Here is a 136,523-nt window from a genome sequence, read left to right as displayed (position 1 = left end):
TTAAAACAGAAGAGATGGAGTGCTTGGGTGGCTCAGGTCATGATCCCGGGGTCCTGGGACCAAGCTCCACATTGGGCTCCCTGCTCAGCGGGGAGCCTGCTTCTCCCTCACCCTCTGCCGCTCCCCCTGCTTGTTCTCTCTCTCTCTGTCAAGTAAATAAATAAAACATTTATAAGAAAAGAAAGAAAGAGAGAGAGAAAGAAAGAGAGGAAGGAGGAAGGAAGGAAGGAAGGAAGGAAGGAAGGAAGGAAGGAAGGAAGGAAGAAAGGAAGGAAGGAAGAAAAGAAAAAAAAGAAAGAAAGGGGCAGAGTGCACAGGGTGTACAAAGGCCTGGTGACGAACCCTAATTACCAGGAGGCTCGCACCGGTGAAGAGGAAGCAGGAAGCGCGTTCACCGCAGGATCTCTGCGCGAGCAGCGCCTAAAGCCGCCGAGTGGGGCGGTGCCCTGAGAGGCTTGCTAAGCCCCGCCCATAGCGCGCGCGCCAGGCTGCGGCTGCGGCCGGGGCTCCGGGGGGCGGGGTTGCGAAGTTGCGTCACGCGCCGTACGCCGCCGCGCGTGCGCTTCTTTCCACGTGCGAAAGCGCCAGACTCGTGTAGTCTGGGACGCCGCAGGGTCCTGGGCCGGGGAGCTGAGCTCTCGCCATGAAGCCAGGTACAGGCAGGGGTTGGGGTCCGGGGTCAGAGACTGGGGCCGACGGGGATCGTGGTGCCAGACCGGAGTCGGAGGGGTGGGGCCTTGGCCTAGGGGCAGGGGATCCGGTCTCTTGGGTCAGGGTCCTGGTTCCGGGCTCCTGTGGCTAGGGAGTCTTGGTTCCGCCTTGTGATGGACGCTGAGCCCGGGGTTCGGATGCCTGGTCTGGAGTCTGTGACCGGCTTCGGAGTTTACGGTCGTGAGTCGAGGGTCTTGGGCCTGGGATGGGGGGGGGTGTTGGTTCCCGAATTAGGATTCATCTCATTGAGGCTGTCATTAGGGATCTTGGTTATTGGGCTGGGGGTGGCAGTCGGGAGTACTGACCCAGAGTCTGGATCCAGGCATCTGGGGGCTTGGATCTCGGGCCGTGGGACTTGGGGATAATGTCTTGGTTCACAGGTGGAAAGTCCCAGTTTTGGGTCGGAGAGAACCCCCGTTTGCCTTCCGTATAACCGCCGCAATGACCGTCCCTTTAGCTCCCAGACCAGCTTCTCAGAGAGGGCCGAAGTGAATGAGGACTCCCGGTTTGAGAGTGTGTGGCCTTCTCTGTCCCACTTTCCCGCTCTCTACTCTCCGGAGAGGCGGGTCTCTGTAGTTTGAGTGATCGTGATTCTCAACTCCCGGTGAGATGAACCATCACAAGCCCGAGACAGGCTTAGCATGGGGTGGGAGAGGGAGATAGTCACAGGACATGAGTGGTTTTATTAATTTGATTTTCCCCGAGATTCTGATGAACCCACCCCACCTCCCTCGCGGCAGATTGATGAGAGTCCTGGCTTTGACAGCAGAAAGGCCTTAGTTCAAAGTTTCAGTATTAGCTTTGCTTCTTAAGCTCCTGTGTGACCTTGGGCAAGTGGCTTTACCTCTCTTGAGTCTCAGTTTTCTCGTCAGTAAAATGGCTCCCCGTTATAATTAGCAAGATCATGTTAGGACAAAATAGCATATCGTGGTAATCTTTTTGCATATTTAAGTGTGCAAATCAGGTTGTTCGCAGTAGCTTTACATGATGTTATATGTCAGTTATATCTTAATAAAGTTGGGGGGGAAATAGCACAGGGCTTGACGTAGTAGTATTGTCTCTAATTGTTAACTTTATCCTTCTCAAGAGGAACAAAATTAGGGTCTTTCCCCCTGGTGTCTCAGGTCTTCCTAAATCAGGTCGTGCCCTTCCCCCCAACTTGCTCTGCTAGAGTTTGGGGAAATCTTCCCACTGTGACCCAGAAGCTGTGTTTCCTAGTGCAGGTCTTCGTTTTTCTTCCTTTTTCTTTGCCCTCCATGTGTGGAGAGATTGGGTCATCTGGTGGAGGGGGAGGCTGGGTTTGTGGATGCACGTATCCCCTCCGAAACTCCCTTTCTCTTAAGGTTTGGAGATCTGATGAAATGGTGGGTGGGTGGGTGGGATCGAGGGGGTGCTGGACTGTGTATCTCTATCAGACCCCGGCATGCCTGCAGGCACCCTATAGTCTGATTCCCCCAGGAATGGAGGATACACCTTCCTCCCCACCCTTCCCTCATTGTGTTAGGATATGACGTTTCAGAAGGTAAGAGTCAGCTCTTCCCTAAGGATTTGAGTCTGATTGAGAGAAGAAGCCTTGGGGAGATTTTGAGCAGGGACACGACACTGTCTGATGGATACGTTTAAAAGGATCCTCCTGGCTTGTGTGTGGAAAGGACTTCAGGGGAGCAGAAGTGGAAGCAGGCGCATCAGTGGGAAGCTCGTTGCTGTGATCTAGGGGGAGGTGATGTGGCTCGGACCAGGGTGGTAGCCGCGGACCCACCTGACACATTGCCACGGTTTGGAAAACCGTATTTTGAAGATAGAGCCAGCAGCTTGTATGTGGGTATAAGAGGGGTCAAGGATCCCTCAGGGTTTGGGCACCTGTAACTGGAAGGGTGGAGTGTCCGTTTTTGAGATGGGGAAGGTTGTGGGAGGAGAGCAGGGTTTAAACCAGGGGGTCCATGGAACCTCCTCCCAAAACTTGTGGAAAATTTGCGAGCGTGTAGTTTCCTTGAGGAGTGGGTACTTTCAGTACATTTTTGTAAGCTCCCCGGGACCTAAAATGAATTAAGATACGTTTTGAGTATCTGGGCCTGAAAGTTGACACTCATGCCCCCGGTGCCCCCTGCCATCACCACACTTCTCGGGTCTCTGATTGCATTGGGCCTGGGTTGAGAGTCTCTTGGGCCTAGTGGTGTCTTTCCTAAGTGGGAAGACAGGGGGGCTGTCCCTCTTATTTGAATACTCATTCAAACTGTGTGCCAGGCAGTGTGTTGAGGGAAGTGCTCTGGGCTGGGCACTGTGTTATCACCCTATCTCTGTCTTACAGATGAAGTTTTGCAAGATTCCCATGAACCTCCCCTACTCTCTAGGGTCAGAAGTGGCATCTCCATCGCCCTGTATGGGACACTTGAACAGCTTGAGGGGAGGGGACCAGGGCTCTGGTCACCGTGTCATCACCTGCTTCCTGAACGAACAGAGAGGGTGTGTTTTCCCCCCCGAGGCAGAACCCAGGGGTTTAAGAGTCATCAGCAGACAACTCACTTAATATTTATTGAGCCCACACTTTGTGCCAAGTGTTGTGCATGGTGCTGGGGATGCAGAGTGACCAAAACCATGAACACATCCTGGTCCCTTGGGGCCTTGATTCTGGTGCGGGAGTCAGGCAGTAATAAAATAAAAAGTGCTGTGTGTGATGATTAACAGGAAGAACAAGAAAGCCGGGTAAAGGAGGGAGCCCAGAGGCCCTTCTGAGGAAGGAGCGTTTCATCAGACACCTGAGTGCAAGGGAGGAAGTGGGTGAGCCCAGCAAATGTCTCCAGGAGCCAGGCAGTGGGAACAGCAGGTGTAAAAGGGTTTAGAAGCTGGAGAGGGAGTTTGAGGAGGAAGAGCGGGATGCCGGGCATAGAAAGAGTGAGGTCACAGAAGTCAGCGGAAGCCAGAGCCGCGTGATGGAGGTTCTTAGTTCGCGCTGCACATTTAGAATCGCCTGGGAAACTTTAAAAAGCCCTATGCTCGGGCCCCTACACCAGACACCTAAACAGGATTTCTAGGTTCCAGGGATTAGCCAAAGGTGAGAGTCACTGAGTTCGGTCTTTGGAAGCCAGAGAAAGAAATTTTGGTTGCATTTTCAGTAATGTGGAAAACCATTGAAGGGATTTAGGCAGAGGGATGAAGAGATTCGATTTTGTGGGTTGGAAAAGGTCCACCACTTGCTGCCCTGTGGACAGGAGACCATAGAGGGAGTAAGGGAGTAAAGGTAGGCAACTCTTCAGGAGTTCTGAAACTGTTAATTTTTAACACTTAAATTAGTAATAACAATGAAAAGTTCTACCTTTTCATCTTTTAAAAAAGTTTTTTAAAGATTTTGTTTGAGAGAGAGTGCACGGGAGGAGGGGCGGGGTGCTAAGGGCAAAGGAAGAAGCAGACGCCCCTTCTCCCCTTCTGAGCAGGGAGCCCGATGCGGGGCTGATCCCAGGACTTGGGAAGGTGAAGACAGCCGCTTAACCGACTGAGCCGCCCAGGGGCCCCTACGTTCTCATCTTTAACGCCGTTACGATGCGTGAAGCTTTCGTAGCGCGTCAATATAATCACCTTTACAAAAACTCTGGCAAGTTTACTGTCGAATAGTTGACATCAAGTGAGATCATTTTAAAGCATCACTAATTTTCGCTCTGTTGTTTTATAACTCATGTGATTTGCCGAAAGTACGGCGGAGCCTGGGACGTGGGCACAGAAAAGTCAGATACGGAATGTTAGCGCCGGCACGCCCTCTGCTTCCGCCCGTGTTCTGTGCTCCGTGAAGTGGACGGGTTTGCTCTGCGGTGACGAAATCAAGTCTCCCTGGATCTTTTTTTTTTTTTTCTTCCCCTCAACTTTCAGGGAGATCGGGTAGCAGGAAAGACATCGTGCCCACCTCCCCTCTGTTTGGGGGTTGGCCCTTTTCTTCCTGACCCAAGTTCAGGAGTGGGAGGGCGTGGAAATGTTTCCAGGATCTCGGGGACCCTAGGGCCCAACACTCGGTGTTTACACTTCTTCGCTCTAACACGGAGAATAGAGTGGATCCTGCAGACCTACTATCTGAGCACAAAGCAGAACGCTGACAGTGACCTGCGTCGACCAGGCATTCCGCCCCTACCCGAATCCCCCGCGTTGTGAGTTCTGGATCATCACCCCCTTGCCTCTTGGGCAGGGGGGTGCGTGGCACGTGGGTTACAGCATGACAGTGTTTAATTTTAGTCGTTGCTGAACTTCTATAAAAGATACTATGTCAGATGTGGTTTTCTTCAACTTGCCTTTTCACTTAACACGAGGACTCGAAGATGTGTGTCCCTGGTGTGACTGTAGATCTGTGTCCTTGTTGATGGTCAGTAGTCCCTCCCTTTTATCTGCCCGTTCTGCCGATGGACACCTGGGTCGGTCCTGATTTTTCTGCTCTGTGGATATTGTGAACACCTCCCAGTGGAATTAGGAGACATAACTTCTCAGACCTCATTGCTCTGATTCCCCTTTCTGCTGCCGTTACAGGTTTCAGCCCCCGTGGGGGCGGCTTTGGTGGCCGAGGGGGCTTTGGTGACCGTGGTGGTCGTGGTGGAGGCCGAGGAGGCTTTGGCGGGGGCAGAGGTCGTGGTGGAGGCTTTAGGGGCCGAGGTCGAGGAGGAGGAGGCGGACGAGGTGGTGAGTGACACTGGGGGCTGCGGTGGATACAATCAGGAGGGCTTGGGACTCAGGGAGGGAAGAGATCATAGGATCTTCCTCTCTCACTGCCTCTCTGCCTGGTAGGTGGAGGGTTCCAGTCTGGCGGCAACCGGGGTCGTGGTCGGGGAGGGAAAAGAGGAAACCAGTCGGGGAAGAATGTGATGGTGGAACCTCATCGGCATGAGGGTGAGTGAGGGGGGCTGGGGGCTGCTGGGGGTGGGGTGCGGTGCAGCCCAGAGTCTTCACCCAGTGCTGGTCTCCTCGCTTAGGTGTCTTCATTTGCCGAGGAAAGGAAGATGCGCTTGTCACCAAGAATCTGGTCCCTGGAGAATCTGTTTATGGAGAGAAGAGAGTCTCGATTGCGGTGAGACCAGGGCCCCAGCTGGCAGGGTAGACAGCGGTCTGGTCTCCCTGCCCCCCAGCGTGTCCTACACATGCCAGCCGGGGGGTCATCTTAATACATAAGTCAGATCCCCCATTCCCTTCAGGTTCAAGTCCCAGGTCCTGACTGTGGCCCAGAAGACCTTGCACATTCCAGCTCCCCCTCCTCACCCCCTGACCTCGTGTCTTCCAGCCATACGGACCTCCTTGCTCTTCCCTCTGCCTTGAATACGGCTCTCCCAGCTGTGTGTGTGGCTGGTTCCCTTCATCGCCAGTGTCTCTGGTCGGATGTCACCTTGTGTTTCTCACTAGGCCACCTCGTACCACCCAGTCTGTCAGAAGCAGCCTTCCCTGCCCACGCTGTGCTCTGCTATCCCATGTCGTTTTTTCTTTATGGCCAGGCGCTCTCCTGCTTAGGGCTTTCTGCTGCCTTTCCTGCCGCCTCGAGTGTGCTTCCCCAGATAACTTGCTTGGCCCCCACCTCCTTCTGGGCTCTTCCCTTCCACCCTGTCTCATTTTCCCCTGTTCCTCTGCCCACTCCCCCTACGTCATGTCCTCTTCCTGACGTGATCTTCGCCTTAGCAGCTGTCACTGGCTACTGTCCCGTATGTGTTAGTTCAGTGTATACTTACTCCTTGAAGACAGCGGTCTTGGTCACTGTGCATCCGTAGTGCCTGGCATAGGGTCTGGCCCACAGTATGTGTGGCCCAGCGAATGTTTGGTGAATGAATGCATAAGTCTTGCTGTTAACGGATATGATCTTTTATCTCTGTGTTTATTGTCCGTCCCTGCCCCTTCTACCTGAGTCAGTAACCTCCATGAGAGGGCAGGCCCTGCATCTGTCACGGTCACTGATGTGCACCTGTATTCATTTCTTGAACAATGAACGAGCACCCAGGGCCCTAGGGCTAAAGGCAGTGGAGTCTAGCAGAAAAGCCTGGCACTAAAAAAAAAGAAAAGAAAAGCCTGCCACTGACTTCCATCCCCATCTCTCTTGGCCCAGGAGGGAGATGACAAAATCGAGTACCGTGCCTGGAACCCCTTCCGCTCCAAGCTGGCAGCAGCAATCCTGGGCGGCGTGGACCAGATCCATATCAAGCCAGGGGCCAAGGTGCTGTACCTTGGGGCTGCGTCAGGCACCACTGTCTCCCACGTCTCCGACATCGTAGGCCCGGTGAGTGGATGGAGGGGGTAGGGAGGGGCGAGTAAAGGTGGTGAGGTGGGAGGGAGAGGCTGCCTCTGCCAGCCTGGAGTCAGTGGCCCTGGCTGCTTCCCTGCACCATGTGGCTGGGGGCTAGGCCCTTCCGTCAGAGTGCCTGTGCTGAAGGGAGCCCCTGCACGCACCTGGTCTCCAGAGCCTCATTTAGTCTCCCTCCTGCATCCTTGGTCTGGAGGGAAGGGACGTGGGTGTTGGGGTAAGTGCAGTTAGAGGGGCCAAGGTGGGGACTGTTGGATTTGGTGGCCTTCCTTAAAAATGTATGCCCCCAAATCTCGTCTTCTGGTTTCCCTTAAAAGAACGGATGTCAGGGGCGCCTGGGTGGCTCAGTCTTTAAGCGTCTGCCTTCGGCTCAGGGCGTGATCCCGGCGTTCCGGGATCGAGCCCCACATCAGGCTCCTCTGCTGGGAGCCTGCTTCTTCCTCTCCCACTCCCCCTGCTTGTGTTTCCTCTCTCACTGGCTGTCTCTGTCTGTCTAATAAATAAATAAAATCTTTAAAAAAAAGAAAAAGAAAAAAAGGACAGATGTCAGTGTCTGAGCCTGCATTTCTGTGTCACTACTCAGGCTCCCTGGTTAGACGGCCCCCACACATGTCACTTCAGGACCCCCAGCTCCTCCGCATGACTGTAGGCTGTGTGATTTAGTGGTTAAAAACCCCAGGCTCTGATGTGGGCATTTTACAGTGAGGTGGCTTTCGGCAAGTTACTTAAACTCTCTGAGCCTCAGTTTACCCCTCTTGAAAATCAGGTTGCTGTGAAGATTAAATGAATGAATTCCTGTCAAATAGAGCAGTGCCTGGCCCACTGTAAGTGTTCTTAGCTGTTAGGACTTCTTCTCTGTGTCCTGGCTTCCATGCTGGGGGCCTGGTCTCTCAGATCAAGTAAAGCGGGACTGCGCAGCCCCTGGCAGCAGCGGTTGTCACGTGGTAGGGTTTCGATTCGGGGATTTGAAGAGATGCTGCATGCAGTGTTCGGGCCCAAAGTAGGTGTTCCATCTCAGAACTGGTATCAGCGTTTTTATTATTTGGTTTATTTTAGGACGGTCTAGTCTACGCAGTTGAGTTCTCCCATCGCTCCGGCCGCGACCTCATTAACTTGGCCAAGAAGAGGACCAACATTATCCCTGTTATTGAAGACGCCCGGCACCCACACAAGTACCGCATGCTCATCGGTGAGGGTCTGGGCGTTGGCTCCGGCTGTGCGGGCCCGGCCACTCCGGGTTTCCTGGAGGAGGTGGCCGGAGCCCTGATTGGAACAGAGTCCGAGTGGATGAGCAGAGGCCCCCTGAGTCTGTAGGAATCAAGAGGGTGAGGGGAGCCGGGTGAAGTTGTGGAGCTTGGATGGCTGGCCCCCGTAGAAGGCCGACCTCCTTTGTTCTCTCCTGCCCCTCTCCCTGGGCACCCCCATACCTCCTGCCTCCCTCTAAAACAGGGTACTTTTTATGCTGCCGCTGGCTTATGTATAATAGCCCCCTTCAGAGGTCCTCCTCCTCATCTGGGGTGATCATAACCCAGAAAGGACAAACTGAATGTGGTCTGGCGCAGAGGGCCCCAATGTGAATACTGTGTTTTAAAAAAGAAAAAAGTTTGGAAGTATAATATAAAACTGGCATTCCTTATAAACCACTCTCAGAGGAAACTAACACAAGCAATTTCATGTCTGCTTTTCTCGATTTTAAAAAAGTCAGTTTTCATTATACCATGTTTTTGTTTTGTTTTGTTTTGTTTAATCATACTGGCTTTAAAATAATACTTCGCATTCGCGGGTTTTGAGTTGGTTTTTCCCCCCATGCCTTCATACCATACCCTTTGTCCTGCAGCTTGTCTTCCTTTGACAATCCCACAGACGCTCTTGCCTGTATAAGTGCTCACCTTTACTTGCCTTTTTGATGACGTGTCTGTCTCCCCCCCCCAGACCCGGGAGCGTCTCGAGGGCAGGGTCCGGGTCTGACTCGTCTCTGTGTCCCCCACACCCGGCCCAGGGCTGGCCACAGAGTAGGTGGCAATCATGGTTTACAAGAGCAATGAATGGATGGTGTGATTGGGTTTTGGACCCCCATCCTGGGGACACTCTGGAGGGGTGGGGATCAGTGGGGGGAAGGGAGACTGGAAGCAGGGAAGACTGCCAGAAACCTGCTGGTGATGGGGCGCAGGCCTCATGGGAGGAGCTGGGAAGATAGGGTGGACTCAGCTTGTAACTGCCACTTCTTTCTCCCTAGCGATGGTGGATGTGATCTTTGCTGATGTGGCCCAGCCAGACCAGACCCGGATCGTAGCCCTGAATGCCCACACTTTCCTTCGCAACGGAGGACACTTTGTGATTTCCATTAAGGTGCGGGGCTCGGAGGAGTCTAAGATGGGGTGGTAATATCTTTTTTGTAACTGCCAAGCAGCTAGTCAAAACAAGGAGCCTCCATTGTCCTAATCCAGGCAATCTATTTCCAGCCTCTATCCCTGCCCCCCCACCCCCAAATAGCACATAATGAAAAATGTCTACAAAACTGAAAGGCTGTGGGTTTAAATAGGCGATAGAATGGTCAGTAATGGTCGAGTGCATGATTGCTAAGTTGAGCATTTGAGTTTGAATTCCAGCTTGCACTGTGACTCTGAGCAAGTTCCCTAACCTGTGTGCCTGTTTCTTCACTTGTCAAGTAGAGATATTAGTTGTATCTCTTTTAGTGTTGATATAAGGATTAAATTTATCAATATATATGTAGTGTTTAGAGCCTGGTATAAAAGAAATTTTATGTATTTTTAAAAAAGATTTATTTATTTATTTGAGACAGAGAGAAAGCACGAGTAGGGAGAGTGGGAGAGAGAGAAGCAGGCTCCATACTGAGCAGGGAGCCCAATGCGGGGCTCTATCCCAGGACCCTGAGATCATGGCCTGAGCCGAAGCCAGCCACTTAACCAACTGACGCACCCAGGAGCCCCTAAAATAAATTTTAGATGAATGTTAGATGTATTTCAAAAAAACGTTTTACTTTGAATAAGGATTTTCAGCCAGATTGAGCATTATTAGCCTTTTGCTACATTTGTTTTAGTATTCTCAGCATTATTGCTATTGTTAAAGAAGAGGAAGTGGGGGGGAGGGTTGGAAACCTGGGTGTAAAATTGAAACACTGGCTTTAAGATAAATAGGTCTCTGTTAAAGTCTTCCTGTTCCAAATCCAAACCAAACTGAAAATTTCTCTAACAAAGTCTTTCCCTACATTTCTAAAACCTGAGTTTCACTGAGTTTCCAATGAAAATACCTGTGGTTTAAAGAGCACAAAAAAGGGAAAACAGCCCGAAGGCTTGCTGCAAACTTCACATTCTCTCTTCTGCAGGCCAACTGCATTGACTCCACGGCCTCTGCTGAGGCTGTGTTTGCCTCCGAAGTGAAGAAGATGCAGCAGGAGAACATGAAGCCCCAGGAGCAGTTGACCTTAGAGCCGTATGAAAGAGATCACGCTGTGGTGGTGGGTGTGTACAGGTGAGCAGGGGCCGGCCACCCACCCAGACGGAGCCCTGCCGGTCAGCAGTTGGTAGGAGTGCCTTAAATGGCCACAAGCTCTGAATCCCCTCTCTCCTTGCTCTCACAGGCCACCTCCCAAGGTGAAGAACTGAAGCCCCGTGTCATCTGGATTGCCAAGAGATTGTGTTGCTACTGTTCCACGTGTGTTTTTCTATTAAAAGACTCATGCAGGGGCACCTGGGTGGCCCAGTCGCTTAAGCGTGGACCTCTTGATCTCAGCGCAGGTCTTGATCTCAGGGTCGTGAGTTCAAGCCGGCCTACTAAAAAACAAAAAATTCATCCATCGCTCCTCTGGGCTGATTGCTCAGCGACCTCCATTCCACGGGGCGCATGCGCCGTTCATCAACTGCCGCGGTGGTGGGGGTGGGCAAGCTCATCCGGTCACTCGTGCGCATGCTCCTTTCTTGCTGCCTTTTGCGCAGCCGTAACCCGGATTCTGGCGCCTGGGCGGAGTTGATAGCTTACTGTGCATGTCTGCCGGTAAGCTCTTCGGCGCGCAGGCGCGGCGTGGTACCCTGGGTCACGTGGGGGAAGCGAAGGGGGGGTGGGGGCGGAGCCCGGGTGGGGGGGGGCCGGTTTGTTGTGGTCGCCATTTTGCTGGTTGCATTACTGGGTAATCGGGGCCCTGGCTCGCCGCGTCCGTCGGATATCTTCAGCCAGTGGGCAGGTCTGAGCTCGGGCTTCCCGAGCAGCTTGAGTCCCCTTGCCCGCGCCCTCAGGTAACAACGCGGCTACAGGTGGGGCGGCACGAGCTCGCGGGGAGGGGGCAGTACAGACCCGCCCTGCCCGCGTCGCCGCCAGACTTAGCACGAGGCCGAGGGAGGAGAGCAGGGGGGCGGCGGGCAGGTGCAGGCAGTGCCTGGCTATTCATAGTCGGATTCTTGGAAGGGGCCGAGCCCGAGGGAGCAGTCTTGGGAGGGCGGCTGGAAGGGGGTAGCGGGGCCCCGCTCCCGCCCTTTGTTTGGGCTCGGCTCCTCCGGCTGCATCGTCGTCGCCTAGCAACAGCTGTTCTGAACTGCGATTGGCTGAGCTCTTGGCAGCAGCGACCAATGGCACGGTTGTTGCCATGGCAGGTGCGGACTGCCAAACTCAGTCCGGCCCCGCCCGCCCGGGCTCCGCCGACCGGGGCGGGCCTCCAGGGTGGGGGGCGGGACACCTGGGTCCCCAGGGGCGGGTGGCGGCGCGGGGCGGGGCCGGCGGGGCGAGGGTTAACCCGCCCCTCCCCCGTCCACCTGCTTTCCCCTTCCCCCGCGTGCCCCGGGCTGACCCTCGTTCCCTCCTCTCCCCGCCCCCGGCGGCGGCGGCTGCTGTTGTCACCCACCGGGCCGCCTGTCCCGCTTGCCCTCCTCGCCGCGGGGCTTGCCGGGCCGGCCGGGCCGGGACAGGCGGCCGTCTCCTCTCTGCCGCCACCGCCGCCATGCTGGCCGCTCGCCCACCCCACTGGGGGCCCCACCGCGCCCCAGCCCCCCGTGGGCCCCGCGCCAGCCCTGACCCGGGTAGGGGGTGGGTGCTGGGAGAGACGGTCCTGCTGTGGGAGGGCCCCAGGGAAGAGGTTGTTTCGGGTGAGGGGCGGGGGAGCTCCAAGAGAGAGGAGGGATCGTGGAGTGAGTGGCAAGGCTTGGCATAGGAGAAAGAGATTGACATGGGAGAAGGCCTGTGGGGAGAGGATTTTGGTGTGGCAGGTACTCTGGGAAGGGAGAACTCTGGATTATTTGGGTAATTTCGTTCTGGGGGCCTTCTAGGAATGGGCACAGTTGTGGATTGACCCTGATGTAGAGAGGAGTAACCGGAGAAAGGGCCCTGGTAGGAATATTGGATGGGGGGAGGAGGGGAAGATCCAGTGTAGGGGAGAGAAGGGTGAGGGAAGAGACACCTCCTCCTTGCTCCCATCAGGAAAAGTGAGCCTTGATTGGGAGGGGGACCATGGACTAATATGGGGAAGATCCCTGATGTGGCACAGAGAAAGTACCTGCGGGGGGGGGGGGGGTCCCCTGATAAGGGAGGAAATGGTATAGGGATGAGGTCTTGGCATGATATGGGGAGTGTCCCCTGGGAAGGGGTTGCCCTGATGGATGAGAGTGTCATAGGGGTAGGACTCTTTTATATAGGAACAACCCTGTATAACAGGATAACCTTGGCGTGGTCCCCAGGACCCTGATGTGGTTTTAGGGGCCTGCAGAGGATTCTGCTATGGGTCCGGAGGGGCCCAGAGCGCTCTCATGTGGTTTGGGGGGATCCTAGAGTTCTCCAGATTGAGGGATCTACTGGGAAGGGTAGATCTTGAAGTGCAGGGACCTTGCTGTGATGAGAGAGGAGATCGTGACAATCAGGGAAGACTGCAGGAGGGCAGGATCTTGTGTGAGGGGGTGCTGGGGAGGGCCACAAGCAGAAATGGGAAGCAAAGAGTGAACCCTACTCCCAGTACTGTCTGTGGTTTCTTTTTCTTCTCTTCCTCCCCCCAATTATTGGTGTCTTTCTGTCCTTTGCTGTCATGGCCTATATCCCTGCCTGGCTTCCAATCATCCCCTTTCGTATGTTCCCCTTTGCGCCACCTACTTCATTTATTTGGTTATCATTTGTTGAGGGACTCCACTGTGCCACCCCCACCCCACCACTTCTCTCTGTCCTCTTTCTTCATTGCCACCTGTTGTCCTTTTTCTCCTCCCCCTGTGCCTTGCCTTCTCTCTGATGTCCACCTCTTTCCTGCCTGGCCGTGTCCCACACATCTTGTTCCATGTTGTTCCCCTGCCTCCCGCCTGCTCTCAGGTCTCAGCGGCGGTGGCAGCCGAGGTGCAGGATGCGAGAAGGCGCCCCCCGGCCGGGCTCCCGCTCCAGGCCTCGCTCCCCTGCGGCCCTCTGAGCCCACCATGGCCGTCCCACCAGGCCATGGTCCCTTCTCTGGCTTCCCGGGGCCCCAGGAGCACACGCAGGTATGCGTTCAGCTGGCTCCTCACCTGCCGGGGGGGGGGGGGGGTGCTGGGGATAGAAGGCTCTTGAGGGTGAAAGATAGTTTGGTTGCCCAGAGCGGTCTCTGGGGGCATGAAGGGCCCATCTGGAGTGGAAGATAATAGAGTTGTTGCTGGGAGAGCCTGGGTTCAAATCCTGAGACGGTGGTGAAATGACTTAGGTTTGCCCTTTAGTTTTCTGTTCTGTAAAACGGAACCAAGAATGATACCTACCTCGACAGGGTTGCTGTGAGGTTAAACAAGTTAATGAGATGCGTGTAAAATGCTGAGAACAATGCCTGGCACCTAGGAAACACTCAATAAATGTTCACGAAGGAAAAAAGGTCCAGAGTGAAAGACGGGCGGGCGGGGTGAAAGGGGCTCAAGCTTGAGCCCAAAGGATCTTGGGGCCAGCAGCATCTTAGGGTACAGAGTAAAGATATTCAGGGGTAGAGACTCTCAAGGCTCTGAACTATAGGGCTTGAAGCAGGATGGAGTAGAAGGTCCAGGGTGCTGGATCCCAAAAGACTGGTCAAAAAATGTGCTGAATTGGGGGTGAGGGATGGGAAGACCCCACGGGATGAAGGTAAAGCATGATGGCAGCCCTCAAGATGGGACATCCAGAATGGATGGTCTCAGGCAAAGAACTGGGAAGGACAGCCCACGTTTTCTATCTCATCCATCCCACAGAGGTTCAGAAAGGAGTGAAAGTGTGGGATGAAAGGTCAGGGGTAAATAGTTGACCATTCTTACACTCAGCAAATCTCTGATGACCACCCACTATGTGCCAGGCCCTGCTCCAGGCACGGCAGATACAGCAAGAACAAAACAGTCTCTGCCCTTGGGGAATTTCTATCCTGGTGGGGTTGTCACACAGTGACCAAGTAAATCTGTGTGTGGTAACGATGACCCAGCCACCCAGAGGGTTCTCCCTCCGGTGGTCCAGGTGAAGGCCTGTCCTCAGCACCCACCCCACACCCCGCCCCGCAGGTATTGCCTGATGTGCGGCTGTTGCCACGGAGGCTGCCCCTGGCCTTCCGGGACGCGACCTCAGCCCCACTGCGCAAGCTCTCCGTGGACCTCATCAAGACCTACAAGCACATCAATGAGGTGGGCAGGGGCCCCCCGGGGACCCAGCTGGGGGCTGAGGGGTCCTGGCTGCTGGCACAGGTCACTCAGCCGTCCTTATCTTCTGGCTGGCTGGCCGGGCAGGTATACTATGCGAAGAAGAAGCGGCGGGCCCAGCAGGCGCCACCTCAGGACTCGAGCACCAAGAAGGAGAAGAAGGTCCTGAACCATGGTTACGACGATGACAACCACGACTACATTGTGCGCAGTGGTGAGCGCTGGCTGGAGCGCTACGAGATTGACTCACTCATCGGCAAAGGCTCCTTTGGCCAGGTGTGGGACGCCCCCCTCCACCCTGACCCCAGGATCGGGGGGCACGGGCACCCACTGATGTTGATCCACAAAAGAATGGTGCCCTGCTCTGTCCCACGTCCCCTTGCCCCCATTTCCTCACTCTGTGACATGCCCCACCCCGTCAGGTGGTAAAAGCCTATGATCATCAGACCCAGGAGCTGGTGGCCATCAAGATCATCAAGAACAAAAAGGCCTTCCTGAACCAGGCCCAGATTGAGCTGCGGCTGCTGGAGCTGATGAACCAGCACGACACAGAGATGAAGTACTACATAGGTGAGGCCTGGGGCAGCCACACACCCGGCAGAGGACGGGCTGGGCTGTAATTCCCTGACATCAGTGATTCTCCTGTGGCCTTCATGACTTTTGCCCTGTTCCCATGATGGTGCTGGTGGAGTTTATTGGGTGCTCGCTAAGGGTCAGGCCCTGTTGCGAGCATTTTATGTAAATTAACTGGTTTCAGTCTGACCACAGCCCTGGGGGGAAGGGGCATCTTGGCCCACAGCTTGGAGAAGAAGAGAGGCGTTCGGGTGCTATCATAAGGCCACTGCGTTTGTACTCGGTGGGGCTATAATCTCACTAGGCAGTGGGCTCCAGCGCCTGTACTCTTAGTCTTTTGCCTCTTTCCCATACTAATTCCTCTTAGGATTGAGTGTGTTTCTTTAAATACACATCTTTATCCTAAATGGAAAGCGAGTGTCCGCTGCCAGAAAAATAAACAGAACTGAGACTAAAGCAATGTTAACAAAATTAAATGAGGAAATGTAGAAGGGCATTAGAGACCCATCGGCACCAAAGGGAAACGTTCTCTTTGGTTTATCAGAAAGTGTGACAGAGACGTGAAGAGAATGAACTTCTCTTAACCAAGGAAATCATTCTCTTGATGTGAATCAAGTCCTAGACCATATAAAAACACCCTGACTAGCAGCCGCTTCCCGTGGGCGCCCCACAGTTTGGCCAGCACTCAAGAAGCAGAGTCCCCGATCGCCTTCCGGCCTCTCGTTACTGTGTACCCTAGGCCGCCACTGGCCCTCTCTGAGCCTCAACTTCTCCGTCGGCCCCTTTCCATCCCCTTCCCCGCAGTGCACCTGAAGCGGCACTTCATGTTCCGGAACCACCTGTGCCTGGTATTCGAGCTGCTCTCCTACAACCTGTACGACCTCCTGCGCAACACGCACTTCCGCGGCGTCTCGCTGAACCTGACGCGGAAGCTGGCGCAGCAGCTCTGCACAGCGCTGCTCTTCCTGGCCACGCCCGAGCTCAGCATCATTCACTGCGACCTCAAGCCCGAGAACATCCTGCTCTGCAACCCCAAGCGCAGCGCCATTAAGATCGTGGATTTTGGCAGCTCCTGCCAGCTTGGCCAGCGGGTGCGGCGCGGCCCGGCCCGGCCCGGGGGCGGGGCTCCTGGTGTGGGGGGCGGGGCGGGGCCAGCTAGTGACTGGCGCCCGAGGGGCGGGGCGGGGCTGGGATTGTAGGGTGCCGCCTGAGGTGGCTGGTGCCTGAAGGGTAGCATTGGCAGGGGGTGTTGGCGGCACAGAGTTGTAAGGCTGGTGCAGGGGGGAGGTAAAGGAGAGGGCCGCAGGGTACAGTGCCCAGTAGGAAAGGAAGAGTGAAGCCTGAAGAGGCAGGGCCAGTTTTGAAGCTGTCAGAGGTGGGCAGGGTGAAGTCGGATTGGCTTCACTCCAAGGAGTGGCACTTGGCTAAGTTTTGCTTACCCTCTGCTCTTAAAGCTGGGGAGGGAGTGGGGGGCAGGTGTTTTGCAGCTTCGTGTGAGCAGACATTTGAGATGACTTGAAAAGGGTCTGGATTGGGTGAGTGGCAAGGGCCTGGGGTCACAGACTGCCAGCCTCTGATGACCGAGAGGTCCAGGGTCAGGCTTCTGGATGGAGATCAGGGTCAGACTAGGCCAGCAGAGACTTCTGAGGCTGATGAATAAAATGACGGTAGGGGCTCCTGGAAAGTAGGTGCTTGATAACTTCAAGGTTTGGAACCCCATCATCCATTTTTGTGGAAGGAAGTTTCTCTTAGCTTTGGGTATGTCGGTGGCACCACTCAGGGAGGCTGGGACCTCTGACTGTTGCCCTCTTCCCTGCTCCGTCCCCAGATCTATCAGTACATCCAGAGCCGCTTCTACCGGTCACCTGAGGTGCTCCTGGGCACACCCTACGACCTGGCCATTGACATGTGGTCCCTGGGCTGCATCCTGGTGGAGATGCACACCGGAGAGCCCCTCTTCAGTGGCTCCAATGAGGTGTGCTACTGGGGAAGGGATGTGCTGGAGTGGGGGGCGGGGGGCCTGGCTGGCCTGCTGACCCTGACTGCCCACCTGCTCACAGGTGGACCAGATGAACCGGATTGTGGAGGTGCTGGGCATCCCACCAGCCCCCATGCTGGACCAGGCACCCAAGGCTCGCAAGTACTTTGAACGGCTGCCTGGGGGTGGCTGGACCCTACGAAGGACAAAGGAACTCAGGAAGGTGCGGCCCCTGCCCCATGCCGCTCCTCCCACCCTGGTGGCCCCTCACTCTCTCACACTTGGGGCTTCCTTTCTCCCTGCTTCCTCTCCCTTGTGTCTTTCCCTCCCTCCTCTCCCCCTTGTCTGTCCTTTCCTTCGTCCTGGCCCACCCCATCTCTCCTACCCACCCCACAACTCTTCTTAGCTTCTCTCCTTCCACTTTCTCTCTCGTGCCTCTGTTTCCCCGTGTGTGTCTCCCTGCCCCTCCTGCCCACTGACGGCCACTCTCTTGCCCCCCCTCCCACCCCCTCCCTGCCAGGATTACCAGGGCCCTGGGACACGGCGGCTGCAGGAGGTGCTGGGCGTGCAGACGGGCGGGCCCGGGGGCCGGCGGGCGGGGGAGCCGGGCCACAGCCCCGCCGACTACCTCCGCTTCCAGGACCTGGTGCTGCGCATGCTGGAGTATGAGCCCGCCGCCCGCATCAGCCCACTGGGGGCTCTGCAGCACGGCTTTTTCCGCCGCACGGCTGATGAGGCCACCAACACGGGCCCGGCAGGCAGCAGTGCCTCCACCTCGCCCGCACCCCTTGACACCTGTCCCTCCTCCAGCACCGCCAGCTCCATCTCCAGCTCTGGTGGGTGCCCAGTGCCAGGTGGGGTCAGACAGGGAGGGGGGACAGCTCTGGTTTAGCCTGACCTGGGGGACCTTGCCCCACTGGGCCTTCACCTAGAGCTTTGAAGCTATGCCATCCTGAACTCCAGAATGGGTGGGGCAAAGAGAGCTCTGACTGGCGGTGACCTGATCTCTGAAATGGAACTTGAGCTCATACCTCTAGAACTGCTTCTGACTCTCATACTCTAGACCTCACACCTCTAGAACTGCTCATACTCAAAACTGAGCTCTGACCGGTAATCTCAAAATTGGGCCCCATCCTTCAAATAGGCTCTGGTCCCAAATCCCAGGCCTGGGCCTGGGTCACGAACCAGACTCAACCACCCAGAAACTCAGCTGCCACCTCTCCTCACTTAAGGCTTCTCCTCATTCCCTCCCCTGGCACTTCCAGGAGGCTCCAGCGGCTCCTCCAGTGACAACCGGACCTACCGATACAGCAACCGATATTGTGGGGGCCCTGGGCCCCCCATCACTGACTGTGAGATGAACAGCCCCCAGGTACTGGGGCCTCGGGGACTTGGGAGGGGGTTAGTGGGGTATCTGGGACTTCAGGACCTGGGTCTCCATCACCCACTGTTCCTTTGCTCCTTTAGGTCCCACCCTCCCAGCCGCTGCGCCCCTGGGCAGGGGGTGATGTGCCCCACAAGACACATCAGGCCCCTGCTTCCGCCTCGTCACTGCCAGGGGCCGGGGCCCAGTTACCCCCCCAACCCCGATGCCTTGGCCGTCCCCCATCACCAACCTCACCACCACCCCCGGAGCTGATGGATGTGAGCCTGGTGGGCGGCCCTCCAGACTGCTCCCCACCTCACCCAGCGCCTGCCCCCCAGCACCCGGCTGCCTCAGCCCTCCGGACTCGGATGACAGGAGGTCGTCCACCCCTCCCACCCCCTGATAACCCTGCCACTCTGGGGCCTCGCTTGGGCCTCCGTGGTGTACCCCAGAGCACGGCAGCCAGCTCATGACCCAGCCCCCTCCCTGGGGCCCCTCCTGAAGCCATACCCCCCATCTGGGGGCCCTGGGCTCCCATCCTCATCTCTCCCCTTGACTGGAATTGCTGCTACCCAGCTGGGGTGGGTGAGGCCTGCACTGATTGGGGCCTGGGGCAGGGGGTCAAGGAGAAGGGTCTAGGCGCACCCTCCCTGTAAGGACTGGACCCTTGGCCCCCTCTCCCCCCCCCTTGTTTTCTATTTATTGTACCAAAGACAGTGGTGGTCCGGTGTTGGGGGAGACCCCCTTCACCCTAGGGCCCTAGGAGGGGGTGGGGGCAGGTAGGGGGAGATGGCCTTGCTCCTCCTTGCTGTACCCCCCAGTAAAGAGCTTTCTCACATGCCTGCCTGAGCGTTTGCAGGGCCTCGGCTCCCCTCACATGGCCCTCAGAGGCGCGGTGGGGAATGGTGTTTGGGGAGGGGGTAACCAGAAGGGCTTTGTCATGTGGAATGCATCCCTGGGGAAGTTATGGCTATTGGCGCAGACATGGGGCTGCAGGAGGTCTGGGGCTACGGAATCCTAGACAGAGATACTGGATAGGATCCTAGCCCACGTTTGTCTTTTCCATGGTAAACAGAGACCCTGAAAGAGTAAAGGCCCAGCTCTGGCCTGTCTCTGGAAAACATCAGGGTCTGCCCTAATAAGCCAGGGCTTCCACAGAGTCTGCACAGGAGTGGCTCCTTATGCCAGGCAGGCATCTAGTAGGTGCTGGATGCATGTAGCAGGCCTTACTGGTGCCATCTGGGGGATGGGAGGCAGGCGGTGGGTACAGACTTTACCCCCACACCCCCCACGTCTGGTCTCACCCTGTGGAGCCATGACGGAGCAAAGCATTTTGAGATTCTCGGGCAGAAAGATATTCCCGGGGTTCCAGGTAAGTGGGTCTGTTTCCACAGCAATTTGGAAACTTTTGTCTCCCAACTGGCCAAACAAGAGCCTCCTGATTCAAGGGTACCTAACCGTCTCCCGCCACTGGGGCGCGGCGCTTCCTGGGAAATGGAGTTCTATGTCCCTTTTCCAATTTTTTCATCAGGGGACTACAAAGACCAGGAGTCTTTTCGCCCACGAGTTGGGGACGGGCTCCCGGGCAGCCAATAGGCAGTCAGAGAGGCGCGGGGGCCCGGATGCTTGAGGCGGGCTGTGGCGGAGGAGAAGGCCGTGATTGGGTGACGTCGGCAAGGCTGTGAGCGGGGTTGAGTTCTCTCAGGCGTGCGGCCGCTGGGCCGCTGTGCTCGTCCCCGAGACCGCAGTATAGGCATCTGTGGTCACAGAGCAAGAGGTAGGCGCTGAGGCCCGAAGCGGCCCTATCGCGCGGACCATCACTAGACGCGGTGTCTGGCTCAGCTCGCAGGAAGCCCCGGTCGGTAGGAGAGACAGGCGAGGGCGCCGTTTGACGGACTTGCGGATGTTCGGGAAGGCGGGCAGAGTGGAATGTGGAGGGGAAGGCAGGCGAGGCATGGGTCGGAAAACATTCCGGGAGGAGCAGGAGCTGTCGGAGCTGAGACCTGGAGACAGGATGTTTGCGGTAGCCGTGGTGCGGTGGTTTGCGCACACGCAGCGATGAGAAACAGCCTGTTGTGGAAATGTGAACTGCGGGAGACGTGGTGTGGGAGATGTAGTTGAGAGTTCTGTATGAATCGATCGTGGAAGATTTTCTTGGCCATTTAGGGAGCTTGGACTTTGTCCGAAGGACATTGAGGAGCCAGGAGAGGGTTTCTAGAAGGGAAGGGGCATGGCCCAATTTGCTGCCTTCGAGGAATAGATTGATGGGAAAGAGACTAGTGGCTGGGAGTCCAGGGTGGTGTTTGTGGCACGATCCTGGGCAAGAGGTGTTGGGAATGAACCAGGGCAGGAGTCTCGGTTGGGACAGAAGAAAGGGTGTGGATAGGAGAGTCGTCCAGAAGGCTGAGTTGACAGGATGTATGGCTTCCAGACTGTGTGGAAAGGGGAGGCGGAGAGGGGCAGGGAAAAGGGTATCTCCAGCAGGTAGAACAGTGCCTGGCATATTGTAGAAGCTTAATTTAAAAATTAATTAATTAATTAAAATAAGTTGTTTGGTTTTTTTTAATGAACAGCCCTAGCAGGCAGATGCTATTATGATCTCCCTTTTGTAAACGACGATACCGAGGACAGATAAAGTTCAGTAACTTACCCAAGATCTCATAGCTAGCAAGTGGAAGGCCCAGGATTGTGTGTGTGTGTGTGTGTGTGTGTGTGTGTGTGTGAGAGAGAGAGAGAGAGAGAGAGAGAGGAAGGGAGGGAGGGAGAGAAAGAACCATTAACTTAGCAAGGTGCAAGTTGAGCTTTGAGACATCAGCAGGATCCAAATCGTGGAGGCCCCCTAAGGAATTTAGGATAAGCATGGAAATGTATGTCCCACATTTCTGTTTCCAGCCTAGAACCTCTCCCTTACCTGCTGACTGTCCACATGATGTCTCTTTTCTCAAGATATCTGTAGTCATCCAGAGACCTATCTTGACCAAATTGGACTCCAGTCTTTTCCCCAAAACCTGTTCTTCCCACATTCTCAGTAAGTGCCGCCTCCTTCATTGTCTTACACTCATGTCTGGTCCATCAGCAAAGTATATTCAGAACCTGACCATTTCTTCCCACCTCCACTCCTGTCACCCTGGTCCTGTCCGCTCTTATGGCCCGCATACACCATCACGCAGCCTCATCAGTGGTCTTTGTGCTCCCCACAGTCTGTTTCTCATATGCAGCGAGGGGGACACGGAATACCTGTATCAGGTCATATTTCTCTCCTGCCCAGTACCCTCCTTTGGCTCTGTCTCACACAGTAGTCGCCAGTGTTCTTTCTGTGGCCTTTGCAAGGCCCATAAACCCTGCAAGGCCGTGCATGATCCATCTCTGTTACCTCTCCACCTGCCCCTTTCACCCTGCTCACTGCTCCAACCACACTCACCTCAGGGCCTTTGCACTTAACTCTCTTTAACTGGAACACTTCTTCAGATAGTAAAGGCTCACCTTCATGTCCTTTAGGTCTTTACTCAGATATCATCTTCTCCTTGAGAACTTCCCTGGCCACTGTTCTAGAATTATATACTAACATTTGTATACTAACTTCCCTTTAATTCTTCCTTAACATTAATCATATCACTATTTAACTCCCTGTGTAGGTTATTTATCATGTTCATTGTCTGTCTCTCCTCTGCACCCACAGCAGACCGTAAGCTTCATGAGGCTAGGGGCTTTTGTCTACTTCATGCTTTATCTTTAGGATCTAGAAGGGCTCCTGGCGCATAGTCAGGGCTCAGTAACTGTTAACTGAAAGGATGGGTCAGTGGTGGCTTTCAGGACATAGATCCTGATCCAGCCTCCTAGGGACTCTGCCAGTCCCCTTTCCACAGAACTTTAGAGGACTGCCGTAAAGTTTTCTGAGGGCTCAGACATTCAACAAGTTTTCATCTTGCCTCTGCTCCGTGCTCAGCATCGGGAACACAGCAGAGAACACAGCAGAGAACAAAACAGTTTCCCTGTCCCCCAGAGAGTTCACAGTCTCAGGAGTGAGGATTCACATCCTCAGCTAATCACACAGGTATGAAACTACAAAGAAAGGTAGAGAGTGCCATAAGAGCACCTGGCCAGAAATCTAATCTGGACCCTAGGAAGTGGGGTTGAAGTGATGAAGGTTTAGGCATTATGGTGCTCCGTTAAGAGGTAAGAGTGTGGGGGCTCCTGGGTAGCTCAGTCAGTCAAGTGTCCAGCTCAGGTCATGGTCTCGGGGTCCTGAGATTGAGCCCTGCATCAGACTGTTCACTCAGCATGGAGTCTGCTTGTCCCTCTCCCTTTGCTCCTCCCCCCGTACTCTCTCTCTCATAAATAAGTAAAATCTTTTAAAAAGAGGTAAGAGTGTGTGTGTGCGTGTGTGTGTGTGTGTGTATGTTTGTGTGTGTGTGGTGGTTGGAACCTAGAGGCTGGTGGGGAGCAAGAGGCCAGGTCCTGTAGCCCCTGAAAGGAGTTTGGGTCCTTACCCCATGTGTAGTGGGCAGTCACAGAAGGACTTTAAGCAGTGAGAGGAGGTGCAGTCAGTTTTGTATGTCAGATGATCCTTCTGGCTGTCGTGTGGGGGAACTGACGATAGGGGGCTAAATATTGAAGTAGCAAGACCAGTGACAAGGCTGCTGTCCTGTGATCTTAAAAGCTGCCCCCACAGAAGGCCACACATTCTTTGCTCTTCCATCAGGAGGTGCAGTGTCTTCCCTGTCTTTAACCTAGACTGGCCTGTAATTTGTTTTGACCAGTAGAGTGCCGTGGAAGTGATGCTGTGCTGGTTGGGGGTCTCAGGAGGCCGGCAGCTTCTGCTTTCCCTCTCCTGGGGCCCTGGGCTACTGTACAGAGAAGTCCAGCTACTCCGCTGGAGAGAGATGTGGATACAGATGTGGACAGAGAGAAGCCCAGCCAGCCCCCAGTGGCTCCACTGTGTTAGCTGACAGGCCAGACATGAGTGATGCCATCTTGAATATTTTCGCCCGGCTCCCAGCTGACACCCCATAGAATAGACTCACCCTGCCCTCTCCACTTTGCTCAAAGTACAGAATCACAAGTGAATAAATGGTTGTTGCTCTTTTAAGCTGCTGTGATTTGGGATGATTTGTTACTCAGCAGTAGCTTCCTGAAACAAGCTCTCGGAGATCCTTACCATTTCACATATTCGCTCATTTAAGCCCCACAGTCGCCCCATGTGGGAATACGGTTATAACTGTCACACAGAGGAGGAAACGAGGGCACGGAGAAGTTAACGGAGTTCTAGCAAGCTACCCAGCACGGAGTAAGTACCGAGTGTGTGACAGCTATTATTCCTCAGCATGAAAATGCCCGTAATCAGTAAAGTAGGGGCAGTGAGATGAATACGGGCATCATTAACCCACTTCCTAGTGCCGTGATTTTAGACGAGTGACTTCACCTCCCTAAGGCTCCGTGTTGTTGTAGAATGAGAGTCGAATAATATTCGTCTCAGGGTCGTCCAGAGCAGGCGCCTGACAGATGCAGGGATGATAATTACTATGAAGCACGCAGCTGGGATTCCCGTAGACAGCGACCCAAGGACCACAGGGGTGAAGCCGATTTCTTGGAAGTTCTAGTGGGGAGACAGACAGGTCCTTGGTGATGGGTCAGGCCTCATCCGGAGTGAGCGGAGTGAGTGAGTTCTGGACTTTCTCATTAGGGAAACCAGTAAGGCTCTCTGTCATTTACGCCAAGTTGCATTGGGCTTTCTATTGCTTGGAATCAACATCCTAACTGATTCTAGGTTTTGTTTTGGTTTTTTTAAGGTTTTATTTATTTATTTGACAGAGAGAAACAGCCAGCGAGAGAGGGAATACAAGCAAGGGGAGTGGGAGAGGAAGAAGCAGGCTCCCAGCAGGGCAGGGAGCCCCATGCGGGGCTCAATCCCAGGACGCTGGGATCATGGCCTGAGCTGAAGGCAGACGCTTAGTGACTGAGCCACCCAGGCATCCCGTGATTTTAGGTTTTTATTCATTTGTTGATTCATCAGATACTGAACACTTACTGCATTCCAAGCACCATTTCAGGTGCCGGTATTAGAATAGTCAACAAAATCCTCGAAAGCCCCGTCTTTGTTGGAACTTCCATTGTCGTGGGGCTGGTGGACGGTAAGGAAATCGGTGTTGGTGATAAGAGCTAGGGAGGTTGGTGATGGGAGGGGTTGAGGAGAGGAGGGGTAGAGAGTGACAAGCTCTCTGACTAAACGTTAACGGGAGGGGAGACCTCTCCAAAAGGGAGGAAGCCAGCTGTGCATACGTTTTGCTAGTAGGAAGGACATTCCAAGTAAAACAAAAGAGCAAGTTCAGAGGCTCCAAGGCATGTGGGGTGTGTTGGAGGAGCAGGAAGGAATGAACCCGACCAGAGTGAACCAGTGGCCGGGAAGGGGATGAGGCCCCAGGGCATGCGGGCTTGATGGGCAGACTTGAATTTGATCCGCAGTGAGGGGGGCAGGCAGTCAGAGCTTTTTGGGCGCAAGAGCAAGGTGATCTAATTTCTTCATAGGATTCCTCTGCCTCCCTGTGCGCACCAGGATGGAAGCCGAGAGATGGTGGTGGCTTGGCCAGAGGTGGGGTCAAATTTAGGATATAATTTGAAAGAAGAGTGGGCAGGATTTGGGTACAGGTGTGGGGCGAGGAAGAGGAGTCAACAACTCTAAGGTTTTTAGCCTGTGCAGAGGGAGGAGGGAGTGCCAGAAACTGTGTGGGGAAGACTCAGAGCGGCTGTGGGTCTGTTCAGCGTCCCCATGGACTCCCTGAGCATGGGGGATATACAAGTCTGGCATTCGGGGGCCAGGTCTGGGCTAGAGATACAAACGTGGGGGAGTCACTGCCATCTTTGTGGCGTCAAGGCCCAGAATGAGGTTACTAAGGGAGAGTGGAGATGGAGACGGGGTCTGAGAGCCAGAGCGGGGGTTCACAGGGAGTTGTGCAGGAATCTGGGTGAGAGACCACGGTGGCCTGCTCCAGGGCAGGAGCAGGACTGAGCAGTGCGCTGGATACATTTTGAAGACAGCAACAGTAGATTGGTCATCGGTGATGATGGAAAGAAACGGACTGGAGCCACGTGAGAGCAGGATAGAGTCAGAACATGGAGTAGGGACTCTGCTGTCGTCCTTCCCCGGGCCCTGTGGTCCCTACAGTCCCTCTGTCCCCCTGTCCCCATTCCAAATTCCACAGACGAGAAGTGGATTGGGGTCCAGCGTCCAACCCCGCTCAGCCTGCTGCAGCTGGAGGGTTCCCACAGTGATGTGTGTCTGCCGGGAGGGGCCGTGGACCCTGCAGTATTCACAGTTACAAAGCGTTCCTGACAGTTGGTGTATGGAGGGCAGGCGTGTGGGCAGAGGGAATGATTTGGCCTGCTGGCTAGGTGGGGGGGACGGACCATCTGTATAGCCTCAGGTGCACCCTGCCGTGGGTGAATGGGGCCGGGGAGACCAGGAAGGTGGGACCTGGCAGGCTCGGGACTCAGAAGGGACAGGGTCTGGTTGGGAGAAGTGATGGGGATCCGGTGCAGCTTTGGCCACCGTCTGCGTTCCCAGAGCAGTCAGGGAGACACTCATCACTCCTCCTGGAGAAAGACACACGGCCATGGCAGCCATGGGAGGCACAGGGCGGCGGGAGCCCAGAGGAAGCACGTGACCCAGTCTGAGGCGTCAGGAAGGACTTCCCGGAGCAGAGAACATATGAGGTGAGATCTGACGAGCCAGATGAAGGGAGCTAGGGACTCCACTGTGGCCACTTAGCACCAAGTCAGCAGAGCAGATACTTTAAAATTGTTGTATTTCATAATTTTGGATTTACATAAAAACTGCTGAGATAGTAGAGGCTTCCCATATGGCCTACACCGAGCTCGCCCTCATGTTAACATCTTACAGAACAGCAATCATACGTTCGTCAAAACCAAGAGGGGAACGTTGGTTAGTGTCGTATTAACAAAACTCCGGACTTTATTCCTAGCCCACCCGTTTTCCCACTAATGTTCTTTTTCTGTTCCAGGATCCAATCCAGGACACCCTGTTGCATTTGTCCGTCCTGTCTCCTTGGTCTCCTCCAATCTGTGACAGTTTCTCAGTCTTTCCTTGTCTTTCATGACCTTGGCAGTTTTGAGGAGTCCTGGTCAGGTATTTTGTAGCGTGCCCCTCAGTCTGGATTTGTCTACTGGTGGTTCTCTCAGTTAGACTGGGATCACAGGCTCGGGGAAGAAGCCCGCTTAGACGCGGGGGAGCTCGTTTCTTGACGGTGGCATGCACCAGGGTTGTGCCCTTTCCTTACTGTGTGTGTCAGGGGCAAGTCACGGTATTCAGCCCACACTCGGAGGGAGGAGAATTCAATTTCGGTTCCTGGAGGGAAAACTGTCAATGACTTTGTCTTCATATATGAAAACCACCAGAGTAACTAACGAATATGGGAAGGTACTTTGAGGCTGTGCACATGTCCTGTCTCTCCTCAAAGTTCCTCCCCCTAATTTTGGCACCCATCAGTGGATCTTGCCTGAGACGGTTATTACTGTGGTCTTCTTCTTCTTCTTCTTCTTTTTTTTTTTTTTAATTGGCTCTGCACCCAACATGGGGCTTGAACTCCCGATCCCGAAATCAAGAGTCGCATGCTCTACCAGCTGAGCCAGTGAGGCACCCCCGTTGTGGTGTTCTAGTGATGCTTTTCTCTTTTCTTCAGTTCTGTTTTTTTTTTCATTTGGAATTCTCCTATATGAAGATTTGTCCCTCCTACCCCATTTCTTGTATTTGTACAGTCATTAATTTATATCAGTACGGATTCGTGGATATGTATCGTATTCTTTCCATATAACCCAATATTATCATAATTAATGTTTTCACTCAAGTTGTTACAGGCTTGGCCATAGAGGCCCTGTCAGGTTGGCTGCTGTGTTCTTGACTCCTTTCTTTCCCCTCCAGCATCTCCTTACTCCCTGGCACCGTAAGCAGCCCCAGCCCTAGAGTCGGCCGTTTCCCCAGAGAGCCCTGGTTCCTTTTACTGGAGAATGGTAGTGGAAACCAAGGTCTGCGCCCTGTGCGTGCTCATCGCCGGGGGGTCCCTGCTTCTAGTCCCTCTCAGCCGACAGAGCTCGGAAATATGTCTGTGTCCAAAGCGGTGTGGACACACACGTCTGCATTTCTGAGTGTGTGTGTGTAGATAGGTGTCTGTCCATGCTGACGAGTCCACCCTGCCAGCTCTGACTCTGATCTAGCCCCGGAGGGTTCGCTCCTGCCTCCCCTCCTTGCTTTCTTTATAGCTCCTTTCTCTGACAACGAGAACCTGGCTCAGTGGGCACCTTCTAGTGCTCATCTTATTGGCCATCTTGGCACAAATCGGCAGTGTTGGCCATTCCTCCCTTCTCGAAGGGCACTCTGCCCTCGGTTTCTGTGGTGCTGCTGTCGCCTGGTTTTTCTCCTCTGTCTTGTTTCTTTGCAAGAAGTTCCTTTGATTTCACCAGTCCCTTACATGTTGGGGGCTCTTCGCTCCTCCCACCCCCTGGGCTGTCTTACCCGCTTTTAAGGTCTGTTTCCTGTCTCTGTGCTAGTGACACCCACTGCCCATCCTTAGCCCTGACCTCTGCTGTGAGCCCCACACCTGGGCATCCTGAGGGTTCCTGAAGCCTTGCCCTCAGCCCTGAGTGATCCCTGGGCCCTAACACTCACCGAGTCCCAAATTCTAAACCTGCTCCTCCTCCAGGGTGGCCCCTCCATACACCAAGTTTCCATAAGGAACCTTGGGCCTCATCCTTGATGCTTCCCTCCCCAACCCCTCCTCCCCCAGCCAGACCCATCAACCTGCATGGCTTGTCCACTGAGCTTCCTGGATGTCTCTCTTGCTTGCCCTCTTCTCCTCTTTCATAGCCCTGCCTTGGTCCAACCCCGCCTTTCCCACCGTGACTCGGCCCACCCTCTTTCCTGGCCTCCTACCTCTCACTCTAACCCACCTCCCCTTGGCAGTTAGAGGGAGTTTTGCGAAACACAAATCTGATCATGTCTTCCTGCCTGAAGCCTTTCCACGTTTCTCCAGTGTCCTAAGGACAAGGTTCTAACTGATCCTGAGGGCCTGGTGTGATCTGGCCCCTGACCCTCACCCCACCGTCTCCCCAACTGCCTAAGCTCCAGACACACTGAACTTCTGTTCCCTTGAACGTGACTGGCACCGTCACCCGGGTCTCTGCTCGGACCCTTCTGCAGCCCCAGCCACCCTTAGTCCAGCCAGTCCCGCCCAACCCACACTCCACCCACTTTCTCCCCGCTCAGATTATTTTGAAAGGATTCCGGACATCATCTGTAAGGATGATGAATAAAATGTAACCAGTGGTTATTTCTGAGTGTTGGATGGGGGTGAGGGCCTTTACTTCTAAGAAATGTTTGCAGTGACCGTTTTTATTGAACACTAAAATAACACCAGTAGTTCTTGTGGGAGGAAAAGCTAACAAGGAGGGGGGAAAATCCCCTCGTGTTTAAGAGGAAGAAAACCTTCAGGAGTCATTTTATTACTTTAAACATCCTGCAGCGGCGGGACCAGAACAGGTCTGTCTCTCTGTGCGCTCGAGCAGTCGTCAGGCCGGAATGAACTTGTAAGGGGTGCTTGTAAGCTTTCGTGTGAATCCCATCCACCAAGGGGATTTTCTGCTGTTGATTTTCACGGTGACTGTAAACACAACCCATGTAATGTATCTAAGGTGTGTCCCACACATCTGGGACAGCGGCCTCCGTAACAGGGTTTTCTGTGTGGGAAGGACAGCTACTGTAGTGTGTCAGCGTGGGGATAGTTCTCGTCTTTGCTGGTGCTTGATACCGGTGACCGTTGGGACAGTGAGCTCCGTGTAAAGGAAGCAGGAATGCACGGGCTTGGAGACATCCTGTGGTTTGAGTCTGGCTGGCACGCGCTGTATAATAACAACGGCCCCCTTTACACGGCGGTTTCTTCACGTGGGCGCTGTCCTCAGCCCTGTGCACGCACGAGCTCACTAATCCGCACAGCCCTTGGGCAGCTGCCGTTGTCACCCGCGGACTTCAGTGGGACATTTAGTTTACGTCGGTTGCTTTGAGTTCCCTAGCTGGCCAGTGGCAGCATCAGGATTTGAACCCGAGTCTGGCCGCTCGCGCATTGTCTGCCTTTGACCCCCTTCCTCCTGGATGCCGTGCTTAAAGGAGGCGTCCACACTTCTGATAATGCACTTTCTTCTTTTCCAAGGAAGGGCTTAAATTACTTTCTTCTCCATCTGCTAAAATCTTTTTCAACAGCCCCCATTATCTGGAAAGAACAATGCTTAGCTTTTTTTGCTTTTAGGGAAAATTTCAAACAAACACAAAAGCAGAGCGAAAAGTCTAAGGGAATGCTGGTGTCCCCATCTCCCGGCTTCAGCCCTGTGGCCACTCTGGCTCCGTCCGCATCCTGTACATTGGCTCCCCTGCTCCATTACTTTAGAGCAAATCCAGGTATGTTTTATTAAAAGACCTTTTTTAAAGAAAAGATCGCCTGCAGTTCCTGGCCCCCAGTCCTCCCCCTGCTGGCATATTGACACCTTCCTGATTCTCTGTTCCCTTTCCCCTCGTTTTCCAAATGCAGACAGATCTGTGCGCGGGGTGGTACTATCAGCAGGCTCTGTCCCTGTTTCGACTCCTGTAACCCTATATCCCCCAGGCCTTTCTCCTCGTCGCTCTGAAACCTGAAAATGATCCCTCTTAGTGACTGTGGACTGGCTGGCCCGCCCTCTACAGTGGGACATTTAATCTGCTCGTGGCGTTTTGCCACGATTGTGGCCTCTTCCCTTATTTGGGTTATTTTCTGGATGCCCCCTCCGCTCCAAGCAGGTCAGGCCCCCTGAGCTTGCGCTCTGCAACTTCACTTCAAGCACACCGTTCTGACCGTAGTCAGAATGAAACAGGGACTTGGGGACTTCTCGGTTAATGACCCGGGGGCTCCATGAGGGCAGGAATCAAGTCTGTCTTAATCCGTGCCCTGTCCCCGGCATCACCCAGCACAGGGCCTGGGACTCAGTTGGCGCTCAGTAGTGGTGAACGAATGAAGGAGTGAGCGATTGCCAAGGTCGTAGCTGGCCATTTATCATGAGGCCGGTAGGAAGCCACAGAAGTGTTTGAGGCAGAACTCATGCGCCTGTAAATTTTTCTCAAACTCATGCGCCTGTAAATCCCCTGGGATCTTGTTAAAATACAGACTCTGAGTTAGTGGGGCTAGGGAGGGGCCTGAGATTCTGCGTTTCTAGCAAGCTTCCAAGTACCCTAGCGCTTCGAGTAGCAAGGGTCCTGCCGCACCTGTGGCTGTCGAGCACCCGAAATGTGGCTAGTGTGAATTGAGAGACACTGGAGGCGTAAGATACCCACCAGATTTCAAAGACTTAGTACAAAAAAGAGAATGTAAAATATCTCATTAATAATTTTTATATCAATCACATGTTAATACGGTAATATTTTGGCTATATCAGGTTAAATAAAGTATATCATTAAAATTAATTTCAACTGGGTTTTTTTTTAACCTGGCTACTAAAAAATTTTTAATGATGTCATAACTCACGTGTGGGGTTCTCATTATGTTTCTTTTGGATGGTACTGATCTAGAACACTCCAGACCCCTGTCACCTCTAAGCATTTGTACATGCTTTTTCCTCTTTTTGGAGCACCCCCCCTTTCTCCCAGCCTCCTCCTCACAACTAACTCCATACATCTTTCAGGCCTCAATTAAGATGTCTCCTCCTCCAGGAAGCCTACCTTGACACCCCCTCCCCAGGCTTCTACAAGTCTGGATTTCCCTAGTCTCAGCCCTGACCATCTGTGATCTCCTGTCTCCCTCCCTCTTTAGACAGATAAATCCATGAGGATAGTGACAGAGTCTGTTCTGGCTACCACTTTATCTCCAGAACCTGGCACAGAACTACTAAATATTTGTTAACTGAATGAAGAAATGACAAGTCAGATGTGGGCCGTGCACATTTCCCAAGGCTGGAGCTGTACGGAGGAGCCGGCTGTCGAGGTCTTGTTCTGATGGGCCCCGACACCAGCACAGCATTGTCACCGCTGTACCCGTCTCACTGGGCGTGCAGTAGCCGCGTCCTGGGTCTCACTGGTCTCGCGATAGAACTGTTCTGCCTCTGCCCCCGAGCTACCCGGGGCTCCTCTCTCGGCGTGTGTCCTCTGCGGACGGCTCCGTTCTGAATGGGGGCGTTCTTGGATTAATACATATCCGCGGTCGTTGGTACGACACAGATTTTGATAAAGATTTTCCCCCAGTCTGAGATTTTCTTTTTCTTTAGGAACACTGCTTTTAAAAAGTAGTCATTAAGAAATAGTTTGTTGGTCTTCTCCCTTGAGATCCTACTGTTGCTTCAGTAGTTTTGTAATGAATTTGATCCGAAGAGCTGCTCCACCTCGTCCGTAATCAGGGGAGAGCCAGTGAAGCCGCGCTGAGGTCATCTTCCTGTTGTCCCAGCCTCCCCCTCTGTCAGCACGGCCTTGGCCTAGAGCCCCGTCCCCGCCGCCCCACCCCACCCACATAGCTCACATCCCTCCTCTTTCGCCGCAGCCCTGCCGGTGGCCCAACCCATCACAGACTCAAAATTACAATCCCTACGTTCCCTTCCTCCTCCATCTGGATCCCACCCATCTGACCAAAGCCCGCCCGGGGCCACACTGAGGGTCTATTTTATGTCTTCAAATTGGCAAAACTTAGGAGGCCTGCAGGTGAGGACGGAGATTAGCAGGGCATCGCATGCGCTTCGGGTGGGAGAGCAAGTGACTACGGCCCTCTGGAGAATAGTTTGGTCTTACTTTGAAAATGCAGCCGGGGAGAAGCCTGGAGTCCCCCATCCTCAGCATCTCCATTCCCAGGCACGTCCCTGGAAGAAACCGGAGCGTGCGCACTAGGTCAGGTGTCCAGCAACGTTTGTGGGGATGCTGTTCGACCGCAGAAAATTGGAAACAAACCTGACGTCCACTGAAAGGAGAATGGGTAGGTTGTGGTACACTCACACAGAGGAGTGTTATACAGCCGTGAGAAGGAAGGGCTACAGATGCACAAAAAAGATAATGTTGAGGGAATAGAGCAAAACTCAGGAAACTCCATAGAGGATGACATTTGTTTCAAAAAGATTGTATTTATTTATTTGAGAGAGAGAATGAGCGGTGGGGAAGGGCAGAGGGAGAGAGAGAAGCACACTCCCCGCTAAGCAGGGAGTCCGACACGGGGCTCAATCCCAGGACCCTGAGGTCACGACCTGACCCAAAGGCAGCCACTTAACCAACTCAGCCATCCAGGCTCCCTAGGATGACATTTTTATAAAGCTCAAATCCAGGCACAAGGAGACATTGTTTAGACGTACAAAAATACGGGACAAAACTATATCTTAAAACAGCAAGGGGCAAGAGAGAACCTTTTGGGATTCATTGAATTACACATGTAAAATGGGTATGTTTTGTGGCTGTAAATTATGCCTCCATAAAGTTGAATTTGGAAGAGCTGGGCCCTGGGGGTGCCTGGGTGTCACAATCAGTTAAACATCTGACTCTTGATTTTGGATTATCTTGGGGTCCTGGGATCGAGCCCCATGTCAGGCTCCCTTCTCAGCATGGAGTCTGCTTGAGACTCTCTCCCCGTCTCCCTCTGCCCCTCCCACTTGTGCTCTCTCTCCCTTTCAAATAAAATCTTTAAAAAGAGAGAGAGAGAGAGAGAGAGAGATGGGCTCGAACAAATTCCTTGTTCTGCCTCCAGATACGTGTCAAGAGGTGATGCTAGGGGCAGGCGCCCCTGTCTGGTGACTCTGCCGTCAGGCTGAGGATAGGGCGGAAAAGAAGAAGGACCTGAGTTGTTGATAATGTCCCTGAGCACCCTCCGCCAAGGGACTGTGTTTTCTCTATCACCAGCTCCCAGAACTGTGCCTGGCAATTCATTGGCATTCAACTAACGTGTATTTTTAAGTAAAATTTTTATTGAAGTACAATTTCATTAACTTTTTCTTAAATGTTTGAATTTAACAACCCTGGGGCAGCCTACCTCTGGATTTCTTGCTGTGAAATCACATTTCCTTCTGATTCAAGCCCTGTTGATTCGTGGGTCCTCTTACTTGCAATCAAATGCATCGTAACAGGCGACCCGCATGGTGAGTGAGTTACCGCTAACATTTTGGGGGGCCCCTGCTGTGTGTCACGCCCTGTGTTGAGGGCTTTACCCACATGATTTCTTGGAATCTTCCCAACACCCCTCTGAGGTTGGTTTCAGGTCCTCCATTTAACTGAGGGAGCCCTGAGACTGCAGATTGACATGCTTGGTCTTGCCATCCATCGGATGCCTCCTGGTTGCGGACACACTGCTGTGTCCACCCATCACCTCCAAGGAATTCCTACATTGCGATCCCATATTTAAGATCAGGGGTAAGTTTTCTATATTCACTTCACAGGAGCCACTGGAGGCATCCCAATGGTTCCAGTTACTTACTGCTTACACACAAACCGCCCTAAGTCTTAGTGGCTTAAAACAACATCTCATTATTATGCTTCATGGTCCTATGGGTTGACTGGGCTCCACTGGGCAGCTTAAGGACACTCGTAGCATTGCAGTTGGCCATCAGCTAGGTCTGCAGTCACCTGGAGGTGCTGGATGTCAAGATGGCTCACTCACACGGCGGGCAGTTAGTTGATACTGACTGTGACCATGGGCTGTGGCTGGAGTGCCCATACATGGCTCTCTGCGTGTCTTGGGCTCTTCAAAATGGTGGCTGGGTTCCAAGAGGCAGCATTCCAAAAGTGCACTTTCCAAAAGAGCTAATCAGAAGCTGGAAGGCTTCTTACGCTCTCGCCTCAGAAGGCCACTTCCTCTCTATTCTGTTCAGTAAGCACAGCCCGGATTCAAGGAGAGGGCACTCAATCATCTCTTGATGGGAGAAGCCACTCCAGGTGTCTGCTTACATTGGCATTTTACAGTCAACTTATGACTCATCACCAAGAACGGCCTAGCATCAAGCCCCATTTTTTCTCGCTTCCCCCTCTCTCCGTGGTGCCACTACGTCCAGGGCTCCCGGCCAGAAGCTGCATCTGGCATCAAGGCTTCTTGGGGGTGGGGGGGCCAGAGGTGGCTCAAGGTTTCACTCTATCTGACTTTCTCTGATGTCCTTCAGCTTTGAAAATTTTACCTTTCTGTTGTTGTTAAGTACATTTGTTTTCACTTGAGTATAATGTACATACTGTCAAGCACACGGATCCTGAGTTTAGTGTATAGGTGAGTAAGTTTCCACATCCAGCTCCATGGCCAGGGATTAGAGCTGAGCAAGAAAGATCATCACCGGCCCTTGTGAAACTCACGGTCACAGTTATGGGTCTTTGAAGAGGGTTCTGGTTCTCTGGGGGTTTTCGAGGCAAACCTAGGTGTTGGAAAACATAGCCTATTCAGAACCACTTTTATCTCATCCTTTGAAGCATTTCTATTTACGTGTTTTACATTGTACATATTCATACAGTGCAACTTGTTGCTTACACATGTATAGTGGAGATGCGTATGGGAGACTTTTGTGGGCTGTGTGGTCAAAAAGGTTAGAGGACTTCTGGTCTAGAGTTGGGGGGACAGCCGAAGGTAAGGTGGTGTGTACTATAATCAAGGCCTCACTAGGCCCGGTAGCGTTGAGAAGACTAATGACGGGGAGGGGGTGTGGGATGTCGTTGGTGGTTTTCTGGAGGAGAAGATAGTAAAGCTAAGATAGGGAGGATGATAAAAGTCTGGAACTGCCTGTGCAGAGACTCAGGAAATGACATGGCAGTGCAGCGAAAAATATGCAACTGGTTGTAAACAGCGTCTAGATTAAGGAGCATAGCGAGGCCCCCAGAAGCCCGCCTCATGCCCCCTCCCTGCCTCCCCTCCCTGTGGCGTACTATAGTTTCTGAAACTATTTATAACCATGTGTTCCACATGCTCCTCATACAACGCACCACTTAGGTGGAGTCTGTAACCATTTCTCTTGATCCTGGGCAGACATTCTGGCTGGTTCTCTCTCTTTCTCTCTCTCTCTCTCTCTCTCTCTCTCTCTCTCGGAGTGCTTCCCTTTGGAACCCAGCCGGCATGTGAGGAAGACCAGGCCACCCAAAAGGTTCATGTGGGAGCATTCTGGCCAATAGCCAGCATCAACTGCCAAACTTGTGAATGCGGGAGCCTTCAAGATGACGCCACCTCCGGCCACCATCTGACCACAACCACACGAGAGACCCCAAGCGAAAACCACCTGGCTGGGCTCAGCCAACTTCCAGCAACATGCGTAATAATAGTAATCAACGATCATTGTTTCGTGTCAACATGCGTAATAATAGTAATCAACGATCATTGTTTCGTGTTTAGGGAGGTTTGCTACACAGCAGTAGATCACAGATAGACTCCCCCACACGGGTAACCACCCTGCTGATTTCTAACACCATAGGTTATTTTTGCCTGATTCTTTATATAAATGAAATAATAAAATATATCAACTTCTGGGTCTTCTCTTTTACCATGGTCTCTTCCGTGGGCCCATCTTAAGAGCGTTTTAAGGAATAGATACACATTTTGCCTTCCCGGTGCCAAATGGTGGTGTAGTAGACGTTGGTTATATTGGCCTCTGTCCAACATCCATTCCCTTTTCTGGTTACCGCGAATCCCCACCACCACACCATACACACAAACACACACACACACACACACACACACACACACACACACACACGGTCTACGTTTTGGATGCAGCTGAGTCCACCTGCTGGCTCTCTAGGGGTGAGCCCATAACCCAGGCCTGGCTAATGAGAATCTTCCATCTCCCTGCCCACAGTGATTGTTCAGAAATGGGCCAATGGCCCTAGCCTGGCCAGTGAGAGCCTGGGTGGGCTGAGCTAGGAAGGAAGGGGAGCTCGTGTTGCGATGTGGTTCCCAGCTTGGGCATCTAAGGAGCATTAAGCTGCTGGGGCCACTGTGAGAGGCAAGCTTGCCTGCAAATGAAGACAACACAGAAAGGAAGGCAGAGCGAGAGATGGAGAGAAAGAATCCACACTACCTCCTTGGCCCTGGGGCCACCCGTGCCTAACCTCAAACTTAACCTGTTGCAGGTACGTGGGCCTACGTAAGCCAGTTTGAATTTGGCTTCGTGTCATTTGTGGCCAAGAGGCCCAGTGGGTGGCTGTGCACGTGGATTTTCTCACAGAGCCCCGGGCAGCATCTCCATTTGCTGGACTCCACCCGCACGGGGCGGGGGCAGGATATCAGTACCGCGCCTCTCCGAGTGTGGAACCCGGACCCGGAGCATCACCATCAGCCAGGGCCCAGTGAGAAATGCAGCATCTTCGAGCCGCCTTCAGTGCCTCACGAACTGAGGACTGGGCCGCTGCGCATTTTAGGCTGCCCTGCAGGGGCTGAGTGTTGCAGCAGGAGCAGCTCTCCGGGGAGCATGGTGGTGCAGGGAGGACACTGCTTGAGGTTCCAGCTGCACCTTTACCCCTGACTGAGCTTAGATGAGTTATGGATCGCCCCGCCTCACATTTCCCACCTGCAAAACGGCGCACCTCCGATCGTGCGGACCAGTGAGTGACTAGCGGTAAATCTCTCGGAAGAGTGCCTGGCACCCAGTCCACGCTCGTTACAGTGAGATCAGGGGTTCTCAGACTTGGTGGCACATCAGAATCCCGTTGGGGGGCTTGTCGAAACACTGATAGCGGGGCCTTCCCTCCCCCTCGGAGTTTCTGACTCTAAGGGGAGCCTGGGGATTTGCATTGTGAACGAGTTCTCGGGTCCAGCTGATGCTGGTGGTCGAGGGCACCCTATCTGAGAACCTCTGAGCTGGGGGTCACTGTTACTGGTCTCCAGTTCCCTTTCTGGTGGTTCTGCCGTCACCTCAGGTGCTCTGGAATGGCTCTTTCCGCTGACTCAGGCCTCTGTCTCCTCCTCCCCACCCCCCTCTGGCATCAGTTTCGATAGTGGATTCTCTGTGCTAGTAATTGGAGCTCTGAGCCCAGCTTTCCGCTGAGAGTAGCCCCAGCCTCCACCTGTTCAGGGCACCTGATTGATGGTTCCTTCCACCACAACTGTGCCTTTTGGGGCAGGCTTCAGAACTGTCTCCAGCTTTCTTATATAAGCAGACAGCTTTCCTCCTAACGCCGGGGAGGGGGCCATATCCCTCCTGACAGTGGCTGTCCGCTCCAGCCGCCACCACTCTCACTCGTCCGACCCCCATCAGAGGCATGTCTTTGCTGACACGAAGGGCTTTAAAGGCAGGGCCAGACACTTGAAACTGTCACATTGTGTGTCAGAATTAAAAATTTAAAAAATAAAGACGGCCAAATAAGCCCCCTCCAACAAACTCCTCTGGGATGTGGCCTGCTGGCTGGAGTGAGGTCAGTGTGGCTGGAGCTGAGAGGGGAGGGGAGGGTGGCAGATTAGGTCAGAGAGAGGCAGAAGACAGATTGTACAAGGCTTTATGTCATGAGAAGAGCTTGGACTCTAGCCAAATAGTGGTAAAATTTGTAAATCATTGTTTAAGTTGTGAAAGATCATCTATCTCTATGTGGACATACACCACCTTTGCACGTTTATATATATTATACGTATTAAAAAATGACACAATGAGCGCACATGTAAACCACTACACAGGTAAATGGGACAGGGCCAGTCCAAATCATCCCTGACATTTGTGGATCCCGGACCAAAAGTACAAATGGAGATTCCCTGCCTGCAACTCACACTTTTCTCTTCCCATTTCTGTCTGCGTCCTGAACCCTCGAGGGGCCCGTCATCCATGCATTTATCCAGACACCCTCGTCTCCATGTGAGAGCTTGGTCCATCTCCCAGATCACCTCTTGCCCACCCCTTGGCTGTAGAGGTGTGTGCACCGGCATGACCTGGCCTGGGTGTAGGGTTCAAGGTGGGCCGGGAAAAGGGGCACACAGAGGCTGGAAGCAGGTTCCGGAACACTTGGGTAGGATTCTAGAGAATTGAGTACTCTGAGCATGGTCGAGAACTGCACTGCCCAAGAAGATAGCCACTAGTCACATAAGGCTATTTAAATTTAAATTAATAAAAATGAAATAAAACAAAATTCAGTTCCTCGGTAACACTAGCCACATTTTAAGGGCTCAGTGGCCGCATTAGGTGAGTGTCTATCATATTGGATGGTGCAGATAAGAGAACATGTCTATTCCTGCAGAATGTTCTATGGGACAGTGCTGGTTAGGAAGGAGGCATGGTAAGGGTTCTGTAAGACAGGAGAGTATGACCCCTAAAAAGCAGGCAACCTTCAAAGTAGCTATTGTAAGTATGTTCAGATAACCAAGAGGAATCATGATTTTAAAAGTAAAAGGAAGGGGCCCCTGGGTGGCTCAGCTGTTAAGCGTCTGCCTTCGGCTCAGGTAGTGATCTCAGGGTCCTGGGATCGAGCCCTGTATCGGGCTCCCTGCTCAGCGGGAAGCCTGGTTCCTCCTCTCCTGCTCCCCCTGCTTGTGTTCCCTCTCTTACTGTGTGTGTGTCTCTCTCTCTGTCAAATAAATAAATAAAATCTTAAAAATAAAATAAAAGTAAAAGGAAGGTATCGTGATAAGGACTCACCAAATTGAAAAAAACTGATTAAGAGTTGGGCATTATAATATAGTACCAAATGGAAATCTGGAACAGAAACGTGTAATAACTGAAACGAAAAACTCACTAGAGGGACTCACCAGTAGATCTGAACTGACAGAAGAAAGAATTAGCAAATTGAAGATAGCTATTATGCAATCCAAAGAACGGAGAGAAAAGTGTAGAAAAATAAACAGAGCCCCAGGGAAATGCAGGACACCATTAAGCCAAACAATATACACATAATGGGAGTGCCAAGAGGAGAGGAGAGTAAGGCACAGAAAAATTATTCTAAGAATTATTCTAAAAAATATAGTCATAATACACATACATATACACACGAACATTTAAATATAATATTGTTGGACCTATAACATGTAGAATTGTGATATAATTTCCGATAACAGCCCAAAAGGTTAATATAACAAAAGCTTTAAAAAAAAGTATATATAACAAAAGCTACAAATATATACTTGCTCTCCTCTCAGCCTCTTTAAAAGACGTAACATCATATAAAGTAATAATTATAACAGTGCACTATAGTATCATATAGAGTAATAATTCTAACACCGGTAGATGTGATTTGGCTAGCAATAACACAATAATACAACACGATACAATACAATAGAGCTATATAGGAACGCTGCTTATGTATCTCACTGGAATAAAGCTCATGTGAATCAGGGTCATCCTGATTAGTTACGATGTATAGGGTAAGCCCTGAGCAACCACTAAGGAAGTAACTCAGAAAATGAACGAAAACAACCAGTAAAGAAATTCAAATGCTCCATTAGAAAATATTCACACAATGTAAGAGAAAGCAGTCAAGGAAGAATAGAGGAGGCAAAAAGGCATGGGACACATAGAAAGCAAAAAGTGAAAATCACTAATGAGGGGAAAATACTCACCTTACATTTGTGGGACTAAAGAGTCACTCTAGTGACTTTTCCAGAACACAGAAGTTTGGTTCCAAGAGAGCTAGATAGTTCCACCATCCAGGAACAGAAATAGGCAGGATATAATCTTTTTCAATAAAGTGGAACATAAAAATGACAAAAATTTTAAGGTACTGAAGAACATAAAAATGAAAAACAAAACCAAATTTTTCTAACTTCATTTCCAGACCTGAGCATTAGGTGTGCTTGTTGTTACTGGGTTTGACATTTGTTTTGATTTTACAAAATCATATGCCATATTTAATCAAAGTTAAGATGCCTCGTATTATAAAACACAGCATTGCTCTATTTACCGCTAGGAAAGAAAAACTGCTCCCAGTTGTACTGACACAATGCTTTGTTATAACATAATATTTAGCATATATTTACTAAAAGAGCACTTTTAGATTTATGTAGAAAAATATTTTTTTACAATTTTTTTAAGTAATCTCTACACCCAATATGGGGCTCGAACTCACAACCCTAAGATCAAGAGTCCCACACTCCACCAACCGAGCCAGCCAGGCACCCTGGAAACAAGATTTCTGTAACAGATCACTCTTTGATATCTACAATGGAAAGGACACGCATAATGAATTGGTTAAGATACTTCTACAACTTCCTCATGCTCAGAATCTGCTTTCTGCATCATTTCTCCAAAAAATTTTATTGTGAAAATTGTTGAACTTGAAAGAATTTTAGAGGGAACATAAATCTATCCACCTGGTTTCCCATTAATATACATATATATTTTTTTACACCTGCTTTCTACCCAGCTATCTGTCTATCCATCCATCAGTGCAGACATTTTGACTCATTTTCTCATGTTCTTAGAGTTCTTCACGTTTGTGCTTCCCATAAATATCGTCCTTGTGCCATCAAGAGCATTCTCCATGGAGCATTTCTTAGGAAAGTGCTCGACTGTTGTCTCTGGATTTGCTTCCCCGCTCCGCTTTCTTCCCGCTGTGTCAAGGGCAGGGTTTCCGGACAACAACCAGAACTCATTCCGTCCTCCAAGGATTTTTAAGCGATGCGTGCCGAAACGCCAGAGGATCGCGCGTCACCAGCAGCGATCACCGAGCCAGGATGACCGCATCGGGGCTGCCGTCCAGTGGAGAGCCGCGGACTGTGAGATGTCCTCCGTGACGGGATTCCGTCGGATTCCTAGAGCTCTGGAAAAGTCGAGAAAACAGAGTAGCTCAGAATTCATAAACGCGTGTAGACACCTGTGATTGAGCCCTGACCGTGTGGTTGGTGAATGTCACTGTGATGGTTTTCAGATGAGGAAGTGTCTCTCAGGATCTCTGCCCCTCCGTCTCCCCCGCTGTCTCTACGTTTCCCTCTGTGCCTCAGTCACCTTCCCAGGGTCCCCCCGCCCCGCTTCTCCACCTCCTTCTTTGTGTCTCTCCCTCGTCCCCCCTCTCTGCCTGTTTTGCCGGCTGCCCGCAAGGGGGTTCCGAGTTCTGACCCAGCTGGCCGTGCCCGCTCTTGCTCGTGGGAGCCGCAAGGGTGGCCGGTTTGGCCCCCAGCTTCCTGCCCCTCCAGCCGCAGGAAAGGCAGACGCAGGAGGCGCCCGAGCGGTGGGCCTCTCGCACTGATCTGCAACATTTCTCGGCCTCCTGAGACGATCCCATAGGATTTCATCTTTCATCTGTGAATGAGCCGGAAGGCGCTGGCACGTTCTGTGACGTGGAGGTATTTCTGACTTCTGAAATCATCCCTGTCATTTGTTGTGAATCATTGTCTTAAAACATTGCTGAGTTCAGTAGGTTATTATTTTATTTGGAAAATCTCCTTCTGTTTTATGAGTGCCATTTGCCCAGCGTTTTGTTTTTTGTTTTAATCCTATTTTTCCAGGTTTGTTACGGGAATTGTGCCAACCATTCAAAAGATGTTGGGACTGTCCTTTCTTTTCCTATTTTCTGGACCACTTCCCACAGCCTGGGAGTTCTTTGTTTGACTATGTGGCCGAATTGGCTATAAATCATCTAAATGTCATTTTTAGAGTGTAGACCTTTTACTTGCGTTGTTACTTCTTTGATTATTGGTGTATCCAGATTTTCCACTTTTTCATAGGCCAGTTATCGTCATGAATACTTCCACGGAGAAACCCCATTTTCATTTTATTTATTTGTGTTTGTTTACTTTTTTCTTTCTTTTTTTTTTTTTTTTTTTGTATAAAATACCTTCTGCTCGGTTGATGCCCCCAAGGTCCAGCCCTCGACCTGATTGGACATCAAGGGTAGGGGGTGGGTCTTAGGCCCTGAGTGACACTGCTGGAAACGCCGCAGGAAACTCGGATGGAACGTCCTCAGGCAAAGCGGGTTGCGGTGGCTCCACTCACGTCCACTAGTGTTGACCGACCAGTTCGTGGACTCGGGAAGCAGCGGTCCCTGTGCCCCGGGGGAGAAGTGCTGCCCACCCGCAGGAGAAGGAGTAGAGGACCGCACCATCACGGAGCACCATCTTGCGTGTGATGTGCGAATGGTGCCCCCTAGAGCTCAAATGTGGGTGGTGCCCCTGGAGTTAGGCAATGAGGCGACCGCCCGGGAGGCGCCTAGGTCTTGGGTACACCCATGGTCCCAAACTCTCAGGACATTGTTTGGTGCCCTTCAGGGTAACACCACCCAGTCAGGGTCCCACCATCAGGACCCCTGCTTGGCCGCGGTGTAAGACGCAGCTTCCAGTTCGTCCAAGGACACCTCTGCCACACCCCCTAACGATTTTACCTGCTCTTTGTAAAAAGACTTCGGGTTTCCAGGGAGGGGTTGAGTCAAGAGACCTTTTGTCAGGTTTCGTCTTGATCTGTCTGCCTAATCATTGTCTGCGGCAATTGCAAAGCAGGTTTCTCATTATAATCTTTGGCTCTACGCTTTTAAAAGTTCTCCAAATGAAGGTAAATAGAACACACTTGTTTGGGCTCTTTAATGTCGGGAGGCCGGTAGGGGGGTTCTTTTGGCCTGCCCAACCTTTGGTAGTACTCTATTAAAAACCTTTGAGGCCCATCAATGTTCCTTTTATTCATCCCCTTTCTTTTTTCTTTTTTTAAGATTTTATTTATTTGAGAGACAGAGCACAAGCAGGGGGAGCAGCAGAGGGAGAGGAAGAAGCAGACTCCCCACTGAGCAAGGAACCCCATGTGGGGCTCAATCCCAGGACCCTGGGATCACGACCTGAGCCAAAGTCAGACGCTTAACCGACTGAGCCATCCAGGCGCCCCTCATCCCATTTCTTAATAACCACCTAGCCTGCAAGGGTGCGGGTGTTCATGTCATGGACCAGGGCCGGTGGGGATGGCGTGGAAGTGTCAGCTCCTCTTCCAGGGGTTGTTGGCTTGCAAGCTCCTCGGGAGTTTGCCAGGTATAATTTAAAACTGGCCACCGCACAGAAAGAGCAAGGAGAGACGAAAGAGGCAGACTACTCCAGCTTGGTAAGTGAAAGGTTTAATAAACGAGCGAATTCACATTAGGATTGGGGAAAGGCAAGTGGAATGCACGTTCCAGGGACAAGGGAGGGGCTAAGGAGCCTCTGATTGCGGTCCCGCTCGTGGGTTGACCAGCCGTCACATCCTTTCTGTGACCTCCTCCAGCAGGAGCTCGGCTCAGTGGCATGGACTCCAGGCTGCTCCATCGGCTGGGATTAGCGTAGGCAAGCGCTGGGTGAGTCCTCAGTGGCAAAAATTGTAGGTATCCCACTTGGGTCCTCATGGTGAAAGCTGCTGGAGTCTCCTTTTCTCCTCAAGTGGGGGTGGGGAGGGGTGCATCACAGCCCAGCGGATCCCTCTTGGCAGCAAACTCTGTAGCACTGGGGGATGAGGTCACACAGGTAAAATGCCTCCTATGCTTTTCTCCGAGGCCTTGGGTTTCATGCTCCCCTGGGTTGCTGCGGCTTCTTGTACTCCAGAACTCTTCTCTGAGCTGTTTTCACCAGTAAGTAGTTGTTAAATCATTGTTTTTGTGGAGATACAAGTGCTGGGACCTCTTAGTCCACCATCTTGCTGATGTCACTCTAACTTTTTTTAAGAGTGGAAAATGGTCCATGGGGTAGAGATGCAGGGGAGCTTGGTCCGCGTGGTACTGACTGTAGTCGGGGTGCTTTCAGGGAGCTAGCTCAACTGGGACAAGCTGGCACCCAAGGAAAACTAGCTGGTTTCTGCTATCATTCCTTTTTTTTTTTTTTTTAAGATTTATTTGACAGAGAGAGACAGCCAGCGAGAGAGGGAACACAAGCAGGGGGAGTGGGAGAGGAAGAAGCAGGCTCCCAGCGCTCCCAGTGGAGCAGGGACCCCGATGCAGGGCTCGATCCCAGGACCCTGGGATCACACCCTGAGCCGAAGGCAAATACTTAATGACTGAGCCACCCAGGCGCCCCTCTGCTACCATTCTAAAGGCCCCTGTGACTGTCCTTGACACTGAAATTTGGTTGAGAGGGTACTACTCAGAGGATAGAAATTACAGGCAATGGTGAAAGGTAAAGAGACGTCTTTTTTTTTTAAGATTTTATTTATCTTTTTTTTCTAAGATTTTATTTATTTGAGACAGAGCATGAGCGGGGGAGAGAGAGAGGGAAAAGCAGACTCCCCACTGAGCAGGGAGTCCGATGCAGGACTCGATCCCAGGACCCTGAGATCATGACCCGAGCTGAAGGCAGCTGCTTAACCAACTTGAGCCACCCAGGTGCCCCGGGTAGAGAGATTTCTTTCTTCTCACAGAATTAGATGAATTGCTGGGCTTTAATCCATTTAGACTCAAGTTGACCCATTAAACGCGTTTGGAAAGACCTCTTAAGTTGGTCAAGATTTGGATCACAGAACATCTGTCCTGGCACATACCAGTTGTTCAATCAATAAATAAGTGGGCGTGTCAGCCATACCACTTCAGCTGCGGCACGTGGGGGAGAGGTATTGATCTAGACTGCTGGGGTCATCATCCCCAGGTAAGGCATATAGTTGTATCAACTGACCCATGTCATAGGGACTGGAGGCCCAAGGAGGGTCAAAGTCCCCCAGACATATCTCTTGGAGAACAGGAGGCTGAGAATCCCAAGGTGAACCCCATCTGGAGGGACCAGGTTGGTCATTCTTGGAAGACCGAGGGAGTTCATGATCAGAGGCATCCGAAATGCTGGGACTCGCGCAATGGGTGTTTGTCGAAGTTACACACAAGGAGGGCTCCTCCTCACCTGGAATGGTCGGGTTTGGTGATTCTTGTGATGAATTTGATCGCTTTGATTGCTGCTCTTTCTTCCTTTTGACGCGCTGGTTCTTAAACCAAGTCTGGGGAGAGAGGAGGTGAGAAGGTTAATAAAGGGGGGTGGGTCTAAAGGGGAATCCTCATGTTCCCCAGGAATTAGGCTCTTTGGGCACGAGAAGGCTAGTCTCGCATCCCTTCAGTTATCTGAACAAGGGAGGTTCCTTCTGTCCTCTGCTGTCCTGAGTTCTAGAAGGCAAAGGGAGGGTAAGGTCAAGCCATTGGGTGGAATAGGACAGAGCATTCAAATGCCAGATCAGAAGCGGGTAAGGCTTCTGTCTTGCTGCTTCTGTCTTGATGGATGCTAGGCATTTTCAGAGAGAATTCTGAAGATTGAGCATATGGAGTAGGAATCTAGCTTGGGTGCATTCAGGATTCCTCCAGGGGTCCTCATGCCCCCAAATGCTCTGTGGGAACTTAGTTGCGAGGCATCTGAATGACTGTGAATGTCCTGATTAAGGAGAACCTAGAAATACATGGGAACAGACCCCAAGGGGATTATCTGGGATCCATCCCCAAAAGGTCCCCTGTAGCATTGTGGTTCTGGAGTCAGCAAGGTCTGGGTTCAAATTCTAGCTCTTATGTTCACGATCCTTGGAGGAGTCTCTGCGAACCTTAGCGTTCCTCAGTAAAATGGATGGTCATAAGAATAAAAATACAGAACATCCATCCAGACACACAGCAGTCGCTCAATAAATGGGAATTGCCTGCTGTGTGAATTGCCAGTGTGTGTGACGCTCTGGTTAGGTGTGCTGTCTAGAGACATCTCCTGGGATGTACCTTTATTACTGACTCATCCAGATGAGTAATTGAGATAAGGTCCTCCATGGTCGCCCAATCTGGGTACATGGTCTCTTCCAACACACGTTTCAGAGCCTGGAGCTGTTCCTCACTGAAGTGTGTGCGGCCCCGGCGAGCATACCTTGGATTTTCTGCAAAAGGAAGAGACGAAAGGCTTTCGTAAAACACACACATACACACACACACTCCAAGGTAAACTTCTGACCTGAGCCTGACCTGGGAGCTAAGAGCTTGGTCTAAAAAGATGACTTACGGAACCCACTCATCACCATCCTGCCGGGGTTGCTCTGCAGCCCTGAAATGCAGTTTCCGCCACTAGAAAATGGTTTAAGCCTGGTTGAAGGGCAAGTAACCGTCCATTTGTTCTAGAGGTATATACTGGAAACTCATAGCCTAGAAAAATGAACCAGACTAGTGGGAGAGAAGGTATCTGTCCTCACTGGGATAACATAGTGACATGACAGCGACATTGGATTCATTTGAGGGCATACGATTCAGAGAGTGTTTGGGTGTTTGAGACCCTGTAATCAGCCATAGGCTCGGGCGCACTGCTCTCTACGCTGGTCGGTGTGTGAGATCCTGACGCTATTGATTTGGCCACTTAGTAATGAGGCCAGTTAGGGAAGCAGGCGTGAAGCTTAGTGACCTGAGAAAGGATGTTGATTATCCCGTTTATTAGCTTTGTCGCTCTGGGAATACCGTGACACTTATATTCTTTGCCTCTTTTTTCTTTTCTTTATTTTTTAAGATTTTATTTATTTATTTGACAGAGAGACAGCCAGCGAGAGAGGGAACACAAGCAGGGGGAGTGGGAGAGGAAGAAACAGGCTTCCTGCTGAGCAGGAAGCCCGATGCGGGGCTCGATCCCAGGACTCTGGGATCACACCCTGAGCCGAAGGCAGACGCTTAACCACCGAGCCACCCAGGGGCCCCTTTCCCTCTTTTTTCTACCAGTAAAATGGTCCCATATAATTCACTCGCTTTGGGGAAGATATGAGTATCCAGAAAGCAAGTCTGTTAATTACAGGCTTGGTGCATAATAGGTACAGAGTGGGAGTTTTTTACTATTGTTTAAAATATAAATGTAAAACCACGTCATCTAGCAATATTTGATCCATTTTCTATGGGACATTCTATTTATGGAGGAGGCCCTTATTCTTCATACAAAGGCAGACACACAAAAAAGCTGGCATGCTGCTAACCACCCCACTGTGAAGACAAGAGGTCAGTCAGAGATTTCTCGCAGCTTTTCATCCTCTATTTGAACACAAAGAGGGGAGGGAAATTATAAGACCTTGGAGGAAGTCTTCAAACACAAGGGAGTCACAGAGACAGACAAAGCAAGAGAAAAGACGGAGGAGGAGGAGGAGATGCAAATTAACGAACAGAAACATTTTTCTTAAGAAAAGGAATAGAAGTCGAGGCGCCTGGGTGGCACAGTGGTTGAGCATCTGCCTTCGGCTCGGGGCGTGATCCCGGCGTTATGGGATCGAGCCCCGCATCAGGCTCCTCCGCTGGGAGCCTGCTTCTTCCTCTCCCACTCCCCCTGCTTGTGTTCCCTCTCTCGCTGGCTGTCTCTATCTCTGTCAAATAAATAAATAAAATCTTTAAAAAAAAAAAAAAGGTTCTGCTTTTGGCTCAGGTCATGATCCCAGGGTCCTGAGATTGAGCCCCACATTGGGCTCCCTGCTCGGCAGAGAGTCTGCTTCTCCCTCTGCCTCTGCTGTTCCCCCTGCTTGTACTCTCTGTCTCTGTCAAATAAGTAAATAAAATATTTTTTAAAAAAATAAAATTAAAATAAAGTCTTAAAGAGGTACCTGGGTGGCCCAGTCAGTTGAGCACCCAACTCTTGGTTTTGGCTCAGGTCATGATCTCAGGGTCGTGAGATCGAAGCCTGTGTCAGACTCCGTGCTCAATGTGGAGTCTGCTTGGGATTCTTTCTCCCTCTCCCTCTGCCCCTCCCCGTTCACATGGGTGCTCTCTCGCTCACGCTCTCTCTCTCTCAAATAAATAAGGAAAATCAAAAAAAAAAAGAAAGAAGAAAGAAAGAAAGACACTTCTAAACTAGCCTTTCAAAATAAATAATAAAAGGAAAATATTGATAAATATCAAACATCAATATTTAAACTATTTTGACAATAAAAGTCATAAGTAAATTGAAAAATACAGACCACAGATGAGAGAACATATTTGCAACAAATAAGAGAAATTATTAGTGTCTAAAATACAACAAAAATGTTCTCCTGAGCCTCAAGAAAAAATTACTAGAAAATAGAAAAGGATGCGTGGAGAATTCACACAAGAGAAAAGCAGAATGGACTTTGAAGTAGAGCAAGGAGGGGCGCCTGGGTGTCTCAGTCGGTTGAGCATCTGATTCTTGATTTGGCTCGGTCATGATTGCGGGATTGGTCGTAGAATTAAGCCCCAAGTTATGCTCCTGCTGAGTCTGAAGCCTGCTTAGGATTCTCTCTCTCCTCCCTCTGCCCCTCCCAGTGCATTCTCTCTCTCTCTCTCTCTCTCAAAAAAAAAAAAAAAAAAAGAAAGAAAAATAGTGCAAGGAGTCTCAATTTCACTAACTAATTTTAAAAAATGGAAAATGGATCAAACATCAAGTACTATTTTATACTCACCGTTGGAGACAAGACAATGGGCCCAAAATGGAGTGGCTCGTGCTAATCCCCACATCACCATACTGAGACTTAACGGTTTCTGCTCTCCCAAGAGTGGAAAATTAAACCAATCAGGAATTGCTTGATCGCCACTAGTTAGGGAACTGCCTGATAGACCCTGCCATCCCCCACAGGAAACCAGCCTTGCTATAACCAATCCACTTGTTTGTCTGGTATAATTTCCTTTTTCCTCACTCCCTTCTGCCCAGAAAAATCTTTCCTTTAGTACAGTTCCCCAGAGGTCCTTTCTACGGGCTAGATTGGATGCTGCCCGATTCACGAATCATCAAATACAGCCAGTAAGATCTTAACAATTTACTCAGTTGAATTTCCTTATTTAACACCACCAAACGGCTGACATTTGAAAGTCTGACAGGACCCAGTGTTAAAAAGGACTTGGAAAAACAAAATCTCACAGTAATGGTGGAGTCCAGTTACAAAGTGTTTTCCAGTGCTCCCTGTTGGTATAACCCAGTGGTTTCCCAACTGGCCCCTTGGTGTTGGCAAGAGCGTACCAACAAAGCTTCACCCGCTTACCTCTGCTTGTTCGCCACCCTCTAGCATACAAGCATGCATTGCCTTTGCCCTGGCTTACCTGCCATATTATCCTCTTGAAGTGCAATGACTCCTTCTGCTGTTGTGTTTTCCGAGCTCCTGAATTTCGTTTATGTATCTGCTGGATTTAGGGGCCTCTCATTTAAGCAAAATTTTGATGCAATCAGGTCCCTGCCCAATCCCTCCCTAACGTCACACCCTCTAATAATCCATTCAATACGTGCACATTAAGAACCTATCCTTTGCATGGACTGGCTGGGTCCTGGGATAAAGCGGTGAACCCAGGCTTCATCTCTGACCTCAGATGGTGGAGGAAAACAAACAGAAGTCAAGCAAACAGAAAATGGATAAAATGTCCAACACTTTCACTCAAGACAAAAGAGTAAACACAACAGGGTGCTGGGAGAAAGAGTAACTTGGTAAGACGAGTGAATCCAGAAGGCGAAGGACGGGCTCCTGGTGAGACCTGCAGAGCAGGGGGAGAGGGGACGGGGAGCAGGGGAAAGCCCCTCCCCATCCCCCTAACAGGCTGTTCCCAAATGGGGCAGGAGCAAGCAAGAGGGATGGTCTTGGCAGAGCCTAAATCATAGACATCCTCGTAAATTCTGTTAAGGAGTTTGCATTTGGGACAGTTGAAAACCCAAGGAGAGTTCTGAGCAAAGGAACTCAACATATAAATTGCCTTTTTTTTTAAATCATGCCTCCTTCTTGCCTCTCAGCTTCCCATTCCCTGTCCCTCTGTTCTGCATTTTCTCCACCTCTCAGGTGACATATCTGCTCACTTATTTATTCCTCCCCATGGTGATCTTCTCCGAGACAAGTCTTGTTCCTAAGAGGGGTCTCACTGGGTGGACGACTTGGCTCTAGTTCCGGGTCATCCTCCTTGGACGTCCCACACCCAGTGTGGCCCCAGCTTCTCTGCAGTGGAGCTGAGACTCTGGCCTTGGCCCGTCTTACCTGCCTCCCACTCCACCCTCATCCCCCATCCCAGCACGCTCATCCGCCTGCCTTGGAGAGGTCTTAAAAGACCCAAAGAACACTGGCTCTGGAAACATTGTTGGTAGCCCAAGGCCAAAACGACTGAAGTGCCTCTCTGTGTCTCATACAAGAAGAAAATTCAGGGAAACTTTTGAAGTGATCAATAATAGAAACACCTCTCCAAAAATCTGTTCAAAGGGGTAAAAGCAGGCCTCGAATTTTCCATGTAAACTTTAGAATCAAGGGGCTCCTGGGTGGCTCACTCTGTTGGGCTGAGTCTTCGGCTCAGGTTATGATCCCAGGGTCCTGGGATCGAGCTCCGCATCGGGCTCCCTGCTCAGTGGGAAGCCTGCTTCTCCCTCTCCCGCTCCCCCTGCTTGTGTTCCCTCTCTCGCTGTATGTCTCTCTCTCTGTCAAGTAAATAAAGTCTTTTTTTAAAAAAAGTATGAATGTCAAAATATCAGAGGATTTTGAAGGTATTCATGTTTTAAAAAAAAATCCCTCTTCACTTTTTCAGTTAACGGTAATTTGGGTGATCACTCTGCCAACATCTCGTTCTGGTGAATGGGAAATCAAGATTTAGAAAAATAGAACTCATCTCACCTTTTGAAAGTGCTGGCACCCTAGGCAGGGAAGCAGAAAATAAATAAACAAACAAGCCAATAAATAGTTTCTCATTATTTTTTTTAAAGATTTTATTTATTCATTTGACAGAGATAGAGACAGCCAGCGAGAGAGGGAACACAAGCAGGGGGAGTGGGAGAGGAAGAAGCAGGCTCCCAGCGGAGGAGCCCGATGTGGGGCTCGATCCCATAATGCCGGGATCACGCCCTGAGCCGAAGGCAGACGCTTAACGACTGAGCCACCCAGGCGCCCCAAATAGTTTCTCATTATGATATGTACTGATATGATGAATGCCATCAACGGCGGCACTGGTTAGAGGAAGCTCGTGAGATTCGTGACCCAAGCAAGACAGCTCTGAGGTGTCTTTTTTACTAAAGATAAGGAACAGTGTTCTAAGCAAACTCAAAGGCTCAGAGACACAAAAAAACGTTTTGACGTCTGAGGGGCGGACAGAAGGGCGCTGTAGCCTGGAAGGGGGGGACAGTGGGAGGAGATGACGAGGAAGAGACAGACCAAGGCCAGATCACAATGAAGGAGCTTGGACTTTATGCTGAGTGAAATAGAACACCATTTAAGGGGCCTCCGGAGATAAGAAGACACCCACTCCACTCTTTTCCCATGCGGTAGTTGAGAAATGAGAGACAAGGTAACTTCAACTTGAGAGGGCTACATGGGGTGCCAGGCGTTCACCTCCAGGGTCAGCTGGAACTGGAGAGAGTTCGGAGTTTATTTCCCTCTCTCGGGATGTCCTCTTTCTGTTCTACCTGCTTTGAGCATCGGGTCTCCTGGCCCCGTTCACCACCTTGTCATAAAACCCTTCTCTGACCCCCGGACCTGGTCAGGACCTCTGCTTTATGCTGCCGGCATTCCTGTCCTTTATTGTTGCCTTCCTGGGTTTATTTGTATGGGTTCTGATCATGCTTCTCCCTGAGAAGGAGGGCTCCTTCTCTCACCAGTGATCCTCCATGGACCCGGTCCATGGCAGTTGCTCATTCTGAGGGTTTAGGAAGCATGAGAAAAATTCTGGACTCCTTCTGCAGAAAAGTGTGGCTGTGGTTGACTGCTACTACTGCAAGAGTTCGAACATAACTAGAACTTTCGATTAAAGCTAACCCTTGAGGGGCGCCTGGGTGGCACAGCGGTTGGGCATCTGCCTTCAGCTCGGGGCGTGATCCTGGCGATCTGGGATTGAGCCCCACATCGGGCTCTTCTGCTATGAGCCTGCTTCTTCCTCTCCCACTCCCCCTGCTTGTGTTCCCTCTCTCACTGGCTGTCTCTATCTCTGTCGAATAAATAAATAAAATCTTTTAAAAAAAATAAAATAAAGCTGACCCTTGAATTACACGGGTTTGAACTGTACGGGTCCACTTCTTTTTAATAGCACAGTATTTTCCTTTTGACTTTCTTCAACACCCTCTCTTTTCACTAGCTTACTTTTTTTAATTTTTTTTTAAGATTTTATTTTTAATCTCCACACCCAACGTGGGACTCAAACCTACAACCCCGAGATCAAGAGTTGCACGCTCCACGGACTGAGCCAGCCAGGCGCCCCTAGCTTATTTTATTGTAAAAATATGGTATATAGTACAAAAAACATACAAAACATGTTAATCAACTTTTTAGGTTATCTAGAAGGCTTTTGGTCAACAGTAGGCCATTAGTAGTTACGTTTTTTGAGAGTCAAAAGCTCTATGTAGATTTTTTACCATGCCAGGGGTCGACACCCCTAACCCCTGTGTTGTGCAAAGGTCCACTCTTTTTAGTGCTTATTGCAGTATTATGAGCTTGTTTCTAAGTTGGTGAATTGTGGGGGCGCCTGGGTGGCTCAGTCGGTTGAACATCTGCCTTCAGCTCAGGTCATGATCTCAGGGTCCTGGGACTGAGTCCCGCATCGGGCTCCCTGCTCAGCGGGAAGTCTGCTTCTCCCTTTCCTTCTGTGCTCTCTCCCTCTCACTGTCCCTCCAGTAAATAAATAAAACCTCAGAAAACAAAATTAAATATGTGTGCTACAAACATTTTCTCCCAGTCTGTGGCTGGTCTTCTCATCTCTTGAGACTTTGTAGGTTTCTTTTTATTTTTTTAAGATTTTATTTATTTATTCGACAGAGATAGAGACAGCCAGCGAGAGAGGGAACACAAGCAGGGGGAGTGGGAGAGGAAGAAGCAGGCTCATAGCGGAAGAGCCTGATGTGGGGCTCGATCCCAGAACGCCGGGATCACGCCCTGAGCCGAAGGCAGACGCTTAACCGCTGTACCACCCAGGCGCCCCTCTTTTTTTTTTTTTTTTAACCCAGATAATGAAAGATCTTTTGTTTAAGATTTTATTTATTTATTTATTTGACAGAGACAGAGAGAGCACGAGCAGGGGGAGCGGCAGAGGCAGAGGGAGAAGCAGACTCCCAATGAGCAGGGAGCCCGATGTGGGGCTCGATCCCAGGAGTCCAGGACCACGACCTGAGCTGAAGGCAGATGTTTAACTAAAGAGCCACCCAGGTGCCCTGAAGAAATCTTTTACAGCCAGCGGTTCTTTAACTTGAGTGTGCATGAGAACCACTGGGAGGGCTTGTAAAAACACAGCTGGGTCCCACCTCCAGAGTTTAATTCCGTGGGTATGGGCTGGGGTTCACAAATAAGCATTTTCGGAAGTTCCCAAGTGTACTGATGCTGTTGGTCTGGGGACTGCACTTTGAGAACCACTGTCCTAGCAATCCCAGGGTCACCTTTTCATAGAGACTGAGACCTCTTGGTGACTTCTTGGATGAACTGTGAAGCTTTAGGCTAACTCCCTATCTATTATAAATGTTACCAACATTAAGTTTTAATGGTAGTTTTCTTTTAAAGAGCCTTTTAAATTTAGGACATACTGGGGCGCCTGGGTGGCTCAGTAGGCTAAGCGTCTGCCCTTGGCTCAGGTCATGATCCCAGGGTCCGGGGACTGAGCCGCGCATCGGGCTCCTTGCTCAGCGGGGGAGACTGCTTCTCCCTCTCCCTCTGTCTGCTGCTTCCCTGGCTTGTGCTTGCCCTCTCCCCACCCCCACCCTCGCTCTCTCGCTGTCTTGGTGTCTCGCTCTCTCTGATAAATAAATAAATAAATAAATAAATAAATAAATAAATAAAATTTTTTAAAAAACTGCTATGAAGACCTGTTTTTGGACAACTGGGGAGATTTAAATGTGGGCTGTATATTGGTCACTTATTCTTCAGCAGGGACAGAGCAGAACGGCTATGGGTCCTGTGGAAGGTACCGCGATGGGAGCTTAGCTCCTGCCAATGGGAGGGGATCCGGTTAACACCTCCGGCTAAAGTTGGATCCCCGAGAGGGATACACCCTAGGGGAAGAAGTGCACCACTCAGCTCTCGAAGCAATCAGAGACTGAATCAGATCAGCTCAGACACTGTTTGAATTAAAGGAATGTGTCCCCCACCATTCTCATTGCAGGAGAAGTTAATCCACTCCAAAGATAACACCGTTTCAAGCTTTAGATTTGCCTGCAGTTCTGTGGCAAGAGTTAACATTCTTGGGCATTGACTTTGTGCTTAGCACGGTGCTAAGGTGCTTTCGTATAGTATCTCCTTTAATCTTCACGGAAACCCTGTGATGCAGGACAGACGTTTTGAGTAACTGGTTTCTACCCCTGGGCTAATCAAGTGTTAGAATCAGGCTTTGAATCCAGCCAATTCCAGTCCAAAATTTCCTGTCTTAATCGCAACATTATTAATTGTTATCAGCCTCTCCCCTGAGCTGGAGGCTCGTCTATCTTGACTTCTGATCTCATCTTGACTATCTCAAGGGATCACCGTATCTCCCAAATCAAAATCCTGATGTCTTGTTTCCAAACTTACACCCTCCAGTGTTTCCCATCTTAGTGACTGGCGACATTATCCATCCAGGGCAAACAAGTCAGAAAACCAATCCCCTTCCATCCATCCAAGTTAGGTTTTCTTTCTAAACATCCCTTGGGCATGGCCACTTTCCCATTTCTGTCAAACCCTAGGCCCACTCATCAACATCTCCCAGTCGCACAGCTGTGGTCGCCAAGACTCAGTGCCCTGCCCCTCACACCCCATTCTCCAGGATGTAGCAAGATGTAGCCTTCCAGATGCATATCGAAGCATGTCACACTCCCTTGTCACACATCAGTGGTTTCCCACTGCTCTCAGGTAAAGATCAAACCCTTGGCCATAGCATTTGGCTTTGCATGAGTCCCCAGCATACTTGTCTATCTTCCATTCCTGGAGGGAAAAACATCAAAGTCTTTGTCTTCACACATGAAACCACCACAGTAACTAATGAATATGGGAAGGTACTTCAAGGCTGTGCAAATGTCCTGTCTCTCCTCAAAGTTCCTCCCCCTGATTTTGGCATCCATCAGTGCATCTTGCCTGGGGTGGTTATCACTGTGCTGTTCCTTTTTCTATTTTTAAATTGGCTACGCCCCCAACGTGGGGCTTGAACTCCTGATCCCAAGATCAAGAGTCACATGCTCTACCAACTGAGCCAGCCAGGTGCCCCTAAAGTGTATTTTTCTTTTTTCTTTTCTTTTTTTTTTTAAGATTTTATTTATTTATTTGACAGAGAAAGAGACAGACAGCGAGAGAGGGAACACAAGCAGGGGGAGTGAGAGAGGAAGAAGCAGGCTCCCAGTGGAGGAGCCTGACGTGGGGCTCAATCCCAGAACGCTGGGATCACGCCCTGAGCCTAAGGCAGATACTTAACGACTGAGCCACCCAGGCACCCCTAAAATTTTTAGTTTTATGCTGTTTCTGGAGTGTATATCACCTGAATGTAGACTGCAATAACTTAAGTATGTACACTAAAAACCCCAAAGCAACCACTAAAATAACAAAATGAAGATTTTTTTAAAATATTCTATTTTTAAGTAATCTCTACACCCAACATGGGGCTCAAACTTACAACCCCAAGATCAAGAATCGCATGCTCTACCAACTGAGCCAGCCAGGCATCCCCCCAAATGATTTTTATCTCATCAGCCAACAAAGATAAAATGAAATCATAAAAGTACTTGATTAATCTAAAAGAAGAAAAAGAAGAGAATAAAGAACAAATGGGACAAATAAACAACAAATAGCCATATGATAGACTTAACCATCTCAATAATCACATTAAATACAAATTGTCTAAACTCTAATTGAGGGACGGCTGGGTGACTCAGTCGGTTAAGCATCTGCCTTTGGCTCAGCAGAGAGCCTGCTTCTCCCTCTCCCTCTGCCTGCTGCTCCCCCTGCTGTGCTCTCTCTCTGTCAAATAAATAAATAAAATCTTTAATAAAGGGGGCGCCTGGGTGGCTCAGTCGTTAAGCGTCTGCCTTCGGCTCAGGGCGTGATCCCGGTGTTATGGGATCGAGCCCCACATCAGGCTCCTCCGCTGGGAGTCTGCTTCCTCCTCTCCCACTCCCCCTGCTTGTGTTCCCTCTCTCGCTGTCTCTCTATGTCAGATAAATAAATAAAATCTTTTTTTAAAAAATCTTTAATAAAAAAATAAGTAAATAAACTCTAATTGAAAGGCAGAGGTTATATTGGGTAAAAAAAAAAAAAAAAAAGGCAAGACCCAACTATATGATACTTCTAAGCAACACACTTTATCTTTTTTCTTTATTCAATCCATCCCATTTTTTCATGCATTTAGAAAATAAGTAATAGGGGCACCTGGGTGGCTCAGTCAGTTAAGTGTCCGACTCTTGATTTAGGCTCAGGTCATGATCTCGGGGTTGTGAGATCAAGCCCCACATCAGGTCCCGTGCGCTTAGCAGGGAGTCAGAGCCGGCTTGAGATTCTCTCCCTCTCTTGCCCCTCCCCTTGCTTGTGTGCTCTCTCTCTAAAATAAATCAATCTTAATAAATAAATATTTCCCATCTGCTAGTAACCACAGGCAACCAGTCACTTCAATATATCATAACACGAGTCACCATTTTTCCTGCTCTGATAACAATTTCTTCACTACTTTTTTCCACATAGGTCACTCTTTGGTATTCCTGGTACCAATTTCTGGAGCAGTTACCTATGGCCGCAATAATGTTGCATGACAAGCTTCGGCAAACACTGTGGCAGAACACAACATTTATTTAGCCTCTGAGCCTAAGGGTCTGCGGGTAGTCACGTGGAGACGGACTGATCTTGAGTGCCTTGTCTGAGGCCACTTGCCCCAGCTCCATATTGTCTTCTGCCCCCCAACAAGCAGTCCAGAGTTGTTCTCACAGTGCTAGCACGAGTCTGAGACAGGAGAAGCATGAAATGCCTCGCGAGTTCTGGTCTCAAAACCGACACACCATCCTTTCTGCCCCATCGCATTGGTCAGAGCAAATGGTAAGGTCAGCTCAGATTCCAGGGGTGGAGAAAAAGAACCCTACTTCTTGACGAGAGTGTTACGAGACCCTCCAGACCAGGTTCTTGAGTCTCAGTGTCATGGAAATGAACAGTGAACGCGAGAGAAAGAAAACAGGTGAAGTTTATTAGAAATCGCTTGCGGAGGGGCCCCTGGGTGGCTCCAGCGGTTGCGTCGCCAGCTCTTGGTTTCGGCTGGGGTCATGATCTCTGGGTCCTTGGATGGAGCCCTGGACTGGCTCCATGGTGAGCATGGAGTCTGCTCCAGGATTCTCTCTCTCTCTCTCTCTTTCTGTCTCCCCCTGCCCCTCCCCCTCCAGCTCGTTTGCACGTTCTCTCTCTAAAATAAATATTAAAAAAAAAAAAGAATAGTAATGACTATGTAACTATCAAGAAAATGAACCGGCAGGATGCCTGGCTGGCGGGGCGGGTGAAGCACGTGACTCTTGATCTCCATGTCCCTGAGTTAGAGCCCCATACTGGGCTGAGTTTACTTAAAAAAAATTTTTTTTAATTTTTCAGAAAATGAACTATCTATAACCAATGAAACAATTAAAAACATGGGTGAATCTCATAAAAATAATGTTGTGTGAAAGAAACCAGATGCAAGAATATATAAAGTTGAAAACAGTAAGCAAAACTAAAATACAGGAATGCACCCCGAGTAGTAAAACAAAAAGCAGAGAGAGGAAACCGTTACCGTAAATACCAGGATAGTGGTTACCTCCGGGCAGGAAGGAGAGGACAGTGGAGCAGTGGGAAGCTTCGGGAATACCGGAAATCAGTTTCCATTGGTAGTTACATGGATGTTGGCTTTCTGATAAATCATTCAGCTGTATATTTCCTATACTTTTCTGCATATGTCATACTGCACAAATAAGATTTAGGAAAAAAGGTCCAAGAGGGGCCAAAGAAATTTTAAAGATAACAAGAAGGGAGTGTGATATAAAGCTTTAGTAGTTAAGAGGATTGTTGTGAGGAAGATAGACAAATGAACAAATGGAAAATAATAAGGAACACCCTCCCCCGCCCAACAAAAAACGACGAATCTAGACTATTTTGGTATATACTACAGGCAGCATTTTTCCCCCCTTGCAAAATGCTTTATTGTTTCCATTTGGTCCACAGCTTGGGAGTGGGCTCCAGCGTTTGTTAAAAAGCTTCCTGGCGGCTGCTCGGCTGCTCGGACAAACCCAGACAGGAGCCCCGACACAAAGGCCTCCGGGCTCCAGATGCTGCCAGTCAATACTTGAGGGTGAGCCTTTCAAAGAGATACTCGCCCAGCCCAGCCTGGGGGCAGGACAGCCTGCGGAGGTTAGTCAGGTGGTCGCCCATCTTCTTGATGACTTTCACCTGCTCACCCAGGAAGTGGCTCTCCAGGAAGTCACAGAGATGGGCGTCCGCACGGGTAGAACCCAGGGCGTGCAGATCCAAAAGGGCCTCGTTCAAGTTCTTCTCCAAGACCACAGCGGTTTCCATGGCGTCCAGGGCTTTACCCCACTTGTCGTGGGACGGCTTCTGCACGTCCTGGAAGAGGGAGCTGCCGCTGCGCTGCTTTTGCAACATCAAGAGCTCCTGGGCACCCTCGAGCTTCTTCTGGGCTAACTCGTGGAAGAAGTGGCCCAAGCCCTCCAGAGCCACATCGCTGCAGTCGAAATAGAAGCCCAGGGAGAGGTAGGTGTTGGAGGCCCGCAGGTGCATGTTGACCAGGCAGTTGACGGAGGCCTCCACCTCGGTGGAGTAATTCTGACGAACCTGACAGCTCGTGCTTGATTGGCAACAGGGCGCCAAAAACCGGTGTTGGTTCGCCCCGGAGGCAGAGGGTAGCCGAGAAGATGGTTCCGAGGGTTGAGGCTGTACAGAGGGTTGAGGCCGTACAAGCGGCTGGAGGGCGGTCGGAGGCTGGAATAAGGGGTGTCCCTGGGTCTGTTCAGTACAAGTTCTGTTGAAACACGGGGCAGATCCAGGGGCCCGCCGGGCGCACTGCTGATGGGGCATTATAATCATGGGAGAAGCAGCTTAGAGTGAAGCATCGTGGGTGGGATCTTGGGAAAGCCAACAAGAAGCAGTCTTGTAAGACTCTCCTTGTAAACGTTAAACTGGTCCAAATGGAAAATATGGCTCCGCCCTTAGACGTTCGGTTACATAGGGGCAGTTTCAGCTGTGATGGCACGTCCGGCCGCTAGGTGGCGCCTGGGGGAGCGCGCGGGCCCCGGGAATGACGCGTGCTCCTAGGTAGATCCGTAGGACATACGATCGCGCACACGGGCTCGCAAGCTGCGTTTACCGGCGCGCACAGCGCTTGCGCACGCGCACTCAGCTGCACGCCCATCACCGCGCTGTCCCGGTATTGCAATTTTTCTGGGAGCGGCCGAGCTGACCCCGCGGTCCGAGATGTCCGAGCTGCCCGCCGACAGCAGCGTCCGGCAGACGGACGCGGCGAATGGCCACCGCGACGTCCGGCAGGCGGAGGTAGGCGGCGGGAGGCAGGAGCCGGCCCCGGCGCGGCCTGCGGAGCCCGGAGAAGGTCCGGTGGTGGTGGCGCCGGCGGCGGCGGCGGCCAGGGAGGCCCCCGAGGCAGCGGTCGCCCGCGAGCTGGCGGGGCCCGCGGAGGAAGAGGGCGCGCAGGCCAGACCCCGGTCCCGGCCCGCGAACGGCCCGGGCCTGGCTGCGTTGCCGTACCTCCGCCTCCGTCATCCGCTTAGTGTTTTAGGAATTAATTACCAGCAGTTCCTCCGCCACTATCTGGAACACTACCCGATCGCTCCGGGCAGAATCCAGGAGCTGGAAGAACGCCGCAGGAGGTTTGTGGAAGCCTGCAGAGCCCGGGAAGCCGCGTTCGATGCCGAGTATCAGCGGAATCCCCAGAGGATGGATTTTGACATTTTGACATTCACTATAGCTCTCACCGCCTCCGAGGTTATCAATCCTCTGATAGAAGAACTTGGTTGTGACAAGTTTATCAGTCGGGAATAGTCTGGTGATGGAACTGCTTCGAGGAGAGCGAGACTCACGCCGATCCCGTCACACTGCATTTTACAAAGTCATTGTATCTGAGATAAGGCCATGCCTAGCTGGGGGGCGGGGGGGAGGAAGTTTATCCTGAAAAAGCGTCAGGAAAGAGAGAAAAGATTCAAAGCCTCGTGACTCCTCTGACGTTGAGTGTGCGATTGATAGATTCTTTGCCCTGCGTGGTGGAAATGTCTGGCAAAAATTGCTGCCCCAAAACGGGAAGGAGAGGTTTTCTGACATTGAGACGTGATGAAGAGATACTGCCCATACTAGAGCCCGCGATGATGAGAGAAATTGTCAGAATCTGAGGGTAGGAATAAGGAGTCACAGCTTAGTTACCCTGTCGAGAGACTTGGAAGCCCACGGAGAGAACTTGAAATTGTCAGAATAATGCGCTCTCCTCGCGTCAGGTTCCACAGCTTTAGTCTAAATCGATTTTGTGTTTTCTGAGGCATTTCAAGTGGCAAACAATGTAACTGTTGTATATATTACGTGATAAATTATGTGTTCAAGAATTTCTGAAGTTTCTGGATTTTTTTCTTCCATTTTTACTTTTTACTTTTTTTTTTTTTTTGGTAAATGTATTCACACACCCCCAAAATGTAAGGTATACGCTGAAAAGCCTTCCATCCCTGTCCCCTCCATCCAGTGCATACCACAACCCACATCTGTAGGTTCCTCTCCTGTCCTTGCAGTTCCTTATGTACACAAGCAAATGCGAATTTGGGTGGGGTTTTTTTTTATTTCTTCACAAAAGTTGGTATATTTACTGATTTATAAGTTGCTTTTTCAGTGAGAACGTATCTTGAAGATCCTTCGAAAGCACTACGTTTCCTCATTCGTTTTTGGAGCTGCATTTTGTTTCATTCTGTGATTGGTGATGTTGTAATTTACTTATCCAGGAACGTACTGATGGGCATTTGAGTCGTTCCCCATCTTTTTCTTTAGGGTTTTTTTTTTTTTTTAAGATTTTATTTATTTGAGAGAGCACAGGCAGGGTGGGGAGGGGCAGAGGGAGAAGCAGATCCCTGCTGGGGACTTGATGGGAGGACCCTGAGATCACGACCTGAGCTGAAATCAGATTCTTAACCGGCTGAGCCACCCAGGTGCCCCTTGACGATATAATACAGCATTTTTCCTTAAGTTTTATAAAACAATGAGGCATCTTATAATCAGCAGCGTCTTATAATCAGCACTATGGATATATAATATCCATAGTGTGAATTTACAGAATTGAGAATTCTAGGCCAAAGGTACTCATTTGAAATGTTACAGATCCTGCACAGTCGCCCTCCATACATGGTACCACATTCCATCTCTGCCGGTACCTGAAGGACACTCCTTACAGCCTCACCAACACATAAGCCATCAGATGTCTGGATTTTGCCAGCGTATAGACTTGAAAGACAGTATATCATTCTGTTTTGAGAGAGCGAGCGTGCACCCTAGCAGGTGGAGGGAGAGGGAGAGAGACTCAAGCGGACTCCCAGGGGCTCAATCCCAGGACCCTGAGATCATGACTTGAGCTGAAACCAGGAGTCCGAGGCTTCACCGACTGAGCCACCCAGGCGCCCCGACAGTATCAGTTTTAATTTGCTTTTCTCTTATGAGTGAAAAATCTCTTCTGAGAGTCCTATATATTCCCTTTTCCATGAACTCTCTGTTCATATCTTTTTTTTTTTTAAAGATTTTATTTATTTATTCGACAGAGATAGAGACAGCCAGCGAGAGAGGGAACACAAGCAGGGGGAGTGGGAGAGGAAGAAGCAGGCTCACAGCGGAGGAGCCCGATGTGGGGTTCGATCCCATAACGCCGGGATCACGCCCTGAGCCGAAGGCAGATGCTCAACCGCTGTGCCACCCAGGTGCCCCTCTGTTCATATCTTTTATCCATTTCTCTCCTGAAGAATTTTGTCCTTTCTGTATTGATTCTAATGGCTGTTTATGTAATAGTGATATGAGATATGATAATAGCTTGTAATGTGAGTTATAGGTATTTTTTCCCAGTTGGCCATTTGCATTTGGTTTTCCTGAAAGCCTCTTGGCATGGAGATTTTTTGCTTTTTTTTTTTTTGGTTGTTTTGTTTTGCTGTTTTCTTTTCAACTGGTAAGATTTTGAATCTCAAATTTTTCTTGGTGTGTGCATGGATTTGAGTCTTTGAACCACTTGGAATTTACCCTGATGTACAGTAGGAGGTAAGGATTGAAATTTCTTTTTCAGATGGCTAAGCACTACCAGATTTAGAACTATGTAGTCAGAAAATCGAAAACACAGTTTAGTATATGATGAAGAGGCCTCCTTAAAGTTGGCGGGGAAAAGACGAACTAGTTAGTAACTGGTGTTAGGACAACCAGTAGCCTTCTAAACCACTCAGTCACACATTCGGCCCCTTAATTTGCCCAGAAAAGAACACTGAGGCGTAGAAGGCTCCAGGTCCATCTGAGATCATGCGTTCTTCCCACTGAAGGGCACTGACCTAAAAGTGGGGATAGCCTGTCTGCAGGGCAAGGGAGCAGGACCGGGGCGGCGGGGGGCGGGGGGGGGGGGAATGGGGAAGGTGGATATTAACAGCATCACTTGGGGTGTCAGACTACTTGGGTTCACGTTCTGATTTTGACATTTATCTGTGAGACCCCCAATGCTCTGTTTCTCTTTTAAGTTTGTCCCACTCCATTCCTTCTTTTTTTTTTTTTAAGATTTTATTTATTTATTGGACAGACAGAGACACAGCGAGAGAGGAGGAGTGGGAGAGGGAGAAGCAGGCATCCCGCTGAGCAGGGAGCCCGAAGCAGGGCTCGATCCCAGGACCCCGGGATCATGACCTGAGCCAAAGGCAGACGCTTAACGACTGAGCCACCCAGGCACCCCACACTCCATTCCTTCTACAATCTTTATGAGTGGTGAAATCTTTTTTTTTTAAGATTTTATTTATTTATTCGACAGAGATAGAGACAGCCAGTGACAGAGGGAACACAAGCAGGGGGAGTGGGAGAGGAAGAAGCAGGCTCATAGAGGAGGAGCCTGATGTGGGGCTCGATCCCATAACGCCGGGATCACGCCCTGAGCCAAAGGCAGACGCTTAACCGCTGTGCCACCCAGGTGCCCCTTGAGTGATGAAATCTTATAGAGGTTAAGTGCATATGCTTTTGGAATTTCTGAGGAGGGGAACGCAATCTAGAGTTCCTAGACCAACATACATCCTTAGAATATGTAAATACATATTGTCGTGTGACCAAATTGTTTTCTTTTAGGGGCTCCTCCATGGCTCAGTTGGTTAAGCATCTGACCTCTGCTCAGGTCAGGATCTCGGGGTCCTGGGGTCAAGCCCCGCATCGGGCTCCCCACTCATCAAGGAGTCTGGTCTGCTTGTCCCTCTCCCTCTCTCTCTGCCCCTCCCCCTGCTCATGCTCTCAAATAAATAAATAAAAAGTCTTTAAAAAAAAAGTTTTCTTTTATGAAAATCTGCATATATGATCTCCAAGCAGAGTCCCAGACTCGGCTGGTTTGGAAAAATTCTCCCCTGCAGATCGTCTGATCATGGGTAGGGTGTCCAATAAAAATGGCATGGGTACTTCCAGCTCCAAACTGGATGAAACGAGGATCGTGGGTAAGGCTCTGTTTTCTTCAGGGACTGAGAAGACGACCCAGAAAAAGGAAAGTAGGTCATTCTCAGCCAGCTAGTATAAACGACTAAGTGGTTTCTATTTCCTCCTGCCACCAGGACTTACGCATGCCTATTGTTTTCTGCAAGGAAATGTCTCCAGAGATGTCTCCAGGGCCGCCACGGGGCAGCAACAGGAGCAAGCACCCAGGTGAGAATCATTTCCACCTCAAAGTAGAAATAGCCCTTATGGTATAACAAGATATTTGGTCTTTGTCCCTGGTTCCTGGCACAGAGCTCCCAAAACCTGGGATTCCCTGAATGGTAAGGGCGATCAGAGCATTTTTGTTCTAATGAGGTGACTCTTGGTGGCCCCACAGATAGCTCTGGGATGAGAACTTGTTGCCAGAAGACCAAGCCTTGATGAGAAGCTTAGAGCTTTCAGCCCCACCCCCAGCCTCTGGGGAAGAGAGAGGGGCTGAGGTTGAGTTAATCACCCAAGGCCAGTGATTTGATCAGTCATGTCTACATAAGGAAATCGTCATAAAAACCCCTAAACCAGAGTTTGGAGAGATTCCAAGTGGGTGAATACACTGAGATGCTGGGAGCAGGGGGCACCCAGAGAGGGCATGGGAGCTCTGTGCCCCTTCCAGCATACTGTGCCCCGTGTCTCCTCCAGTTGGTTGCTCCTTTCTATGAGTCATTCTGGTGAATTGTCAAACTTGAGGAAGGGCTGTGAGAACCCCTGAATTTATAGCCAGTTGGCCAGAAGTGCCAGCGACAACCTGGGACTTCTCAGTGGCATCTGAGGTGGGAGCAGTCTTGTGGGACCAAGCCCTTCACTTGTGGGATCTGACACTAACTCCAGGAGATAGTGTCAACGCTGAACTGAATTGTAGGACACCCAGGTGGTGTCCAGAGAGTTGGTTACTGGTGTAGATAAAACCCACATGTCTGATGTCAGGCCTGCTTGGGGTACTCTCCGGTTTGACTAATTCACAGTCAGGCCAGAATCCTTTTTGTCATTTAATGTGGCATAGCCACGGGAGAGCTAGCCCGTCATATTCACATGTCTCGCCCACACTCAAGGGAAGGGGGATTATATGAAGGTGTGAGTCATTGGGGGTCACCTTAGAATTCTGCCTACCATAAAAGATAAATAGTAAAGTATTTAGTACCTTAATACGATTTCCTATCATATTTATCTTATGACACAGGAAAAAAAAAACAAACCCTACAGTTAAACCCTCTGGCTCACTCATGGCTCTCACTCACTCCTCACATCCTCCCAGTCCTGGGGTATTTGTTATGATTCAGGTTTGACGGCATGTGACAGAGACCCAAAATAACAGCATCCTAAACAAGGAAGCTTACTTTTCCCTCCGTAACTGCCCATTTCAGGCAGGTCTACAAAGGAGCCAGGCCCCTTCCCTGTTGTTGCTCCATCCTCCCTACCCAAGCCCCCTGGGCTCATTCCCTGTCTCATATCAAGATGGCGCACCATCTGATTCCACATTCCGGGCAGCAGGTTGAATGGCACCCCTTCCCTTAAGGGCACAGTCCCAAAACTGCACACATCACTTTTTCTCATATCCTACTGTCCAAACTTAGTCATATGGCCACACTTAGTGGCAAAGGAGGCTGGGAAATGTAGTCTTCGGCTGGCGACTATCAGGAAGTCGGGGAGGATAGATAATGAGGGACGTCTAGCGGTCTCTGCCACAGCTGGGATGGTCAAGTCTTCGTTTTCATTTTGCGCCTGGAGACACCAAGCTCAGAGTGCTGATGTCACCAGAAAGTGCTGTATAAATCAAAGGGGGAGAGGAGGGGAACCTCTTTGTACGGTAACCCAAGACCAGGGGCTTTTACCACCTCGGAAGAGCTCATATCTCATCGCTGGTGCAGGAAGAGGCAGGTGGGGATAAGTGAAGGTGGGGAGATGTACAAGTTTGATGGACAAGGGCTGGGAGGGTGTCTCTCATGGTTGCCACCTCGTGTCTGGGTGCGGGGTTGTGGACGGCATGAGAATTTTCTGAATTTACTGAAGCACCAGTCTTGAACTTCGCCTTCCTCTCAGGCTCGTGCCTGGGCCACACAGTGTTGTGAGCAATGCGGGGCTCTGCAGACAGACTGCCCCGGATTCTCTGGGTACAGGGGCAGGACTCTGTGCTGCAAGCAGATACACCCGGAGAGATTTAACATTCACAGAGCTCCTGTGCTGGGAAAGCGCTCTTCCGAGATTTTCACGTATTTAACTTGCTGACTCTTTTCACCATCCCTAGGACGTCCGTGCTAGGACGTTCCCCATTTTCCAGTCGGAGCGACTGAGGCACAGGGAGGTGAAGTTACTTGACAGAGCTAGGAAGTGGCAAAACCGGGGTTCGAATCCAGGCAGGGATTGGGCTCCCGGGTCTGGGCTCTTAACCAGTAGGCTCGGGGTCTTCCAGTCGGCCCCACGGCCTGCCCCTGCTAATCACTGTCGGGATAGGAAGAGTCCAGCCCCCGGGGAAGGTGCGGAGCGGCACTCGAAGGCCCGGCGGCCTGTCTGATCCGTGTCTCCAGCCGCCAGCGCGTAGCCACCTGTGTGCCGCGGCAGCTGCCGTTAGGCGCCTGCGCTGCACGCATCGCTCTGGCGCTCGCTCGAGACGCACGGGGCTCTCAGCCTCCCCCGCCGCCAACGTGCCCTCCGCAGGCCCCGCCCAGCCTACGGGGGAGTGCGAAGTGTTTGTGAAGGGACAGCCGGTCCATTCGAAGAAGGGGATTCTGACATCGCGAGAGGGCGGTGCTGGGATGGGGGGGACCCCTACACGTCCGCACTCTTTCACCTCTGTGCCCAGAAACGTTTGGGGGATGAGGCCAGGCTGCACAAAATTGCGAGCATTATCAATGAGGAGATCAGGGGAAGGTAGCAGACCACCGGCAAGCTGGAGGAGGGGGGGGGCGCAGAGGCAGGGCTGAGGGGCAGCAGCAGAAGACTGGGTGGGGCTCCCAGGAAACGTTTGCCTCCCTGATAAAAAAAAGAGTGAGCCAGCAGGCATGTCCTTCCTTACTCAACCCTTTTCTGTCAGGAATCCAGACATAACGTGTAGAGGCGCATCAATGAAACAACGTGTGTGAGCCCCAAAGCCCCAGACGTGGAGCCCCAAAGCCAACACTTCTTTTTGTGGCAGAAAAGAAACAGAGACGAACTCTAGGTCCCTGATGGCACCATTGGGCAGCCAGCCAACTCCAGCCCCCTCCTCCCAGTTCACAGGAAAAACAATTTACTTGTCCTGTTGTGTGAGCCACTGGGGGTCTGGTTTGCTGTTAGAGAAGAGCACCCCAGCTGAAACCTCCTTATTCCGTGCCAGGCCTTGAGAACTCCATGGTTAAACAGTGTTAATGACACCCATTTTACAGAGGAAGAAATTGAGGCTCCCAGACAGAGTGTCCCTTATTGGAGGTCACAGCAACAACGTAGTAAAGGTCTGACTCCCACATCTTGCAGTGACCTCTTGGCTCATGCCCAGGTGCAGAGCAGGGGGCCCGTCGATGTCCCATGAATCCACAGATGCCCTCCCCCCAGGTTCCTGAGACCCCTCCCAACACTGGAATTCTAGGACAGGAGGCTAGATGACCAGGAGCAAATCTGGGGAGCAATGGGCCGAGGCTTCTCTTCAAAGCTGCCCTCTCTTCCCCCACAGCCCCATCTCCCAGTCCAGACCTTTGGCGATGCTGGGAGCCCAGGAGCAGGTGACTGCCACAGACCTCGGGAGACGGTGGGCCAACATTAGACGCCGTCAGACCAGAACACAGGGAGGCAGACTGTATGTATTTCCCTGTTCCCCTCCCTGACCCACCCCAGCCCCAGCCACCATCAGAAAAGGACCTGACTTGGCAATATTTCAGTCCTTCCCGGCATCCTGCTGAGGCTCCTGAAATAGAGAAAGAGAGAACATTTCCTAAAATACAATAAATAGCTGTTATTTAAAATAATAACTCCATTTAAAAAATAGCATTTATATTAGGGTTTATTATGTGTCAGGCACCATCCTAATTCTCCCCACTGGAGTCTCCTTGCCATTTCTCAAACACGCCAAACACCTACCACAGGCCATTTGTACTTGCAGCACCCTCTGCCTAGAATACTTTCCCCCAGATATCCACATAGTTCAATCCCTTACTTCTTTCAAGTGTTTAAGATTTTTAGAAGATTTTTTTTTTTTTGATAAAGAGAAAGATAGATCCCGAGGGGGGGGGGGGGTGTAGGGGCAGAGGGAGAGGGAGAAGCAGGCTCCCCGCTGAGCAGAGAGCCCACATGGGGCTTGATCCCAGGACCCCATTATCACCACCTGAGCCAAAGGCAGACCCTCAACCACCCAGGCGCCCCTCAAGTGTTTAAATACCATCTTCTCAATAAGGTCTTTCCGACCACCCAGTTCAGGGTTGCAAAAAACTCCCAGCACTCCCCCACTCCTTCCCTGCTTTATTCTCTTCTCACCACTTATTTTCATTTTCTGTTTGCCTTGTGTCTTGCTCACTGTCCCCAACACTGGACTATCAGCCTCGCCAGGGGAGGGGTTCCTATCTGTTCTGCTCACTGTCGTATCATCTCCAGGACCTAGAACAATATCCAACACATAGGAGGTACTCAGAAATATCTGTTGAGTAAAATGAAATCCACGGAGGTAAAGGCTCATCGTTTCTGCTTTACAGTGGAGGCAACGGAGGCAGAGAGCGATGAAGGTATTTGCCTTAAGTCACACAGCCAGTAAATAGCAGAGCTGGGATTCGAAGCCAGACAACACTGACTTAACCGTTGTCCATCCCCCGTTGCCTGTCACTCTGGTCCACTCGACGCTCTCCTGGGTTATCCACCCTCCCCACGTGCTTTAGGGGGACCAACTGCATCCCCAGCTACGGGAATGGCCACATGACTCAAGATTGGCCAGTGAGAGCACTGTGTTCCCTCGGGCCTCGGTGATTGGTTCAGGGGTGACCACGTGACCTAATCCAGGCCAATGGGAACTTTCTTCAGGATTTATGCCACCAGGAGGGGGAGCCTGTCCGAGAATAAAGTTAGCCCAGGAAAAAACCAGAACAGCAAGTAAGGGAGAGTCAGATTCCCCATGACAACGTTTTGGTGCCTGGATCAAACCATGACCAAGGCTAATTAGCCTCTAGACTTTTACTCTCATGAGCCAATTTTTTTCTTAAGCCAATTTGAACCGGGTTCTCTGCTGCAGTAAGAACAGTCATGACTTCCTCCGATAAACAGCAGCTGTCACTTATTGAAAAAGGGTTTTCACGGGCCTTTAACTCACAACACCTACCATCATCCACTTCAGCCTTGTGTGGCTGGTGGGTCCAGGGTTTGAACCTAAGTCTCTGTGACCCTGGAAGCTGCATGCATAACCACTATGCTTATTGGGAGGTGTGAGAAACAGACCTCTCCTCTAACCCCTGCCCCCACCCCCTGCATGGCTGCTTGAAAACAGACCTACTAAGAGCCTGGCACATAGCAAGGATTCCAAAAATCCTGTTTGTAATTTTTTAAAAAACAGCTAATATACCATGTGAACATTGTCTGGATCCTGATTCCCAAACCACCTCTAAAAAGATATTTTTGAGACACTTGAGGGGTATTAGATGCCATGAAGACATTTTAAAATTTTTGTTGGGGGGGCAGGGTGCTGGCTGATTCAGTTGATAGAGCGTGCGACTCTTGATCTCAGAGTTGTGAGTTCAAGCCCCATGTTGGGCGTGGAGCCTACTTCAAAATAAATAAAATAGGGGCGCCTGGGTGACTCAGTCGTTAAGCGTCTGCCTTCGGCTCAGGGCGTGATCCTGGCGTTCTGGGATTGAGCCCCACATCAGGCTCCTCTGCAGGGAGCCTGCTTCTTCCTCTCCCACTCCCCCTGCTTGTGTTCCCTCTCTCGCTGGCTGTCTCTATCTCTGTCGAATAAATAAATAAAATCTTAAAAATAAATAAATAAAATTTTTGTCGGGTGTGAGAATAGACTTGTACTTTTTTTTTTTTTTTAAGATTTTATTTATTTATGTGACAGAGAGACAGCCAGCGAGAGAGGGAACGCAGCAGGGGAGAGGGAGAGGAAGAAGCAGGCTCCCAGCAGAGGAGCCCGATGTGGGACTCGATCCCGGAACGCCAGGATCATGCCCTGAGCCGAAGGCAGATGCTTAATGACTGTACTACCCAGGCGCCCCTAGACTTGTACTTCTGTTTTAAAAACTTATTTATTAGAGATGCATACTGAAGTACTCACAGGTGGAATAACATGAGATCTAAAATATTCCTTCAAATACTGCTGTGCCAAAAAAAAAAAAAAAATGGCAGGAAGGAAAATAGATGGAGTTGGTCATAGTAGACCTGGTTGATGAGAACATGGGGCTCATTATGCTAGTCTTTCAACTAGTATATATGTCTAAAAATTTTCACCAAAAATGTTTGAAAACGTTATAACCTCCATTTATGTAAAAGTCTAGAAAATGGGGCACCTGGCTGGCTCAGTCAGAAGACCATGTGACTCTTGATCTCGGGGTTGTGAGTTCGAGCCCTATGTTGGGTGTAGAGATTATGTAAATTAATTTTTTAAATGAATAAAAAATAAAAATCCAGTGTCAGTGGCAAATAAATAAAATCCAGTATTGGTGGCAAATAAATTATTGTGTATATGCTTTAATACCTTCAAACAACGTTGGCAATGGAACTTTCTGCAACGACGGATTCCATGTCCGGCATCTGCACTGTCCAGTCCAGTAGCCACATGTGGCTGTAGAGCACTTGAAATGTGGCCAGTGTGACTAATAACGGAGTTTTTATTGTATTTCATTTTAATTAGTTGCAAACTGCAAAGCCGCGTGGGCTGTTATTGGATAGTGTAGCTTTACAACTAAAAGCTAAGAAAAAAAATCTAAAGCTCTTTAAAAAAAAAAAAAATGGGGGCGCCTGGGTGGCACAGCGGTTAAGCCTCTGCCTTCGGCTCAGGGCGTGATCCCGGCATTATGGGATCGAGCCCCACATTAGGCTCCTCCGCTAAGAGCCTGCTTCTTCCTCTCCCACTCCCCCTGCTTGTGCTCCCTCTCTCGCTGGCTGTCTCTATCTCTGTCGAATAAATAAATAAAATATTTTTAAAAAATAAAAATAGGGGCGCCTGGGTGGCACAGCGGTTGGGCGTCTGCCTTCAGCTCAGGGCATGATCCCAGCGTTGTGGGATCGAGCCCCACATCAGGCTCCTCCGCTGGGAGCCTGCTTCTTCCTCTCCCACTCCCCCTGCTTGTGTTCCCTCTCTTGCTGGCTGTCTCTATCTCTGTCAAATAAATAAATAAAATCTTTAAAAAAAAAATAAAAAAATAAAAATAAAAATAATAAAAATTTTTTAAAAATGTAGCTGACATCCATGGAGCCTTCTCTGAGCCATGTAAATTTATTACGTTATGTGAGGCGACCCCTGGAAGCATCTCAACAAATCCATTTTACAGACGACGAAACTGAGGTTCAGAAAAGGGTGTAGCTGACCTGTCCTGATCTGAACAGGGAGGACGGGCTGAGTTAGGACTGGGACTAGAGTGCCATCGTCATCAAGACAGTGCCCCGCCCCCCGCCCAGCCAGCCACCCTCAGCCCCCCCTCCATCACCGACCTCACCTCCTTCACCTCACCTCCAGCCAGTTGCCTGCTACCTTTTGCTGATCTCCTCCTCAATAATGCTCATAATTTTCTGCAGCCTGGCGTCATCCACAAAGCCATCACCTTTCTGGGCACAGAGGAGAAAGAGCGGGGACACGTAAGTCTCCCACCCTGGGGGGTCCCAGCACTGCCGTCCCTCCCTGCCTGGGACCTTTGCTCAGAATCACCTTCTTTGAATGGACTAGTTTTCCATCCACAAACACTTCAAACTCCCCTGTAGCCTGGGCAGCTCTTTCCTCCTGCTGGAGAGGGGATGTTGGGGGTTGGGGGAAGGTGAGACCTCTGCTCCGAGATCGGAGCCCCGACCACACCTCTCCCCCAGGCCACTCACAAAGAGGAGACGGTTTGGAAATTGCTGCTCCAGACTCTTTCTCAGTAGAATGAACTGCAGAGAGGAGATGGGATCATGGGGTCGCGGGATCACAGGATCATGGGGTCACAGGTCTTGGGGGGAGGGGAACAGGACCTCCTTCCAGACTTCACGTCCTACACTCCCCCCACCTCCAAAGTGAAAACGACTTACCCGAAGGCCATAGCTTCAGAGGCCGCTGGAGGGAGGGCAGAGAGAGATGGAGGGAAGACACTGTATCAGCATCTCCTCAAGCCCAGAGGGAGCCCGGGAACACCTGAATCCGATCCCATCCCTCCCCTTCTGGGAACCCTCCCATAATGACAGCTCACCCAGGGCCAAAATCCAGCCCTCTGCATGGTCCACAAGCCCCCACTGGATCTGCCCCCATCACTTCTCTGCCTCATCTCCACTCTCCCCCTGGCCCACTTTGCTCCAGCCACAGGGACCTTGGAGCTCCTCCTCCAATACTCCAGGCATGCCTGCCTCAGGGCCTACGCACTGTCTGTTCCCTCTGCAGAATGCTCTTTCCCTGGTATCTAAATGGCTCCTTCTCTCCCCTCCTTTAGGTCTTTGCTCATACATCACCTTCTCAGGAAGGCCTTCCTGACCACCCCAGCTAAAATTATGACCCCCCTCCTTGCCTTCTGCCATTAACACCGATCACCTTCTAAGATGCTAGATAGTGTGTCATATTTAATGTTCGTCCTGCCCCCTCCACACCAGGATGTTAGTGCCACGAGGACAAAGATCTCTGTCTTTTTTCTTTTTCTTTTTTTAAGATTTTGTTTATTTGATGGGGCACCTGGGTGGCTCAGTCGTTAAGCGTCTGCCTTCTGCTCAGGGCGTGATCCCGGCGTTATGGGATCGAGCCCCACGTCAGGCTCCTCCGCTATGAGCCTGCTTCTTCCTCTCCCACTCCCCCTGATTGTGTTCCCTCTCTCGCTGGCTGTCTCTCTGTCAAATAAATAAATGAAATCTTAAAAAAAAAAAAAAAAGATTGTGTTTATTTGAGAGAGAGAGCAAGCAAGAGAGAGAGCAGGAGCATGGGGAGGGGCAGAGGGAGAGGGAACAGACTCCCAGACAAGCAGGGAGCCCCATGCCGATGTGAGGCTTGATCCCAGGACCCTGGGATCATGACCTGAGCGGAAGGCAGATGCTTAACCAACTGAGCCACCCAAGAGCCCCAAAGATCTCTCTCATTCACTGCTGTGTCCCTAGTGCCAAGGACAGGGCCTGGCCCAAGGTAGGTGCTAAATGAATGACTTAGTGAATCCATGGAGTCAGAGAAAGAGCTAGAAAGGAGAAGGGCAGGGGTGCCTGGGTGGCTCAGTAGCTTAAGTGTCTGCCTTCAGCTCAGGTCATGATTCCTGGGTCCTGGGATAAAGCTCTGCGGGCTCCTTGCTCAGTGGGGAGCCTGTTTCTCCCTCTCCCTCTGCCTGTCGCTCCCCCGGCTTGTGCTCGCTGTCAAATAAATAAATAAATAAATAAATAAATAAATAAATAAAATCTTTTTTAAAAGGGGGGGAGAAGGGCAGAGAAAGAGAGAGGGGGGAGATGAGGAACCATGGGGAGGAAAGACATACAACATGGGGAAAAGAAAAGACACTGAGTTGGGGGGAGAGACCACCTGGGCGGATAGAAACGGGTGGGGGGGAGGGGGAAGAGTGAGACTGGTAGAAACAAGGCAGAGAGAATGTTCTAAAGCAGGAGAGAGGCGTGGGGTTTGGAGCGAAAGACCAAGCCCTCACTGCTGTTACTGGGGCCGCTGACACAGAGACTCAGCCCCGGGACCACCAATGAGAACGGAAACCAACTTGCTCTGGCCTTTGCACCCGGGCTGCTCCTCCCCTTGCTACCGAGATGCCCTCCCGACACCCCTGCTCTTCACTTGGAGGACACCTTCTCATCACGCGGGAAAGGCCATCCCCGACCGTCCGGTCTGAAATTCCGCCACCCTGAGTCCTCCCCGGGCCCGGCTTTGCGTCTGCAATGCCCGGCCCGGCCCGGGGAGAAAAGCAGGGGGCTCCGGTCAGCGCTGCATTCCCGGCATAGGCCCGGCCAATGAGGGGAAGCACACTCCAAAATGAATAAATGAATGAGGGTGAACGGGTGAAGCTCAGAGCAGGGATGTGAAGCCACAGATCTCTAGCCCCAGAGAAAGTGACAGGCGGAACCAAGTTTCCAACCTCGGAATCCAGACTCCCTCCCCTCCCCCTCCTAGCAAAGCCCCGGCGCCCCGGCGCCCCACCCCCTCCAGCCTTTCCCCGCCGAGAGGAAGGCAGGTGTGGGCGGGGACGCCACTCACCAGTAAATCACTCGAATCACGATCTTGCTGTCCATCGGGAAGTTCTCGCCGGTGGGGGCGAAAGTGTTGGTGGACACGGGTATGGTGGGGGCGAACGGGCCGGGCCCCAGGATGGGCACCGGAACAGACCCGGGAGTGGAATCTGTCAACTTCGTGGCGGAGGAGTCTGTTTTCGAGGTGGAGACAAGGGTAAGCCCCAGGAAATCAGTGGCCGATGGAGTGTGGATAAGAATGGACTCTCGCTTGGACCCAAGTTCACTGGCGACGGATGGGAGGTGCTTCACACTAGGCGTGGGCGAAACATCCTTGGCGAGCGGTAAAGCCGGCTCCGAAGCGGGTTCTGGGGGCGGATCCAAAGGTAGGACCGAGTCCGGGAAGGATTCCGAGGCAGGGACGGCGGGCGTGATCTCGACCCCGACCCGGGATGAAATTGGGGTTGGAGCCGGGGCCGGAGGCGGGGTCCAGATTGGAGTAGGCGTCTCGGCCGGAATAGGGGTCCGGACCCGGGTCGGCATCCGCACGGGAGTCGGGGTCCGGATCCGGGTCGGAGTCCGGGTCCAGACCGGGGTCGGGGTCTGGACGGGAGTCGGGGTCCGGGCGGGGGTCGGGGTCGAGGTCGGAATGGTAGTCCGGGTCCGGGCGGAGGTCGGGGTCGGAATGGGAGTCGGGGTTCGGACCGGGGTAGGCATCTGGACTGGATTCGGGGGCCGGGCGGAGGTCGGGACAGGATTCGGGGTCCAGGCCGAGGCCGGGGTCTGGACGGGAGTCGGGGTCCGGGTCTGGATGGGAGTCGGGGTTCGGGCCGGGGTCGGCATCTGGACCGGATTTAGGGTCCGGGCCAGGGTCGGGACGGGAGTTGGGTTTCGGGCCGGGGTCGGCATCTGGACTGGATTCAGGGTCCGGGCCACGGTCGGGACAGGATTTGGGGTCCAGGCCGAGGCCTGGATCTGGACGGGAGTGGGGGTCCAGGCCGAGGCCGGGGTTTGGGCAGGAGTCAGGGTCCGGACGGGAATCGGTGTTCTGGCCGGGGTCTGGACGGGAGTGGGGGTCCAGGCCGAGGCCGGGGTCTGGGCGGGAGTCGGGGTCCAGGCCCGGGTCGGGGTCTGGGTGGGAGTCGGGGTCCAGGCCGAGGCCGGGGTCCGGACGGGAGTCGGGGTCCAGGAGGGGTTAGGGATCTGGACGGGATTCAGGGTCCGGGCCGGAGTCGAGGCCCAGGCAGGAGCTGGGGTCCGGACCGGAATAGAGGTTCTGACCGGGGTTGAAGCCCGGACCGAGGTCAAGATCCGGGCCGGGGAGGGGGTTGGGGCCCTCGCCTGGTTGTTCATGGTGGGGGCAGTGGGCCCCGGGGTAACGGGGGGGGGGCGCGGGGAGGCAGGTGGGATCCCGCTCGGTCCTCCTTCGTTGGGCGGGGAGAGCCTCACCCACACCAGCGTTCTCAAATGGGAGACGACCACAAGGGGGCACTGTGACACCGTGTTCCACCCGGTGCGCAGGTTCTATTGCTCCCGGCCGGAACCCGGCGGGAGGGGACCTCCAGATCTCACCTAAAAGTTCCCATCCCTAAACCCCACCTCCAAGGTGAGGAACACAAGAGATTGCTCCAGTGTTCTCCTCACTGTCGCTAACATTCCTGCGTTCAGTAGGTATTTCTCGAGTGCCTGCTGTGTGCACATTCCTGGCCTGAGGGATTCCGAGGTCAGAGCCCTGATCAGGAAAGTCCTGGTCCAGGGATCAGGTTCCCTGTCCAATGGGGGAAACATACCCATCACCAAACAACCACAGCCCAGTGTGGGGAGGCACAGGCAGAGGGCTCAGAGATATGGTGAAGGAGGCCCAGGAATCTGCAGGATCCCCAAAGATGCTAGAACCAGCCTGGGGCAGAGAGGGCTCTCTGAACGGGGTAACTGGGTGATCTGGAGAAAGAGAAACATAATAGCAAAAACAACCGAGTTTACAATTATACTAAGTGGGAGGTGCTACGCACACGGCCACAGCTAGGGTGGAGCCAGGGAAGGGAGCAGAGCCTTAGACACGCGCAGTCATCCTGGTGGGTTTGGGCAGGTTCTCCCGGTGTTGCCCTGACCGCTGGGCAGGTGGGCTCCGCCAGTCATCGGCTGCTTGCTCTACTGTTCGCATTGTTTTCAACACTTCGGGGGCATAAACTCTTTCAGAGACTGATCCAGTCAAATTAGGGATCCTTGGAAGTGTTACTCCAAGTCCCGCAAGTCGGTTTGAGTTTAGTTCGGACCCAAGGAGGGCTCTTGCTAGCTGTCTCTTTCCCTGGCTCTCTGGCAAACCAGCCGGAATCTATCACTCTCCTCCCATCTGCCTCACACGACGACCTCTGCTGTTTCGGAGGCACTGTTAGCCCTGAACTTCACACACTGTCCCGAAGAGAGTCAGTTCCTTCGAGGAAAGATCTGGAGCTCTCTGCTCTGCAGCCTGCTTCTCCTGCAGACAAAATCTCTGAGCCATAGCTCTGATACCAGGGTGGGGACAATGGTCGGCTTCGCTCAGAGCGATCCCGCTTTGGGAGCGGAGTCCTCAGTGGGGTGAGGCGGCAGCCGCCCATCTTCTAGCTTGCCCTCTTGATGTGAAACTCCTGCCCCAGAAGCCAGAAAGGGGCAGCCAGGGCCCCAGTCTTCTCAGCCACACCACATCTAACAGAGCTCCCCAAGTATGGGCTGGGCCAAGGAAGGGAGCCCCCCCCTTTCAGCTGTGCAGAACTTGGCCTCAGCAACAGGTAGCTGGGAGCAGGATGAGAAAGGCTGACACTCTGCCCCTCCCCGGGAGGAAAGGCCTCCAACTGGGAGCTGGGGGCGGGGAGGGAGCCCAGTCAGGAATGGAGGGGGGTGGGGGGCAGGGTCTTGGCTCACCCATCGTTGATTCTCCCTGTTCTCATCAAACTTTTGGATTTTATTTTTTTACTTGTTTGCTATGTGCTCTCCGGATCATCCCCAGAAGCTTCAGATGGTTGGTCTGTCATTTTGTTTTGTTTTAAAATTTTATTTATTTGACAGAGAGCGAGCAAACACAAGCAGGGGGAGCAGCAGGCAGAGGCAGAGGGAGAAGCAGGCTCCCCACTGAGCAGGAAGCCCGATGCGGGGCTCGATTCCAGGACCCTGGGACCATGACCTGAGCTGAAGGCAGATGCTTCACCAACTGAGCCACCCAGGTGCCCCTGTTGTTTTGTTTTTATGATTTGCACCAGTTTTCAGGCAGGCAGGTGCACTGAGCTCCGCATCTGGCCATGCCAGAAGCGGAACGCCATACAGTCCATTTTTAAAACACAAATGGTAACACCCTATCCGTTTTTCTGTACCTTATATTTTTCCCCCTTGGACAAAATATATCAGAGATAATTTCATATGAGCACATCTATATCTCATCATTTTAACAACTGTGTAATATCTTATTTCTAAATGGCCCCTAATTAATGTAACCAGTTGCCTCTCATCAGACATTTAGATTGTTCACGGCCTTTGGCTGTTACCAACAACCACTGAACTACAGACACCCTCGCGCACGACTGAAAAGTTTACGTGTAGGGTAAAGTCCTAGACGCGAAACCATCTGATTTAAGGGAATGTGAATTTTTTCACTTTCGGAGTTCTATTAACTGACTCTTGATGTTTTATTTTGTGTGATACCTTAAAACATCAGAGTGTTGCAGGCAGCCAGCACAGCTGCATTTTGGTTTTTAGACACAAGGAAGCACAATACAGGTCCACAAAAATCCTACAAGCTCTTTAGCATGAAGGCATCGTGCAGGACGACTGCACCCCAAACCCCACACTCACTTGCTGTCTTTGCAGCAGTTACTTCAAACACTCTGAGCCTCAACTTTCTCTTCTGTGCAATGGATCCTTTCCACTCTCACTGACTGGTTCTATTGTGTTAAAAAGAAAGCACAGCTTAGGCTGCCTGGCCGGCTCAGTCGGTGGAGCGTGAGACTCTTGCTCTGCGGGCTGTGAGTTCCAGCCTCATGTTGGGTGTAGAGATTACTTAAAAATAAAATCTTGAAAAAAAATAATAAATCTTTAGGGGCGCCTGGGTGGCTCAGATGGTTGAGTGCCTTCGGCTCAGGTCATGATCTCCAGGTCCCGGGATCAAGCCCCACGTCAGGTTCCCAGCTCAGGGGGGAGTCTGCTTCTCCCTCTCCCCCTGCTTGTGCATGCGCGCTCTCACAAATAAATAGGTAAAACAAACAAAAAAAAAAAGTACAGGCTCAAAATGGCGTCACTTAGGCTAAGTCACCAAACTGGGGTTTAATACCTAATTTAATTGCAGTTTCAACTTCGACCGAAAATGTACGTCTTAACAGGCCAGTCAGGAATTCTCTGCTCAGCACCAGTAAGGTAATCTGTAACATGGACCCTGCCCACCCCCAAAAGGATGATGGGCTAATTCCCCAATAAGACTCCCTACCCTTCCCCTACTAGGAGGTGCCCTTGCCTGGAACAATGCTTTCTTTTCATTTGCTAACTTTCTTGCCCCACCCTCCTTCCTATAAAAACCTTCCAGTTTTGTAGAACTCTGAGGAGCTCCCCTCTACTCACCAGACAGGACGCTACCCAATTCATGAATCGCTTAATAAAGCCAATTAACTCTTCAAATTTCTTGAGTTTCTGTTCTGTAACGGTTGGCTTGCCAGCCCGATACAATATTCATGTGTAGGAACAAACCCAGATTTGGGGTAGACAGAAACACTGCTTTACCCACATGCTCCCCTCGATTTGGACAGGCTGACAGAATAAGCCAGTCCTCCTGGCGGCTGGGCCAGGCAAGACCATGTGACAAGTCGGAGCCAGTGAAAGCCCCGCTTACAAATGAAGTCACTCCCAGACACAACTGGGTGAAAAGATATTGAAGGCACCCGGTCCCTGAATCCAGCCCTACTGAAGCTACACCCACCACCAGATGTGTTCACTTTTATGAACTAATAAATTCTCCTTCTTATTTAAGCCACTTTGAGTGGTTTCTGATCCCTCCAGCAGAGTCCTATTATTTTTCTCAGGAGACAACAACTCTCCCCCCAGTCCCAACACTAAGTACAAAGCACTTAGCCCAATGAGTCAAAGCTGATCCAAATAAGAGTCTTTATAGAGGTCTCTGGAGAGATGGAGAGAAAAAAAATAGGATTTAAATAACCATTATGTACAACCCCCAAAGGTAAAATTCTCGCAGCCACCCCCTCCAGCTCCAAAGTGTCTGAGGCAGAGATTGGGGACCACCAAGCAAATATAAAAATATCCAGGTTCTGTCTCCAGGCGCTGATGGAGAAGGGGTAGGTCAGGCCTAGAAATGAAATGAGTAGGAGGCATTAGAAAGGGCTGCCCCTCTGCCTCCTCTCCCTCTCCCCAGGGAGTGGAAAACAGTGAAGCTCCGGCTGGGGCGGGCTCCCCACGTGACCTCATGAAGGCCATTAGGCCTTCCAAAAACAAGATGGCAAATAGCTCCAAACGACAGCAAAGAGGGCTGCAAGACAGAACTAAATGAAGCCATAATCGAAAGGTGGCTTAAGGACCGACCGGAGTCCCTACCCTCCTCATTTTACAGATAGAGTAAAGGAAGGCTACAGGAAATGCAGGGGTTGCCTCCACCCAGCGTGCCCGATGTGTGCGGAGCAGGGAGGGGGTGTAGCTACCTCTCGGGCATAGATGGAAGGAGCAGATATGACGTAAATCGCACGAGAGTCTCCATCTTCAGGGTGATTCCAATCCACTGGCTGGCTGCGGGAGGAAAAGAAGAAGATCCAGACCCTTCCAATTATCAGATTTTTTTCCCCACCCACCATGGAGAGAACCAAAAGCCAACTAGGGGAGCTGTGGTACGACCCAATCAGAAAAGGCCGGGAGCAGATAAGAGAAAGGGACCAATCAGGAAGGTCTACCGGGGAATCAGGCCAACCGCACTATGGAGATGGACGAAAGCAGCCAGGAGAGACAGGGCAAACGTCTGCGGCTCCTCACCTCGGCCCATCCTCCGAACCCTCCTGCGCTCTCCTGTTGTTGAGTGCATCTGGGAGCGCGTGCACCGTAGGCTCCGGGGTCCCCGCCAGCAGGCGAGACCCGGTATCCTGGCCAGGGCCACGGCGCCGCACGTGGACCAGCAAGAGCGCAGCGCCGGCCAAGCCCGCGGCCACCAGCAGTCCCAAAGCCGGAGGCAAAAGGAAGCGCTGAGGATCCCCCTGCCTCAGGCCCGGCAGCGCCGCAGGCAATGCACCTGCGCCGTCGTCCGCGCCGTCGGGGTGCACCGGGAACTCGCAGCGCGCGCCCATGTAGCCGGGCGCGCAGGCGCAGACGAGGCCGGAGAAGTGGGCGTAGCAGCGGCCGCCGTGAGCGCAGGGGCGCGCGGCGCACGGGTCGGCGCGCTCGCGGCAGTCGCGGCCGCCGAAGCCCAGCGCGCAGGAGCAGCGGCGCGCGCCGCCGCCCTCCAGGCAAGTGCCGCCGTTGGCGCAGGCGCGGCCGGCGCAGTCATCCAGGTCGTGCTCGCAGCGCGGCCCCGCGAAGCCGGCGCGGCAGCGGCAGCGCAGGGCGTGGCCCAGGTCCAGGCAGAGCCCGCCTGTGGGGAAGGGGCGTCAGGGGCGTGGCCCGGGCCGCGGGTCCCCGAGCCTGTCCGCGCGCCCGCTCCTCCGCTCTGTAATCCTGCCCGCCCTTCCCTCTGGGTCCCCGCTGTCGCCATCTAACCCTAGGGCCAGCCTCTGGGAAGTTCGCCTGGAAAGCAGGCCCGCTTCTTTTCCTCCCCATTGAAGTCTTGGTTTGAGTCAGCCTCACCTCCTTGGCGCTCTGTATCTCCTTTTTTCTCTCGGCTTCAACCACATTCAGTTAGTAGTACCATAACATGTTTGAACCAGCTGGCCTTTGCCCGTGCCTTCTGCCTGGGATGCCTCTTCCCTTTTCCCTTCCTCCTTTCCTCCCATTCTTTTCACCTTGTCGCTCCCCGAGTTCAGCCTTCGGGTCTCTGCTCAGATGTTCCCTCCTCCAGGAAGTCTTCCCTGACTCTCTCCATCCCAACCCTGCGCTCCCCCATCACAACCCTAACAACTCTGGGCTCCGAGGACAAGTGTGTCTTCCCCCCTCGGCTGGTACCCTCCCTGGTGGTGGGGCCCAGAGCTGTCTTAGTCACTGCTGTATCCCTAATACCACTCAGCCCAGAGTGAACACTCAGTGTTTTGGAGAGAATTAGTATTATTATAAGAATGCGCATGGGCACCTGGGTGGCTCAGTAGGTTAAGTGTGTGCCTTCAGCTCAGATCATGCATGATCCCAGGGTCCTGGGATCTAGCCCTACATTGGGCTCTCTGCTCAGTGGGGAGCCTGCTTCTCCCTCTGACCCTCACTCATGCTTGCTCTCTCTCTCTCTCTAGTAGTCTCTCTCTCTCAAATAAATAAATAAAATATTGGGGGGAAATGTGCTGAGCCCTTTACATTCATGGTCTTATTTAACCTTGTAACAACTATGTCAGGTCAGATCTCTCTGCTACTCAGAACATTCCTGTGGCTCCATCTCCCTTGTGGTAAAACCACAATCTTCCTCATAGCCCGTGAAGGCCCATGCAATCTGTCTCGGTCACCTCCCTGACCTCATCTCTCACCACTCTCCCTGCACTCACTCTGCTCCATCCATACCTGTTTCCCTGTGATCCTCAGCAGGGCAGGCACATTCTGACCTCAGGGTCTTTGCACCTGCTAGTCCTGCTCCCTGGAATATAACTTCCCCCCCTACGTCCCCATATGGCTCCCTCCTTCACTACACTTCAGCCAGGTTTTCCCTAACCACTTTGGTTAAAATGTCAAACCTCTACCCTGTACACACTCCCCATCCCCCTTTGGGTTTATTTTTCTTTAGTTTTTGTTTTGTTTTGTTTTGAGATTTTGTTTATTTATTTGAGAGAGGGAGTGTGAGCAGGGTGAGGACCAGAGGGAGAGGGACAAGCAGACCCCACGCTCAGCACGGAGCCCAATGTGGCCTCGATGCGGGCTCCACGCAGGACTCGATCTCATGACACGATCTGAGCCGAAGCCAAGACTCCTCCGCTCAACCAATTGAGCCACCTAGGTGCCTTTTCTTCTTAGTTTTTATCACCATCTAACTTCCCATATAATTTACTTATTTATCTTGTTTATTGTCCATCTGCTCCGTCAGCTCTATGAGGGCAGGGTTTTTTGTCTATTTCATTCCCTGCTGTATCCCTAGTGCCTAGAACAGGACCTGGAACACTGTAGATACACAAATATAGATTTTTAAAGTAATCTCTACACCCAACATGGGCTCGAACTTACACCCTCGAGATCAAGAGTTCCAAGCTCTAGCAACCAAGCCAGCCAGGTACCCCTTACTCAAATATTTTTGAGATAGAAATACCACCTCGCCCAGAACAGGCTGGGCAGGAGTGCCTGGGTGGCTCAGTCAGTTGGGTGTCGGCCTTTGGCTCAGGTCATGAGCCCGGGGTCCTGGGAATCCAGCCATACCTCTGGCTCCCCGCTCAGCAGGGAGTCTGCTTCTCCCTCTCTTTCTGCCTCTCCCCCCTTCCCTGCTTTTATTCCCTTCCTCTCTCAAATAAATAAATCTTTAAAAAAACCAAAAAAATCAAAAAAACAAAAACCACGTTGGGCAGAGGGGGAGGGTCACTTTCCCAGGCCAGAGGGTAGAGACAGCCAGGATTCCCACCCAGACTGTCTGAGGCAAGCCCCGCTTTTGCCCACAGACCACGCAGGCACCCCCGCACCCCACCCCCATCCCTCACCGTTCCGGCACGGCTTCAGGCTGCACCGGTCCACTCTCTTCTCACAGTTGGAGCCTTGGAACCCGGGCGGGCAGTGGCAGACGTAGGCAGAGTCAGGGTCTGCGCCTCCCACACACAAGCCGCCATTGAAGCAGGGTCCATCCGCACAGGTCACCCCGCTCACCTCACACCGCAATCCGTAGAACCCGCGGGGACAGGCGCATTCGAAGGATCCCGGGGTCTCCTGGGCGGCCGCAAGAGGACTTCAGAATGGGGTCTCCTGGGAGCAAAATCCCCTTTCCCCTCCTGTCTTGACCCTGGAGGGCTGCTGCTTGCCCGGGCCTACCTCCCAGTCTTCGGGGGCCGCACCTGCGGCGTCCCCTGAAACAACCCATCGCTGCACTCCATGTTTCTGCAGGGGAAGCTCTGGAGGCTCAGGGGGACCCCATTCCCACCTCTCCACCTTTGCCTACACAGGCTGCCAGCCTGGTCTGCCCTCCCCGCTTCTGTCCACGTAGCCGAATCCTGCCTCTGGATCCTAGCCCTAAGCCCACCTCCTCCATGAAGCCTCCTCAGGATCTCCCCTTCTGAGGCCCGCCCCCTCACCTGACCCCTGTTTCTCATGTCCCTTGGTGGCAGTGTCCAGGTGGCCCACGCTGGGCTCCACTTTATCCCGGTACACACCAGGCTCATTCCCACCGCCACTCCTTTGCTGACCCCAGGCCGCTCACCTGGTCTATGGGCACTTCCCAATCGCTTTCCCCAATCCTCCTTCAAGGCCCCAGATGAAGGCTGGGCACCTCGGGGAAGCCCTCCCCTGACGGCTACCCAATCCCTCCTCCCCACCCTCCCCAGGTTGTGATCTCAAGGAGCCGCCGACAGGGGGCGCGGGGAACTCCGTCAGGACGAGGTAGGAGGAGCTATACTGACGCTGCAGCTGCCGCCGTTGGCGCACGGGTTCCCGTCGCAGGGCCCAGGCCTGGGTACAAGGCATCCAGTGGTGGCGGAGGATGGGCCCCTGGGGGTGAGGCAGCTGCTGGACACAGGGATGGTGCAGAGGGGCCCAGTCCAGCCCTCTAGGCATCGACACTCATTGGGCTGCTCACAGAAGCCGTGGTCAGGACTGCAGCCCGCTAGACACGCCGCTATGGGGGAAGGCGAGGCAGAGGGAAGAATAATGTTGAAGAGGGCAGGCTCAGGAGGAGAGGAAGCAGAGAAATTTCTGAGCGCTTTCTATGCACCACCTTGTTTGATCCTTGTGACGGACAACCCTCTGGGCCAGATGGTATTGTGACCCCCAGTTTCCGGATAGGGAAGCTGAGGCCCACAGAGGCACATAAGAAGTGGCAGATCGAGGTTGTGAACCCAGGCCATTGAGCTCCAGACTCTGTGCTCTTAGAAGGAGAATGGAGTGGGGCCTCCAGCGTCTGAGCTTGGAGAGAGCAGAATGAGAGAAGGGCCTGGGCTTGGGGAGGGGCCCCGGGTCTTTCAGGGGGAAAGGGAGGGTCTTGGATTAGCGCGAGTCTGGGAGAATCTGGATAAGCCTGGGAGTCCTAGGGGCTTCAGTGGGATTCAGAAGTCTGGGGAGGAGTCTGGGGGTCCCCATAATGGAGGTCCAGGATCCGAGATTTAGAAAGCAATGATACCTGGCCTGCAGTTGCAGGGAGGGAGGATAAAGTATCGCTTGGTGAGGGGGGTTGTGGGAAACTGCGAGGAGTTTTCAAAGCTCCTGGGCGGGGATAGGAAGAGCCCCAGCATTAGAAGAGTTTGGAGGGTCCTAGCCTCTGGAAAGGGGTGTGCGCATGCTTTAGAGGAGGAAGGCGGGGGTGATACCAGCATGGGAAAAGGGTATGGGGTGCCTATTAGGGAAGAGAAAAGTGCTAGGAAGAAGGAAGAGGGCTGGAGTGCCCCAGACAGGACTGGAGAGAAGTCCAGGGTCCTCAGTTTCCCCACGGGTGGTAGCTGGATCATGGAAGGGGGCTGAGGACCTCCTCAGGGAGTCTGGAGCGGAGCCTGGGGTACATGGCCAGCGGTCAGCAGCCTTCCCTCGTTTCCTGGAGAGGGGTGTCTGCGGCCCCCGGGAAGAGCTCTCGAGTCCCCAGTTCCCTGAAGAGGGTAATCGGGTTGTGAAAGGGGCCTGGGGGGCGTGAGTGCAGCTAGGGAAGGGCCGGAGATGGGATGGGGTGGAATGCAGGACTCACGCGCTGCCTCGCACTCGTCCTCCGCCGGCGCGCAGGGGCGCAGTCCCGAACCGCACCGCGAGGGTGCGCTGCGCGAGCGGCAGAGGCGCGCGCACGCGGCCCCGACGGCGGGCGGCTCGCAGCGCGCGCGGTAAGAGAAGCGCAGTTCCCAGGCGCCTGCGCGCTGCACATCCCGGGCCCACGGGCCCCCGGCCGCCAGGCGGCGCCGGCCGGCCACGCGCGCCAGCAGGCTCCAGGCGGGCCCTGCGGGGAGAAAGCAGCGGTGCTGGGGTGCGACTCACTCTGCGATACAGATGGAGCTTGCGCTCTCCCTGCCGCTCTTAGCGAGGCCCAAACACCCCTTTTCGAGCCCTGAGAATAGCGGTTACCCCCTTAGCAAGGCTGTAAACTCCTATAATGATGTCGCCATTCCATTTGTATCCTATGACCATCGCGATGATAACAGTCTGCCCACAGAAGCCGAAATACCCCCATATCTTGACCCAGAATCTTTGTATATTAGAGCAGTAATGAACCCTCTAACACCCTGTGCCATTTGATATGTCTATACGGCCAAGGGGCAACACAGGTCTTTTGAAATGAGGTCAAAACACCCCGAAACTGTGCCTCAGGATCTTCCTATATAAAAATGGTGACAGAGACCCCAATTACTAGACCATAAATTATCCTCATTGCCTGAAGCCTCAGGATACAGAGAGAGAGAGAGAGTGACATTTTCTGCCCAGCAAAGCTGTCACACCCCCACAATGAGACACAGGAACTTTCTATATCTAAGTGGTGACAGAACCACCCCCACCCCCTAACACTGTGGGCCTTACATGGCTCCAAAATCGCCTCCAATTAAGAATAAATCACACCATCTCCCTCAATTTGCTCAATATTCTCTCTGATGAACCTGGGACATCCCATAGGGCTCCTGGGACCTCTATGTGGACGCCATGACAGAGCTTTGACTAGAAGAACCGGAAGTAACTCCTACAACCCCAGCTTCTCAAACTCCGATGGTGGTAGTGCAGAACTGTGAGAGGCTATATCCTCCTGCTCTGGTGGCTTCAATTCCAAGATAGTAAGATCGTACTGCAGCTGGTATCAGGCCATAGACTCCTACACCCAGCATGAGGACAAGTCTACACCGACCTGCCAAGAGCCCTGGGACTACAACACCCAGAACTGCACTCCAGGAGCTGTGAGGACATCACGGGCAGGCGACCCCGTGAACGCTCCACCCTACAGACAGCCCCATGTCACTCTCCTGGACCTTACATGGGGCCCCACCTCCCTGGGGCCCCCACACTCTGCACTTTAGTCTGTTGATTGAAGACACTCACCTCCAATCTGTTCTAACTCCTCTCTCCAGGTTTCGATGATGAGAGAGAAGGTGCCCTGGTTCGGTGGAGGAAGGAGAGGAAAGAATGGAAGACAGTGGTCAGGGTGGGTACTTGGTGAAGGCCAGGCTTTAGGGGTGATGTCATTCCAGGGACCAGGCAGACAAGGGACAATTCCCAGAGGGGCTGGACCAGGGAAGGAATGACAGTTTGGGCTTCCTTTATTGAGCACTTCCTGTGGGTGAACACTAGACTGGAGATACCTGGTCGAATCCCTCAAGAGGGACCCTTGTGAGGTACTATGATGACCCCATTTTACAGATGGGGAAACAGAGGCTGGAACAGGAAAAGCCACCTTGCACAAAAGGACAGGGGTCTAGAATTCAAGTACAGGTCTGTTCGCCTGTCTGCTTTTGGGGTTATGGGATAGGAGATAGGATTTTGGAGGTAAAAGTCATGAATACAGGCCCCAACTGGAAGATCTGAGAAGGGATAAGGTGAGAGGAGACTGGGGTTCCAAAGACAGGGTGTGGGAAGGTCCCTAAATGCAGGGAGATCTGAAGATAAAGATTCCAGTGTTTAGGGATCCCCAAGGAACAGAGGTAGGGTTCTGTGAATTTAGAATTTACAGAGGGTGAGTTTGAGGTTCCGGGAATTTGGGGTCCCAAGCATGCAGGGTGGGCGCCAGAACATTTGGGATGCCTAAAGAAGAAGTGGGATTCAGAAATTTGGAGTACCCTGTGGGTAGCCCACAGCGTCTAAGAATGTGGGATTCTGGATGATAGTTACTGGTCTGAGAATTTGGGGTCCCCAGAGGGCAAGGTTGGGGTCTTGGAAGTTGGAGGGCAGAAGGCCGTAGAGGTTTGGGTAATGCCTCCCAGCACGGGGTTCTCACCGGCCAGGCTTCCCGGAAGGGCACGCGCATGAAGCCGTCCGGCAGCGGCAGGTTAGGCGCTGGCGCTTCGGGCTGCTGGGTGTAGACAGGTCCGCGCGCGCTCAGCGCCGCGCCCAGGGCGCACGGAGACTCGGCGGCCTCCTCGGAGACCCCTGGCCTCAGGCAGACCCTAAAGAAGAGGCGGCACGGGCCCTGCGCACCGCAGGGGGACCGCGGGGCCCCCGGGCCTGGTCCTGGCCCGAAAGAGTGGATCTGCAGCTCGAAGACGCCTGCCGGCCGTGCCTGGAGCCAGAAAGGGGCGCAGGGTGAGGAGGCATGGGGGCCCAGGCGTCCCGTCCGCCCCGCGCCCCCTCCCCAAGCCCCCTGGGTCGTACGCCTTCCCATTCCTCCCTTTCCACTCCTGCCCTGACCTGGGGAAGGAAAATGAGCGCCAGGATCACCGTCCGGGGCAGGAGCTGGGGCATCTGCGGGCTGACCATGGTCTTTCGGGGGCGCTGGGAGCCGCAGCTGCGGGCTCCCGAGCCTTATATCCGAGGGGACGGCTCCGCCCCTTCAGGCAGCCGCCCGGCTCCGGGAGACCCTGGGGGGAGGTCGCAGGGGAAGGGGAGCTTGCCGGAGTAACCGTGAATTGGGGTGTGGGCACCGGCAATGTAGTGGGTGTGCGGTCCTGGGTGTGGTTTGGGCACGACTTGGTGTGTGACCGAGGACAGGGTGGGGTTAGGGGGTTAAGCCAGTGTGTGAGGTTGCATATGATTTTAAGATTCTGTGCGTGCGTGTGGTGTGAGCAAGAGCTACTGACTGGAGGCTGTGCGGGACTTGGTGAGTGTGTGCCTGAGACGGTGTGCCTCGAATTGTGTATGGTTAAGACTGTTTGTGAGGTTGTAAGTAATTCTGAGATTCTGTGGTTGTGTGTGTATGGGTGTGCACCTGCACAGAAGAACAGAGGTGTACTTGACTTCAGGACTGTGTGCCTTTGGGGGAGTGCGCGGCCGTTGTGGATGCTTCTCCGTGCAGTAAATATGAGATCCTGGCCCACGGTGTGGAGTCACAGGAATCTCTCACTTTGTGGTCCGTGCAGGTAGCTCTAGGTGGCCGTGCGTGTGTGTGGCAGGGTCTGTGTCAGCTGTGAATAACCGAGCGTCCGCGCGTGAAAGACATGAGGTGTGGGAAGTCCACGGGTGCAGCCATGTGTGGGTACGATGAAGATCCGGGGTTCTTTGTGGACCTGTGTGTATGTGTGTACATGCGCAGCGTGTGTGCTCTCCTCCCGAAGACAAAGCCACCCTTGCAGACCCCGCGTCGCGGAGGCACAGCCGCCGGGCCGAGGCGCCCCCGCCTGCTAGGGCCCCAGCTGTATGTAAATGCCGCCATCTGCCGGACGGCCGCGCCCCTCCCCCTTCGGGCCGCAGCTGGGCTGCCCGTTTGGCCTCCGGAAGGTGTGAGGAGCAAATGGGCAGGAAATTCCGTCTTCACAGATCAGGGGCCCCCCGCTCCCTCACGGTGGGGGGAGGGGGCACCCCCGGGCCGTCCAGAAGCCCCTAAGTATTCCCGGACCACAGCAAGGAAAGCCGGGTGAGGAGCAGATGCTCCGGCCTCTGGTCACAGTCGCTCGGGGCCAGGTGCTGAGTGAAGCCCTCACGCAGGTGACGTAAACCCCCCGCGCCCTCCCCCCCAAACGTTGTCATACTTAGAGGCTAATTAGTACAGGGGGAATACAGCTTGGCTGTATTTAGAGAAGATAGGATGATCCGTAAAGCATAGCCCGGCAGACCCGGGCACACACCAGCGCGCAGCAATTTTTAATGGAGAGAGTTCAGTTAAAGGATTTCCTCTTACGGGCGCCGGCTGGCTCCGTCGGTGGGGCGAGCGACTCTTGATCTCGGCGTTGTGGGTTCAAGCCCCACATTGGGTGTAGGGGTTACTTAATAAGATTTTTTTTCAAGGTTTATTTATTTTAGAGAACGCGAGAGCGGGGAGGAGCAGAGGGAGAGGGAGAGAAGCAGACTCCCCACTGAGCTTGGAGCCGGATGTGGCGCTCCACCCCGCGACCCGGGGATCATGACTTGAGCAGAAGTCAAGGGTCTGTCATCGGTCAACCGACTGCGCACCCAGACGCCCCAAAAATAAAACCTTAAAAAAAAAAAGTTTCCACTTAATCCTGCGGACTGGAGTCATGGAAGGCTTTTGAGCACGGGAGGGCCAGGGCCACTGTGCGGACACCCCAGGCTCCTTCGCACAGGTCTCCCCTCTACTCGTGTCCTCTCCACTCCCTCCTCTGTTGAATTCCGTTCTCAGCAGGGTGCGCCTCCTGCCTGTACTTCCCTAACATTCACCAAGGTGGCCACGCACCTCCTCTGAGTCCCACAGCCCTGATTCCTCTCTCCCAGCCAGAACCACCTTGGCCTACGGGGTCTAAGCACAAATCTGACCGTGTCCTTCTCCAGCAGACTTGAGCATGGCTCCCCAGTGCCTTCAAAATATACTACGAGGGGCACCTCAGTGGCTCAGGCGGTTAAGTGACTCCTGATTTCAGCTCAGGCCTTGATCTCAGGTCGTGAGTTCAAACCCAGAGTGGAGCCTACTTGAAAAAAAAAAAAAGAAAGAAAATACACCCCAAGACTCTAAGGCTGACATGTGAGGCCCCCCTCCATATCCCGCTACTCAAACTGGCCCTGTAGCCCAAAGCAAAGGGCCAAACCTCGTGGACCAACTACTGGGAGGCAAGTTTGGCCCTGTACTGGGGTAGGTGGAGGAGTGAGCTTCCCATCACAGGAGACATTCCAATGGAATTTGGACAGTCTTTAGAACAGGCTGTGGGAGAAGGCAAAATCCTGCCCTAAATACTAACTTGGGAAGGTAACAAATTCCAGGTCTGAAATATCTCAAACATTTTAAAGATCGTAAAAACAGCCAGGCTTTATTAAAGGTTTGTGCCAGACATGATAATGTTTCAGGTGAATTCTGTCACGTCTGTGTGACAGGTGAGAGGTATACTTTAAAAGATTTTCATGAGTCTCTTTGGCTATTTAGGACTTTTCCTTACAAGCCGATCTTAGGCCCACAGGCCATGCTGACGTGACATCTGAGTAAAGACCTAGGGTGAGAGGAAGAAGGGGAAGTGGTATGTACCCTGGGAAAATATTCCTGACAGAGGGAACAGCAAGTGCAGAGGCCCTGAGGTAAGCATGCCTGACACAGAGATATCCATGGCTTTCCTCATTTCCTTGTGATCTATCAGATATACCCTTCCAAGAAACCTTTCTTGACTGTTCCATCCAATCCAAATCAGTACCTCAAGTCCCCAAACCACTGTCTACTTACCATACCATGTTTTTCTTTATGCATTTATTACCTCGAGAAAGATCTGACCATTGCCTCCTCCATGAGGGGAGAGCTTTTTATTTAACAGGGAGAGCTTTTTATCTAATTTGCTCACTGATGCACCCTAGTGCTTAGAACAAGGCTGGGCAGTCAGCACTTAGGAAATATTGATGAGTCAGTCAATGAACGAGGGAAGTACTATTACGAATCTCTTATGAATGAGTAAACCATGACCCTTGAGACCTAGCCCAGGTTATAGATAGTACACCTTGGGGCTGGGCAGGTATGCAAATTTTAACACTTCTTTATAGACATGCGGGTGAGCCTTTAAAAAAAACTGATAGAGTCCAGAAATTCAATCTGACCCACACAGTTACATTTTAATTATTGTAACAAACACCAGGGAATGTCTTTTTAAAATATTTAACTGGTACTAGCACTAAGTGCTAGCTGGAGGAGAGGCTGGGACAGCCAGGGGTGGGGGTCCAGGATACTTCAGTCTGTGAAGAGCCAGTATGGGAACCAGGTAAGAGGGCCCAAGGGAATCTACATACCGCCGAGCACGGGCTGTCCTGTTACTCACAGCTGCTGGAAGACAGGTCCTACCATTACCCCTTTGTGAGCTGAGGAAGCAGAGGCAGAGAGATGCCTGGCCCAAGGTCCACAGCCACCATCTGAGGGCCTCTGTGGAGCACCTCCCTCAGCCCTCCAGCCTAGCCTCCAAGCTAGGTACGGTTACCTTCACAGATGGGGAAACTGAGGCATGAGAGGCGAAGTAACCTGCCTGAGACCACATGAGGTGGGAAGCGGCAAAGCTGGGATTTGAACGTGGCCAGTCCAGGACCCAGACTGGAATGGCATGCAACTGCGGCAGCCCCTGCAGGAGCGACAAGCCACGAGTGGCTGCTTAAACTAGTTACTTAAAATGATACGAACAGAAGCTCCAGTCCTGTTACCCTCCTGACACTGCACGTACTCCATGGCTCCGTCAGACCATGGTGGCTGGACCGGACAGTGCAGACACGGGACATGGCATAAACATCACAGAAAGTTCCAGCACGCAGTGCTGCCACACCGTCTGCCTGTCCCAGTTAGAAGCCAACATCTCCCAATCGGGAGACTTAATATGAAAATCCCAAGTTCAGGCTTCTATGGAAAAAGCTGATCAAGCAACTCCAGGTGCACCTTCCCACAGGGCCACAGCCGGCAGAGGGAGCAGCCGCCGCCCTCTCGAGCCGGGAGGAGCTCTGGTCCATCAGAGGCCCCTGAGGCCACGTGTGGTGTGTGCACACAGCAGCCCGGCAGGGACCTGGCTCTCAGACCCCCAGCGCCGCCCTCTCTTCCCTTTTCCAGAGATGAGGAATCTGGGGCTAAAAAGTGAGACACACTTTCTGAGATCACATGGCACACGGGAAGATGCAGCCAGAGGGACCTGGGTTTGCGATTCCCAGGCCAGGGTTCAAACCCAATCCTGGTCCACCAAAGAACCTACTCCGTGCCCGATAGCCGATCGGCTGCCGTGGGACGATGACCCAAGAGTCCCAGACCTCACCCCAATGCCCCCAGCTGGAGACTCTCCGGACACAGGAGTGTGGCATCTGGGATGGACTTTATTGGATGTGGCTGTCCAAGCCACGGTCTGGGAGCACTGGGGCCTGGCGCCCAGGACCCAGACAGTGAGTCTGAAGAGGCTCAGAGGTCAGGGCTGTTTGGAGCGAGGCCATAAGCGGTTGGTGAGAGAGCCAAAGAAGAGGTTCTGCTTGCTGGATTTGGAGAGCTCAGCCAGGCGCTGCTGTTCTTCCTGGGGTGAGAGGCAGAGGAAGGTCAGCTGGGGCTGGGTATTCTCCTCCTAGGCTCCCTCATCCAAGGGGCCACCTTCCTTAAACCTCTGCCTGGCTCAGACCCCTTCCCCAAGACCCTGGAACACCAGCCCAGACACAGGAGCCCAGACTTAAGTCCCAGTGCTGTCATGACCCCCTTCCCCAGATCCCAGGAGGCGCCTCCCCTGAACCCTGGGAACCTATCCCAGACCCTATTTACCCTAATTTGGATGCTGGTGAGACCTGTGGCCCTTCATCAGACTGCACTATTGCACTCCCTGGGCCCTAGTGCCCAACCCTCAGCCGTATGACCCCCATCTGGATGCTGGGGGATCCCAGGCCCCAATCTCCAGGACTCATCCTTTCGGCACTCAGGAGCTCCAGCCCTCCTTCCAGGCACCCAACCCAGAATCTGGTCAACTTCAGTCTAGACTGACCCCTGAGGATCTCATTCCCAGACTTATCCATGTTCTTAGCTCCACTTCCAAATTACCAGGATCACACCGAGACCACCCGAACTCCTTGTCCAGTCCCATGGGTCCAAGTGTTCAGGAATCCCTCTCCCCAGACCTGACCCAAACCTCCTATCCACACAAAACCGGGGCCCCCAGATCTGCTCGAAACCATCCAAGCCCCATGCTTGGCATTCCCTGCCTCCTATTCTCAGGGCAGGCTGCGGAATTGACCACCCCCTCCCCTTGACAAGAACCCTACAGGACAGACTGCATGGAAGACAAGGGCCTCGCTCGAGGTCTTGCAGCCACAGCAGACACAGGCTGCTCTAGGGCCCCTCTCCCGGGAGCCTCGGACACTGATGTGATGCCCCCCATCCCCCTGCAGACCGGGGGGCCCACCTGCTCTAGCCGGCTCTGCCGCTGTTTGAAGGCCTCCAGTGGGTCATCCTCCAGGGCATAATGCTCCAGCACAGTCCTGACATCCTCCACACGGTTCAGTGCAATGGCTGTGGGCACAGGAGCCAGGGGTCAGCCGGGCAGGAAGGCCACAGGAGAGCAGGGCCCACAAGGGTGATGGTCAGCCACTGGGGCTGGTCAGAGCTACCTGAAACATTTCTTAACGCTCTAAAAGGGCTCCCCTGGACATCCCCCAAGTATTCCCTAAATATTCCAAAGCACCCCAAACATTCTCAGAAGCTTCTAAAGATGGCAAGATGCTCGTGAACCTCCCACACCTCAAGGACCCAATTTTACATGGCGGGGGGGTCTGATTTAAGCATCTATCATTCCTTGAGAGTCAAGGGCTCCAAGGTCAGAGGCCAGGTCAGGGGTCAGCCTCACTCTTAAGGAAGGCAGACAGGTCCAACAAGACCCTGTCATCGGAGTTGCCGTCCCAGGGCCGCAGGGCGACGCCATTGTAGGGCTGTAGGCGGAAAGCTTCCTTCTTGCAGTCCACAACAACTACGCGGGCAGGGTCCCGATTCAGACACGAAATGTCCTGGGAGTGCAAACAAGGCCGAGAGTCTCATACAAGCCACCACAATTACACAGTCCCAGAGAGACACTGGGTTCCAGACAGACAGCAGACGGTTTCCAAACCTCATATCCTTCCGTTACCCCCAACTGTCTTCTTTCGAGAGACTCCATCCCCCGAACCCCCACCCTGGCTCCCATCCCCAGATACCAGGGAAGGAAGAAGAACCTAGAAGCCCAGCCCATGCAGGGGGCAGGCTGAAGTCCTGCCAGAATCAGACCTGGGGCAGAAGCAGGGTTGAGGCTGGGGTCAGAGCTGGGGCCTTTTCCCTCAGGAAGTGCCAGCCCCCCAAGTCCCAGAGGACCACCCATGGCCCCCTACATGGCACCTTAACATGGTGCCCATCCATGTATCTTGTGGCATCCCGGAACAGGCGGTAGGAGATGAAGCCATGGGGGTCCACGCTGTCGATGAGCGGGAATGCAGTCTGGGGGTAGGATGGGAGGGAGAACAGGGTCAGGCTGAGCCCTGACCCTCCCGCTCTTGGGCCACACTGACCATCCCTCCACTGTCCTGGGGCCTTACCATGCCAGTCTCAGACGTAAAGATGACAATTTCATACAAAGGGGCAAGCTGCTGGAATAAGGTTTCGATGCCTGGACGCTTCTTAAACCTCCAGCCAGTGGCCAGCTGGGGAGGCAAGGAGGACAGTGAAACACCAAGACCCAGAAACCCCCAGAACAAAGCCCCAGCCTGGAGGATCCCCGGAACGAGAGTGCTCTCCCCCATCTTTGTAGCTCCGGGGCGGAAGGGGCTCAGGAGTACACGGCCGTGACTGAGGGTCTCAGAGTCTGGGGGGTCTGGGTCCCAGACTAACAGCTGACTCCTCGGTAGCACGGACCGCGCGCCCAGGCACGCTCCCAGACAGCTACGGGGTGGCCGGTCTCCCGGGTGGGAAAAGCAACGAGAGCGACGCCTCCTCCCCAACATCACAGCGGAGCTGGCTCCTGAGTCTCTGGTCCTAACCCTATCACCTCGACCCGGCCACCCATGTCTATCTAGTGTCCCCAACCCGCTGCCTTCCCCAGGACACACCGACCACTCAGGGTGCAAGAGGACGCCGGTGAGCTCCAAGACCAGCGTGTAGGGCGGCTGGTAGTACGGCTCCCGCAGAGGGTCTGGGAGGAGGCAGGGACTGGTGGGCTCGATGATCATCTGTGGGAGAGGGACGGGGCGGGGGGCGCTCAGACGAGGAGGCAGAGGCTGGGGCCGGAGGGATGGGGATGGGGCTCGGGGCTCCTGCTCACCTGTCTATAGTCTTTGAAATATTTGTATGTCCGGCGCAACTGCTGTACCAGAATTGGATCTAGGAGGACACCAGGGCACAGAGGGATTCTGAGATGAGCCACTGCTCACCCTCCCGGACGAACCAGGGCTTTATTTACCTACCAGACACAAACAAGTCTACAGACCCACCTGGTGTGGACGAGCTCATTTCTAAGTCCAAAGGCAGAAGGCAAGGACATGACCGCCGGGCAGGAGTAAATACGTTTATTCACTCGCCCCATTTTAATGTGAATACTTCCGCCCACCCACCCCCCGATATAAAACGGGGCATTGATATGTCTGCCCACTCAAAACCAACATACACGGAAGTCTGCTGACATGACGCCAGCGTGTTCCGTCCATTCTGAACCACCAGGCTGCCGGGTCTGTCTGTGTCAAGCTAACGTGCCGAGTCTGTTTAAACCACACTAACTATATACATACACTTAAATACTTTATAAACTAGCGGTTCTCAACTCAGAGCAATCTGGTCTGCCATCTTCCGAGAAACTTGGGCGGTGAAGACACATGCGGTTGTCAAGATACTGGCATCCCGGGGACCGAGGCCCACGATGCTGCTCAACGCCCTTCAAGGCACAGGGCGTCCCCCACAGCAACGCACCGCCTGCTCCAAAGTACTGAGGGGGCCAAGGCTGAAAAGTCCTGCTTTAAATGATTCTACTGAAGCCAGCTGAAAGCAGGAAGTTTACCTGACTGCCTAGTTCACTACAGTACTTTTAGTCTAGTTAAGCCACGATCTATGATGGGCCTGCCTCTTCACAACCGAAACACTGAAACGAGTTATGCTAGCAAACACATACTTTTGAAACCTGCGTGTTTACCTGCCCCATTTAAAATCAGTATGTTGATTTATCTGAACCAGAAAGATTACCCGGTTAAAAGATTATACTTACCCACCTGCCCAACTTAAGTAACCAATGTATTAACATGTGCATTTGCAAACTTTCCCGGCATGAACAGGTGGCTTTCTGGACCTAACAATTTTATTTTTCTCCTGGGAAGGGCCAAGTGTGACAGGACTGACAACTACTCTCTACTATCCAATTTGTCAGAAACTCTCCACCAAAAGCTGATTAACTAAAAGGGGGAGGGAGGAAAGAGATTGTTCGGAAATTTGGAAATTCCATTGTTTTGGAAATGAGGAGCCTGATGGGGTGAGGGACTTGGGGGGGAACAAGAGGCTGTCATAAAGAGGAGGGGATTAAGGGCTGTAGCCGCTCAGATCTAAGGGACAGGAAGCCATGTGTCCGGTGACAAGACAGCCCCCTCTCTCCAAGCACTCCTACTGTGGACTCCCCTCCCCCATCTGTCCCTGACCATCTGCTCCTGGGCCATAGAAGAGGGCTGAAGAGGACTGGGGCTTTGTAACGCCTCTCCCCCCAAAGCCATCCAGGTGCTGACTCCCCTACCCACCAATGGAAAGGGGGAGGGGTACCAGATGGGAAGGTCAACATCCCTATAAATAGCAGAATAGGGAGGTTTGGGGGACCTCAGAATCTGTGCTTGTTTTTACTCACCATTGTCGAATTCATCGGGAATCTGGAAGGTGGAGACAAAAATATAGGGTTTGGGATGGCAGAGGCAGAACCCCATTAAACCCAAAAAAGGAATCTTCGAGGAGCGCAAAGGTCCCTGGGAAGGAAAGGCTCACCCAAGACCAGAAATGAGCCTCAGCAGACCAAAGGGGAAAGGACCCACAGGATGGGACCCCTGGCAAAGCCTCTGGGTCTCTCTCCCCCTCACCTTGGCACCGGTTTCATCCACAGAGTTGTTTCCTGTAAGGGAGACAGGGAAGAATGAGAGAAATTGGGGCCTGGTCTTGAGGAAGGAAGAAGGCAGGGGGCCTGGATTCCTGGGGATGAGGGAAGCAGGAAAAGGGATGGTCTCCTAAGATCAAGAGAGGAGGGAGCTGGTAGTCAGGATCCTGGGTTTCCAAGAGAAGAGGGACTGGGGCAGGGTCTCCTCAGTCTCTGAAGGAGGAAGGGACGAGGGGGAGGGTTGGAGTTTTGGGTGCTGCAGGAAGAGGCAACTTAGGAGGCTGGTCCAGGCCTCTCCGTCCCATTCTTTCCCTCTTCCAAATGACTCTCTGGATCCTAGTGCACAACCAACTAAGAGTGGAACCTTAAGCAAAGTGGGTAGAGGAAAAAGAAAGGTCTCCCAGTTCCAAGGTAGATGTTCTAGTTGGCTGCCTTACTGAGGGAGGAGCCAGCAAATGAAGATGGGCCAAACCCTTAGGGGGAACAGGGGGCAGGTTCTGCAGAAGAGAGGGCCAAGGGAACAAAATTGGGAAAAAGGCATATGTCTCTCACCGAAGATATAGACGACGCTCACAGTCCCACCAGCCCCGAGCAGCCCAGCAAGCCAGAGTGCGACTTTTTTGGCGTAGCTGGGACCCTCTGTGCCCCGCTGCTGCTGTGGCCCCTGAGCCTGGGCCTTGGTGCCTGTGCGGCTTCCAATTTCAGTAGCCTGCAATTGAGAGGAGGTAGGTTAGCCGAAAGAGAAGTAAGAAAGGTCAGGATGATTCCGGTATGCTGGCAGAAGAATCAAGGTCGGGAGCCAGGAAGCAGACACCCACATAGCCTTAGGGTGTTGCGTCTCTGGAGGGGCAACCAGAAGACTGGGTCTCTCAGAATAGTCAAGAAGTAGACTATCCGGACACAGGATCCCAGGGGTTCAAGAGTAGATAGGCCGGGTACCCAGGATCCTGTAGGGCAGGGAAATGAAATCAGGGAACCTGGCTGGACACTGGGATGCCGGGAGCAAGGCAATGGAGAGCACAAAAAGGGACTGGACGGGTAGGTAAGGCATCCGGATGCCCGGGGCTCACGGTAGTGGGGTATAGAGGGGAAGGGATGGGAGCCTGGATAGAGCAATCGCTTGTCTGGGGAAGTAAGGGCACGAAGTGAGGTCAGAATGGCTGTCAACGTGGAGGCAGGTTGAATCAAAAGCCCGGACATCTACCTCATCATCACCGCCACCACCGCGGGGAAAGTACCCCCAAGGCCAGAATGGGACCCCAGCATCCCGGGCCCTCCCCCTCAAGTATTACCTGAGAGGTCACTGAGACGGGACACAGGTGACCTCCCTTGCCCCGGCACCCACGTGGGGTCCAGAGGAAGTGGCGTTCAGAGGACGCACTTCAGCCCCCAGCATCTAGCTCGGGGGCGCAAGCGTTGCCCACCCCGGGAGGCAGGGAAGCGCCCCGAAACGCGGGCGTCGTTCCATTCAGCACCCCGAGGTGCTGCGTCCCAGAACCCCCGCGCGGCAGCGGCCCTCCCGGAACTCCAGGAAGGGGCCCCCGCACTCAGGGCCACCCCCGTCCGGCTCACCTGGTCCGGGGTCCGGGGGGGCGGCGTCGCCAGTCTCGCGCACAGCCCCCGCGCGCCTAGCCGGAGCTCGCTCCGCAAGCGGAGGAACAGCGCCGCCGAAGCCGCCATCTTGCGCTGACGCCACGGGGCCCCGCCCACTCTCTCCCTCCTCTCGGGGCCCGGGCCCGAGCCCTGGCCAATGGGGGCGCAGGGGTGGGGTGGGCGGACGGGAGCCCGAGAGAGACAAAGGGCTGCGGGCGGAGCACGGCAGGCGTGCTAGCCCCGGGCGGTGCGCCTAGCTGGTTAAAGTGCGCCGGCCTCACGCCTCGCTGGGGCTGTGGGGCTCCCCCCGCCCCTGCAGCCCCACGGGGCGGCACACCCAGTTCCCAGGGGTAGGGCTGAGGCCGCCGCGTGGGCACCCTGTGGCTGCGGATGGTGTCCTGAAAGAGAAATACCGCGAGCTAGTTGGTCTCGCCCAAAGGGGTCCGTCCAGGAAGCGGACTGGAAAGCCAGCCCTCCCAAACTCTTCCCCCACGTGGAGCCTGGAGGCCGAATCAGCCTTCTCTCCTGTCCTCAGAGCCCTCTTGCTCCTCCTCCCATGAGCTTCTAAGGAAGGGTCTGGAAAGCCAGCCATTTCAGCCGAGGGCTCAGTCAAAGGAGCGGCGGCTGGCTCTCTGAGATCGGGCGTTATCGAGACGGAAACCAATAAATAAGGGGCTACAGGTAGCCACGAACAATCTCCCTCCTTACTTTAAGAGGAAAGAAAGCCTGATACTGCTTATGTAAACTTTCAAAACATGGAAAACAACCATGTGACATTTAGAGATAAATACCAAGGTTAGTCTTCTGGTCACCTCTGGAGGGGAATGGACTGGGGCTGCTGCTTAAAGTGAGTCCTGTCTGCTACATACTGTTTCCTGAACCGGGTGGTGGGGACGTGGGTGTTCCGGATGTCCTTGTATCTTTTTTGAACATCTGAAATATTTTATAATAGGTTTTATATTGCATTTATTAAAAAAAGACATTTGATTGTCAAATAAGGAAGGTGAAGGAAAGTCAAGGTACTAATAAGCCCCATTCTCTACCTTGCTCCCGATCTCCACCCCCAAGCCATCAGACAAGCCACAGCAATTCTGGTGTCACTGCTATGTGGGCTCCAGGGAGGGGACCATCGACTGCGGTATCCTGCACCGTAGGGAGAATTTAGGTTTTCCTGGGGGGGTTTACAGATTTTCACTTCTCATAAGCGAGAATGGGATGTAACTTCAATCACAGGCAGGTGCTATTCTAATAATCTCTTTCCAGTGTTTCCTCATACAATCTTGAAGAGCCCTCTGGTGTAGGCAGTGTCATTTTCTAGATGGGGAAACTGAGGCTTATTAGGTACCATCCAGTTATTTCCCAGGAAGTAAGTAGGGTCTGCAAATGACCCCACTTACAAAACACAGACAAACACACCACTTTTGACCAAACAGCTTTTTATTGAAAGACCATAACACAAAAGCAAGCTGGGGAAGGGAGGGTACAGAAGGTGGGGACCCTCCCCCAGACTCTATTCTGATTCCCATGAACATCAGGGAGGGAGATAGGAACCCAGAAAGGAAAATAAAGGAAATCCTGAACAACCAGATTAGCCCTGGTCCAGGCCTCAGGCCCTGTGTCGGAGTCAAGGGCCTGGGAAGGAAGGAGGGACACTCTCCATCTGCCAGGTATCTGCGGAAGTCCGCCCGCCCTGTGTTCCTCAGGCCTCCAGAAGCTTCCCCAGGAAGCGGAGGTTGAGGATCTTGAGCTGCTCATCAAGGTCCATGCGGACGATGCCGTCCTCCCCATCGATGCTCAATAGGACCCCCGTGGCTTCCCGATCCTCACCCAGGATCACCTTCACCTGGGAGGGCGAACACGGGGTCAGGGTCCGTGTCAGCAGCCCAAGGCCCCCACGTCCCCTTGGCCCCCCTTACCTTGTTGTTCTTGGTGGGGGTGATGGGCTCCAGGTGCTCACTGGAGATGCTGACCACCTTCTCACTGTCCTTTAGGTACACGGAGCACATGCCTCCCTGTGGGTAGGGACAGCCTGGTCAGTCTGGCCTGTTTCCAGCGTAGGACTGCTGCCCACACTCGGGGGCCGTGGGCTCAGGACTCATTCGAACGAGTCGCTTTCCCAAGGTGACACAAGGGCAGCAAAGGCCAAAAGTTGGGCCTGGTTCCTGGGCCTGTGGTATGTGGGGGCTGATCCCAGATCATGGGAAGCACCAGAACGAAGCAAACTTGGGCCCAAAGAGACTGCTTCTCAGGTACCCGACTCTTCATGTCCCGAGTGGGCCTCATCTTTCCCCTCCTGGGCCCGCCTGTGTCTTAGGGATATCCTCACAGTTCCTAGTCCCTGGCTGGAGCTCTGACCTCATGTTAGTCAGCTCTTTCACCAATAACCTCTAGCTCTGAGGTGTGTTCATTTGGCCTTCTGAGGGTCTCTGCCACCTCCCTCCCTACTCTCTTCCTCATAGCCTTATGAGGCAGCCTGACCTCCCCCTGGGCTCCGAGCCCCCAGTTTCACCCATCAAATCCATCCCTGCTAGAGCAACATGGTGAATTAATAAACCATAGGCCCGATCCCACCACTGCCCTGCCTGCATAGATTCCTCAGGACACAGTCCAAGGTCCCCAGGCTGCCACAGGACCTGGCCCAGTCACTTCTCTGGCCTTGTCACTCACCTTCCCCCTAGGCTTTCTATGTTCCAGCCATAATGAATACACTCCAACTCCCCAGATGTGCCAGGCTTTCCCTCACCTCTAGGCCTTTCCAAGTCCCCTCTTTCTGGAACACATTTAACCCCTCCCCCCGCAGTCATCTCTCTTGGCTTACTCCTATTCGTCCATCAAGTCTCGGTGCAGACGCCTCCTTCTCCAGGAAGCACCTCCCCAACCCCTCCAAAGTTGAGTAAGGGTGCCTCCTCTAGGTTCCCATAGCTTCCCTTGTTCTCGGGGCTTCTTGTATCCCAGCTCTGGTCACTCAGGCTCTCCCTCTTTGGGGACATGTCTGCCTCCCCAACTAGAATGGGAGCTACGTTAAGGGCAGGGCCTGGAGCTGTCTTGGTCTCTGGTGTTTAATTAATTCAAGTAATATTTACTGGAAGGCCAACACACTGTTGGTTCCTCATCTAGAAACTACAACTACTTAGAAATGAAATACAGGCTTAGTAACCAAAGAATCACCCCCTAAGTAAACTTTAAGCTTTTAGGCAGCAGGTAGGTAACATGGAAAAAATTACACAGACTTCTAGGAGACAGATCTGAGATAGCTCAAAGGCTTTCCTGAAGGACGAGTAGCAGTTTACTAGAAAAACGATGGAAGGAAGAGAGTCCTAGACAGAGGAAAGTGATGAGCAAAGGCCCCAAGGCTGCAGGAAATTTGGTGACGGCGAGGAATGGAAAGGCCAGTGATGCTGGAGCAGGGGGAGCGCTAGGGGTAGGGGTGCCTGGCACTAAACTGAAGCCAGACACAGAGGAGCGCTCAGTCCAGAGGACTGGTCTCAGAGGACTATGTTAAAGTGTAATCTAGGTCCTGGGTGCCAGTCACTGCTCCAGGCCGAGAGGGTACCAGCCATGCACGCGACAGGGAGAAACCCCTGCCCTGTGGGGCCTGCAGGCCAGCCCTTCCACACCTGCTATTCCAGCTATCAACGGGTACTGGAAAACGTGGTTAGGTGGTAAAAAAGAACCCAGTAGCCACAGAGATTGGGGACCCCAAAGGAGAGGATACCTGCCCACCCACCAACCTGGGCCCCACTTACTGTGACGCTGCGGATGACTCCTGTCTGCCCCACCACCTGCGTATCCAGGTAGGTGTCCCGCACCTTCACCTGGATGTCAGTGGTTACCCAGTCGCTGGAATTCTGCTCAATGCCTGAGCCTGGCGTGTGCGGGTTGTAGCCACCAGGGGAGGGGGCTCCGGGCGTCATCGGACTGTAGCCAACAGGGCTCGGGCTGGGGCTGGCCTGGGGGTGAAAGGGGGACAGCGTTGTTAAAAATAGGTCCTCTAGCTTGGCTGTCCCCATAGACCCAAGGCCCATCCTGGTCCCCCCACTTTTTCTTTAAAGATTTGCTTATTTTAGAGAGAGAAAGAGCAAGAGAGAGTGAGCATGCGAGTCCAGGGAGGGGCAGAGGGAGAGGGAGAGAGAAGCTTTAGCAGACTTCTCGCTGAGCTCCGAGCCCAACACACAGCTCAATCTCAAGACCCTGAGATCACGACCTGAGCCGAAACCAAGAGTCAGACACTTAACCGAATGGCCACCCTGGCGCCCCCTAGGCCATCACCCTTAAGGGCAGGAAGCTCACCGATACCTGATAGGCCATGGGTGAGGGTGTGGGGTGGTAGCTAGCTGGAGAGTGGGTGTTCTGGTAGCCTGCTGGGCTTGGCGCCACCTGGTGGTAGCTCTGCGGGCTGGGGCTGGGCTGGTAGGAGCCTTGCGGGGAGGGGGCAGCATAGGGGGAGAACTGGTCTGTGTTGTACCTGGAGAGTCAAAGACAGAAGGGGTCATTTGCTGGGGATGGTGCTGAAGAGAAGAAGCTAATGGCAGCGGAGAGGGTCTGGGAGAGGTTTGATTCAGGTTAGCCCCAGTGGACTCACATGGCTGGCGTCCCTGGCGTCTGTGGGTTATACTGAGGGTTGACCTGTGGGGATGAGGGGTCGGGATAGCCAGGTGTTTGGGGATTGGGGGTGCCCCCATAGGCCTGTGGGGACGGGGTGGGCTCGTCGTCGAAGGCATACTCGTATTCTTCTTCCGCCCTGTTGGAGAGAGGTCTGTTGAGAATGTGGTAATGGCAACGATTTAGCAAATGCTTCCAACAGGGCACTGAACACCTCACAACAGCCCCATCCAGGGGCCTCCATTTCACAGCTGAGGAGACTGGGAGGCAGACAAGGCTGCCTGCCCAAGGTCACACAGCTGGTCACGTGACCTAGAGCACACAAATCTGTCTCCCAGCCTAGGTCTTCACCACAGCATGCTACTCTGGGGGGGACTGGAGACTATCCCATTGCCAGCCCCAGGCCCACCCACCCCTTCACACATGAACAGCCCGGGGCTGGGAGCAGAGAATTCAGGGAGGGCCACAGAGACCCCTCCATCCCACAGACACCCAGCAGAACCACTCACACACAGGGCCTCAGGGAACCCTGCCCCCCACCCGATCCTCACCTGGATGGCGTGTTGGGATTGTTGGGGTCCCAGGCCCCACTCTGAGCAGGAGTGCGGCTGCCGTCATGCAGGGGTGTCTGTGAACCGTAATGTGGGGTGCGGCTGCCTGAAATGGGGACAGTGGGAGAGATGTTTGTTCGCTCTGCCCCGTCGCCAGGCCCCGCCACGTCATCCCTCCTCCTGTGCCCAGGGCACGCTCACCATCCTGGAGAGGGGTCTGAGAGCCATACATGGGTGTGCGGGAGCCAGAGCCATACATGGGCGTCTGGGAGCCGTACATGGGCGTCCGCCCGTAGGTTGAGGTCATGCCTCCCGGGCGCCGTGAGCCCCTGCAGACACAGAAAACTAGTGGGGTGAGTAGGGCCCTCTCACTTAACAACCCCCCTCCTGGCCCTGCCCTGCCCTGGCCCGTACACCGTCGTGAGCCGCTGACGGTCCACAGAGATGGTCTGGCAGGTGGAGTGCAGCTCCACGCGGGCTGTGGACTCGGTGGCATCCTTCACCACACCGATGTAGCCTGGTGAGGAGATGGGGGTCAAGCTGGGGGGGGCTCCACCATGCCCCTTCCCAGGCCTCCAACACGGCCCTCAAGATCACCTTTGTAGGGCCCTTGGGAGATGCGCACAGTCTGGCCGATGAGCTCATTGTCTCTCCGCCCCCGGCCCCTGCTCATGCCTCCGCCGCCGCCGCCGGGGCTGCCAAAGCCACCGCGCTGACCTGGAGAGGAAGGAGAACGTCACCAGGCGCCAAGGCCATGTCCTCCCCTCACATGCTGCGTCCACATGGCGCCCTCAAGGTGCCTCTCCACCCGCCTGACTCCTCCAACGCACACCCACCGGTTTAAGGAGCTCCCTCCGGGAGGCTCCCACCACAGCCCCAGCCCCGCTGTGACCACCCTGGCCTGCCACTGGGGGCCGTGGTGGGGGAGGGTCCTGGTCTCTGTAAGCTGTGAACTCCACCATGGCCAGGCCAGCAGAGCAGACACCCAGAGAGTGTGGGCTGAAAAATCCACCCCTAGCCCTGAGACACATCCCTGCCCAACTCCCCCTCACCTCCAGCGCTGGGGTGCATGGGACTGCTGATCCGGGGGCTCATAGGGGCAAAGCCACCCACCGTGAAGTTGGTCACATCTCGGGGCTAGGGAAGGGATGAGAAGTGAACCAGCAGGCAGGGGCCTGGGGGACAGGCTCCTGGCCCCCATGCCACTGCCTGCCTCCATTTGGGAATAGTTCCTGCTTGAACTGGCCTGGCGGCCATCTCTGCCTCCTTCTAATGACGATGCCTCCATTTGCCTTTGGGGAAACTGCCGCCCCTATGCCACCATGGGCCCGTCAATCAAGAGGCCCGGTCCTCCCCTGGCCAGGACTTTCTGGCCCTGGTGATGTAAAGACTGCAAGTCAGGAGAATTCCTCACCCCATGCACAGGGCCCTGAGGACCAGCTCCTGGTCCCATCTCCCCAAAGCCTGGGCCTGATTTCCTTTCTGATACCTGGTTCTGTATAGCTTTCCCACACGTCCCACCTCATCTGCATCTGCTGCTCCCCAGGGACAGTCACACAGCTCCGGGTCCCTTCGTTCGGGTGTCTGCTCAGGTGTCACCTCAAGGAGGCCTTTCCTGAACCTTCTCCAGCTAAAGCAGCAGCCCCCCATGATTCTCTCCCTATCCTGTTCTACTCCTGTCATCACCTCACGCTGTACAACGTCTGTATTTATTGATCTGTTCGTCTCTAGGCTAGCAGCTCTAGAAGGGCAGAGACGTTTGTCTTAGTCACTGTTGTATCTCAGTGTCAGGCACCTGACAGGTGTTCAAAAAAAAAAAACCCAAACGGATGAACGATTTGATAAAAAGCTCAGAAACCCAAGAAACTCTGCCAAGGACCGGAGCCTGACTTGTGCCCTCCTCATCCCCCACAAGCCCATTCTCATCACTGCTGAGAGCAGGGAAGGCCAGGAACCCAAGAGCCAGGGTGCCACTGCACCCGCCTCACCTTGGAGCCCCCTGCCAGGACCAGGTGGCGGGTCTTGCACACAAACATGCCCCCGTTCTCCACCAGTTTCTTGCAGTGCAGGAAGGCGAAGCTGCGGAAGAGATGGCGAATTTCGCCCTCCCGGCCCTGGATGGGGAAAGGATGGTCACTCTTGGGGCCGGGCCCCACCCCAGCAGTTGCAGGCGGGGCCGAAGGGCAGGAGCTTATACTCACTGAGTGGGGGCCGTCAATGACTTTGACGATGTCCTTCACATGGATGTTATTCTGTTCCGAGTCCAGGGCCACGGCAAAGCGGTTGTCCTTCTTCCGGGTCACAGCCTGGTGCCTGACGGTCACCACCTTCCCATACATGTTCAGCACCTACGGACCGGGGGGGGGGGGGGATGTTGAGCCGTGAGAGTAGAAAGGGGTGACGTGGAGTAGGGCTTCCCTAAGGTGGGATGACCCTTCCTGTGGGAGACTGTTCCAAGCTCTGCAGAAGTCTAGACCCCCCAGCAGTCTTAGAGCACCTCTGCCCAGGCACTGGGTCAAACAAAAATGTTTCCAATCATTCCAAAACACCTTTCGGGAGGAGACTCCATCCCGACTGAGCATCAGGGACCTGAGAAATGGGTGGAGGAGTAGATGTTAACATGTTTACCCATCACTGTGTGCCAGGCCCCCTACAAATTCTTCACACAAGATTTCACTGAGGCCTCAAAACTTGCTGTCATGATTCCCATTTTACACAGGGGGGAATCTCAGACCCAGAGAGGGCATGTCACCAGATCCAGGTCACACAGCATGGGACAACAGAGCGAAGATATGAATCCAGAGTCCAGGGTCCTAAGCATGAGGCCCTGACGCCCACGTCCACGGGATATAGATGGAGGGGAGGAGGGCACCTGCAGCCCCAGCCCTTGAGCAAGCACCTGTGTTTACGTGTTCGATCTCAGGGCCTCAGTCACAGTAAATGAAGTACATGCTACCATGATCTCCATTTTACAGGCTATGAAACACACACGGAGAAGGTAAATGATGTGCCGCTTGCCCAACAGCACAGAGCCAACCCCGGCTGACAGAGCCGGATCTGCCGCCCAGAACAGTCTGCATTCTTGGCCACCAGGCTCCACCACCTCCCACGATGAGGAGTTCAAGGGAGAGGAAGACCCCTACAAGGAAGCCCTGCCACTGAGTGCAACACACATACCTGGAAGGTCTCCCGCTCCAGTCGCACGATGACACCCACGGTCTGGGGGTCCAGCTGCACCAGCTCCCCCCACTCGTGCTGGCCCCCCACATCCACGCCCGATGCCGTCTCTGAGCAGAGCTGCAGGTCCCGGGGGAGCACTTTCAGCTGCGGGACACGGGAAAGGGGTGAAGCAGGGTCCAAGCGGCTCCTCAGCCTGGGTCTCATCCTGGCACATTCCATGCCACTCCCTCCCTCCTCTCACCTACCTCATGCATGGTGAGGTCAGAGAAGAGGATGACGAAGTTCTCCTCCACTCGCACAATGAGGCCTGTGTCACCCTCAAATCGGCCAGCAATCACCTTCACGTGGTCCCCCATTTTAAAGTACTTCCGAAGTTCCTGGGCCGGGAACTCGAGCATGTCCTGGGGATCAGGTGTGGGGATGCTGAGCCAGGGAAGGGAAGCTACCACATCCCGCCTGCCTCCCCCTCTCCAGAAGCCACTCACATGCTCAGAAAAGACCTTGCCAAGACCGACTCCAAGCTCACAGCACCCGACCACAGACTCCTGAAGGCCACCTGGCCCACCCTCAGACTGCCCCAGAGACCGCTCACCTCAGACTCGGGATATCAGCCTGGACACCCCTTTACTCCACACACAGAAAGCCTGTCCCCAAAACGTAGGACAGAGACTAGACACTTCCTCAGGCCTAGCCAGAGAAAGCCTCACCCCAGACACACCATGCTAGCCTGGACAGACCCTCAGATGGACACACAGACACACAGACACAGACGTATGTGCCCTTAAACCCAACTCAAACCGGGCAGCCACCTTGGCTTACACCACGATCACACACGTGCGTGCGGGCGGCCCGGCTCCCACCTTGAGGTCCTCGTGCTTGGGCATGATGGTGATCTTGTTGCCATCCACGCTGAGGATCTTGCCCTGCAGGTTGATGAGCTCGCCCTCACACACCTCCACATTGTCCCCAGGCTGGAAGTTGTGCTCCCGCTCCTTCCCTGCAGGGCAGATGCACAGCTGACTTGGGGGCTGCCCGCCATGAGCTGCCCCTCCTCCTTGGCCTGAGTTACTGAAGGGGCCAAATACCTGTGCTCTCAGTCACCACCTCAAGGTCAATGCCCTCCGGCTGGTCCTCAAACTTCTCCAGTTCAGAAAGTGTGGGCTTCACACCCTCCGTGATCTGGAGCCCAAGAGACAAGGGGAAGAGGAGGAAGTAGACAAAGGTCAGTGTCCCAGCCCAGCTGAGCGGGATAGGGAGATGGTGAGATTTATTTCCCTAGGGACGCTCCTACACTCCTCACTTGGAAGATTACCCAGGACAGACCCAGACCACCCACTGCTCCGGGGCCTGGACTAAAGGAGGGAGAGAAAGCCTGGCCTCCTTGCTCCCCAACATGGTAAGCAAGACACCCTCTGGGACCCTCACCACAGCAGACATGGCAAAGCTCTTGAACAGAAAGCCCTTCCTGCTGTAACGGTTCCCCTCGAAGATGAGGAAGTCACCATCAGAGGCAACATCGCCGCCCAGAGACCTGGGATTTTGTGGGAGAGAGAAGATGGAGAGGGGGATTAAGAAGAGAATCTTGCTGGGGCGCCTGGGTGGCTCAGTCGTTAAGCGTCTGCCTTTAGCTTAGGGCATGACCCTGGCGTTCTGGGATCGAGCCCCACATCGGGCTTCTCTGCTGGGTGCCTGCTTCTTCCTCTCCCACTCCCCCTTCTTGTCTCTCTCTCACTGGCTGTCTCTGTCTCTGTCTCTGTGTCAAATAAATAAATAAAATCTTTAAAAAAAAAAAAAAAAAAGAGAATCTTGCTGACCCTCAGGCTCCTCTGCTGGCAGAGGGGGAAGAGGATCCCAGGGTGGCTGCCCCATCCCCTCCCACCGCATGCCCTCCTCGCCGAGTGACCTGTCACAAGCCCCAAGGCTGCTCCCTGCACCCCACTGCCCACTCTCCCTGCTTGACTGCTCAGCACAGTGCACCTCACCCTCTCATGAGCTACTGTTTGGTGTGTCTCCCTAACCACAATGGCAGCTCCCGAAGGGTGGACGTCTAACGTTTTTCATTCACTGCTATTTCCCCTAGAGTGGCAGCTCGCACAGTGGAGGCCCTCGGTGAAGACTAGCGGGACACAGTATTGGACCGCGCCAACGGGTAACACGCATGGAGCACTCAGCCTGCGCCAGGCCTGGCCATGCACCTCACAGACTCCTCCCCGAAGCCTCTGGCATCACTCACATGAGCCGCATTTCCCAGGGAAATGAGGGAGTGAGGTTCGTATGGGGCACACCTCACAGCTAGGGCGGTCTGAGTCCAGATTCGAATTTGGGAGATGGGACTCCCAAGCCTATGCCCTAACTCTCCTGGCCCTGTACGTGGGGTGGGGGACACTCAGTTCCGGCCCCCACTTCTAGAGCGAGGAGGGAAAGCCTCCCCCACTCCCAGAAAGGAAGTGTGGGGGAGCAGGCCGAGCTCCTCCTGCCACGCGCTCAATCCTCTTCTCGGCGTGCTGAGTTTGGTGGAGGCCCGAGCGAGCTCTGTGGGCCGGGTCAGGGCACTCAGTAAAAGGAGGTCCAGTCAGGTGGACAGCGGAGGGCGGGGCGGGGGGAGTGGGTCCAATTCGAGCATATGAAGTATTATTCAAGTCCTGGGGTGCACGTCAAAAGGCATTCTACAATTCCCCTTTAAAGGAATGAAAATCCATCTGGTGGCTCACAAAGGGTTCCAGAATAGGACCAGGGCCTCGTTCCTCCATCTCCTCCCCTCCTGCCCTCCCCATTGGGAGCCCTCTCGCAGCACTGGAACACTGGGGTCACTGGGCTGCTCCAAAGCTCTCTCCAGCTGGGGAGGGCGAAGGACACACCCTGATGGGGAAGGGCTCTGTAGCTCCATGTCCTCTGTCCAGGCATCAGGAGGTCAGGGAAAGAGACCTCACAAAGCCTGACATGCTATTCTGGGTACACATGAGCATTAATTCATCTGATTCTCACGACAATCCCAGGAGGCAGGGGCATCACTGTTGATGGTTATGGCAGAGGAGCCAGAGGCCCAGGGATGTTCGATAACTTGGCTGAGGCAATGTCGCCAAGCTGACCATTCGCAAAGTAAAATGGGTCAGGGGGCCCATTCCTGCGGGGGGCCTGCGGAGGCACACTCTGCGTCACAGCTCAGAGGACCTGCCCAGCCAGGCCCCAGTGACACTCACCTGATCTTCTCAGCGTCGAACAGCCTCTGAGGAGGCCGCTTAAACTTCTTCCTTTTGGCAAACCAGTCTTTCTGTGGAGGCAAGGGGGCGTGGGTGGGAAGGGAGAAGGAGGAGGGCTCGGCCACCGGCAAGGATCGGGCGCACCCTCCCCACCCGTGAGCCCCAGGGCGTCCCCCGGTACCAAGCTCATGCGGGCCTTGATGCGGTCGTAGTCAATGCGGGGGATCATCTTCAAGGAGATGGTGTTTTGGCTGGGCTCCACATAATCCACCTGAGGAGAGGGGCGTGGTAAGGAGGGCCCTGGCCTTCCCGCCCCGCCCCTAGACACAGGAAGGGCAGGACAGGGGGTGATGGCGAAGAAATCACACCCCACATTCTCTCTAACCTGTGTCCTCTCAACTCTGAAGCACAACACCCACCGGCTGCTTGACACCTCTACTCGGATGTCTGCAAGGCCCCTCACACCGAGTACAGCCACAACAAACCCCCTGGTGGCCCCCAAGCCTGCTCCTCGCCCAGTTGTCTCCCACTCCATCATTCCTTCTGCTCTGGCCTGGGAGTCGTTCTGGACTCCCTCTTCCTCTTCCATCTCCCAGGGGCAAGCAACTCTTGTCAGCTCTGCCTTCAGAAACTCTGACCTCTTCCCCCTCCTCCCTACTGCAACCCTGGGCCTGTCCCATCACCGGCCACCAGGACTATGGGTAGTGGTCTCCTCACTGGTCTCTGTGCTCCTGTGGCCCAATCCAGTCCAGCCCAGGGTTTGACAGCCAGGTAATTCTTTGTTGTGGGGGGCTGTCCCCTACACTGTAGGACATTAGCAACCCTGGCTTCTAACCACTAGATGCTAGAGCAACTCCCTCCTCAGTTGACACAACCAAGAAAGGTCCCCTGCAGGCAATACTGCCCCTGCCTGAGAACGTGAGAACCAGGAATCTATTCTCAATGAAGCTACCAGAATAATCCTATTAAAATCCAAGTCCTGCAGTGTCCCTCCACCTCCAGCAGAAGCCAAAGCCCTATGATGGGCCACAGGCGCAGTCCCCTCCCTGAGCCCATCTCCCGCCGCTCTCACCTTCTGCTTCAGCCAGGGCGGCCCTATTCACATGCTGTTCCTACTGCCACAACACTCTTGCCCAAATACTCCACAAGGCTCCCTCCCTCACCTCCCTCAGATCTTACTCATCGTGCTTTGAACACACACAGAAGACGGTCATCCATTTCAAGGAAAAGGGAGGGGACTGAATAGGGAAGCAGGAATGTGACGGCAAGCCCCGGCCCCTCAGCTACCCTGCCCCACCCCCAGCCCTGGCACCTGGGCAATGTCGTCCTTATAGATGCCCCTCTTGAGGCGGACCCAGGATTTTGGCTTCAGGTTGGCCACCTCCTTCACGACTTTGAGCACATCTGTCATCTCCTTGATGGGCACCATCTGCTGGTTCCAGTAGCCAAGCCGCAGGTTGCCCACACCCTCGATGGCCTGCTTCACGTGCGTCTGCTTGTAGGCCTCCACGTAGATGTAGCCCTTCACATGCTCCGGCGCCACCACTGACTTAATCTGCAGGGGCTGCAGGACCGAGCCCGCGGCAGGAAACAGTGAGACGTGCATGCACCGAACAGTGACAGCTGCCACCACAGTGCTCGCTCTTCAGGGATTTATCCCACAGAAACGTTCACGCTATGATCTGGACACAAGGATGTCTGCAGCAGAGTTACTGATTACAGCAAACAAACAAGACCGGACATTTGTAAATGCCCCCAAGAGGGATTTGTTAAACCACGGCAGAACCACTCTACGAAATGCAACGTCGCACTTATAAACTAACGAATCTCTATATAGTGACACACAAAGGTAACAAACATAGGGCGCCTGGGGGGCTCAGTCCCTTAGGCGTCTGACTCTTGATTTCAGCTCAGGTCATGATCTCAGGGTCACGAGATCAAGCCCCATGTTCGACTCTGCGCTGGGTGTGAAGCCTGCATGAGATTCTCTCTCTCTCTCTGCCCCTCCCCACCCCCTGCAAGCACGAAGAAAGAAAAGAAAAGAAAAGAAAAGAAAAGAAAAGAAAAGAAAAGAAAGAAAAAGACAGACAGCAGATGCTATGTATAAACTGGACTGAAGAGAACTGGAAGGACTACGCTAAAGGCAAACAGAACACGCTTTAAGACAAAAGCTACCGGAGACAAACAAGGACGTCTTATACTGATAAATGGTTCAATCATTCAAGAAGATACAAGAAGTACAAATACATATGAACCTAACAACAGAACCTCAAAAGACACAAGGCAAAAGACACAAGGCAAAAAGCAACCGAAATAAAAGGAGAAACTGACAGTTCACCAATAATAACTGGGGGCAATACCCTACTTTCAAAAATAGGACTAGACAGAAGATCAACATGGGAACAGAGCACTTGAGCAATTCTATAAACCGACTAGACCTCACACGCATCTATAGACAGAACTCTGTCGAACAACACCAGAATCCATACTCTTAGGGCACACTTAACACTCTCCAGGATAAACCATATGTTAGGCCCTTAAGTTAAGTCTCAACAAATGTAAAAGAATTGAAATCATATGAGATACATTCTCCAACCACATGGGAGTGGAATTAGAAATCAGTAACAGATTTAGAAAATTCACAACTATGTGGAAATACATTCCTAAGTAACCAATGAATTAAAAGTAAGAATTAGGGGCGCCTGGGTGGCTCAGTCAGGGAGCCTGCTTCTCCCTCTCCCTCTGTCTGCTACTCCCCCTGCCTGTGCTTTCTCTCTCTCTCTGTCAAATAAGTAAATAAAATCTTAGGAAAAAAATAAATAAAAGTCAGAATTACAGGGTGCAGGGCTGGCTCAGTGCGTGGAGTGTGAGACTCTTAATCTCGGGGTTCTGGGTTCAAGCCCCACACTGGGTGCAGAGATGACTTAAAAATGAAATATTTTAAAACAAAAAGACCCTAAGAATTACAAGGGAAATTAGAAAATATTTTGAGATGAATGAAAAACACTAAACCTTATAGGATGTGAAAAAGCTGTGCTTAGAGGTAAATTTAGAGCGGTAAAAAAGAAAAATAACTTAACCTTCCACGTTTAAGAAACTAAAAAAGGAGGGGCGCCTGGGTGCCTCAGTCTGTTAAGCGTCCGACTCTTGATTTCCACTCAGGTCACGATCTCAGGGTTGTGGGATCGAGCCCCATGTCGGGCTCTGCGCTGGGTGTGGAGCCTGCTTGGGATCCTCTTTCGTTCTCCCTCTGCCCCACCCCACCTCTTAAAAAAAAAGAAAGAAACTAAAAACGGTAAAGAAAACTAAACGCCAAGCAAGCAGAAGGAAAGAAATAACAAAGATCAGAGAGGAAATAAATAAAATAGGAAATAGAAAAATAGAGAAGTCCATCAAAACCAAAAGCTGGTTCTTTGAAAAGACTAACAAACCTGACAGCCTTTCAGCCAGGTTGATCAAGAAAGAGACAAGAGACCCACGTCACTCAAGACTCCAATTACTAAAATCAGGAATGGAAGAAAGGACACTACCACCAAACTGACAGGATTATGAAGCAATAGTATGAACCACTGCACACCAACAAACTGGATAACCTCAATGAAACAAATGTTTCCCATAGAAAGACATACATTACCAAAACTAACTCAGAAAGAAAATCTGAATAGACCTATAAGAAGTAACGATACTGGGGGCGCCTGGGTGGCACAGCGGTTAAGCATCTGCCTTCAAGCTCAGGGCGTGATCCCGGCGTTGTGGGATCGAGCCCCACATCAGGCTCCTCCGCTATGAGCCTGCTTCTTCCTCTCCCACTCCCCCTGCTTGTGTTCCCTCTCTCGCTGGCTGTCTCTATCTCTGTCAAATAAATAAATAAAATCTTTAAAAAAAAAAAAAGAAGCAACGATACTGAATTAGTAATAGAAAAAATTTCCACACGCGCGCGCACACGCACACGCACACACACACACACACAGCCAAGACTAAGACAGCTTCACTGATGGATTCTACCCAACGTTTTATTTTTTAAAAATTTTAAGGACTTTACTTATTTGAGATAGAGAGCAAGTGGACGTGAGCGTAAGAGAGAGCGAGTGAAAGCACACACGTGCATGAACACGATCTGTGGGGGGAGAAGCAGAGGGAGAGGGAGAAGCAGGCTCTTCACTGAGCAGGAGCCCAATGTGGGGCTCAACCCCAGGACCCTGGGATCATGACCTGAGCTGAAGGCAGACGCTTAACCTACTGAGCCACCCAGGCGCCCCTCTTCACAAACTCTTTTCATTGGAAGTAACATTTCCCATCTCATCCTATGAATCTAATATTAACCTGATACCAGAAACAGGCATCGTTACGAAACTACAAACTGGTATCTCTTATGAACACTGAAGCAAATATCTTTAATAAAATAGAACAGGATTCAGCCAATATATAAGAAAGATCAGACACCATGACCCTGAATTTTATGAAAATTACATCTCAATTAAAAAAGAAACAACTATGGGGCGCCTGGGTGGCTCAGTCTTTAAGCATCTGCCTTCGGCTCAGGTCATGATCCCAGCGTTCTGGGATCGAACCCTGCATCGGGCTCCCTGCTCAGCGGGAAGCCTGCTTCTCTCTCTCCCACTCCCTCTGCTCGTGTTCCCTCTCTCGCTGCCTCTCTCTGTGTCAAATAAATAAATAAAATCTTAAAAAAAAAAAAAAAAAGAAACAACTAAATTGTTTCAGCATTGCTTGTGATAGCAGAAAATGGAAACCGCCTTATATTTACTGGTCATGAGATGATTAAGGCATTGACAAAAGGCTCACTGCTGAATAATACATATACCACGTAATACCATTTTGTTTAAAAAAACAAAACAACAAAAACAGACATTTTTTGACTTGCAGAGAAGATGACCTGGAAAGACACACAACCAATAGTACTTCCTTCTGAAAACTGGAACTCGGGGAGGGAGACTCGGCCTTCTACAATAAACATATACGACTTTGGTCATCAAAAGAAAAAGCAATAATCAGTCGTAACTCAAATGGTCACTAGAACTTTGCCCAGGATACATGACTGAGGTTTGAGCACACTTCACATCACCTGCAAATCCTGCAACCATCCACTTGACCCCACTGACCGACATCCACTGCTTCAGCAGGTAAAAGCAATGCACTCAGCCTAACACGGATCATATTCAGAAAGCAAATCACCAGCCAGCACAGGGTTAGTGGTTCCACATTTCGTGAATTCTGAGTATACCCTTTGTAGGATTTGCCCCTGTTCCCAAACTGACAATTATGCCTCCGACAATAACTGTATTTATTGAACACAAGCTGCAGGACAAGTCCTGGCTGAAAGCTGGACACGTCCAGAGCTATTTAACCCTAATGATGCTGCAGGGCCAGCAGGGCGCCCAGAAAGGGGAAGTGGCTTGATCAAGGTCACAAGGCTAAGATGCAGCAGGGGCAGGACTCAAACTCCAACAGCCTGAAGAAAGACCCGTGAACTTAATGCAACATCTTCATTTTTGTGGGCTGTGAGTAAGCCCCGAAGGGGCGGGACCGGCTCTGGCACGGTCACCATGTATCCTTACCACCTTCCAGTCAGAGACCTGCCCAGAGCAGGGGTTCGGCGGGTATGTGATGACTGCATGAAAGAGAGAAGGAAAGAATTCTCCCCCTGACGGGCCTGTCCCCTGACACACTCAGCCACACTGTTCTACCCTAGGACTCCTCCCAAACACTGGAAGGGTGACAGCTGCCCAACACGGTTGGTGAATGGGCAGAACTGACTCAGAAAAGGCTCAGGAAGCTAAGACGGCTGACTTCTGGAGGGCTACAGGCGCTGGTGACCCCTGCCAGGAATGCAAAGACAGTGAAGACGACACCTCTGTCGGGCACTGAAGAGCCCTTCGATCCAGGGAGGGGTCGTTCTAGCTTAAGCAGCTCACGTAACGGGCACTTAATATCCTTGGACCTATCTAGTCCGTCCCTTCGGGCTCACTCTCTCTTTTCCAAGCTGCCTGCCTACCCGACTTACCGTGTCTGTGAACTGGTAGGCAATGAACTTGCGCATCAAGGAAATGGCTGTGGCCCGTTCCTCCCCAATCTGGAAGGAGAGAGAGTGCCTTCAGAGAGATGAAGACATGAAGAACAGACATAGGAAAGGGGGCAGGAGACAGCAGCAAGGCAGACAGAGTCATCAGGAAAGAAAGATAAAACAGACTAGAGAGAGAGAGGAGCAAGAAGACGAAGAGGCACCAAGCAAGAAGGACGGGCGGCAAGACAGACAGGGGTGGGAGACAGTGAGTAAATGAGGGGAGGAGAGGGGGGCAAGGGGGGCCGGGAGGTGCGGGATGAAGAGGCAGAGACAGGACCGAGAGACTGACAGGCCAAGAAGACCCAGGACAGAAAGATGGCGAGCCCTCCCTGACCAGGCCGCCTCCCACATTCCCCTGCCTCCCAGAGTACACACCTTACATTTGACAGTCCACAGATTTGGGTCCCTAGACAGGACAGGAAAAGGAAGCCCTTCAGATCACCACACCCATCCTTCCTCTCCTCCCTCCACCAATTCTCCTTCTTCATCCTTCCATCCATAAGCAGGAGTGCCAACTTGCCACTAGTCCCCACCGTCGCCCGCTCTGTGTCTGCGTACGCTCATCACCCCAATACAAGAATCCCCCCATCTCAGCGTGCCCATGCCACCCTCCCCTTACTTGACTCCTGGGAGCAGCTGCTGCTGGGTGATGTCATCCGAGAGCTCATCGGATCCGCCATACACCCTGGAGAGAGGACAGCAGTTGGGAAGGGGGCTGATGCTCAGTCAGAGCCCTGACCCCTCCCAAAAAGGGACCACCTGCCCCAATCCCATGCCCTTACGTCTCTCCCACAGACGACTTGGCATATTTCTTCATGTAATACTCGCCCAGTTCTTCCTCTCGCTGGTCCCTGGGGTGTGAAGGGGGAAAGTAAACATGAATGAAAGGCTGTGGAGAGAAGGGTGGGCCGAGCTGCCCCCAAATCTCCCCTGAGAGCCAGTCTCACCCTTTCGCCTCCCTGCTTACCTCCAGAGGTTTTGTAGGCGGCGAGCCCCAGAACGGTCTTCATCCAGAACAACATTATCGATATTGGAGGCTGCAGAAAAATGGGCAGGTGGGGTGAGTAAGGGGAGGTGAAAGCCAGGGGCCTGGAGAAAGTGATGGGGGCTGAGAGGGCCAGAGTTGGGCCCTGGGGCAGGAGACACCTCACTGAGGAACCCCCAACCCTCACCCTCTATTCTGTCCTGCTCAGCAATCCTGCTTCTCATGAAGACGACTTGGGGGACAGGGACCAACAGGTGGGGACTTCCAGCCATTCCCCATCTCACAGCCACTAAGTATTCCCTGAACTCCATCCCTGCCGCCCACAATGTTCACACGCACACATAAACACACACACTTTCCCAGGCCAATGGCTGGAGACCCGACCTCAGAAGTCCCTGATTCTGGACCCTCTATGAGTCAGAGCCCCCAGGGCCAGAAGGGGCCAGGGGTGGAGGGAGGGTGTCGTGGGCAGGAAGGAGATGTCAGGATATGGGAGGAGGGTCGGGGAATCACAGTTTTCAGATTCTTACCTTCGATCTCTTCTACTTGGAGGAAGAGGAGGTGGTGGTGGTGGTGGTGGTGGTGGTGGTGGTGGTGGTGGGCGAGGGCAGACAAAGTATGAGCCAAATTATAGCAGCGAAATTAACCAATGGGTTGGGGGAAGGGGAAGGGAGGGACACAGGAAGGTTGAAAATCAAAAGTAAAGGCCAGGCACCGGGTGGTTGGGGGAGAAGCCGAAATGTATGAGGCGCACAAAACGGAAAATAACAGGGAAGTGGGGGCACTGGCCCAGGAAGTGGGGGGTATCTTGGGACAGAGCCCACCCGCCCCAACAACTCCCAGAAGGGATTCACTGGGGCCCTGGGATCCCAGAGTCCTCTTCCCATCACACCCACCACCCACAGCCCCCGCCCCCCAACTCATGGGCCTAAAAGGAAAAGGGTACAGAGCTGGTCTCTCTGGCAACGACAGAAAGAAGCGAGGTGAGGCGGGTGGGGGGGGGGGTGTAGGGCATGGGTGGGGGATGGGCTCTCAAGACCCTCTCGGTCACACCCCAAAGCGGTCTTACAGAGGTGGGGCCCCCACATACCTTTCTCTAGAATGTCCTCTGCTCCGTCCTCCCACTGGTCCTCATCCTCATACTCATCGTCCACATCTGCAACACGAAAGCCAAGCAGTCAGGGAGGCAGCTGCAGCAAAGGTGACCTCATGACAGTAGTTGCAGGAAGACATCACTGGGAGGCGGGCATGACAACCATTCACCTTGCGGGTCAGGACAGAGAGGCCCGCACAGGTGAGGCTCTCGCCTGAAGCCACGAAGCTGCTTCAAGCCACGGGATAGGGTCTCCCATGCAGCCCCACCTCCACCAGGCTCTAAAAGCCACCCCTCCCCCAACCCCATCCACAAGTCCGTTGAAAAATCGGATCAGGGACACCAGGCTGGCTTAGTCAGCAGAGCATGCAACTCTTGATCTTGGGGTCAAGAGTTCAAGCCCCATGTTGGGTGTAGAGATTACTAAAAAAAATAATAATAAACTAAAAAAAAAATCAGATCTAAATAAGCAAACACAAAATCTCCCTCTAAACTATCAACATCAGTATACGGTTTTTTTAAAGATGCAATTCACAATCCGTGGGTTTTGTTGACATTCCCTCAGGTCTGTAACATTAACTCTTCCTGAGAGTGTCCCGTGTGCCCTGCTCTGCTGTGAGCACTTGCCACAGATTCCGCACGGCGTCCTCCAGTACCGGCACCGTTCCGATCTGACAGTAAGGGCTCTGAGGCCCAGACACGGGACCCAAAGACTCAGCTGGTCCCGGAGACACAGGCTAGCTCCAGGGTTCACGCACCGAATCTCTTCACTAAATTACTCGTGCTCTTCCATACGTAGCGAATATTATACTAAAAACTGAACAGTGATACCCGCACCTGATGAAACAATTCAAAGCGTTCAGAGGATGTATGTGTGCAGGGAAGTCTCCCGCCCGTTTCTAGCCCCCGCTAGCTCAGTCCCCTTCCCCAGAGGCACCTCCATGACCAGTGTCTTGCCTAGAGATCACCTGTGCCTATAGAGGAAACGCATCTAAACCCTCCACCACCCCCTGCCCCAACGCAACTTTATGACACACTGTTTGGTACCTTCCTCTTTTTCTAAGCAATCCTACGAGCCTCGGGTGCCTCTGTAGGAGCACATGCCTCATTTGCTATCTGGCGATCTGCCCCACAACTCATTTTACCAGACCCTTCCCATCAACGGACATTTAGGTCACCAGACACCAGACATTTACAACTGCAAAGAAGACTGCCGCAACCACCTTTGGCCTTGTGTATTCGTGTGCAAGTTTAATTGTCGGGTGAACTCCTAAAAAAGAACTGCTGGATCAAAGGGTCCCTGACTGTTAAACGTCAGTGGGCACCGCCACAGAGCCTTCCCACATGCAGTGCCCAACGATGCTCCCACCACCAACACGTGGTTGTCCCTGGCAGTCCATGTCGGTGTCACACAGCATGTTATCCCTTCTTTTGATCTGGGTCCTTCTACTACCTGAGACCTCTTCTTGAAGAAAGGACTCCCTCCCCTCAGCCTTTAAGGGGAAGACCAGCAGTGTTCCGAGCATCTCCTGGCCCTCTGCTCCCTGGTTTACCCTCAGAGGAGAGAGACCCAAGAAAATGGCAGATGGCATTCCAAGTGGTTCTCCTTTACATGGGTGTGGGGAACAAGCACTCGCCTTTACATGGCTGGTGGAAGGATCTGGTATGACCTTTCCAGGGCCCAATAGTTGGCCACAGACATCGAAAGGCTTTAAAATCACATGTATTCCTTTGCCCAGCAGTTTGACTCATAGGGATTTACCATGTACAAAATCTTTGGGGTCCACGACAGACAAAACACTACATTTTTACTATCACTAATTGAAAAGTCGTATTTACATCAATTATGAACAATGGAAATAAATCACAACAACGTTAGCAGCGAACTCTGATATTTTCCCAGCCCGTTACAGCTGCAGATATCTCAAAATGTCATTTGCACTCATTGCTACTTAGAAATTAGATTCTTGGGGCGCCTGGGTGGCGCAGTCGTTAAGCATCTGCTTTCGGCTCAGGGCGTGATCCCAGTGTTCTGGGATCGAGCCCCATATCGGGCTCCTCCACTATGAGCCTGTTTCTTCCTCTCCCACTCCCCCTGCTTGTGTTCCCTCTCTCACTGCTGTCTTTATCTCTGTCAAATAAATAAATAAAATCTTTTAAAAAAATTAGATTATCAGACCCTCCACTAAATCTTGTTATTTCAATGCATTCAGGACGAAACCCACACATTCTGTGAATATTTGGCTACCATATTTCAGTATAATTGTTCTCTCTGGAATCCTATGTTATTTTTCCCCTCAGCATTTCACAGCATGGTTCTAAGCAGGGGTCTGCAGACTTCAGCAGACTGCCAAAGGAGCCACAGCACAAACAAGGTTCAGAACCCCCAGTCCAGGTAATAACTTGCATCTATGGTCTAAATACAGAAAATGTTCCCAGCACTGCTACTTGTAATAATGAAAAACACAAACTTCAATGTCCAAGAAGATTAAATAAATAAATAAAATAATAAAACAGATTATGGAAAAAATACTATGTAGTCATTGGGGGAAAATGGGTATTTCCAGGTTGATGAGGATGACAGCAGCTAAACTTTATTGAGCACCGAGGTGCCAAAAGTTGTTCAGAAAACTTTCTTTACATGAATTAACTCATTTAATCTATGCTATGTTGTATGCTCCTCCACAATCGTTGAAAGTAAAAAAAAAAAAAAAAAAAAAACAGTTTACAGAACAGTGGTGTGACATGGGCATAGAGGGCACTAATAGATAACCCCCTTTCCTGTGGGCCTGCTCGAGGCTGGGCACATCACTTTGGGTTGCCATCTACTTGACGTGCTTTACATGCTCAGCTCCCCCAAATCCTCAAAATACCCCTGTTGTTACGCGAAGGACTGTTTGTCCCCCTGAACAGAGGGGAAAAGGGGCTCCAAGAGCCGGACAGCGACTCTACCCAGGGCCACATGGAGAAGAGAGCAGAGGCAGGCCAAGGGGCACCCACAACCCTGTCCTGCCTGCGCCTAGGTCATCAGCGCTTTTCACGACGAGCACAGATTTCAGGTTTTTAAAGGATGATAACGGTATTACAACGGTGTATTTTAAAAGGACTGATGTTTTAGGAATATAGAGAGAAATATTTTGGGGCAAAATTACGTATTTGGGATTTGCTTTGACATCATCCAGCAGTGGGCGGGAGTGAGGAGGAAGCAGCAAAACAAGACTGGCACCAAGCTGTTAACTCTTGACGCAAGCTGATGGGACGTGGAGGTTCCACACGCTATCCTACTACTGTGGGTTTGACATTTACCAAAACAAAAATTTTTTCTAAAAAAAGGTACATTCAAGAAACAGAAGTGAAGGTGGAGTCCAGCCTCTGCTCAGCACTTGCCAGCCCTGTGACATACCAGCCTCGTCCAGAATGAAGCCGCCGTGGCGGGGTTTCTTGGGAGGCCGGTCATCATCTTCCTCTTCCTCTTCCTCATCATATTCTTCCTCCTCTTCCTCCTCCTCTTCTTCCTCGGGCTCTTCCTCCTTCTCACTGCCTGCTACACTCCGCCGCTCTTCCTCTACCTGGAGAGTCAGGTACGGTTGGGGCACCAAGGCTCTGGACCCCCAAATCCAGACACCAAGCCCCTCCCACCCCCAAATTGGACTCCAGCTCTGCCTGGCTAGTCATAACCCTCTTTGCTTTGCATACACTCCCTTCCCCCCTGGCCAGACCTCTCTGCTAGCCATCCTATCTCAGTGACAGCACTGTCATCCACCCAGCCAATACCTGGAAGCTAACCCAGACCCCCTGCTCCACCAGACTTCCTTGCTAGCCTCTACTTGGCCTGTAAATGTAGCTCCATGAAGTTTGGTCCTTGGTCCTCGTCTCTTTCCACCCTACAACTCCCTAGGCCCTCATCCGCTCCCTTGGCTGGCGGATGTCTCTGTGACCACGATTCCTGTATCTCTAGTTCCAGTCCACACTGCTCCCCAAGGTCACTGCCTGCCTCTTGTTGCTAATTCCATGAACAATCTTTACTCCTTACCTACAAAACATTTCACACCACTGATCCTCCCTCCCTAGAGAAAAGCTCTTTCCTTGGCATCCGTCACATCACATTACCCTGGCTTTTCTCCAACTTCTCTGGCTGGTCCTCTGCACGGCCCTCTTCCTCTGCTCACCCCTCCAGTGCTGGCTTCCGTCCCCAGGCTTCAGCCGGAGGACTACGCCGCTTCTCGCTGCATACACTCTCCCCTTGGGCCACTTTACCTTCTACAGTCTCAGCTCCTGTCTCTGCAGGTGATGCCCTATCTGTCTCCAGTTCACACTTACTTCCAGTACTAGAGGCCCCCATGTGTCAGCAGCCTCCACAAATGGCTCCCCCAGATGTCCTCTGAGTCCTGCACACACACCACGTCCTACACTGATCTCAGTGTCTTCCCCCAGACCTGTGCTGGCTCCCTCTAGCTTCCATCAGGCACCAAACTCTTGGCCTCTCTTGCTTTTGGAACACTGTCCCTCCAATCTGTCCCTTCCTCCCCATCCCTACAGGCCCTAGCCTCGGCCAGAAGGCTGCCCTCTAAAACCTAGCCCCTTCTTCCCCAGCCTCTTCGCCTCTAATCCCTTTTTCCAAACCAGTCACAAAAGGAAATGATCCAGACAAAACAGTGCTCCCCAAACTTCAATCTTTTCTTCACTAACTTGAGGCCTTTTGCCAAATTCCCATCAGTACAACTCATTTATCTAATATTTTCTTTAAATTCACTCACGTTTTCATTTAACTTAACAAAGAAACTTTTCCATACTTTGAAACAGTTCAGAAGTAAAAACATTTTTAAAGTTGGCTTGCCACAGCAACAAGTAACCATAAAGATAAAACCAAAACAATGTTATTATTAAGTTCTAGCATGATACTGTTGCCGGCCCCAGGCTCTAAGCCAAACACCTCTTCTCCTGACAAACAGGGAGACAAGCAAATTTCAGAAAAGTGTTCAAGACACAGTAGCACCAAAGTGAAACTTTCTCTGTGACCCAGTCAAAAGACAGGACATGCAACTTACACAGGAAATAACTCCATGATGATTCAATGTGGCTTAAAGTCTTGTTCTTACCCATCTAAAAGCACCTCTCATCACCCCTGACCTGGAATGCATCCTGTAGTCTTGGAAAACTAAGTATGATCTAAAACATGAAACAGATCATTGGGTCCCCTGCTTCAAACATGGCCATGGCTCCCCACTGCCCTAAGGTAAAGAACCAGCTCTTAGCAGCCTAGACTAGAAACACTCTACCCACTGCTTCTCCCTTTCATACTGCCTCTTTGGGCTCCCCCTTCCAAACGCTAAGTCCCAGCCACACTGAACCACTCGTACCATGCTCTCTCGGTGCTATCCATCATCCATGCTGGCCCTCTGCAAAAAAGCTACTCTGCTTTGCCTCTCACTCCTACTTCAATCAAAATACCCCCTCTTCCAGGAAGTCATGCCTACCCCCTGCACCCAGCAAAGTCAGGCATATCCTCCAGCTTCCTCCATCACAGCCTTGACCACTGTGAGCTCCCTAAGAGCAGGAACCAGGCTATCTCAGGCACTGCTGGGTCCCCAACATCACCCAGTCCAGGGATGGGACAGAAGACAACTGAAAGATCTGTTTAGTACATATTCCTGACTAATCCCCAATATCCCACATTTTACCAACTCAAACCACAACAGGACCACAGCCTGATTTCAAGGAACCTTGTCATCATTCCGCTGGCTCAGTCCCAGCAAAACCTTCTCTCCAAACCTGGCTCCCCAATCCCTGAGGAGAGGGCTCCCATTTACTGTCTTTGTGTTATCTTAGGGCTTGAATGTGCTCTTACACTGTCCATCCTCACGATCCCCTGAAGGAACCATCTGTTTATAAAACTATCTCCACCCCAGGACAGAGAGCTCCATGAGGGAGCCAGTCATCCCAACATGATTGAAACTCTAGGAACACTTGTTCAATGTACGAATGAGCAGGTTACTGGGGCTGAGAATGGTGAAACAGCTCATTCCCCCAACAGGGGTACCATCTGCTATCCCTATCTTCTTCGTTCCACAGGGCCTGGTCCTTCAAGGACATGCTAACATCTGGCTGTCCAAAAAGCCTATCCAGTCCCATCTCTGGCTGGCCTCTCACTGTCCTCCTGCCTCATCTGGTGATAGCAGACAAGCCAGCAGGTGAGTAAGAGCCTGGTGTGGTGTTGGGGAAGTGGAACAGCAAACCAGATGTCCCAGCCAGGAAAAGGACCCTGGGATCCTGGTCTCATTACCACCAGGATTTAACCACAAGCAGTGCCTTGAAGCCATGAGTCAGAGAGAACAAGAACCCAGTGCTACTGCTTGAAGCAAAAGCCCTTCCTAGCATCCTCCCACTTCCTTCACCCCCACCACGGCTTCTCAATTCCTCCAACTCTTCACTGGAAGCTGAGGACCCCCAGAAGGCACAAGGATTGACAATCAAATGCCTATAGAGGTCAAGAAACTAAGTAGGGCAGCTCAAAAGAAACCCATGGTACTCTCTACCTGATATTTTCCAGGACACAAGTACATGAAATCTTTCCTTAAATCCTCCATAAGGTAGGCATGATGGTAAATGATAACTGATTTATCCCAAGAATTGGAGAAAATTCCCCATTCTACAGCAGGCTGACACTTCTTGAGCAAAGAGCTCCTCGACAGAACAGTCCTGGGTCTCTGGTTGCTGGCTTCTCTCGCTTTCCCAGAAAAGCAGAAAATCATGATTTTTACATGAAATAGCCCTTACGAGTGTTAGCAACTAATTTTAACAAACTGATTTACGTTTCTGGAGGTTAAAGGGGACATCTACAATCATCAAGTCATCTCTTTATTAGTTTGTTAACTGATGCTACTAATTGTAAACTCTGTGAAAGCAAAGATTTGCCTGGCTCCACTCTCTCCAACACCAGGAAGAATCTGGAACACAGTAGTAGATGCTCAAACATTTATTTAATCAACAAATAAATCAGAAATAAACAAAAGAAGAAAATAGTTAATAGCAGAATATTTAAAATCAGGTAAGTCCCTGGAAATGTTATTTGGTTCCTGAAACAGTAACATTCGATAGACCCAAAGCCAGAATGAGCCTTTCAAAACATGAGATCATACTCCTTCTTTGCTGCAAAACCTCTCACGGCTCTGTCGCCCTCAATCAGGACAAATTCCTCACCAGAACCTTCAAGATCCTATATGACCTGACTCCTGTTACTTCTCTGTTGCACTCACTCTGGTGTGGCTAAGCTCAATTCCTTGTTACTTCCTGAACATGCAGACACGCTCCCAACTTTGCACGTGCTGCTTCCCCTTACTGCAACACTTTTCTTCCACGCACAACTCTCTCCCTCACCTCCCACAATGTCTTTTTTCAAACATTGCCCTCTCAGACTCACCTTAGTTAAAACTGACCAAGACTCCCTATTCCCCTTATCTACTTTTCTCCAGGGTACCCTCTGCCTTACTAAAATATATAATTATCAGTTATGTTTATTTACGACCACAAAGGCAAAGACTTCCAAAATCTGTTTTGCTTACTGGTGCAGTTCCCGGACAAAGAATTGTGCCCAGTACACAGTAGGCACTAAAAATATATTTCCAAAATGAAGGAGCACACCCCAAAATAAAACCTAACACTGACTGCTTCCTATATGCCAGGTCCTTTATACACATCACCTGCTATTTCACTGTACCTGGGGCTTCCTTGGCCTCCCGCACCTGTTCCTCTTCTTGACTTAGGCTTGCCTACTTCTCTATCATTACCAACAACCTGGAAGCTCCCAGAGGCCAGAGCTCGTTCTGATCTCCTCTGAGCTCCCACAGGGGCCTTTCTGCCCTGGTCCTGTCCCTAGGCGCGATGCCTCCCCACCATGTCCCAGCCACACACCTCGGCCTCCTCGCCGTCACTGCTGCGCTCGCTATCCTCCTCCTCGGAGAAGTTGCTATCCTCGCTGTCCGACATCTTCTGCTCTTGCAGGAAAAGACGGCGCCCTCAGTGCGTCCCCCAAACAGGAGCCCCACCCCAGCCTCAGTTTCCCCGCCAGTTCCCGGGAAGAAGAAAAATCCCTTAGCGCACTTCCGGCAGCCTCGTTCTGGCAACCGTGAGCCCCAAAGGGTACCCCCTAAGCCACCTGCTACAACCTCCGTGTCCCCGAATGCGGGCTCTAAGCCTCCCTGGGCCCCGGCGACCCCCGGTCCTGCCACCTCGGCGTCCGACCCACCCCTCACCGCTCCGGTTCCACCTTACAAGTCTTCGGTGTCAGCAGCTGTTCACACGACGCCTGGCTGGGAACTGACGTGCCCTCTCGCGAGAACCTACCCGTTGGCCTCGCCTAACGCGAAATTTCCGAGGATCATCTCCGGCGACGCACTTCCAGGACGCCATCTTGAAAGTGGCAGATCTGAGCATGGCGTCGACATCTTGGGAGGGTCAAAGAGGAGTATAGTTACTCCTCTTCTCCGACTGGCGTTTCCAGATAAGGAGCTCGTGCTTGAATTTACTAATGTGGCGTGCCAAGCCGTGAAGAGTCAGAAAATGACCAAATCATAATGAGTTAGCAAATAAATCAGACTTTATCTTAGACCCTCTAAAACATTCCTAGGAGGTAAGTACCCCCATTTTGTCGACAAGTTCAGAAAAATAAACTGCACTGTGGCAGACTTAAGACTCCTCCCCAAGTTTGGGCGACCCTGAAAACCGTTGTTTTCTTTTATAAATCCCTAGGTTTAAATCAGTGTGAATTTACATATTAGTACTTATTTGTCTGAGGGTGGCAAAGAGGACTGGGCATGAGAGAGAGATGAGAAAGATGGATCTGATGGAAGAGGGAAGCAAATCAGAAACTTTTAAAACACATTGCTAAAATTTCTTGCATAAGCATTGAGACATCTGGATTCAACTGACAGAAATTTAATATGCACCTAGTTACAGGGTAGTATGGTGTGGTTGGGCCACCAGCTGGCTCACAGCTACCGGGGAATGACTACACCACAGGTGCGTGTCTATGTAAGCACATACTCCTGTCCCAGACTGGGGAGGGGCTGATCACTCTATAAAAATGTTTCCCCTTCTATAAGCTCGGTTCCTTTAAACAGCAGCTCTTCAAAATAGGATTCCAGATATAAAGTGCCTATTGACATTGCTACAGGAAGACATTTACTCCAGGGACGAGAAGGAACAGTAAATTCCTCCCCATAGAATATTCTTCCTTGGTATGTCAGTGGTTCTTAACGCTCAACCGCAGAGGTACATAAGAAGATGCAAGAAGAGCGCTATGCAGTGGAAACAACCCAATATCCATCATGAGGACGGTGGATAAACAAATTGGGGTGTGTCTATACAAGGGAATAGTAATAAACTGCTGATAGGCACATGAATGAATCTCAAAAACATCATATTGAGTGAAAGAAGCCAGACACTAGCATATAATATATATCAATATTACAATCCCATTCCTGTGAAACTCTAGAAAAAGCAAAACTGATCGATACAGACAGAAAGCAGATTAGTGGGTGTCTATGGCTGGAGGTGAAGGTTGGGAAGGGGCATGAGGGATGCTTTGGAGTGATGGACGTGTGGCTGTGTGTATACATTTGTCAGAACTCATGGAAATGTACACTTAAAATGTATGCTTTTTACTATATGTAAATCACACCTCAATGATGTTGATTTTAAAACTATGATGTTCAGGATCCACCAGAGACCAATTATCAAAAGCTCTGGGTTGGGGCCTAGCCATCAGTATTTCGTCAAAGCTCTCCAGGTGGTAATTATTTGCAGTCAGGGACTTGAGGTACAAGGCTGTCCCTGTGTTCTAGCGGTGGAATCCCTAGATTCTAACCTAATCCCTAGGTTAGAAGACACCTGTGGTGTCCCTTCCTGGAAGAGGAGACAGGGGGGAGTATCTAAAAGGGAGAATAGGGGCAGATGCGGGCCAATTTATCTAACCCTCCCACCCCAGGAGGTCAGAGACTTCAGGCTTTGGATCTTATTTTCCTCCTTTTCTCCTCTTCCCCTTGGCTCCTTGGGCTGCACATGAAGTCCTCTGGCCCATAAGGAGAAGGCTTAGGACTGGGAGCTGGGGCTAGAGACCAAGTCCTCTCTGTCCTTCTCTCCTCCCAGCCTCTCCAGCAGTACCAGGGAGTCTGTGTCCTCTCAGGCTCATGCTGAGGGCCGGTGCCTAGCACAAGCCCCCTGTAACAACTCCAAGAGTTTGGCCAGAAAGAGTGCGACAGGTCTCTGGGGATGTCCTTCGCAGGGTGGACAAGGGCCCTGGCCTGTCACCCACAGCCGGGACCCCAGTGCATCCAGCAGACGCTGTAGCCGGAACACGGCAATCCCCAAGGATGGGCCCTCTTCGAACCGGATCACAGACAGCTCCAGCCGGAAGCACCCTAGAGTCTCAGCAGGACACACCTGTGGGGACAGAGTGACTTGGTGTCTCTGGGCAAGGATCTGATCCCAAATCCCCAACCTCAGGGTTTCTGGACCATGGCCTGGGATAAGCCCCTTCACCTCTTTGGCCCTCAGTTTCCTCATCTGTAAAACAGAACTCTGAAGATTTCTTTTTTTTTAAGATTTTATTTATTTATGTGACAGAGATACAGCCAGCGAGAGAGGGAACACAGCAGGGGAGTGGGAGAGGAAGAAGCAGGCTCCCAGCGGAGGAGCCCGATGTGGGACTCGATCCCAGAACGCCAGGATCACGCCCTGAGCTGAAGGCAGATGCTTAACGACTGCGCCACCCAGGCGCCCCAGAACTCTGAAGATTTCTACCTTCAGGGCTGACGCTAGCCTATACCTAGAAAATGACACTTCTTTCTTTCTTAAAACACTTGGAAGTGCTTGTTAGAACAAGATACATTACTGCTGTCTACCAGAAACTGACAAATATATCCAGGGTATGAATACTGCCCTTGGTGGTGTGGGATCCTTGTGCAGTGTACATTCTTCACATCCATACGCGGTGGCCCTATCTACCTCATAGGGTCAGCGTGAAGACTAAATAAGCTAATATACTTAAAGCATTTAGACCAGTACCTGGCGGAAGCAGCACTATTTAAGCATAGCTATCATCATCACCACCATCATCATCGTTTGTTGCTATGTGCCAGTCGCTGTTCTAGGTGTTGGGGACAGCATGGGGCGCCTGGCTGGCTGTCAGCCATCCAACTCTTGGTTTCAGCTCGGGTCATGATCTCAGGGTCATGGGATTGAGCTCTGCATCAGGCTCCACACTCAGTGGGGAGTCTGCTTGGGATTCTCTCCCTCTCCCTCTCCCCACTGCTTCTGTGCATGTGCGTACTCTCTCTCTCTCTCTCTCAAATAAATAAATAAATAAGTAAATCTTAAAAACAACAACAACAGCAGGTGTTGGAGACAGCAGTGAACGAAACGTATTTGTGAAGGCTGGGAGTTGGGTCAGCAGCTGGACAGCCAGAATACCAGCCCCACTGCCTCCTGCCCCCGACGTGTGTTTTGAGCCTAGTGGATTCTCCCTAAACTTCCAAGGTCCAGTAAGGAGCTAATGAAATACTCACCGAGAGATCATCTGGGGTGTAGAGAGTGCCATCATTTTTGTTTCCCTATAATTTGGGTCAGGGAGAAGGATCAGATTTTGGAGGGGAGAGCCTGACCCTTCTTCAAACATGCCCCCCCACCCCCTCCCTGCCTGCCTGCTGGCTCTCCCCTCCCTCCTCCTCACCAGCATCTTCATGATGGCAACAAGGAAGTAGAAAGGCTCCCGAGGACAGAGGGGTGATCCTAGGCCTCCCAAGGGCCGTACCAGCAGGAGGATGGTCCAGAGAGGCCACACGGGCACCCTGCCCACTCCCAAAGCTTTCTCCGGTCCCAGCCCAGCGTCCTGGAAGCAAGAAGTACAGAAAGAGCAAGTTAGAAGACTGGAGTGTCCTGACCCCTTCCTGCCCAGCTCCACTCAACCCACAGATACTCAGGGAATGTTTTCCAAGAGGCCGGGGAAGATGGTCACCCTGCAGTAGGGAGGGTCCAGGTCAGAGGGTTTCCTGACACCTCTCCCCCACCCCCCCACCCCCCACAGGAAGATATAAGACTCAGCAAGGGTAGGAGGATCAGTCCAGAGAGATTGGAGGATATGGGGAAGTCCCGTCCCACCCCCTCCCCCAACAGTTCCACAGAGCAGTACAGAGTGTGTGAGAGTGCATGAATTCCGTGGCCTGTCTTCTCGTTGGAAAACACCCCTGCGAGGCTTTATCTGTGTTTGCAGGTGCATATTTGGGGGGCTTTGCTGTCCTTTCTATTTCTATTTCTGTATCAAGTATTTCCATATTTCAAATAACTTGGAATCTCCATGCTTCCCTGTACCTGTCTGTCTTCTTTCTCTGAGGGCTGGCCTCTCTGCCTCCGAATCGCCGTCACTTGTGTTTTCTGGGTCCATCTGTAATTGCCCCTGTGTCTTATCTTCTTTCTCCTCTTCTCCATTGGCCCCTTTGTCTTTCTCCTTCATGTGTGTCTGTCTCTCTTGTGCTGTGTATCTGTCTGTGTGTCCCCCCAGGTCAGCCTCTGGGTGCTCCCTCCCTCCACCTCTCCCCTCTCTCACCCTTTTGGAGCTGGACTCTGGGCTGGAGGATCCTCCCTCCTGCCACAGACCCGCCCACCAACCTCCACCCATCTCCACCTTCCGGGCGCAAGGTGAGTCAACAGGACCCTTTGAACCTTGGACCTCTGACTCAGTGCTGCCAGGGAAACTGAAGCGACCGTGGGCTCTCTGCAACTCTGAGATAGAAACCTTTTGACTGGGAAGGGTGTATCCTGAGTGTGGGGGCAGCAAAGGGGCAACTCAATCCTGAGATTCCTCAGATGGGATGGCGGAGGAGGGGGGATGCTGGGGATGGAGAATTCTGTGGGGGAGGAGCCTAGAGAGTAGGGTGATTTGGGGGAGGGAATGAAGAGATTATTTGAAGGATCCTGGAGAAAGAGGGATTTCAAGGGTAGGGACCCTGAAGGGAGCATTCTGGAGGGAGGGTCTCTAAGGAGTGGAGAATCGAGGGGAAGCCAGTTGCTGGGAAGAGGAGGCTCTGAAGGGAAAGGAATTCTTGGGAAATGTAATTTTGAAGGAGGGGGCTCTGAAAGCGAGACATTTTGTGAAAGGGGATTCTAGGGGCTGTTCTGGGAAAGGTGGATTGCGGGCAGAGTGGAGGAAGATTCGGGGAAAGAGGAAGTCTGGGTTAGGGCTCTGAAGAGGGGGATTCAGGGAAGAGGAGACTCTAAAAGGAAGGAAATTCTGGTGAAAGGTGGATTCTGCACGAGGAGCGCTAAAAGGAAAGATTCTCGGAGAGGACTCTCGGAGGAGATGGGTTCTGAATCCCGAATCTGGAAATCCTGCTTGACTTCCTGCTGTGGGTTCTGATGGAGGAGGATTTGGGGAGAAGGGTGTCTAGAGAGCAGGATGGAGTCTACAGGGGAGGATGATGACCAGTGGTAAGGGGTAAAAGGAGCCTCTTTTTTTTTTTTTTTTTTTTAAGATTTTATTTACTTATGTGACAGAGAGACAGCCAGCGAGAGAGGGAACACAGCAGGGGAGTGGGAGAGGAAGAAGCGGCTCCCAGCGGAGGAGCCTGATTTGGGACTCGATCCCGGAAAGCCAGGATCACGCCAGAGCCGAAGGCAGACGCTTAACGACTGCGCCCCCCAGGCGCCCCCCAAAAGGCGCCTCTTTAGAGGAGGATGAGAATCGATCTTAGGGTAGAGGAAGATGATTATTAAAGAGCCGAAATGCAAATGAACCGGTGACCAACAAGCAGCGAGACTGTGAAGAACAGCCCGCCCTCACCCTTCTTCCGCGATTGCTCCCAGAGCACTTCAGGCCTCGCCCCTTCCGCTCCCAGGTCCCGCCTCCTCCGGTCCTGGGCCCACCTTCCCGCCGCTCTTCCGAAGTCCCGGCCCCTGGCTGCAATATGAGCCGTAAAGCGCTCTCTCGTCGCGACGCAGCACCCAAAGCGCCTGCGCAGACCCTGAAAAGCGGCCGGAGTGGCCCCGCGTTTTCCTTTTCCGGTTGCGGCGCCGCGCGGTGAGGATCTCTTACATACGTTTGCAGTCATGCCATCCAAGGGTCCTCTGCAGTCCGTGCAGGTCTTCGGACGCAAGGTAGGTCGGGTGCCCGATCAGAGGGGCTGAGGGAGGCCGGGGTCTGTAGGGGCCTACAGGGAGGTTCTGGGGTCGATATGGGAGTCGGGGGCCGAAGCTCACGTGGCTCCGCTTGTCCCCCGCTTTCCACAGAAGACGGCCACAGCCGTGGCGCACTGCAAACGGGGCAACGGCCTCATCAAGGTGAATGGGCGGCCCCTGGAGATGATCGAGCCGCGCACGCTGCAATACAAGGTGCTGGCATTGAGGGTGGGCGTTTGGGATGAGTGGAGGGCTTTAGAGAGAGAGAGGTTTAAATAAATGGGTTCCTGGAATTCATTGGTCTTGGAAGCTGAGGGATCTGGTATCAACAGTGGGATCTTTAGAAGCTGAGTTGGGGACAGAAAAAGGGGCATTTGGAGATAGAACTGGATTTTCGGGGGGTTCAGATATTGTGATGAAAGAGTGGACGGAGTGAAAACGTGCAGATTAAAAGGCTGCTTTCAAAACTGGGACATTTGGAAGTTCACTTATTTGGGGGAACGAAGGGCAAAGGGAGTTTGTGCAGCCTGGTTTCTTGCAGTAAGTTAAGGGGGTACGTGTGTCGTGTTTACAATCTAAGGTCTCTTCTCTCTTAGAGTATACAATCTCTGAGGACAGAAATCAGTTGGTTTCTTAAAACATTGTATTTAAAAGTAGAGTTTGGACATTGTAGGTGCTTAGTGATTAAATATCGGAAGAACAGGAAAAGAATTTGGGTTTGTCGTGCTTTGCTGTGAAAGGGGTTCCTCCCCTGCCCCTTGGCCTCAGTTTCTTTTCCTTTCTTTTCTTTCTTTTTTTAATAGTATTTATTTGACAGAGACACAGTGAGAGAGGGAAGCAGAGGGAGTGGGAGAGGGAGAAGCAGGCTTCCCGCTGAGCGGGACCCTAGGATCATGACCTGAGCTGAAGGTAGAGCTTAACGACTGAGGCACCCAGGTGCTCCTACTGTGTTTATTCTTATCGATTGTCAGTTATACGAAGGTTTTACTTGTGTAGACTGTGTTGAGTGCTGGGGAGACAGCAGTGACACAGGTGTCCCCAAGCCCTGCCCTCATAGGGCTCCTAGTCCAGTGGAGGAGGCAGACTGGACCCAACACCAGACACTGCTCAACTTAGTTTGGGCTGGGATGGGGGAGCCCAGAGGAGGCTTCTGCCTGGGTGGAAGGATCAGGACTGAGATGGGAATCTGTGAGCTGAGACCTAAAGGAGGTAAAACGAAAGCATCCAGGCACCTGCAAAAAATCTAGAGTTGGCCCGGGGAGAGCACGGCACAGGTTGGTGTCGTATTGTTGTAATTTGGAAATGGGAGGCTCAAAGGACTGGGAGGAGAGCTCAGTGGAGGAGGTACTGGACGTGGCCCAGGAGTGGCTTTTCACGGATTTCGGCAGCCTTGGTGGCTGTAGAGGTTTGCCTTGTTGAGCTAAAGTGACAGCACTCTCTTTTTTTTTTTTTTTTTTAAGTTTTTTTAAATTTATTTGACAGACAGAGGAAACACAAGCAGGGGGAGAGGGAGAAGCAGGCCTCCTGCTAAGCAAGGAGCCTGATGTGGGGCTTGATCCCAGGGCCCTGGGATGATGACCTGAACCGAAGGCAGATGCTTCACCGACTGAGCCACCCAGGCGCCCTAAAATGCCAGCACTCTTTAAGAACCAGTGCTAGAGATGAGGACTCTGAGGTCCAGAGGGACCAAATACGAGGGCTCAGCTCAGGTTGCCTTCCGCAGTCTCATCGGTCTTCAGATCCTCCCTGCTGTCCTGGCCGTGCAGAGGGGTCTGCAGTGACGCTCTCCTCCTCGTCCACTGGTGCTCTGACGTCTGTGGTGGCAGAAGTTATTCGGAGAGAAGGAGTCAGGTGCTCCCTGAGGTGGCTCCGGTGCGTGGGTTGTGATCTAAAATCCTCTCATGCCCCCTGTTCCTCCAGCTACTGGAACCTGTTCTGCTTCTGGGCAAGGAGCGATTTGCCGGGGTGGACATCCGAGTCCGAGTGAAGGGTGGTGGTCACGTGGCCCAGATTTACGGTGAGTCCCAGGAACGTGGGGGCCGGGTTGGTGGCTCTGAGAGCAAGGCCCTGCTCTTGAGCCTTCATAAAGCTGGTAACACTCTCCTGTGTGTATTTCCCTCACAGCAATCCGCCAGTCCATCTCCAAAGCCCTGGTGGCCTATTACCAGAAATGTGAGTGAGAATGGCTCCTTCACGACGGGTGGGCGGGTGGCAAGCGGAGGACCGGCCCCCATCTGTAGCCCCAGACAGTAGGAGGGCGCTTCCATGGCTACCTCAGTCTTCACTCTTTTTTCATCCCCAGACGTGGATGAGGCTTCCAAGAAGGAGATCAAAGACATCCTCATCCAGTATGACCGGACCCTGCTGGTAGCTGATCCCCGGCGCTGCGAATCCAAAAAGTTTGGCGGTCCTGGTGCCCGTGCTCGCTACCAGAAATCCTACCGATAAGCCTGTCGTGAGGATGAGGGTTCATCTTTATAATAAACAATTGTCACGGGACTTAAGATTTCAAAGATCGTGCTTTGGTCGTTTGTGGTGGGTCTCGGACTAAAAGAAATGCAAAAAACACCCCAGCCCAATGCCAGTCTGGATCATAATCCTTTCCAGAAGACACTACCCCAGGGTCAGTGTGGATGGGTGGGAGAGGCACGTGGCAGCAGGCCTGCTCCCAGTCTCCCTGCACCTCCGGTAGAGTCCAGTGTGCAGGCGCAGTGGAGGCCGAGTGGTTCTGGGGCATTGGTTGTGTGGGGTGTCCTTGTGGGTTTGTCTTTTTTCAGTCCCTTTGCCGCTGTTGAAATGGCATGTTGAGGAGCAGTGGAACGTGTAAAATAAGTAAACTTGAATACAAAGACAAGAGAACCCTCCTGGGTGCGTTCTGAAGTCAACCACTAAGAGCCGTGCCTGAATTGGAAAGGAGTTTTTCCTAATGCCAGCCTATAGGGAGACAGGCTTGGGATGCAGCGGAGGGGGCGTCCCCCTGACTGGTTCATCTTTCAGGAGGTCAGCACTTCCTCCTGGGGAACAGTCCCAGTTACACTCACTGTGGTGACTGTCTTTACAGGGCTCAGCACGTGTGTCTGAGGACTTGTTCATCTGTTGTGCGTGCCGTGTAGTAAGAGCCAACACGTAGCGGGCTCTCATTTGCTACTCCTGGGCTACACAGGACATTTCCATTGTCGAAGAAAGTTCTGTGGGACAGCACTGGTGTCTGTATAGGGAAGTCAAGTGTTGCTTGTGGATTCAGTTACCTTTGGTCCTTCCCCCGCCCCTCTGTGTTCCTGCAGGAAGCCAGTGAGCTTCCTTGAGTGGGCTCTGCTCACATGAGCCTTGCAGCCAGCCTGATACCTCGGCTGTCTGTCCCCAGGCGGGGTCCCGCACTGCTCTCCCTGCTGCTGGGGGTGCTGGCAAGAACACTGGGTGGCAGTTGGACATTGATGGGGGGGGGGGGGGGAGTGTTACAATTTTTTTTTTTTTTTTTTTAGTAAGAGAAGGAACTTGAAATTTACCGTCCAGTTGCCCTTTTTGTATGTGCCCCACTCAGAACAGTAGGCACGTGTGGCTGGCATACTGGGCTCCCCAGATGAGAGAACATTTCCGTGGTGAGGAAAAATCTACAGGACAGCACTGATGCACAGGGAGTAGATGACAGTGCTGCTTGTGGGCCAGTGGGGTTGACTGGCACTAACTAGGTGCCCAGCTAAGCACCGTTCCTGTGAGGTTAGCGGCAGGCAGATGCCGGGTAAGAAAATTAGCCTAGTGGTCACGTAACTGCAGCTCGCCAAGTTTTGCGTTGGAGATGTGGTTAATGGGTTAAGGGTTAGGCTGGCATTAAGCTAAATGTCCCAAAAAGGGCAGCAGGGCACTACCCTCCCACTTTTGAGCCTGATGCAAGTATGGCTTTAGGGAAGGCTGGGCCGACTTCAGTGGGTGGACTGTGGGCCGGGGCTGTGAAGGAGAGGAGTCTGGCAAGTGGGAATAAGGGAGTCCAGCGGGCAGGGATCGGGAGGGGCAGAAGCCAGCCTGGTGTCCGTGGTTTGGAGACCCCCTCCTTCCGGG

At 52.5% G+C, this 136,523-nt stretch overlaps 10 protein-coding genes across 19 annotated transcripts; 4 read left to right on the top strand and 6 right to left on the bottom strand.

The window, feature by feature from the left end:
- Nucleotides 1-542: 542 nt before the first annotated feature.
- On the top strand, nucleotides 543-10,699 carry FBL (fibrillarin). Its single transcript, XM_026482316.4, has 9 exons — nucleotides 543-653; nucleotides 5,218-5,367; nucleotides 5,473-5,574; nucleotides 5,658-5,752; nucleotides 6,773-6,943; nucleotides 8,024-8,156; nucleotides 9,204-9,316; nucleotides 10,314-10,459; nucleotides 10,569-10,699. Exons 1-9 carry the CDS (start codon nucleotides 644-646, stop codon nucleotides 10,591-10,593), a joined length of 945 nt encoding a protein of 314 aa, XP_026338101.1. The 5' UTR covers nucleotides 543-643; the 3' UTR covers nucleotides 10,594-10,699.
- Nucleotides 10,700-11,750: 1,051 nt separating this feature from the next.
- DYRK1B (dual specificity tyrosine phosphorylation regulated kinase 1B) lies at nucleotides 11,751-19,326 on the top strand. Of its 4 annotated transcripts, XM_026482313.4 has the most exons (12): nucleotides 11,753-11,997; nucleotides 13,268-13,431; nucleotides 14,437-14,556; nucleotides 14,659-14,847; nucleotides 14,994-15,141; nucleotides 15,949-16,235; nucleotides 16,973-17,119; nucleotides 17,205-17,345; nucleotides 17,643-17,678; nucleotides 17,763-17,958; nucleotides 18,388-18,494; nucleotides 18,590-19,326. In XM_026482313.4, exons 1-12 carry the CDS (start codon nucleotides 11,919-11,921, stop codon nucleotides 18,959-18,961), a joined length of 1,986 nt encoding a protein of 661 aa, XP_026338098.2. In that variant the 5' UTR covers nucleotides 11,753-11,918; the 3' UTR covers nucleotides 18,962-19,326. The 4 variants fall into 4 exon arrangements, with proteins under 4 accessions (XP_026338097.2, XP_026338098.2, XP_026338099.2 ...); XM_026482312.4 differs by having other exon boundaries at nucleotides 11,751-11,997; nucleotides 17,643-17,958; XM_026482314.4 differs by lacking the exon at nucleotides 17,643-17,678 and having other exon boundaries at nucleotides 11,756-11,997.
- A 25,565-nt stretch (nucleotides 19,327-44,891) lies between these two features.
- LEUTX (leucine twenty homeobox) lies at nucleotides 44,892-49,336 on the bottom strand. Its single transcript, XM_044378092.3, has 3 exons — nucleotides 49,330-49,336; nucleotides 46,045-46,196; nucleotides 44,892-45,290 (listed from the first exon to the last, which is right to left on the bottom strand). The coding sequence occupies exons 1-3, from the start codon at nucleotides 49,334-49,336 to the stop codon at nucleotides 44,892-44,894; spliced, it is 558 nt and encodes a 185-aa protein (XP_044234027.2).
- A 9,005-nt stretch (nucleotides 49,337-58,341) lies between these two features.
- Nucleotides 58,342-59,367, bottom strand: LOC123000210 (ferritin light chain-like). The gene has a single exon (XM_044378093.2). It carries the CDS (start codon nucleotides 59,238-59,240, stop codon nucleotides 58,476-58,478), a length of 765 nt encoding a protein of 254 aa, XP_044234028.2. The 5' UTR covers nucleotides 59,241-59,367; the 3' UTR covers nucleotides 58,342-58,475.
- A 106-nt stretch (nucleotides 59,368-59,473) lies between these two features.
- On the top strand, nucleotides 59,474-60,753 carry LOC113243583 (EP300-interacting inhibitor of differentiation 2-like). Its single transcript, XM_026482317.4, has one exon. The coding sequence runs from the start codon at nucleotides 59,628-59,630 to the stop codon at nucleotides 60,207-60,209; it is 582 nt and encodes a 193-aa protein (XP_026338102.1). The 5' UTR covers nucleotides 59,474-59,627; the 3' UTR covers nucleotides 60,210-60,753.
- Nucleotides 60,754-71,522: 10,769 nt separating this feature from the next.
- Nucleotides 71,523-75,515, bottom strand: SELENOV (selenoprotein V). The gene is made up of 5 exons (XM_057314641.1): nucleotides 74,191-75,515; nucleotides 72,057-72,081; nucleotides 71,865-71,918; nucleotides 71,701-71,775; nucleotides 71,523-71,600 (listed from the first exon to the last, which is right to left on the bottom strand). Exons 1-5 carry the CDS (start codon nucleotides 75,513-75,515, stop codon nucleotides 71,523-71,525), a joined length of 1,557 nt encoding a protein of 518 aa, XP_057170624.1.
- A 3,803-nt stretch (nucleotides 75,516-79,318) lies between these two features.
- On the bottom strand, nucleotides 79,319-87,818 carry DLL3 (delta like canonical Notch ligand 3). The gene is made up of 9 exons (XM_026481728.3): nucleotides 87,750-87,818; nucleotides 87,340-87,621; nucleotides 86,448-86,502; nucleotides 85,120-85,362; nucleotides 83,849-84,063; nucleotides 82,940-83,162; nucleotides 80,163-80,754; nucleotides 79,838-79,922; nucleotides 79,319-79,488 (listed from the first exon to the last, which is right to left on the bottom strand). The coding sequence occupies exons 1-9, from the start codon at nucleotides 87,816-87,818 to the stop codon at nucleotides 79,483-79,485; spliced, it is 1,770 nt and encodes a 589-aa protein (XP_026337513.3). The 3' UTR covers nucleotides 79,319-79,482.
- A 4,432-nt stretch (nucleotides 87,819-92,250) lies between these two features.
- On the bottom strand, nucleotides 92,251-98,768 carry TIMM50 (translocase of inner mitochondrial membrane 50). The gene is made up of 11 exons (XM_026482321.4): nucleotides 98,585-98,768; nucleotides 97,565-97,721; nucleotides 96,999-97,030; nucleotides 96,773-96,794; nucleotides 95,216-95,274; nucleotides 95,004-95,123; nucleotides 94,494-94,598; nucleotides 94,297-94,395; nucleotides 93,776-93,932; nucleotides 93,335-93,441; nucleotides 92,251-92,461 (listed from the first exon to the last, which is right to left on the bottom strand). Exons 1-11 carry the CDS (start codon nucleotides 98,690-98,692, stop codon nucleotides 92,360-92,362), a joined length of 1,068 nt encoding a protein of 355 aa, XP_026338106.1. The 5' UTR covers nucleotides 98,693-98,768; the 3' UTR covers nucleotides 92,251-92,359.
- Nucleotides 98,769-100,024: 1,256 nt separating this feature from the next.
- SUPT5H (SPT5 homolog, DSIF elongation factor subunit) lies at nucleotides 100,025-126,666 on the bottom strand. 6 transcript variants are annotated; one of them, XM_057314383.1, is made up of 30 exons: nucleotides 126,642-126,666; nucleotides 126,210-126,287; nucleotides 121,702-121,867; nucleotides 118,296-118,361; nucleotides 117,736-117,750; nucleotides 117,188-117,257; nucleotides 117,003-117,071; nucleotides 116,840-116,905; nucleotides 116,596-116,626; nucleotides 116,161-116,229; nucleotides 111,451-111,702; nucleotides 110,320-110,409; nucleotides 110,139-110,209; nucleotides 108,364-108,469; nucleotides 108,024-108,117; nucleotides 107,799-107,935; nucleotides 107,184-107,339; nucleotides 106,936-107,082; nucleotides 105,960-106,106; nucleotides 105,747-105,872; nucleotides 104,811-104,895; nucleotides 104,356-104,475; nucleotides 104,173-104,275; nucleotides 103,960-104,087; nucleotides 103,759-103,864; nucleotides 103,188-103,346; nucleotides 102,902-103,070; nucleotides 102,352-102,555; nucleotides 100,522-100,617; nucleotides 100,025-100,448 (listed from the first exon to the last, which is right to left on the bottom strand). In XM_057314383.1, exons 2-30 carry the CDS (start codon nucleotides 126,282-126,284, stop codon nucleotides 100,305-100,307), a joined length of 3,267 nt encoding a protein of 1,088 aa, XP_057170366.1. In that variant the 5' UTR covers nucleotides 126,285-126,287; nucleotides 126,642-126,666; the 3' UTR covers nucleotides 100,025-100,304. The 6 variants fall into 6 exon arrangements, with proteins under 6 accessions (XP_057170366.1, XP_044234000.3, XP_057170368.1 ...); XM_044378065.3 differs by having other exon boundaries at nucleotides 117,736-117,747; XM_057314385.1 differs by lacking the exon at nucleotides 126,642-126,666 and adding an exon at nucleotides 126,551-126,629.
- A 4,360-nt stretch (nucleotides 126,667-131,026) lies between these two features.
- On the top strand, nucleotides 131,027-134,980 carry RPS16 (ribosomal protein S16). 2 transcript variants are annotated; one of them, XM_057314382.1, is made up of 6 exons: nucleotides 131,027-131,698; nucleotides 131,847-132,446; nucleotides 132,579-132,680; nucleotides 134,388-134,484; nucleotides 134,592-134,639; nucleotides 134,770-134,980. In XM_057314382.1, exons 2-6 carry the CDS (start codon nucleotides 132,399-132,401, stop codon nucleotides 134,913-134,915), a joined length of 441 nt encoding a protein of 146 aa, XP_057170365.1. In that variant the 5' UTR covers nucleotides 131,027-131,698; nucleotides 131,847-132,398; the 3' UTR covers nucleotides 134,916-134,980. The 2 variants fall into 2 exon arrangements, with proteins under 2 accessions (XP_057170365.1, XP_026338119.1); XM_026482334.3 differs by lacking the exon at nucleotides 131,027-131,698 and having other exon boundaries at nucleotides 132,318-132,446; nucleotides 134,388-134,639.
- The last annotated feature ends 1,543 nt before the right edge of the window (nucleotides 134,981-136,523 follow it).

This window comes from Ursus arctos, unplaced genomic scaffold, assembly GCF_023065955.2.
Source record: "Ursus arctos isolate Adak ecotype North America unplaced genomic scaffold, UrsArc2.0 scaffold_19, whole genome shotgun sequence".
In the NCBI taxonomy this organism is placed as follows: domain Eukaryota; kingdom Metazoa; phylum Chordata; class Mammalia; order Carnivora; family Ursidae; genus Ursus; species Ursus arctos.
The sequence above is the reverse complement of the archived record's forward strand: the minus strand, read 5'-3'. Positions and strand labels throughout refer to the sequence as shown.

Excerpts from the sequence above, each read along its gene's own strand:
- TIMM50 (XM_026482321.4), bottom strand. The coding sequence starts at position 98,692 with ATGGCGGCTTCGGCGGCGCTGTTCCTCCGCTTGCGGAGCGAGCTCCGG. Across the intron at positions 97,722-98,584 it reads CCCCCCGGACCCCGGACCAG|GCTACTGAAATTGGAAGCCG; the intron begins GTGAGCCGGACG and ends TCTCAATTGCAG. Across the intron at positions 95,275-96,772 it reads TCCCGATGAATTCGACAATG|ATCCAATTCTGGTACAGCAG; the intron begins GTGAGTAAAAAC and ends GTGTCCTCCTAG.
- RPS16 (XM_026482334.3), top strand. The coding sequence starts at position 132,399 with ATGCCATCCAAGGGTCCTCTGCAGTCCGTGCAGGTCTTCGGACGCAAG. Across the intron at positions 132,447-132,578 it reads TGCAGGTCTTCGGACGCAAG|AAGACGGCCACAGCCGTGGC; the intron begins GTAGGTCGGGTG and ends CGCTTTCCACAG. Across the intron at positions 132,681-134,387 it reads CGCGCACGCTGCAATACAAG|CTACTGGAACCTGTTCTGCT; the intron begins GTGCTGGCATTG and ends CTGTTCCTCCAG.
- SUPT5H (XM_057314383.1), bottom strand. The coding sequence starts at position 126,284 with ATGTCGGACAGCGAGGATAGCAACTTCTCCGAGGAGGAGGATAGCGAG. Across the intron at positions 104,088-104,172 it reads CGTCAGCGGCTCACGACGGT|GGGCTCACGGCGCCCGGGAG; the intron begins GTACGGGCCAGG and ends CTGTGTCTGCAG. Across the intron at positions 103,865-103,959 it reads TCAGACCCCTCTCCAGGATG|GCAGCCGCACCCCACATTAC; the intron begins GTGAGCGTGCCC and ends TCCCCATTTCAG.
- LOC113243583 (XM_026482317.4), top strand. The coding sequence starts at position 59,628 with ATGTCCGAGCTGCCCGCCGACAGCAGCGTCCGGCAGACGGACGCGGCG.
- LEUTX (XM_044378092.3), bottom strand. Across the intron at positions 45,291-46,044 it reads TGGATGAGTCAGTAATAAAG|ACTTGGTTTAAGAACCAGCG; the intron begins GTACATCCCAGG and ends CTCTCTCCCCAG.
- DYRK1B (XM_026482312.4), top strand. The coding sequence starts at position 11,919 with ATGCTGGCCGCTCGCCCACCCCACTGGGGGCCCCACCGCGCCCCAGCC. Across the intron at positions 11,998-13,267 it reads CCGCGCCAGCCCTGACCCGG|GTCTCAGCGGCGGTGGCAGC; the intron begins GTAGGGGGTGGG and ends GCCTGCTCTCAG. Across the intron at positions 14,557-14,658 it reads CCTACAAGCACATCAATGAG|GTATACTATGCGAAGAAGAA; the intron begins GTGGGCAGGGGC and ends CTGGCCGGGCAG.
- DLL3 (XM_026481728.3), bottom strand. The coding sequence starts at position 87,818 with ATGGTCAGCCCGCAGATGCCCCAGCTCCTGCCCCGGACGGTGATCCTG. Across the intron at positions 87,622-87,749 it reads CGCTCATTTTCCTTCCCCAG|GCACGGCCGGCAGGCGTCTT; the intron begins GTCAGGGCAGGA and ends TTCTGGCTCCAG. Across the intron at positions 79,923-80,162 it reads GGTTCGGAGGATGGGCCGAG|CCAGCCAGTGGATTGGAATC; the intron begins GTGAGGAGCCGC and ends TTCCTCCCGCAG.
- LOC123000210 (XM_044378093.2), bottom strand. The coding sequence starts at position 59,240 with ATGATTATAATGCCCCATCAGCAGTGCGCCCGGCGGGCCCCTGGATCT.
- FBL (XM_026482316.4), top strand. Across the intron at positions 6,944-8,023 it reads TCTCCGACATCGTAGGCCCG|GACGGTCTAGTCTACGCAGT; the intron begins GTGAGTGGATGG and ends GGTTTATTTTAG. Across the intron at positions 9,317-10,313 it reads ACTTTGTGATTTCCATTAAG|GCCAACTGCATTGACTCCAC; the intron begins GTGCGGGGCTCG and ends TCTCTTCTGCAG.